At 37.4% G+C, this 107,703-nt stretch overlaps 3 protein-coding genes and 1 long non-coding RNA gene across 11 annotated transcripts; 2 read left to right on the top strand and 2 right to left on the bottom strand.

Annotated features, from left to right (window-relative positions):
* Nucleotides 1-1,701: 1,701 nt before the first annotated feature.
* Nucleotides 1,702-8,237, bottom strand: LOC121732521 (transmembrane protein 104 homolog). 2 transcript variants are annotated; one of them, XM_042122436.1, is made up of 6 exons: nucleotides 8,217-8,237; nucleotides 7,494-7,653; nucleotides 6,974-7,186; nucleotides 6,228-6,487; nucleotides 3,383-3,582; nucleotides 1,702-3,034 (listed from the first exon to the last, which is right to left on the bottom strand). In XM_042122436.1, exons 2-6 carry the CDS (start codon nucleotides 7,572-7,574, stop codon nucleotides 2,280-2,282), a joined length of 1,509 nt encoding a protein of 502 aa, XP_041978370.1. In that variant the 5' UTR covers nucleotides 7,575-7,653; nucleotides 8,217-8,237; the 3' UTR covers nucleotides 1,702-2,279. The 2 variants fall into 2 exon arrangements, with proteins under 2 accessions (XP_041978370.1, XP_041978371.1); XM_042122437.1 differs by lacking the exon at nucleotides 8,217-8,237 and adding an exon at nucleotides 7,888-7,902.
* On the top strand, nucleotides 7,678-21,037 carry LOC121732522. The gene is made up of 3 exons (XR_006036390.1): nucleotides 7,678-7,737; nucleotides 13,924-13,926; nucleotides 21,027-21,037. It is a non-coding gene; the product is annotated as an uncharacterized LOC121732522 (long non-coding RNA).
* Nucleotides 21,038-27,453: 6,416 nt separating this feature from the next.
* Nucleotides 27,454-56,920, top strand: LOC121732478 (protein Gawky). 5 transcript variants are annotated; one of them, XM_042122366.1, is made up of 19 exons: nucleotides 27,455-27,597; nucleotides 28,400-28,499; nucleotides 28,726-28,904; nucleotides 29,358-29,729; nucleotides 30,280-30,375; nucleotides 31,866-31,988; nucleotides 33,029-33,204; nucleotides 36,229-36,792; nucleotides 37,007-37,443; nucleotides 37,595-37,849; nucleotides 38,362-38,518; nucleotides 44,689-44,811; nucleotides 45,156-45,293; nucleotides 45,505-45,659; nucleotides 46,796-46,934; nucleotides 47,316-47,648; nucleotides 48,338-48,457; nucleotides 49,317-49,454; nucleotides 50,002-56,920. In XM_042122366.1, the coding sequence occupies exons 3-19, from the start codon at nucleotides 28,874-28,876 to the stop codon at nucleotides 50,116-50,118; spliced, it is 3,474 nt and encodes a 1,157-aa protein (XP_041978300.1). In that variant the 5' UTR covers nucleotides 27,455-27,597; nucleotides 28,400-28,499; nucleotides 28,726-28,873; the 3' UTR covers nucleotides 50,119-56,920. The 5 variants fall into 5 exon arrangements, with proteins under 5 accessions (XP_041978299.1, XP_041978300.1, XP_041978296.1 ...); XM_042122365.1 differs by having other exon boundaries at nucleotides 27,454-27,597; nucleotides 28,726-29,729; nucleotides 30,283-30,375; XM_042122362.1 differs by having other exon boundaries at nucleotides 28,726-29,729.
* LOC121732479 (cytoglobin-like) lies at nucleotides 48,606-91,234 on the bottom strand. 3 transcript variants are annotated; one of them, XM_042122368.1, is made up of 6 exons: nucleotides 68,909-69,033; nucleotides 63,479-63,639; nucleotides 62,493-62,718; nucleotides 61,454-61,623; nucleotides 59,467-59,473; nucleotides 48,606-48,617 (listed from the first exon to the last, which is right to left on the bottom strand). In XM_042122368.1, exons 1-4 carry the CDS (start codon nucleotides 68,987-68,989, stop codon nucleotides 61,486-61,488), a joined length of 606 nt encoding a protein of 201 aa, XP_041978302.1. In that variant the 5' UTR covers nucleotides 68,990-69,033; the 3' UTR covers nucleotides 48,606-48,617; nucleotides 59,467-59,473; nucleotides 61,454-61,485. The 3 variants fall into 3 exon arrangements, with proteins under 3 accessions (XP_041978302.1, XP_041978303.1, XP_041978301.1); XM_042122369.1 differs by lacking the exons at nucleotides 48,606-48,617; nucleotides 59,467-59,473; nucleotides 68,909-69,033 and adding an exon at nucleotides 91,102-91,234 and having other exon boundaries at nucleotides 60,924-61,623; XM_042122367.1 differs by lacking the exons at nucleotides 48,606-48,617; nucleotides 59,467-59,473 and having other exon boundaries at nucleotides 60,924-61,623.
* Between the last annotated feature and the right edge of the window lie 16,469 nt (nucleotides 91,235-107,703).

Here is a 107,703-nt window from a genome sequence, read left to right as displayed (position 1 = left end):
TCTTGCAAACGCCATTTTCTAATAATAATTATTAATTATAACTTAATCAAAATTTTTGTTGTGCAATCTTTGGGTAAGAATATATTTTTTACAAAATCATAATATGGCAGTATAAGCAAGATAAATGAATATTTTTTTGGATTACAAATTACAATATTATATTGGCAAGTAGGTAACAAGTGCTAGTAAAAGCTTGAAATGGTAACACTCAGTATTAAATAATTACTTATAGGTACATAATAACTTATAGATTTCCTGCACATCGTGCTATTTTCTCGATCAACTATTAAAAAACATAACACAATAAAATCATTTGGATTTGGGCAGTTTTAAAATGTATACTTTCATAAAAATCACTCTCCACACTTGCGGCGCGAAAGCCCGCGAAGGCCGCGAACCGCGAGTTTGGAGGGTTATAGGGCGACTTCGCGTTCGCGCTTCGCGGCTTTCCCCGTCCGGTGTCGGTTTTTTGGCCCGCGAAAAAGGGCTCGCGAAGCACGAACGCGAACTGTTTGGACATAAGACACGTTTAGATGTCTTTTATCATTAATTTATAAACTAAGCTGCCAATTGAACATTCTTCACATCATAATAATTTAAAAAATTATATTACCTATAAGTATAAAAATTATATTCATTAAATATTTTCCATATTCTTTTAGTACCTTTAGCTGCTCTATAGCTCGGTTATCAAACATGTAGAAATAAATCAATGAATTTCATTCATTTGGGCATAAAAAATCTCAGTAAAACGATATTCCCACATGTGAATGAAAGAGAAAGTACAAGCTAGCTAATCGTGTTCGGTGACCGGACTATATAGTAGGTAAAACTTGCTTTCCATAATACATATCATGTTATTCCTCGCGTCCATCATAATCATGAAAGAGAAAGCATGATATTTCTGTTATAATAGGTAATTAAAAATTATAATTTTGCCATAAGTGAGTATAGCTGAGTATACTTGTATGGCACGAAAACTTAATGCAATTATTAATAATTAAATACAATAAAATACTGCACAATATAAATGCAAAATCTAAATGAATAGATTTCATGCATATTTGAAGGTATTTTATTTAAAACTTGCACTTATTATATAACTAACGTCTTGCTTTAAAATGAACACATAAATAATAAAAATTAATAAATTATTTACTTATTAGATATAAAAAAAAAATAAGTATAATGTGTTTCTAAATTCATAAGTGATAAAAAAGTAAATATCCTTTTTCATAAAAAAGCTTTTCATTAGGTATACTTACATTATACAAGCTTATGTATATACATACTACAAGTACTAACCATAAAATAACTTCTATCTTTCTATATTCCTTAAATTTCTAACATTATTTTGAATTAAGTAGGTACTTACGTAATTCAAAATAATAAGATTTATGTGCATTAATTATATTATTATTGTCTTTTTAGTTTTACTGGTTACGTTATGCACCATATTGAACAAAGAGAGCAGAGTTTAAAGAGAGAAAGAGACATTTTGAATACTTTTTAAATCCACAATTATTAGTTTTTATAAATAGAAATAAAATACTTGTAAGTTGTACTGTACTATTTAAAAATTACTGTGTACTCAAAACTGACTTCACCAATGCCTTGTTTTTTGTAATTTTTCTAGAAGTTTACTTATTCAATAACGTTATTTTTTGCGTAAAGCTCTGAGTGCCAAGTGTGAGTTTTTTGTTTGACATTCGATCGTGAACGCGTTTGGCGTTTACTAAGATTTTGTATGGAATTTGTACAGCGCCACCTAGTGATGCTCACGGGAGTGAGCCCAGCCCAGTGAGTAATTCCATACAAAATCTTAGTAAACGCCAAACGCGTTCACGATCGAATGTCAAACAAAAAATTCACACTCTGCACCCAGCTGGTTTCCTCCAAGGGCGGTGCCGTCGTGTTGCGGCCGTGATGCAGCGGTGAATGACGTCACTAGAACGTTGTCTATGTGGGCGGTATGGCGCGGTTTCCTAGAGAACGGTGTCAATTACCGTTCTCTAGGAAACCGCCCCATATTGCTTACATGAACAACTTTTAGTGCCGTCATTCACCGCTGTATTGCGGCCGCTGTATGACAGCGCCGCTTTTGGAGGAAACCAGAGCTTAAAGCCAATCAGAACTGTTAGTGAATGTCTGTAAAATAACTATATATGAATATTTGGTACTTATACTAAAAACTCCTCTCAGAAAACCTTAGAAACTGGCCCTAAGATGTCTATTTTATCTCTCTCTTTTCCTCTTTTCATCGTGTGCGTGCTTCAATGTCATCTTTCTAGCATATTCACTGATACTAGAATGATACAGACAAACGCCCAAATCAATACGAACCCTGCCCAAGCGATGTTCGAAAACGGGCTCTTGTACTTATTAACAACACCCAACCCCAGTAAATTAGTACAATGACGCCTCGCTGCCAGAACTAGAAAGGTCGGTATTATATACTGTATACCCGTCCCAGCGTAAGACCCGGTGAATTTGATCAGAACGCTAATATCCTCCAGAAAGTAAGTCAAGAGAATAGGAGGCACCACAGCCACTATCGGAAACAGTAGTTTTCTGAGTACAAAATTATACGTCTCCAAACGACTCGTATCTAGGAAGAGACCCTGTAAATTATTTCTTAGCGTTATAGCTATAATTGGAAAACTAGTAGACAAAGTAAAAACGGGGAAGAGCGCTAAGAAATACTCTATAACTTCTAAAAACACATTCTCATTGTCCGTTGGGATGAAATTCAGAGTGTAGAGATCGTTAAGGTGCGCGAAGGCAAACGCACCCGAGAACGCCAGAAGGAGATAGAAGATGCTTATGAGGAGGTAGTCTAGAGAGAGATGGATGCCGAGGTGACTCTTTCCTCTGATGGGGCTGATCAGCGCAGGCAGGGAGTGGTGGCACATGAAGGAGTAGACACAGGCCCCGAATAATGTTGGTATGCCGGTGTAGTCGAACGCTGGTGGCTTACCCTGAGGTCCATTTTTAGCCAGTAGAACTATGGCGATTGATATCATTATGGCGAATGCTGTAACAAAAGTTATTATTATTTACATGTAATATGTATTTAAAAGAAAAATATTGTGAGTCTGTTTGCAACGAGGCGAGCTTACAGAATATACTTATTAGTTGCAGCAAATTTTGAAAAAGACCGCAATTATTTTGTATGATAAATTACTGCAAAATGAAAGCAAACTGCCTATAGATTTCATTTTTATTTATATACTTAGTGTTTTTGCGATAATTCGGTTCGGGTGACTGAAGCTATATTAACAAACACAACTTAATAGAATTGGCGAAATTGGTTCAGCTGTCCTCGAAATTAGCAATCAGCAACACATTATTCATTTTTATATTCTACAATGTTGCCACTTACCAAGCCAGCGCATGCCTGAAGTGAACAACTGTAGATATTTAGTTTTCTGCACATTGAAGAACACAAATGGGCCCATCGCACCGAAGAAAGTCAGCAGTGCGATGCGGTAACACTCGAAACGTGTGATGCCTTCCGAGGATGTGAAACATGGTAGCACATCCCAGTCAGTGCTATTCGTAAGATTCGATGGGACTGATGAGCTGAAATATGATCATTTTACTTTTTTCAGTGTTTAAAAAAATTAAATTGTAAGCATCAATTTGGAATAATATAAAATAGCTAAACGGCGAGCTTTGTGAGGGCTCGCGCCGTCACACCTTGACTGACTGATGTTAAGGCGAGGATAAAGCCCAATTAGTTATTCCGTGACTCCCGGTTTACCTAGTTCCAATATAATAACGAAGTGTTAAAAAATATGAGATATAAAGCACAATATTCAAAATACCTTAAACCATAAACATTTTAATAAAACGTAATACTTTGGCTGTAATTAATTTACAAACTTACCTCCGAAAAAACTCTATTTCATCGAAATATAAGTATTAACTAGGATAATTGTACATTTTATTTGAATAAATTGTTAGTAAATCTATATTAATAATTCTTTAACCGAACAATTTTGTTTCTTAATATTTATTTCCAAAGATATTTAAAAAAAACATGAAAAATAGAGAAGATTCGCCCGAGAACCTATAGTTTTATGCTAAGCTAAAATGAATCTTATTGCGATGCGTATACGCTTGGTCTTTGGTTGTGTGCAACGTTATCGTTTTTGATTGAGATTAATCCCCGCCTTAACACATCTACATAATATAAAAAACCTTGACTGGTGATAAGTGATAACACATCTACAAATAAATAAAAATTACTATGTTAAGGCACAAATCAATAGGCGTGATAGTTTTTCCGCAAAGTGCACCACAAAATGTGAAGGTTGTGGGATATACTAGGGCTCGCTTCGCTCGCCCTGATAACACGTTTAGACAAACCGAATCTTGATTTACTTAATCGATTTTTGAGGTAATCGCTTTATCAGCACGCACGCGCCGTTCGCGCCGTATTTTAGAATTCGTTGTATGAAATGATGTGAAACATCGCACATTCGTTTTTTTTTTTCGAAAGTGTCTAAAGCTACTTGTCTAATTAAGACCATGGTAGTTTAATCGTGGCTATAAGTTATAACTAGTCTGTTCATGTTGCTAGTTGGTTTAGAGCTAAGCAATGAGGGGGCCTGGCCCCCTCCCCTAAAGTCACACGTGTGACATTCTTATCGGGAAATGTGAGCTGCGAAAATAAGCTATTTTTATCTGACGTGGGGACACGGGTCCCCCCTGCTCTTAAGGGGTCCGACCCCTTACTCACTATCTGACGAGTGAGGCTACTCGCGCGTGGTAGCACAAACTAGCTACGTACGAGTAATCGCGGTAGATGGGTTCAAGTTATTAACCGATTCAGTGCGGATGACACGGGAGCCGTGTCATACATGTTTTTAACGTGTGGCGTATGACACGTGAGCCGTGTCATTTAAAAAACGCTTGTATCTCCCTCAAATTACACTTTAGAAGATTCTACTTCGAACAAAACCGTCTTAATTTTCCACGTAAAACAACCCTATACGCTTCGTTTCTGAATATTCTGGGAATTGAAAAAAATAGGGGCTTTTATAGCCCGGCCGTACGCCCGCCGGACCCCCGCCGGAACACACTCTGTTCATACATTTTGTTGTGGACCCCGCATGCTATGAGAATTCTGACGTGTCAAAATGTATTTTTCTGATCAGAAATTCGGATAATGTGCGGCCGGGCTTTTTAGTAGTAAACTTTTAAGAAAATAAAGAAGTAATATTGGGAGCCAATAATATTCTATATTATTTTAGACTTTCAAGTTCTCGCAATTTTTTTTAAACAATAATGTAGAAAAATACTTGCCTTGATATCAAAGTATTACTAATCCACTAACGATTTTTGTTTTAATCTAAGTTGTTTCTTTCGAAAATATTTCTAACTAGCTGTTTTCGCAAACTTCCTTATCCATAGGAATAAAACTTTTCCCTCCGGTTAAAAGTGGTCTTGTTTACATCGGAAACCCAGATCTATTTAATATACTCATTTTTCTAACTTTGAAACCTACAAAAGGTTTACAACACCTGAATAAAAAAATCGCTTACCTGCCATTTTCAGGTTAAAACTTAGTAAAACTACTCGAAATCAATTCAAAACAACGTAGCCTTCCCTTAATATCAATGGTTTGGGTTCAGTTAAATAAATTAAGTTAATAAACACGCAAAAACCAAGAAAAACAATAAACCTTTTTGAACGTGGCGGGTGACACGGTAGCCGTGTCATCTACTTCTATGGCGTATAATACGGCTCACGTGTCACGAGAAAATTGTATGCCGCCACGACTGAAAGTCTTCAAAAAGGTGCGCCGCATTGAATCGGTTAATGTTGTTGCTTAATCTCGCACATTCGTCCGCACCGTACACGCCGCATTTCGTGTACTATGCGGTGCGTTCGGAGCGTACGGTGCTGACAAATGTGCGATCAGCTTTGGACAGATAACAAGTTTTCCAATTTGGAGGTGCAAAGTGCGGCGCTGCTACCTGAATGAGACTTCTTACTTCTTAAGTAGCAGTTAAAAAATTATGTAGTATGTTAAAACAAACAACTTAAGTTTATCATTTTGTTTAAAATCCACAGCCGAACTTATAACCTTCTCCTTTTTGGAAGTCGGTTAAAAATGCGGCACCGCGTCAGTTCTCTTCGGAGCTGACTAAAGCCCAATCAAAATATAAAAATGTTCTTTAGAATATATTTTTGAAAGAATAACATATTCAGAAACTTACCACACAACATCCATAAGTGATTTAGCCACAGCTGCAGAATATATGGACAGATCCCCATACAGATATATGCAGAGTGTACAGTAAAATATAGTTCTGCCCGTCTTGTTAAGAAAAAGGTTGGCCATTTCTCCGAGCTCTATACGCTTGTCCAGACTGTAGTATCGAGACGGTATTGTCTCCCCGCACACCAGAGGATCTTCCAAGTCTCCGTACCCAGGTTGGGAAGTTGATGGTTCCTCGTCAGATTCATTTTCTTGTATCTATAATAAATAAGTTAAGTGGTACTTTACAAAATTCTATATGGGGTATAAATGCCTCACAACGCAGTGAACGTGTTAATATAATGTATTAACAGCTTTGAGAGTAGTCAAGTCATTTACAAAAGAAGAGGCAAAAACATAATGCAAATTGCAACATTATCAAAACAGCTAAGTCAACAAATTATTATTCTTGTGAATAGTACAGTTAATATTTCAAGATCACTGGTCAATTGATTTATTTCAATTTATATTTATAATTTACTGTATCTTACTGCTGCAATTGGAGACAAACATTAATTACTTAAAGAATGTAATTAATTTAAAATTTGTATATAAGCCTCATACATACATACATTATCTGTCAAACTCTTCATTAAATTTAAGGTTAATCATAATTAAATGAGTGTGGCGGTTAGGTGTATAAAATTTTACAAAAGATTTTAAAAAATAAATGACAAACAAAGCCTTACACTATATTATACTTACACTATTCCTTTTGATAAACTGCAATCTTTTCCACTTGATAACAGCGTTAGCACAAGCCATGGTTTCTATGACATATGTGGCAGTCATGAAGCTCATGAAAGCCAGGAATAACAGTGCTATTGTGCTCAGACCCCATCCTGCTCGGGCAAACGCAGCCGGCAGTGTGAGCGCACCAGTACCAACAATAAGATTGAATATGTATATCAATCCGACCTGTAAATTAAGACGTTATATTTTGCCACATATTTATAAGTTTTTACCACTGAATTAAAAAACTGTAAACTTTTGTATTTGGAACACTTTTTTTTTCATTTTAAATCCTATTAATAGACAAAGGTATTTATACAAAAGTAATTAGATGAGCATAATATTATATTGAGTAAATAAACAAATTGGCTCCACTTTCAAACCTCTGGCCTACTTAGATTACAATATTTGGAGAGCGTTTGATATACTTAAATGTTGCTAAAACAAAACATTGAATGAGTACTTTCACAAAATTTATCATTTTAAAACTTACCCAAACTGAGTATTGATCACCAGCTGTTTCAGTTAAAGGCATCCTAAATAATTTTCTAATTATCCACGGTCGACGAGGCATTTCACGAACCAAAACATAGTAATTCGCTCTTTATCACAAATCTTTTGTGCCCCATAGAACACTGCCCGACTTCATAATCCTCAAAACAAAATATGTTACTTTTAAAACTGATAGGTTTGTTCCTTTTATGATAATTATTATGATTGATTTTGTTCAATTTATAGTTTTATTATCAAAATTCGGCAGAAGCATGGCAGACCCATAAAGTTAATATACCTAGCGGAATAGAGCAACAATCTCGATTCTCGAGCTGTCAAACGTAACCAAAATTGGTTTAAATCTGTGTGAAATATATGTGTACGTATACACTTACCAAGGATGATTGAACATGAATTCTATGAGATTAAATTGTCAACGTGGGGCACGTGCCGACTGGACGTCAAAAAAGAGTGCTGCTGTCATGTATCACACGTCTCTTTTTACCACGCAGTGTTACTGATAGTGACATCTCTCTTGCTCAGGCCTTTGTTTCTCTATTCCGCTAGGTATATTAACTTTATGGGCAGACCGCAGAAGTAAAATCACCACAAATTGCCACAAAATCACAGTAACCACACACAGGCAAAATATTAAATAGGTACTTAATACATCAAAACGACTTAAGTGCGTTACAAATAAGATTGAAATTACTTTGTTACTTACATAATTGGGTCTTTGAAAATGCTTCGAACAAACAAGCTGTCATACGTTGGACATATTTTTTTATTAACCCATTTATACCCAAATGAAACTGAGCCATGGAACATATAAATTTCCTTTATTAATTTATAGAAACCAATAAAATTATTAGGAAAACCCAAAAAAAACTTATTTTTTTTTAAATTCTTATATTAAAAAAATTGCCGTCCTTAAATGGGGCCAATGGGATCATACGGTGTACAAATTTTCGATACATATTTTATGAATGTACCGCGTTTTCACACATTTCTCAAATTGCCTTTGACCTTTTTCATGACGTAATGCTAGCCCATCAGAACAACGCGATTGTTGCGACAGCTTTTCGGGAAATTGACCCTTCATGCTGCAGGTTTGGCAGTACAGATATGTATTGCTGGTTGCAAGATTCTACCGCTTGTATGTCTCAAGTAATGACGACCAAATGCCGCCGAAATTGGAGCTGATGCAATTCTTGTTTTTATTACTTCGATGATGCAGCCGCCATGCGTTTGCCACTGCTACATCCAGCATTTACGTAAACAGTACCTACCAGTTACCACCAACTTTTGTTTCGTATAACAGTGCTAGAAAATCGATTGACCAATTGACTTGACGCCACGCATATCCTTGTTATAGCTTTGATAAAAATGTAGGAAGTTAATGTCCACATTCTTTTAACAGTAATACATCCGTTTACTTTTCCCAGAAGAAAAACGCTGTAATGGCTTCCCCCGATTGCATAGACATTATAATCCAGCCGATGTACAACAAATTCTGATTTAGTTGGTCGAAACGGTAGGTAGTCAAACTCGTCGTTTTCTTTTTTTTTTTAAATCCTTGACGGATACGACAGGACACTTTTCTGAACTGCCTTATAAAATAAAAAAAATAAATAAAAATAAAATATCTTTTTATTCAAAATGGGTATCATGATACACTTTTTGAAAGTCGAACGAAGAAACTACGTTGCCTACCACCGGTTCGGGAACTACCCCGCCGAGAAGAACCGGCGTAAGAAACTCGCACGGCCAACAGTATCAGTTGCACAATAGCCAGCTACCCCTTGGAATAGTGAAAAACTGCTAAAGAGACACATGGTTGCGAAGGAAAAACGAATAAATATATCTTTCCACTGTCATCTTCTATCATAGCAACTTCCTGAAGTCCATAGTATTTATCATAGCTATTGAATACCCTTCAGTTCATTGATTGTACGACATTGATCGGTGGACAAAAATTGGAATAATTTACATCCAATGTGCCCATTGGCCCCAAATAGGGACACTTGTATAAAACTACTCCTAATCCTTTAAAGACTAAAGCTTTTCACACTAATATGTGTATTTTTATAGGTTATAGTGTAATGAGCTCTTTCCAGTAAAAAAATATAAATGCCTAAAAGAAAAACTTAAAAATAAAAAATACTAACTTGGCGTCATTTCGAATGTTAGAAGCAGCTTCAGAAAAATCGTTATAAAACACTGTGAACTATTTTAATATTATTTGTTCCTTCCAGTAATAAAAAAAATATACTTTTAATAAATTGACACTTACAATAAAAATAAGTATAAACTTGAAAGACAAAAAAATTTAAGTAATTTTAAAATTGTCCTCGTTTGGGCACGGCGGGTCTATATGGGTTAATATGGCCATGTGGCTCCAGTACGTCTTGTCACTTGTGGGTCAAGTGTGCGCATTTAATTAAACTTTGATGCTTTAAAAAACTCAAATATAATTAGGACAATGAAACAAAAGTGTGATTTGTAAGACTGTTTATTTGTAACCAACTCAAACACAACAATAGTATTTTTCAGTAGCTTATATTTTAAGAAACTTTAGAAAACAATAACCTTTCCATTTGCGCACTCTTACCCCAGTATGTGTACGCAGCACTTTGGGTAAGAGTACTCAACAACAATATAATTTAAATACATATTTTAGAACATAAACTGTTGGCGACGCGACCGCCACCGTACTGCACCTTGCCACATTTTAGAAATGTAAAAAAAAGAAAGGTCTATGTTTCTCACAGTGTTGCCAACTTGGTGGAATTTCCACTAGATCTGGTGGTTTATTTTACCTTTCGGCGGGAAAAATTTGGTTTTAGTGGCTAGTGGATTTCTTAGTGGATTCGATTATTTAAGTTAGTGGTAGCTTCGACGTTAAACCACTAGTTTTTTTATTATGTTTCTAACCCTTGAAGACGTACACTGGAAACTTAATTATATTATTATTATCTTTATTCGTTTTGCCGCATTCTAACGCTGATATAGAGCGATTATTTAGCACGATGAATGTTGTCAAGACTTAACAGAGAAACCGGATGAAGTTTGATCGCCTTTCTTTCGTGCAAGGTTAGCACGCGAAGGCAAATGCTGTAATAACAACATAATACCAAAAACCGTATTACAAAAATTAGAACTTAAGAAATTTATTCTTCACAAACTGAACAAGTAAATGACAATGATTCCTCTGAAGACGTTCATCTTTTCTCTTTAGTTAAGTACCTACTTATACATAGGTACATAGGTAACTAAAGTTTTCCTTTTTGTAGTAACAAAAATAATTATTTCATAATAATAATAATAACGTTGTTGTTGTATTATTTTCAAATTATATTCAGATAGGTTGTTGTTGTCTTTACTTTATTTAGTGGAAGTGGTTTGAGAGGCCATTTAGGTTTTAGCGGTTTCTGGTGGTTTACGCTGCTGAATTTGGTGGGATAGTAAAAAAAAAGTTGGCAACACTGGTTTCTCAGGAAAAGGAAGTTATGTTTTTGCCTTTTTGCCTACGACCCTATTGGGCCGTCTTTTATTTAGTCTGTCTTTTTTATGTAAATGGCATTTCGTATCTTTTGTTTCACTAATCTGTCAAATTTGTCAATGTTGTTCAGAAAAGATTTAAGCCGGAAATTAGTATGAACGTAACAGATTACAGATCTGTTTAAGTAGAATATCATTGGACGTATAAAAAAAACTACTTGCTAGATTTCGTTCAAACCAATTTTCGTTGGTACTTTTTATAGTAATGTACATCATATATTTTTTGTAAGGGCCCCGAAGACGATCAAACGGTTTGACTCAAACACGTAAATTTTGGTTTGACTCAAACCGATTTGATCGTTTACAAAGCTAGTTTGAACGGTTTGTCAAACATTTACGTGTTTGAAGCTTGTTTGATGAAATTTCATATTTTCGTTGTGTTTGACGCGCCGTTTGATCGTGTTCCGGCGCGTTTGAGGTTTGATCAAACCCGGCTTAGTTTAGTGCTGGATTATGAAGAAGAAAAAAAGAAAGAAGCTGTAGTTTCTAGCACTTTCTGTAGATGTTCGTGGGTAAAACGATATTATGTTAGTCCATAGTCCATACCATTAATGGACCAGTCTTTTTTTTTTAAGAAATAAGGGGGCAAACGAGCAAACGGGTCACCTGATGGAAAGCTACTTCCGTCGCCCATGGACACTCGCAGCATCAGAAGAGCTGCAGGCCTTTTAAGAGGGAATAGGGTAATAGGGGAGGGTAGGGATGGGAAGGGAATAGGGGAGGGTAGGGAAGGGAATAGGTTAGGGGATTGGGCCTCCGGTAAACTCACTCACTCGGCGAAACACAGCGCAAGCGCTGTTTCATGCCGGTTTTCTGTGAGAACGTGGTATTTCTTCGGTCGAGCCGGCCCATTCGTGCAGAAGCATGGCTCTCCCACATATATCTTTTTTTTCTCTCTTCTGACAGAGGACATTAACGTTATAAACATAAGATAAGAAAATCGCGATCCTCGTTCTAGAATCTAGAGCATCTTCTGCATCACAAGACGTGTACTCGACAGCGCGTATTGAATGAAACTGCGCAGTGTCGTTTGACAAACCGTTCCAACCGACATCAAACGGTTGCATCAAACACGTAAGGTTTGAATCAAACCGTTTGATCGTCTCCGGGGCTCTTTAGACTTATCATGCCTAAAGATACTTTAGAAATTAGAGGGGGACACACATTTTACCACTTTGGAAGAGTCTCTCTCGCAAACTACTCAGGTTAGAAAAAAATGATGTTAGAAACCTCAATATGATTTTTCAAGACCTATCCATAGATACCCCACACGCACAGCTTAGATGTTTTTTTTTTGTTTCAGTTGTACCTATGGGGAACCCTAAAATTTTTTAAAAATTTTAAAATCTTAATGCGGTTTATAGACTACATTACCACAATAGACATAACTACCAGTAGTTCGACTGCAAAGAAACGGACAGGTTTCAATATCTGTCAAATTCGTCGGGTTTCACTAGGATTATGAACGGAATGTGCCTCGCGCTGGCTGATATAATTTATTTTTAAATATTTAAAATAAAGATTTCAAAATTGGAGTCTGACAATTTTAATCGCATGTGCCAAAACACAAACAACAATACGACCAAAGAGAAACACGTCCAGCGAAAATGTCAAAATTTTTAAATTCGTAGGTAACAATTTAACAACCCTAGCGACGATTTTCGTCATAATACGTCAAATTTAAAAATTTCATCATCAGTTCTAAGTCGACATACTCTATCATTCTGTCTACTCTGACATTACCTTACCAAGTTTCAATAGTATAGCTCTTATAGTTTCGGAGAAAAGTGGCTGTAACATACGGACGGACAGACAGACAGACAGACAGACAGACATGACGAATCTATAAGGGTTCCGTTTTTTTGCCATTTGGCTACGGAACCCTAAAAATGTAAATGAAATTAATCCCTCATTATTTCATTAATCATTAGGTCATTACAGTTCCACAAGGCTATTTATGAACGTGGTAGAGAAAAAGATTACTAAACGCAGAAATAGAAATCTTATGGCCCGGGAGCTGTCAATCTCAAAAGTACCCTCATACTTCATGAATCATGATAGTGTGCATAAATTTTTTTGATGAAAATAGATAGTTTAGAACTATAGCTACACGAAACGCTCGGTTTGCGTGGATTTGCAAAGCTGGAAGCACGTAAAAAATTTTTTTGAAAAAAAAATTCAAAAATGTTTTGCCCTGACCATGTGCATTGGTTTTTTTTTTAATGAAATATGGTGGCAAATGAGCAAACGGGTCACCTGATGGAAAGCAACTTCCGTCGCCCATGGACACTCGCAACATCAGAGGAGCTGCAGGTGCGTTGCTGGCCTTTTAAGACGTGGGAGAGCCATGCTTCGGCACGAATGGGCCGGCTCGACCGGAGAAATACCACGTTCTCACAGAAAACCGGCGTGAAACAGCGCTTGCGCTGTGTTTCGCCGAGTGAGTGAGTTTACCGGAGGCCCAATCCCCTACCCTATTCCCTTCCCTACCCTCCCCTATTCCCTTCCCTTCCCATCCCTACCTTCCCCTATTACCCTGTTCCCTCTTAAAAGGCCGGCAACGCACTTGCAGCTCTTCTGATGCTGCGAGTGTCCATGGGCGACGGAAGTTGCTTTCCATCAGGTGACCCGTTAGCTCGTTTGCCCCCTTATTTCATTAAAAAAAAAAAAAAAAAAAAAGACGGAATAGGGTAATAGGGGAGGGTAGAGATGGGAAGGGAAGGTAAAAGGGGAGGGTAAGGAAGGGAATAGGGAAGGGGATTAGGCCCCGGTAAAAAATTTGCCTAAAGTGTATTCAATAGAAAATTCCTTTACCTTTTAGGAAAAAAATACGCAAATCAATTTTTTTGGCCGGAAGTGAGTCAGGCAAGCGTGTTTTCTGTGAGCTCGTGGTATTTCTCCGGTCGAGCCGGCCCATTCGTGCCGAAGCATGGCTCTCCCACGGTAAAAAAATATTTAATCGCTACACTTTATAGAAAACGAGTTCAGAGTCAATGAACTTTAAGGTGGTTTGCTGAACATTTCCGGCTGTTTTTGAGTCCGCAAACCAACATAATCTTAAAGAAGACATTGAAAGGAACAAATTGAAAAAAAAATCATGACACGTAATGAGGGCAAAATGATCTCCCTCATCAGGCACACATACCCCGCGTTCCAGATGACGTTAGAAACGCTTACGCTCAACACCGTAGTTTTTCCCGTTCCACTAGCATGTGAGCGTCAGTGATACAAACCCAAGTGGAACGGATTATGGATCGTTTTGAGCGTTTTGAGAAAAGTTTAAAAAAAGAACTTTTTTTTTATACATAGGTACATTGAACCGAACTTGGATATTACGATCCTTTTCTTTAAGTCGTAAATAAAATTAATTTTATTGTTTATGGTTACATTTATCTTACAAATAAAATACATAATATTATATTTGTTTCGTTTTTAGTATTACATTTTTTTACTTAGTTAAACTTTTATTATATTTGAGTTTTCACATTGAATCATATTTTAATAACAAAACCACATACTTTGAATATTGACTATTGTCAAAATATACATATAAACGTTAGGTAACAGTACCGCTTATTGCTTAGTCAAGTACGAGTAAGTCAACAGGTATGGGAGAGATGAAAATTAATATTAATTATTATATTTTATAAGAAATCATTTGACCTTTCATTTAAAACAATTTATTTGCCAATCAAAATATTTCATTAAGTGTTATTTAATTTATTTAATTAAAATATTATTTGTAATGAAATAATATTTTAAAGTTTTTTTGTCTCTACTCTCTCCTGAAAACTTTCTGAACATGGCTTTCGCGATATAGTTACGTTAAAATTAAAAAAAAAACTAGAACGCCCCCTATGACCCATCTTCGTCAAGGGTCGTTTTGAGCGAAAATGATGACGTCATGAGTGACGTCATAGCCGCGATCAAAACGACCCCGGTCGCCAAAGGGAACGGCAGAAGGGGACGTTTTGAGCGTTTTGGTCAAAATTAACGTCATCTGGAACGCAGCCTTAGAGGCTTGTCTGACTCACTTCCGGCCAAAAAAATTGGTTTGCGTATTTTTTTCCTAAAAGGTAAAGAAATTTTCTATTGAATACACTTTGGGCAATCCAGTGCACATGGTTAGGGCAAAATATTTTTCAAATTTTTTTTTCTGCACTTTCTACACATTGGGCCAGCGCGGCGCGCCGATATAGTGGACGTACTGTAAAAAAAAAAGACGGGTTGCACTCCGGGAGTGCCGGCAGAAGTGAAAACTTGATTATTAACGTTGTGTATCAATGAGTTTCTAAAATACTAGAGTAGCAATGTCTTACAAAAGATTCTCAGAAATGCGTAACCACTTTTTTGTTCAAAAGACAATGTCAAGTCATATATTCGTTATGTCATTATGTATGTGAGATATGCCTGCAGGCATCTTCGAAGTGGCAACGCGTTGCTACCGTAAACTTCCAATCTAGTTACGTTAGTAACATAGAATATCATTGTTGTGTATTATTTTTTTTAACCCATTTTTATGAAAATCGTTTTTTGAAAAATCGATTTTTTTAATGAATCGAAACCCTTACAATTTTTTTAACCCATTTTTTACAAATTTTTTATGAAAATCTATTTTTAAAAAATCTATTTTTTTAATTAATCGAAACCCCGTACAATCGATTAAAAATATCAACAATCGAAAAAAAACAATCGCTTGTGTTAGAAATTGTTTAAATAATAATTGTTTACAATCATGATCAATATTTTATTTACTCAGTTTAATTCTCAAATGTTAATTTGATTGCCAACAGTCAAACGAAATGTTAAGCTTAATTATTGATTGTAAAGTCTAGATATTATTTTAAATTTTTATCAAATATTTATAAGGTAGTTCTAAAACTGTTATATTTAAATGATTTATATCCGAAAGGTATAAATAGGATAGTCGCCATATTGGCGCGGTCATTACTGTTCCAAACGTCGAACTGACAAAGTGTAATAATTAGTTACCAAAGTGTTCGTGTATAATAAAAGTATTGATCTGATTTGGGTTTTACTTTTTCAAATCAGAAGTGTTGGATAATGATCGCCTACGGGCTACGGCCTAAATCTGGTGATGTAGTGATAGCGCGCAAAAGTTGGTAAGTCGCAATTATATGACATTATTACAGTTATAAATTCGAAATTATTAACGGCTTACTTCAAAACCTATGCATGCTGTGTTGAAATTGCATTGCTATAAAATATGAGTTTACTGTATAAAATTTTAAACTGATATTTGAGTAAAATACAAAGAATTTTCTAGGGATATTGTTTTACTGTTAATATTCAATATTATACTATGTCCATTTGGTTTTACGAATACGATATTTTATTAGATTACAAATGTACATAACTGAGAAAACGGATATATTATATTTTTTTTTCTAAGTACCTGCTTGTTTTTTTTTAAAGCAATAACAAAGCGACTATTTTCAGATATTTGTGCTATTGTTTTTTTTTAGCTGTGTCTCGGCTCGCTTTAGCCATTTATTACATTAGTAATATAATGTAAGCCTGCAATATTTTCCGTTCTATTTTTCTAAATACCTACATTTTCGTATTAATTTTAGATAATAATAGCCGGTGATAATATCATTGTAAAGATATTCATTTGCACAAGTTTTAGTTATTCACAAAAGTAATATGTCAGACCGTGAAGGCACACCGACTGGTCCTACACCTTGTTCTAGAAAACGTTCAAATAATTTGACTGGATCGACTCGAAAAAGCCGTAAGCGACATCGTAACCCGTCTACTGGCAGTTCCTCTTCTGGTAGTGTCAGTTCAGATCGTCACCGTCGATATTTAAGACGTCGCTACAGTCGTTCTCGTACAAGATACTCGTGTCGTAGATCTCTAGTTAGTGACTCTGCTTCGACACGTCATAGTTTACGATCAGGTTCGCGCGGGACGCCTGTACGTGACCGTGCACGTACTTCTCATCGTCGTTCTCGTTCGCGATATCGTAGGTCACGAGTAGATTCATTAACGCCTCGACATCGACAAAAGTCTCGTTCTGGTGCACGGCGGAATGATCGCGATAAACCATGTGGAAGTGCAGACTTGACTGAAACCCCTAATTTGCAAGATAATTCAAATAATATTCTTAACCAATTGATTAGTGCATTACGGGGTGGAAATAATTTACGTAATAATAATCCTAGTCATGTGCAGGGATCGCAAAATATAATAACTGAGTTTGACCCAGCCTCAAAATGTCAAACCATAAACGATTGGATCGCTAAAATTAATGAATCTGCAGAAATTTACGGATGGTCAGAACAGCAAACTATCTTTTATGCTTTACCAAAACTCTCCGGTTTAGCAAAAAAGTGGTACGATGGGCTTACAAGCGTTAAATTTAGCTGGGTAGAATGGCAACAAAAATTGTTGAAAACATTCCCGAGTGATCACAACTATGCTGATCTTTTGGTTGAAATGCTTAACAGAAAAAGTCGACGTAATGAAACATTAGTTGAATATTTTTATGATAAAATTATGTTGATTAATCGGTGTCAACTAAAAGGTCGGCAAGCTGTAGACTGTTTAAGCCACGGAGTTTACGACAATAATATTAGAATGAATATAGAAGGAGCACAATTCAGTGATCCTGATCAAGTACTTAATTACTTTCAGAATATTTCTCATATAAAAGAGGACACAATAACAATCAAAAAGAATTATTTTAGAGATCGTAGCCATTTTGATAACTTACGTAAAATTTCCGATTCACAAGACAGTAAATTTAAAAATAATTTTGAGAGTACCAGTAATAAAAAAGTTATACATGGAGTTACCTGTTACAATTGCAAAGAAACTGGTCATACAGTAGCAAATTGCACAAAAGAGATTCTGAAATGTATCAAATGTAAGCGTTACGGTCATTTAGAGCTTAATTGTAAAGTTAGTTTGACTAATAAATATAAATCCAATAATAATATTGAAAATCTAAAAGTTGCTGATCCTAAACAAAACTCAAAACAGGTAATGACTATCGATGAAACTTTAGGCAACACTAATAATAAATATTTTAAACAGGTTAACGTTGATGGAATAAATATATCTGGTTATGTAGATCTTGGAAGTGAATGTACACTGATAAGCGATAAAGTTAAAAACATTCTAAAATTGGAAGTAAATAATACTAATCTGCCAACTTTGAAAGGATTTGGAAACAGCGCTATTACTCCTGAAGGGAGAATAAACATTCACATAAAATTAGACATGGTTGAATTGCAAGTACCAGCGTTCGTAGTTCCTGCATTATATTTACCCGCGGATATATTAATAGGACAGACTCTCACAGAACATCCTTCAGTCCGAGTATTTAAATCGGACAAAGATCTGATTCTTTACCAAGTTTCTCCAAATAAATCTAATGTGATCACCCTCAAATCTAAAGAGGACGCTACAGTTAGTCATAATTGTTCAATAGAAGTATATAGTAATACGGAATTCACTGGATTTGTTAGTGTTACACCCGATCTTAGGCTAAATCCAGAAACCGAATATTTAATTTTGCCTGGCACATATTCTGTAACCAATGGCTTAGGGAATATTGTGTTGATTCCACTTAACTTTAAGGATATACAGATAGCTAAAGATACAATTTTGGTTCGAGGTATAGGTATTCCTAATCAAATATTTCCTAAAAATATTAAAAATAGTTGTATTGTGAATGTTAGGCATGTGTCTCACGACAGTGCCCAAATTTCACATAATGACCTCAACATTGATAAAACGCTATTACCTGAGGCTATTAATAAATTACTCGGTTTATTAAATGAATACAGAGACTGTTTCGCGTTCTCAACTGGTGAGTTAGGTAAAACATCGGTAGCTGAAATGACAATCAATTTGCATGACAAATGCCCTGTTACATACCGTCCGTATAGGCTGTCACTAGCAGAGCGCGAAAAAGTTTCTCAAATTATATCCGAACTTTTGGAAAGTGACATAATTCGAGAATCTAATTCAGAGTATGCGAGCCCGATAATATTAGTGCCAAAGAAAAATGGTGAACTGCGTCTTTGCGTCGATTATCGGGCGCTTAATCGTAAAACCGTCAAGGACAAATATCCTATGCCTTTAATTGACGATCAAATAGATAGTCTTCACGGACAAAAATATTTTAGTACCTTGGACTTGACCCAAGGTTATCATCAGATTCCCATGTCAGAGAACTCCAAACATTATACAGCGTTCGTCACACCTGACGGACATTACGAATATAACCGTATGCCGTTTGGTCTGACGAACGCTCCAGCGGTATTCCAAAGAATGGTACATAAACTATTATTTAAGCATAAAATACCGGCTGTTCTTGCATACATGGATGACATAGTAATAGGATCTAGTTCAGTAGACGAAGGGATACATAAATTGAAATTGGTACTAGATATATTGCGTGAAGCTAATCTGTCTTTGAATTTAAAGAAATGCCATTTTTTTAAGGAATCAATAGAATATTTAGGATTTGAAATATCACGAAATGGAGTTAGGCCTGGTTCTCGAAAAATAGATGCGGTATTGGCATTTCCGGCTCCTAAAAACCCACACGAGATACGTCAGTTTATTGGCCTAGCTAGCTTTTTCCGTAAGTTTATTTATAATTTTGCAACTGTAGCTAGGCCTCTAACTATGTTAACTAGAGCAAATATTCCTTGGAGGTGGGGTGAAGAACAAATTAATGCATTTTCTAAAATTAAGGAATCCCTAACGTCAAGACCAGTACTTAGTATTTACAATCCCAGTCATCTCACTGAGCTTCATACTGACGCCAGTCAACATGGCATTGGTGGAATTTTATTGCAAAGGGAAAACGAAAACTCATCTCTTCGAGCTGTTGCTTACTACAGCCGACAAACCTCTCCAGAGGAACAACATCTTCACTCGTACGAATTGGAGACGTTGGCTGTAGTAATGTCGTTAAATCGCTTCAGAGTTTATTTAATTGGTATTCAGTTTAAGGTGGTGACTGATTGTAATGCGCTAAGAACAACATTAACAAAACGAGACCTAATTCCGCGCATTGCACGATGGTGGCTCCTTATACAAGATTACGATTTCACCGTAGAATATAGACCAGGTAGTCAGCTCCAACACGCAGATGCATTGAGTCGCAATTCTTTACCTTTTACTGACGAAGACAGACCTGAAGTTAACGTGTTTAAAATAAATTTAGATGCCCAGACTTTACTTTCTATACAATTAGCTGATCCCAAATTAAAACTTATTAAATGTATTCTTGATAAGAATTGTGCAGAAGCGAAGGATGTTATGAATAATTATTGTTTAAAAGACGGGAAAATTTACAGAAAAGTTGGGGATTCGTTGAGATGGGCAGTGCCACGTGATGCTAGATGGAAGGTTTGTCTTTTGTGTCATGATGAAAGTGGTCATTTTTCCTTTGAAAAGACCTTAGATAAAATGCGGAGAGATTACTGGTTTTCGGGCATGACACGTTTTGTTAAAAAGTATGTACGATCATGTATTCAATGTGCCTACGCGAAAGAACCTTCTGGAAAGAAGCAAGGTATGTTGCATCCCATACCCAAACCTACAACGCCATTCGAGTGTATACATATAGATCATGTGGGTCCTTTTGTCCGCAGTAAGAAAGGAAATACTTACATATTAGGAATTATTGATGCGTTTACAAAGTTTATTGTGTTACGGCCTGTTCGGAATACTAAAAGTAAAACTTCGATTCAGGTCTTACAGGAATTCATAGGGTTATTTGGCTCTCCTAAGGTTGTAGTTTCTGATAGAGGTACTAGCTTTACCTCAGCAGAGTTTAAACAGTTTATGGAATCCAACCAAATAAAACACGTTAAAAACGCGGTAGCAACACCTAGAGCAAACGGTCAAATCGAGCGTTATAACCGTTCTATTCTTGGCTCATTGACTGCTCTTAACTTTACCGAAGACGATCGCAACTGGGACAGAGAACTAAACAAAGTACAATGGAGTTTAAATAACACTATTAATAAAGGTATAGGCAAAACTCCAGCTGAGATCGTTTTCGGTAAGCAGACTGTAAATATTGCAGAAAGTCATCTGCATGAGACTTCAATGAATTTAGAGCAAAACGAAAACATTCAAGAAACTCGGGAAGAAGTAGCTTCTCACATACGTAAGGAACAGAATGCGATGAAAGCCCGATTCGATAAAAAACGTTGTACTGCTCACGTGTATAAAGTAGGAGATCTAGTTATGGTGTTAAAAAACGTAAATAATGTCGGTAATAGCAGCAAACTGGTTCCCCCATACAGTGGACCCTACAAGGTTTCTGCTGTGCTAGGAAACGATCGTTACGAAGTCTGCAGTATAGACGGTTTTTCGAGCAGAAAATATAAAAACGTGTACTCGGCGGATAAAATGAAGCAGTGGATAAGGTTGGGACCTCTCGGTAGTAGCTCCGATAATGATTCAAATGACTCAAGTGCTGAATGATACTTTACCATGAACTTTGTTAACTACTCTATATATAATAAATATTATAATTTAAAAACTATACTTTAACTATACATAAATATATTATACATTATACATGAATTAAATTTTACAACGAAATTATTTCAGTTTATTTATATTAATCAACTTAATTCTGGATTATTTATATATTTTATGATTACTATTTTTGAAATGGTCTTAATGAAATTATGTTACTATTACATGTCTTAAGCGACTCGAAATATCAGTGGAATTTACAATTGCATTCTATTGCGGATAACATAACAAAAGTACATCCTGTGTGTGTACATTACACCTGCTGCAAGGCCGAAACACCCTGTGCGTGTACGCGGTAGTGTGGCTCACGGTTTAGTACACCTTGTGCGTGTACATTACGTCCAATGCTGCAAGGCCGAAACACCCTGTGCGTGTACGCGGTAGTGTGGCTCACGATTTAGTACACCTTGTGCGTGTACATTACGTCCAATGCTGCAAGGCCAAAACACCCTGTGCGTGTACGCGGTAGTGTGGCTCATGATTTAGTACACCTTGTGCGTGTACGTTACGTCCAATGCTGCAAGGCCGAAACACCCTGTGCGTGTACGCGGTAGTGTGGCTCACGATTTAGTACACCTTGTGCGTGTACATTACATCTATTGCTGCAAGGCCGAAACACCCTGTGCGTGTAAGCGGCAGTGTGGTTTACAACTTCGGTACACCCTGTGTGTGTACGCTACATCCATTGCTGCAAGGCCAATACATCTTGTGTATGTACGCGGTAGTGTGGCTTACAACTTCGGTACACCCTGTGTGTGTACGCTACACCAGCTTGCTACAATGCCGCTACACCCCGTGTTGGTACGTGGTGGTGCGGCCTACGACCCCGTTGCACCCCGTGTGTGCTATATTGCTATGCCTGCAGCCTGTTCTAGTGATTTCCTAGAAAAGTGCGTTTTGTATATGCGAAAATTAGCTCAGAGTTAAGTGAACCACAAAGTGAAGTGAAATTATAAAGTGCTAATTAAATAATAGAGTGCAGTGTGAAGAAAGCTACAAAATGAAGTGAAACTATCAAGAAAATAATATAGTGCTAAAAATATTCAAAATGAAGTGAAATGAATATTGTAATGTTAATCAAAATTGAATGGGGTCATTCAATAATCATAATAGGATGGCCGAAAATAAAATAAACATTTATACAATCTGTTAAAATGTTAGTGTGCTTGCATAATAATAATTATAATAAAATATTATATTGTTAGTTTCTCATAAATAGTCAATCTGTTAAATGTTAGTGTGCTTGCATATTATATTATAAAATATTATATTGTTAGTTTCTCATAAATATCAACCTGTTAAAATGTTAGTGTGCTTGCATACTATATTATAAAATATTATATTGTCAGTCTCTTATAAGTAAATAGTATAATAAGAAAGTAACTAAACATTTTTTTTTCTCTTCTGCCTGAGGCCAGGCATTGATTCAGGATGGCCGAATGTTAGAAATTGTTTAAATAATAATTGTTTACAATCATGATCAATATTTTATTTACTCAGTTTAATTCTCAAATGTTAATTTGATTGCCAACAGTCAAACGAAATGTTAAGCTTAATTATTGATTGTAAAGTCTAGATATTATTTTAAATTTTTATCAAATATTTATAAGGTAGTTCTAAAACTGTTATATTTAAATGATTTATATCCGAAAGGTATAAATAGGATAGTCGCCATATTGGCGCGGTCATTACTGTTCCAAACGTCGAACTGACAAAGTGTAATAATTAGTTACCAAAGTGTTCGTGTATAATAAAAGTATTGATCTGATTTGGGTTTTACTTTTTCACTTGTTCAATTAATCGATTTCGATGTGTAACTACACTACACACTAGTCTCCAACCGTCTTACGGTTTTTCGATCAGCACGAGAATCTGACGCGAGTTTCACAGTTTGTACCAATGATATTCTACTTAAACAGATATGTTACGTCCATACTATTTTCCGGCTTAAATCTCTTCCGAACAATTTTCAAATTCAAAATTGCAGACATTGACAAATTTGACAGATAAGTGAAACAAAAGATACGAAAAACCATTTACATAAAAGAGACAGTTCTATTTTTAAACGTCGAATCGTATCGCTGTCTCTTTCTTCGCCTGAGCTATGACGAAAATTCGATTTTTCGAGATTGTTCGAAAAAATAATTGAAAATGTAAATAATCGAGGTATTTATTGCAATCAAGACATGTGGTAAGAGATTCCATGTGTTTTGTTTACTTTCGAGTCATAATTGGTACATTTTCGAAACACGCACGACGTCATTTTCAATTTATTTAGGTAAGACAAGACGCGGCACGTTCGTGACTGCGCTCGATGCAGACTAAACAACAGACGGCCCAATTGGGCCGTATTTGAAGCTTCACAACGCGCGCGGTGGTAACATATCTGGTTTGAGTATATCATCAGTAGTTTGTACCATAAAGTTAATATACTATATTAACTTTATGGTTTTTACCCATCCCACAAAAGTGCTCAACGCCGCTAAAGAAGTTTTCACTTCAAAAATATCCATTTTGCTGCGAGACGTCCGTTGCGTACGATACCGACCTGTGGAGTGTGGACGCCACAGATTACTAGTATATATTTGTAGAGTGGACGCCACAGATTTTAAGAAGTGTTCTGAGGTGGACGCCAATATAATATAATTATTGTATTATCTATGCTGGACGCTTACCTTTACGCGGTACGTCACAACCTCAGAACATGAAAATAAGGTCACAACTCACAAGTCACAACACAACTGCAAGCGTGATAAACTGTCGACGGCTGCCGTCGACTGCCGCCGACACGTGCCGTCGACTGCAGCCGACGCGTGCCGCCGACGCGTGCCGCCGACACGTGCCGTTCGTCTGTAAGAAGCGCTCTAAGAACAATAATATTAAATTAACGTCACACAAACGTCACAGTAATGTACAGTTATAGAGTAGGTAATAAATATGTACAGTGTAGTTCTATTCGTAAGTCCTAATCCTAACTCCTTGTGAGTATAGTATTCGTTGCTTAGATAAATGATTGGTCTCGCGCACGCGCTCGACCGCGAGCGCGAGACCAATCATCCATCTAAGATTCGTTGATTCCTAAGGATATTATACTAGCGCAGAGTCGAAGCGCATGGAAGCGAATTATTAAAACTGAATACTTATAACATTAATGGGAATAAGACGTGGGAGAGCCATGCTTCGGCACGAATGGGCCGTCTCGACCGGAGAAATACCACGTTCTCACAGAAAACCGGCGTGAAACAGCGCTTGCGCTGTGTTTCGCCTAGTGAGTGAGTTTACCGGAGGCCCAATCCCCTCCCCTATTCCCTTCCCATCCATCCCTACCCTACCCTATTATAGGGTTGCTGAGGATTCCTCTTCCGCTTCCTCATAATGAGGAAGTTCCGCAATATTTTGGGTTCCTCAACCGTTACCGCATCCTCATAAATAAAAAAAAAAAAAAATCCTCTTCCGCTATCGCTTCCTCAAAATTTAAGAGGAATTTATGAGGAATTTCACTGCGCATGCGCGTCGCGTATCCAATCATGGCAATGCACACGCCAGAGCCAGAGAATTCTATTATTTACTCATCTTTTTTTGTGTGCGTGTGTTGTGTATGTTTTTTTTATTGCTGAAGGCAGGTCATCTATTGTGACTCCTTCGCTGCTCATAAATTGAACGATGTGGTTATGGTTGGTGCCACGAATTTCCTCTGTGGATGAGTATTCGTAGCGACCAAGGTGCCTGTTCCTGCTCTGTAGTAGAGCAGGACAGTCAAGGAGAAGGTGTATAGGTGTCTCATCCTCCTCCTCGCAGAATCTGCAAGTCGTTAAGCTACTAACACCTATTCTGTTAAGGTGCTTATTGAGCTTGCAGTGCCCAGTTAGGCTTCTGGTAAGGATTCTTAATTGATTCCTACCCATGGTGAGCTCTATTTTTGACAGAGCCAGCAATTAGTGCCTTGGAGTGTTCAAGGCCTGGGACTCAACCCATTGCTTTCTGCTTAGTTCGCGAACCCATTCCTCGAGCACTTGCTTTGTAGTACTGGGAGATATTCCGCAGACCGATTCTGGGCCATATATGAGACTCTCGGCCCCAAGCCTAGCCAGTTCGTCTGCGGTTTCGTTGCCGGGGACGTTACTGTATTGTCGCTCCCTAGCATGTTCAACGTCTCAATGCATTCCAGAACCAATTTCGATGAAACTTCTGCAGCAGTCAGTGCTTTAAGTGCAGATTGACTATCAGAGAAGATAAAAAATATTTTTGTTAACTAGTGCCATCTCTAGGTTTTCTAGTAAGCAACCGATGATTGCGAAGACCTCAGCCTGAAACATGGTCGCAAACTCCCCCAAACTGGCATGTTTGCCTCTTGGTGGCTTGCCCCCGTAGAATCCGGCTCCCGCACGGTTCTTTCCTTGATCCATCCGTGAACCAAACTATATCGCTAGCGCGAATATTAATTGGGATATTTCCTTTCTAGTCCTCCCTGGCAGGTATAAGAACCTGATATTGCTTCGAAAAGCTATGCACCTTGATCATGGCGTCTGATTGCATGTCCATGATGGGTGATTCACGAAGAGACTGTTCCAGCTGTCTAAATGGGAAATTAATTTGTCCTGCCCGCCGTCCTGGCCCTGGCCTTTCTAGCCTCCATCTGAACAAGCAGAGGAAGCGGAGTTAGGTTGATCAGGGCCTCGAGGGAAGCGGTGGGTATTGACGAAAGCGCACCCGTGATTATTAGGCATGTCAGTCTCTGGACGCTGTTCAGATTTTTGCGACAGTTTACTTGTTCAGCCTTTTTTTGACACACTACGCAGCCATAATATGCGGTAATCGGTCTCACTACGGCTGTATAAAGCCGTTGTATATGTTACTGGACTCCTCCTTAATTGCTGGACCAATTTTGATGATTCTTTATTGTGTGTGTGAGAATGGTTCAGATTCATAGTTTGGTCCACTGGAAAATGCCCTTTTAATTAATTTTTGTGTAATGTATGTACCTAGTTATGTACAGACAGAACAAAGACTTTTGGGTTGGGTCCGCTAGTATTTATAATTTCCTATCATCCTCTTCCTCATCCGCTTCCTCTTCCGCTTCCTCATCCGCATCCTCTTCCTCAAAAATATCCTCTTCCTCATCCGCATCCTCTAAATTTGCGCGTGAAAATTCCTCTTCCTCCTCCTCTTCCTCATAATCACTTCCTCAACAACCCTACCTATTACATATATTGTCATATTGCTATACTGTGCTGTTACCCTATTCTCTCTTAAAAGGCCGGCAACGCACCTGCAGCTCTTCTGATGCTGCGAGTGTCCATGGGCGACGGAAGTTGCTTTCCATCAGGTGACCCGTTTGCCCCCTTACCTCATAAAAAAATATCCAACCTTAAAGTAACCAAAGCGTTAAAACGCACTTTATTACTCCTGACTCCAAAGAATTTAAAAAGGCGCGCGCATCCGCGCGAATTCGCGTCGATGCGCCCGACCAACGCTAATTGGCCTCGCAGAAGTAATGTATGCGTTACGCTCTGGAGTTAAGGTTGAATTTTCTGTTTTCAGTTTTTGGGAATTCGCTTCGCTTTGACTCTGCAGTCTGCGCTAGTATAAATTGACCCTAAGCGGCTTAGGGTCAATTTATACTAGCGCAGACTGCAGTTAGGGCCTAAGCTACGGTATTAGGGTAGGTATGTATGTCTTGTACAGTATATATATTGTATAGTATTATAATAGTAGGTAGGTATTATAGTAGGTATAGCATCAAGTCCAATAGGTACAGCCGTACAGCCGTACACGGCACAACATTATAATAAAATTGGTATAGTCCGACTATAATGAAATTGCGTCGTGACTATGGATTTACAATGGGCTAGCGCTCCTTTTCAATACGATCGGTTTCGTAACTCATCGTGAGAACCCCGACGACGAAATCATTCCATCCAGCCGTCGAAGCTGTATTCTCTGGGGTTTGGATATGTGATTTTATATAAATCTACGCAGTTAATGTGCCAAGTACATTAAAAATAAAGGTAAGATCAGTTTTTTCTCAAAAATTAGCATTTATAACGTGGTACGACACTTTTATCATTTATGGCATCGCTTTCTCAAGCGTTTCTTTTTTCTCACTCTACTAAATGGAATGTCAGTATAGCAGAATTTGCTATCTCATTCTATCTAGTAATATAACACCGTTGCGCTCGTTCGTGTCACGTAAGAATTTTTTGTATTTTCTCGTGCAAAAGTGTGATATTTATTGTAAATTTACTCGAATTGTATGATTTATGAACTCAGTTCATCGAAGCAATATATATTTGTTTATAGTAATCGTTATATTCGGTGTAGGTCGCGATAAACTTTCACTCTATGTGTAGATAGTTGATATAGATAAATATATAAATATACATATTACATGGATGTGTTCGACTCCGTAGATATTCAACATAGAGTCTCAAGGCCGAAATATATAAATGTATCCACACCCTAGGCACATAATGTAACCTGGTGCGAAAAAAGTGATTTTGCTCAATACCAATAGAGGGAATCAAAAGTGCAGAAATCGACATTTTGCGTCGTGAATTAAGATTCATCGTGCAGTGCTCAAATCCACTCGCGGACCGCGTAGATTCTGTGCGAATATGAACGATCGCCGCGACGCAATATCACGTTAAGCTGGACTTATCATGTACCTGGACATTTTCTCGATACAATTATAATTCTACGACTGTCCTTGAGGTAACCTCAAACAATAGCAGTTTTGATGTCCCTGTATTGATTTGCGGTAGCTTCCTATTATGCCTATTGTGTTGGAAAAATGTAATGTGTTTGGTGCAGAAAAGTGAAACGATACGAGCCGACTGCCAAGCTGCTTGACGGATCTGCCGAGCCCGCATTATCTGTGATATACAGCTCAGCCTGTCGTCCGTCCTATAAGGTAAGCCTAGTTTTAGGTTAAATGTCACCATTCATATTCAAACGATAATTTGTTCTATTGCTAATAGCTTTTCAATACTGTTAGGAGCTATTTTACTTCAATTTTCATAAGGGTGTTCCTTATGCTAAAACACAAGGGTCCATTCATAAGTAAAATATATCTGAACAGCCTGCAGTAATAAGTTATGAAGCTACATTCTGAGTTGACACTGGTGTTTTGTTTCAAGGGCTGGGCCAAACGGGGCTAGAGGCGTATCCACGACAGCTTCAGTGGTGATCTCACCTGGTCCTCTGCCACAGAGGCACTAAACACTGCTACCTGCTTTTTGACTGCATCACTACGAACCATTGTTACTTAGTCTTTAATGAAACAATATGCAATCTGTGAAAATAAACATAATACTAGGTGGATATTGTAGAAAATTATTCTATTTATAATATAATTGTCTGATGTCTAAAGTTTCTGTAATATTATGTGTTCCATGTCTAATTAAGGATAATTGTTACTCCAATATTAATACTGTTACCGAACCAATGCAATGTAATCACTTCACCTCTATGTCGGTGAACACAAATAAATTTGGTGCTTTTAAGCGAGTCGAGAAGAATGAGAGTCAGCGAGTTAGTGTAAAAATGGTAGATAATAATATTTATAATGTAGAAATTGTTGATAGTATCCAACAAAACCAAATGATTGGCGACATGCCGAACTACAGCATTCCTTTAACTATTAACGCCATAACAGTCCAGGGTATCCCATACAGTGACCCGTATTTCTGTAGCTTTAAATTAAACTATAAGATGGTGTCTGAAGCGCCAGAATATATGAACAAGTCTGATTACGCTTTTAAATCTTCAGTTTATGTTATACGAGATGAGCCTTGCACAGAAAAGACGCAATTACTAAACGAAAAGTCTGCTCATGATATGTTATGTGAAATGAACACTCAAATGATAAATGACGACAATCAAAGAACACACCATGACAATAATGTTTTGGAAGTTGGTAACAAGAAGAGTTTACCAGTATTGAAAACCTTCGCAAACGGTGATCTCACGTTCGACGGAATGCTGGATATGATACAAAAGGAGGAAAGAATAATCAAGGATATGGCAAAATGCTCGGAAGTGGACTCGTGGGGAGTCCCGCGCCGGATGAGGCTTTGTGGAGGAGGAGAGAGCTCTCTCAATGCTGCAAGTGGCTGGGGTAGCCCACCTGCTTCTAATAATGGTAAGTATTTTTATTTAAAACTTGTCCAAACCAATCTGTCAAACGTTCTGTTCCCTTATTTTACAAAAAAAACCCTTAATATAAAACATGTGAACTCAATTTTATTATTTTAACGCACAAATTAGCCAAATTCATTATTTTTCAAGTTATAAGAAGACATTTAATTGCTACATTTTTACTTTGTCTTTGAATTATACAATATGATACTTTGCATCAATTTTTTTATGATCCAGAAATGTTATTTTAATCAATTCTTGTTTCTTTTAATAAGAGCAGTCTAATAAGATTCCTTCAGGCTTCAAGTATGGAAACTTACCAAACTATGTCATGACTGCATTCTTGTTTAGTTGTACAATGTATACTAGAGCAAAAAATAACTTGTTTTGTACCAAAAAGGACAAAACCGACTTTGCATAATAATTATTCACACTTAAAGGAAAATCTTAAAATACCTTTGCATAAAATATAGAACAAGAATTTAAAAACTGTATGATGGAAAAATTGGCATTGTTTTTTTTAATTTGTTCCATTTTCATTATTTTTTTTGCAGCAGGCAACTGGGGTGGCAATTCTAGCTCCCAATCTAATAGTACAAACAATACTCAGTGGAACAGCACTCAAAGGCCGCCTACATCACAAGCTGACAGTAAGTTGTAATCATAAAGTTAATATACCTAGCAAAATAGAGAAACAAAGGCCTGAGCAAGAGAGATGTCATTATCAGTAACACTGTGTGGTAAAAAGAGATGTGTGATACATGACAGCAGCACTCTTTTTTTTAACCTCCAGTCGGCACGTGCTGCACGTTGACAATTTAATATCATAGAATTCATGTTTAATCATGTTTGTGTAAGTGTATACATACACATTTTTCACACAGATGAAAACCAATTTCGGTTTCCTTTGACAATTCGAGATTGTTGCTCTATTCCACTAGGTATATTAACTTTATGGTTGTAATTAATTGTTTTGTAATTTTGGACGTGGCGGTAATATCGTGGAAAACGATAACATAGGGAAGTAAAATGTATGGAAATATATGAAGACGCTTTAAATTCCCTTCGACGATAACTTTTTATGAACCGCACAAAACATCCGCGGTGCGTAAAATCAAAAGAGGATTTAAGAGGATACACCAGGGGCGAGAGAAATTGAAAATAGGTATTTGAAAATGTATTGCTGTCTCACCAATCTCAAGTCTCCCACCGCAGAGCGCGATAGAGACAACACGACAAAAGTTCTAATAAAAGAACAAAAAATCTTCGATTCGTTGTCCGCTGATTCCTTCTCCAAAACTTAACCGATTTAAGTACTTTTTTCATTAAGAATTAAAGCAAGGCTTGAGCTTTGTTCCTATGTTTTCCTTTTTTTGTATATTTTAGCCAGTTTTGTTTTCTAGGTGTTTGAACACAGAGGAAAATCTGGCCATTTTTTTAGGTTTTTGGACGTCCTTATCTTTTTTTATAATAAAATTATGAAAAAAAAGAAAACATAGGGACATGCTAATAGCGGCCATAGATATTCAGGAAAAAAATCATAACTCTACCGGCATTATCCAGGGAGGAAACAACGTTAGTATGGAAAAATGGTGGTGTGGAATCCTTTTAACGTACGCAACGTTTTATCGTGGAAGTCGGCTTTCTGTACTGACTGTACCATATTCTTGGCAAATAAATAAATTTTGAATTTGAATTTTGAATTTGAATTCCACGATAACGTGACGCCCAGAATTATAAAAGCGCACATTCTTTTTTCTTTTGTCTAAAGTTCAAACAATAATAATTCTTGTTGTCTACTTGGCAAGAAATATTATGCCTTTGGTATTATCGTACCTTAGATATTTTATGCCTTTCCATCTTGGTATTAGGTAGGGGATGATACCATTTGTACAGAAAAAATCTCATAAACTTCTGGTTTTGACTTGTGATCTTATAGCAATCATATATTTTTTGTTGTAAGTATCTGAAATTTTCGTTATACATACTATTATAATCTCAAATTCTATCATCAAACAGTTTCTTTTGTTTTTGTCCAATAATAATTTTTTCTTCACACAAAAAAAATCACCCATAATCCCTAACTAAAAGCCAGTGTAAGATTTTAAAAAAAATTTACTAAAAATGTCTTTGTTCACAGTGAACAGCAACAAAGGGAGTAGCAATCAGATCCCACCAACCAGTGGAGCCTCCCAGAATTGGCAGGGCAACTCACAGAACATGCCAAACGCACAATCCAACAACAATGCACCTCCAAGCAATGGTAAGTATACTTAACATAATATACTCTTGGGGTGAAGCCAAACGAGCGTAATTTTGTGAGTCGTGAGTCGCAGAATTTCGGTCGCGTAAATATATTTTTTCATACAAATCATGACTCACAAAATTCATCACTCATCAAACAGGACTTTTGTATGAAACTGAATGCAGCAGAATTTCTGCCAGCCAAAGTTTGCTTGTTTGGCTTCACCCTTAGAGCCTATGTGATTTGGTCACAACCCAAACAAATTATGTTGGTCTACCTTTTAATCAATTTGATATTGAAGCTTATATTCCATATAAATATTCTATTTTTTAATTTAGATGGGGCTTAACTATGAGAAGGGAGAGGGGGTAAACTTTGTCCTTGCTTGATATTCAATAGTACATTTTATTGATTGGTCTACTTATTACTTTGTCAACTAAGCAATTATTTTCCTAACTTGATACTAGACAAAACAGGTATAATATGCACAAAGTTATACTTGTTTGGACAAACAAGTGAGTGCTGATCTAAATAAAGGAATGAAATCTACAACTTTGCATAATGAATACTAATTCGTCAGCTTTTACGTAAACTGTGTCATTGTTCCGCTCCTACAACACTTAACGTAAAAATCTATAAGGCAGTATTTAAAATTATTATAAAAAAAATTGTCCTTGAAAATTATTTTGTTTCAAATCATTTTGCACTAAATGTAAGCAAAGCTCAGTATGATAGGCTGATGCTTCCAATTTAAATGTCTTGTATTGAATATAAAACAAAATGTGATAGTAATTAATATTCTAATTTGGTTTAGCTTGGTACTACTAATATACGTGGTTTAGCTAGAATTTTTTGGCCAGTTTTAAAAATAAATCAAAATGAAGAATATATTTTATACTAGCTGTCCCGGTGAACTTCGTGTCACTTTAAAACCTTCCCTGGACTTCTACGAACATTTTAAGACTAAAATCAGCCTAATCGGGTTCAGCCGTTTTCGAGTTTTAGCACGACTAACACATTTGAAAATCCATTTTTATATATAAGATGTCTGTTCATAGGATCCAATGGCTCTGCAAATGGAAATGGTGGAGGGAGCAACCCTTTGAATGCGGTGAACGCCAACGGCCCATCCACTGCCAACGGCAATGGGAGTGTGAATAACACATCTTCGGCCAAGATTGAGCAGCTGAGCTCCATGAGGGAGGCCTTGTTTAGTCAAGACGGTTGGGGTGGTGTAAGTATTGAAATAAAATATGTCTGAAAATCTTAAAACTATAACAAGTCTCTATCAAAAATTACTAACATTTGTTATTTAATAGTAAAATGAGTGTAAATGGCTGTTTAAATAATAATGGTTACATGTGACATATTAAAATTTTAACTGATAAACATATTTTGTTAAAGTAAGGTTACTCATGTTTTTGCATCAATTTTATTTAAGCTGAGTTATCAATATAATAACAATCACAATATGTAATATGATAACTTGCTTATCAATGAGTTTTATTATTAACTGTAGCCGTTTACTTATGAACATAATCCTGATTTACTTTTGTTAACAAAAACAAATTTTTATAATTTTAGTTTTCTTTTATTTTTAGTTTTACTTGTTTACTTATAGTACGAGATACGACTGCAAAACTGTGCAGGTATCGAGTACACGCTTAAAACCACATTTTTACAAATATTTATGATTAGGAGAACATATTTCTACTGGGGTGCCAGTCCAAATATGGCCGCAAATATTAAAAAAAAAATTTAAAACATTGAGTTGGCGGGATAAAATGTATTCATCAGGTATTGAAAGCAAACATGGTTCATTTCACGGCGATGAGTATATAGATTTAGAAAAATCCGGTGTGCCGTTGGGCACCCGGCCGCAACTCTGTCGTAACCAGGTATGAACAGGTACCATTCCGATACATTTTTGCATCCATAACGTATATTGATCTTTTATATATCAAATGGTAGCTTATTTTCTTCTTATAATAATGATATAGGTGTGCCTAATTAAATCTGGCCGCAAATAAGGGGTGCCGGCTGTCGAAGATGGCAAACTATCGAAAGTTGAGGAAAAGGGAGCTAGCGCGTAACATTACGGGTCTAACGAGGATAGTAATATAATAGTACATTATGTTAGTGTACTTAACCATCAGTTCAAACAATAGTAATAATCAGCCAAGTGCGAGTCGGACTCGCGCACAAAGGGTTCCGTACTACATATTATAGAGCAAAATTAGGCCAACATTTGTGTTTTTTGTATGGGAGCCGCCCTTATATTTTAATTTTACTTTGATTGTATTACTGATAATTAAGTTGCACATTTAATTGAAGATTTAATGAAATTTTCAAGTGCCTATCTGTTGCCATTATTGACATAGAGCGAAATAGGTCAAAAAATCACGTTAATTGTATGGGACTACCCCTTGAATATAAATTTTATTTTATTTTTAGTATTTGTTGTTATGCGGCAACATAATCTATACATAATCTAAAAATTTCGTCTCTCTAGCTATTACCATTCTTTAGTTACACCCTGGAGACATAAAGACAGACGGACAGATGGACAGACGGACAGACAACGAAGTCTTAGTAATAGGGTCCCGTTTTTACCCTTTGGATACGGAACCCTAAAAACGGCCAAATAAATTAATACTCCAAAAGAATTTAAAAGTTTATTCAAGTGTTTAATAGTTTGTTACATAAAGAATAAATATTCATAATATGAACTATGTCAAAAAATGTGGTTTTGTTGAAATCCTCTCATTTTTTGACATACATACATTTTTACATACTTGCATTTTTTATACAGGATGTAACAAAAATAAGTGATAATACTTTAGGGTGTGTACGTGTATGACATATGTGTTCTTGAATGATGTATCTACAAAGTCCAGTACGTTGCCGTTTTTGTTACACAGAAAACAGAACTTCATTTTCATCTTATTTACCATTCATTCATAATTACGAACTTACGATGTAATAAAAAATTATTAATTATCATAAAATATGTAGCAGTTGGTTAGTTGAAACCAATTAGCATCTGATACACGCCCAAATGACGTACCAATATGTCATTATTTCGCTATCCAGAATAGTTTGCCATGTTTGACAGCCGGCACCCCTTATTTGCGGCCAGTTTTAATGAGGCACACCTATATTATAATAATAAGAGGAAAATATGCTTCCATTTGATATAATATAAAAGATCAATATACATTATACGTTATGGATGCAACAATGTATCGGAATGGTGTGTAGGCCTACTACGAAACTGTTTTGAGACTCAAACAATCGGACGAGAATGCTGCGCCATGCTCTAACGACGTCATTTCACGTTTGTTAGAGTATGACGCGGCATTATCGTCCGATTGTGTGAGTCTCAAAACAGTTTCATGGTGCAAGCCCTGTTCAGTGTTCACACTTACGACAGAGTTGCGGCCGGGTGCCCAACGGCACACCGGATTTTTAGGGTTCCGTACCCAAAGGGTAAAAACGGGACCCTGTTACTGAGACTTCGATGTCTGTCCGCCTGTATGTCCGCCTGTCTGTCCGTCTGTCTGTCCGTCTGTCTGTCCGTCTGTCTGTCTGTCTGTCTCCAGGCTGTAACTCAAGAACGGTAATAGCTAAAGAGCTGAAATTTTCACACATTGTGTATATCTGTTGCCGCTATAACAACAAATACTGAAAACAAAATAAAATTAATATTTAAGGGGGGCTCCCATACAACAAACGTGATTTTTTCGGCCTTTTTCGCTCTATATCAATAACGGCAAGAGGTAAGGACTTGAATTTTTCACACATTCTTTTGTCCAATGTGCAATTTAATATTTAATAATAATATTAAAATAAAATAATTTTTTTTTTAAATATTTGCGGCCACATTTGGACTGGCACCCCAGTAGAAATATGTTCTCCTAATCATAAATATTTGTAAAAATGTGGTTTAAAGCGTGTACTCGATACCTGCACAGTTTTGCGGTGGGATCTTAGACTATTAGGCATTGATAATGTCATAAATGTATTTCAGGGGTTCCCAAACTTATTTTGTCTACTGCCCACTTTGAGAAAATATTATGTTTTAGTGCCACCCTTGTTACAATTTAAAATGCATCCAGATGAAGTAAATCACACCCCAGCCTCTACTTTACGCCCCTATTTATTTCTGGGTCCCACACCGCCCCCCCCCTTTAGACCTTTTAGACAAGGAGGCGTTATCGCCCACTTTGGGAAAGGCTGATGTATTTTAATGTTTTAGCAACATGTGAATCAAGACACCAACTGGGACGTGCCCGGGTCTCCGGAGCCGGGATCCAAGGTGGAGCCGGCGGCAGGGGGTCCACCGGCCTGGAAGCCGAACGTCAACAATGGAGCGTTCCTGGGAACCGACCTGTGGGAGGCCAACCTGAGGAACGGCGGGCAACCCCCGCCGCAGCCCGCCGCCAAGACCCCGTGGGGCCACACCCCCACCACCAACATCGGCGGCACGTGGGGCGAGGACGACGACGCCGCGGACTCCGCCAACGTGTGGAACGGCCCGCCGCCGCCGCAGCAGTGGCCCGCCGGCCCGCCGCAGCACACGCAGCAGTGGGGCGTCACGAAGAAGGACGACTGGAACGCGTGGGGCGAGCCGCACCGGCCCGCCGACCCCCGCCTCGACCCGCACCGCTCCGCCGATCCGCGCCAGGCGGCCGACCCCCGACACGACCTGCGCGGCGGCATCTCCGGCCGCCTCAACGGCGATATGTGGAGCCAGCACCAGCACACGGCCGGACCCAACAAGATGATGCCACCGGGCGCCGTCAACCAGTGGGGATCACAGGTATGCATTAAAAACAGTAGAGTGTAGACTATCTATATTTTTAGACACATAATATTGCATAAAATAGTGACACTGTTACTAGGGATTAGGGAAGTTGTGGTGAACAATATCTTATCATGCTGCGGTTTGTTTTCTTGCGGTTTTATTTAGTTATCAATTATGCTCTGTTAATTAAATTACTACTCCAATTCAAACTTTGTGTTTTTTCACACAGGGTCCCAAAGACGGCATCAAGGCTACTGGATGGGAGGAACCGTCCCCACCCGCCGCACGACGCGCCGGCGGTGGCTTCGACGACGGCACGTCGTTGTGGGCGCAGCGTGGCATCAGCGGCATGCGCGCGCCGCAGGGCCCGCCGGCGCCGCAGCGGATGCCGCCGACGCCGACCAAGCCCGACGCCGTATGGAGCCACTCCCAGCGCAACGGCTCGTGGGAGGAGCCGCACACGCCCGGCTGGCCCGACCGCGACGTGCCCGCCTGGCCCGACGCGGCCGGCCCCGGCATGTGGAATATGCAGAAACCCAAGCCCTCCGGACCCACCGGCGGCTGGCCCGACGACATCAACGAGTGGGGTGGACCCAAGCCGCCCCAGATGGGCGGGCTCGGCAAGCAGTGGACCAAGGAGATGGTGTGGAACAGCAAACAGTTCAGGTGTGTTTACGAGTCAGTTACGATCAAGATTATATTTAAATTTTAATCAAGTAAATTTGATTAAATATAATTATGTATATTTAATCAAATTTACATACAATCTATAATTTACATTACTTTGATGTCTAAACACATGACTTATTTTACATAGGTACCTAGTCGAGCTCGGCTACAAGAAGGAGGAGGCCGAGGCGGCTCTTCGCAGCCGGGACATGAACGCTGAAGAGGCTCTAGAGCTGCTGGCGGCGGCGCGCGGAGACGGATGGCGGCGCGACGAGCACTTCCCGCACCACGGGCCGTTCCCGCAGCCCAGCGTGCCGGCGGTGTCGCCAGCTGTCGTCCAGAAGCTGCTCAACCCCCCGCCCCCGCCCTCCGTGCAACACCACCCCTCGTATAACCCCAACAGGTTAGCTTACCATTTGTAGAGTAGTATCAGAGAAGTCGATTCCTAGGCAGATGGGGGACCTATTTAGTTTGGTCTTGTTATGTCAAACCCAGCTGACGGATCACAATTAACATTTGAATTGACATGATCCCACCATATGAAGTTGGTCTGTCAATTCACTCTCCTCAATGGCACATGCAATGTCAAGAATAAGGCTATCACAAACATGATGCAAAAAGTTAATTCCCCAAACATTAATACGTAATACCAATCCTCATTGGGCCACTCCTATCAAAAAATTATGCCTGTCTTTATTTAAAGTAAAAAAATGCTATTAAAAAAGTTACACAATAAATATGCTATAAATGTTTTCTCTTTGTCTCTAACGAATTTACCAATGTATCAAACAGGTACAAAACATTGCAAAACATTGTATACATACCTTTATTAGTGTGACGAGACACATATATTCAAATTCAACATCTTCCTATAAATATTCCAAAGAAACCAATCAATTGACTTCCACTCAACAGCGGAACAAGCAACAGTGGTCAACCTAGCACGGCTCAGCTGCGCATGCTGGTGCAGCAGATCCAGATGGCGGTGTCTGCAGGCTACCTCAACCACCAGATACTCAACCAGCCCCTCGCTCCGCAGACTCTGGTGCTGCTCAACCAGCTCCTGCAACAGGTAAGTTAATAATTAAATCATAAATGTTTAAAGCCAAACACATAATTATTATACATACACATACACATAATCTATATTATAACCTCGTCATCATAATTACTATCCAAAATTGGGGATTGGTATAAAACACAACCAGTTGTACGATAAGTCAGTTCAATCTTATTTTCTTAAGTAAGTATAATAATCATTCTATTGCAAAATCATAATATTTATATTGTTACTTATTTGATAGGCTGAGAAAAGCCACAAAAGATGTAGGTAATATCCAGAGGAAAAATTAAAACGATTTGCATCACTTTGTGTTTTAACTTTCAATAATTGTAATCTTATTTTCTTTAGTACAATTGTTTTATTGCAAAATTATGTACAGTCATACATATTTATTTTGATCGAATCGAGGACATTTAAAACACGATTTTAATGGCAATTTCGTATCAAAATTGGACCATTATAAACAAAAGATTTGTTCTTGTTAATGTGTTTATTAATTATGATATTGAGGCGATAACTCATAACATTTATGATTTAACGTCCATTGTTTGCTAATGCATTTGCATACAAGTGTTATTGCTAACATGCACTTATGAACAATGCGCTGTCTGATACAGATAAAAAACAGTAATAGTACAGTTAATGAAGGCAAAAATCAGGCACAACCTCCGATTTCGTTGAACCTCCATCGATTTGAATGAAATTTTGGAATTGAGTATGTTTTACCCTCTACTTCAAAAGTGACATACGCTCGTATTGCGCTTTTTGCATTTTAGGGGTGAAATTCACCCCTTTTTCAAAAAGGAGAAAAATTGCAAATCTAACCATTCTGGCTTTAGCATGTGTGTTTAATTAGATAAAATAAACGTTTTTTCAATATTTTTTGCCTGATTTATGATTCTAATAAATTTTAACCCTTTTAACAACCACCCCTTAAATGAAAAACTATGAAAAAATCATTTTTTGTATTTCTGAGTTTCTAAATATTACATACAGGGTTTGTTTCATATCCATACCAATATTATAAATGCGAAAGTGCGTCTGTCTGTCTGTCCGTCTGTCTGTCTGTTACCTCTTCACGCCCAAACCGCTGAACATATTTTGCAGAAATTTGGTATGGAGATAGTTTTAACTCCCGGGAAAGGACATAGAATACTTTTTGTCCCAGGAAAATGTACGGTTCCCGCGTGATAAACGAGTTTTGGCGCAACGGAGTTGCGGACATCATCTAGTTTGTGATATAATTTTTGGTTGAAATTTCAACACTTACAAACTACTCTCTTGATGGAAAATCACTCTAAAACAATTGGTTAAAAAACTTAAGCCTATTAAATTATTGTACACGAGAGAAGTAAAATCTTATTTACTAAGTATGTATTAAAATTATAATTATTGCGAATTTTTACATCCTTAAAAACTATGGCTGGTCTTAATAATAGTTCTAACTTTTTTATTTTGTAATTTTGGTGTCAAAAGCTTTTATAAAAAAACCCTGGTACCCCTTAAATCAATACAGCTGTGCAGTGTGCACACAATAAGTATTTCATTTTTTTATATTAAACTTTATATTTTATGCCAAATTTTAAAGCTTATTTAGCCCTCCAATTACACAACTTTACCCATAAACTATTTATCATTGATAGATTTAAGGTTACGTCACTGCACAGATAAAGTACTGAGTTATTTAATACCGTAGAATAGATATAACAATCGAAAAAAATCGAAACTTAAATGTAAGATGATACCACGTCTTATAGGAAGACTTTTGAGCAAGCGTCAGCGCGATGTAGAAGACGCACTTAATTTGAACAAATTTACGCATTTTCACCCCTTTACAACCCTTTTTTCCAGTAAAAAAGTAGCCTATGTCCTTTCTCAGGCTTCAGACTATCTGTATACAAAATTTCATTACAATCGGTTCGGTAGTTTTGGCGTTTGGCGTGAAAGCGAGACTGACAGACAGACAGACAGACAGAGATACTTTTGGCGTTTGGCGTGAAAGCGAGACTGGCAGACAGACAGAAGGACAGAGATACTTTCGCATTTATAATATTAGTATAGATTATGTGCACACTGCACAGCTGTTTTTGGGTATTTTGATTAATTAAGGGCCGGGCTACACCGGAATGGCAGCGGCGAGGCGAGCACTTTCAGCGCTGCCATTCCGGTGTAGCGCGGTCCTAAGAGGGGTACCACTTACCGGGGTTTTAAAAAGTTTTTAAATTTGACACAAATTTTGTTGACACCGCGCGCTATAAACTAAAGTCCACGCGGACGAAGTCGCGGTCAACAGCTAGTTATGAATAAAAACAATATTATATATTAAAGTAGGTATGATTAGTTCTGTTACAATAATAAAGTAAAAAATAAAACGCCATCTGTTTTCATATATTAGAATTAAAATGTTGATTGCATTGATATATTTTCTGGATGGAATATAGGCCAACACGGTACACTCGAACTTCTTTATTTTAGAGCGCCTTCTGTTGTCAACTTGTCACATATATTAGAAATGCAGTAAGAGTTCTATAAGATAAGATAGATTGATTATTATTATACCAAGTGATAATATTATTAAACATATATTCTAACGTATTAAAAACTATAAACAAAAACATATTAACTAATAAGTATAATTAGTTCTATGTTACAATAAAGTAAAAAATAAAACGCCATCTGTTGAATCGTATTAGAACTAAAATGTTCATTGCATCGATATATTTCTGGATTTTTTATAATATTATACATAAATTAATACATTTAAGAGTTTTGAAATATTATTTTAATACACATCCAAGACCCAGGAACATTGAAAACTTTTTGTTCTGCCTGCGGAACTCGAACCCAGGACCCCCGGGATGAGCGCTGGCCACGCGCAATGCGAATTAATTTTCATCGATATTTTCATGGAAATAAGATAAATATCTTATTTCCATGGGAAAATTCCCACATCAAAATGTAGCCTATGTCCTTTCTCAGACTCTAGAATAACTGTGTACAAATTTCATTGCAATCGGTTCAGTAGTTTTGGCGTGAAAGCGAGACAGACAGAGATACTTTCGCATTTATAATATTAGTATGGATTAAATAGTATTTTAAATATATAAAATCAACTTCAAAATTGTAGGAAGTTGAGAATTAAAATTGCCTCATCTCAAAAACTACTGAACCGATTTTGGTGAAACTTGCAGTGTTCCCTAAGTTGAATAATACTCAGTAGAACAAAAAAATAATTACTTAAATCGGACTTGTAGTTCCGGAGATATGCGAACACAAACATAAAAACATACATTTGAAATTTTGCACATTTGTTCAGACACTGAAATAGACAAACTTATACAAAAACTGGGCAGTTCTGGAAATATCACATACATACGCGTCGAATTGATAACCTCCTATTTTAAAGTCGGTTAAAAAATAAACACATTTTTATTCTAGTTCATCACAGCTCTCACCTGAGCCGTTACCCAAAGGGTAAGGACGGGACCCTATTAGTAAGACATCGATGTCTGTCCGTTTGTCCATCTGTATGTGTGTCTCCAGGCTGTAACTCAAGAACCGCTATAGCTAGAATTCTGAAATTTTCACAGATTATGTATATCTGTTGCCGCTATAACAACAAATACTAAAAACAAACTAAATTAAATATTTAAGGTGGCTTCCATACAACCAACGTTATTTTTCTGCAACTTTTGCTCGATGTCAATAAAGGCAACGCGTTTTCAGCCTATTTTTTGCTTTGTTGTGGTACGGAACACTTCGTGCGCGAGTCTAACTTGCACTTTTGCCGATTTTTTATTTTTGGATTGTCTTGTTTTCCCACTGATCTGAAATTAATAGCAGGTTATCCCCTTTCTATCGAATCTCACTAACCTAGTGGGGATTTTGAGAGTAAAGGAAGAGAGAAGGCTCACTTAAGCACTGTAAAATTATTCCTGCCTATCACCGAAATTGGTGTGGAGGTATTTAAATTGTTATAATTTAGAAAATATACTAAAATATTCAATAGACCACGTCATCCTCGAAAGCTCCACCACTTTTTCCAGTAAATGTTTACCATTTCTTTTACTTTTTCCGTCATGAAAAGACACATACACGTACCCATACATGACGTGTATTTAGTTTAGTACCTATTGAGACGTTTTCCTACAATTTAAGAATACCAAATCTCTGCTTCAAATTTTTTCAAAAAATAATTTATATGTTTTATTACCATAGCTCCCTTAATTTTTTAGTTATCAGGTTCATTTAAAAAACATTTTAAAGGTAATTTAAAGAGCTTTAAGATCATGCTAAGAAATCCTTTTTAAAGTCCTTAATTTAAAAAATAAAAAGGGTTAATAAGTGCTGGTTACGTGGTTATCGCAGTAAAAGTTAGGCTTTATACTATCTTGGCTATTTTTCATCCTATAAAAATAAAAAGGAAACCAAAAGCTTTTTTAGGAAAGGAACTCAAATTTTGTTCTTTATGTTTTTTTTACGAATATCCAATATTTTAAAAGTTATATCCACAAGAAAATGAAATTTACGAAAATTTGAAAAATTCAAATTTTATGAAATCATCTTTTTTTTCAAAAGAAAGCATTCTAAAGCTGGTTAATTTTTTGAGGTCATAACTTATGCTAAAATAAAGAAAAGCCTTTAGGGATAACCATAAATTTGAGATATTGTAGAAATGGTGAACGTTTTATTTTTCGTTTTTGCCAAAAAAATTCGAAAGTGTCATCTTATTTTTATCATAACTTGCTCAATTTTAATGCTATTAACTTTTTACAGTACTCAATAGAAAGGTAATTTTAAGTACTTTAAAAAGTGGTCAGGAAGTATGTGTCATAAAATACATCAATTTTCCGTTATTTGTGTATGAATGTTTAGATTAAAGTACTCGCCGAAAGAAAGTATACATATAATCACCTATATTTCACTTTTATTAAACTAACTAACTTTAATTTAGGTTATAACATATTTTTCGTAAAAACGTATAGTTTTTGAGTTATTTAGGAAAAACCGTTTTAAAACATGTAGTTTTATCTCGAAAAATCACAATCTTCGATCTTTAATTACTCAGAAAGTATTGATTTATTCCAAAAACTTTATAGAATAAATTTTGCTTAAAATTTGTCTTTTTATCGATTTTTGCTATTTTTTTATTTAAAAATATTTCACCCCCGAGAAGGGTTGGCATGCACCCCCAGGGCAAAAGCGCAAGTTGGCACTATGTCACTTTTGTTGTTATCCCCCACCTGCTCACCAATTTTCATGAAAATCGATGGAGGTTCAACGAAATCGGAGGTGAAAACCTTAAGTGACTCCACTATAAGCAAATAAATGACCTTGTTGAAGTTTATCCCCAAGATTTCTATTGATAGATACATTCTATAGAAACAGAGTTTTGTATGTTTTGCAAGTGTGTTTGTGTAGCAAAGTAAGATAAAAATAACATAAACTTGTAATTATGTGTCTTATCTGGCAGTGAACGCTTAACATGGAGATTTATAATTGTCTCACTAGCTTTCTTCCGCGACTTAATCCAAGGGTCAGTTTATACTAGCGTAGAGTCGTAGCGCATCGAAGCGCGTTACCATAATTAAAAATAACAAATTCAACCTCAATTCCAGAGCGTAATGCACACATTACTTCTGAGATTTTAAAAAGACTCGCGAATTCGCGCGTCTGCGCCCGACCAACGCTGATTGGTCTCGCGCAGAATCGCAGAAGTAAGGTTAAGGTTTTTGTTATGTTTATGCTAAAATGGTCGCTTTGGAGAATCATATTAAGATTCATTTTTTTTAAATCGCAAAATGCGGGTCTGCTTGCAATAAAATTCATGTTTATAGCTCGACAAGATTTAAATGAACGTGGCGAAAAAAGGAACTAACGCTGTCATCATACAAAAAGCAGCCCCCCCGCCCACGTTCATTGTCGCATTTTAGTAATTCGTACTAATTTGACATTTGTCAGTTTGACAGTTTTGACAATTCCTTTGCTGAATTGATTGAGAGAAATTGCTATGTGACCGTTTTAGCCCCGCAGTTTTTGGTAATAATTAGCTTCGATGCGCTTCGACTCTGTGCTAGTATAAATTGCCCTTAAAACTTCAACTAACCTGTTTCAGAAGTGTAACATCGATTGAATTAACCAGTCATCTATTTTTGATGTTAATCAAACGTCGTTCTTAGATCAAGGTGCTGCAGCAACTTGTGCAGCAACACACCATTGCGATATCGAAGGCCAACTCTTCACTCGCTCTGCAGTGCTCCGTGCAGATCTCCAAAGCCAAGCAGCAGATTACTGCTTTACAGGTAAAACTATTACAAAGTAGTTACTTCTTTATACTTTTGCTACTAATGTTTAAAATTAATTTGTAACTTTTAATTTCAATGTATAAAGTAAGATAAAGAAAGTTTAATTATGAAAATAAATTACAGTATTCTTGAGTTAATCTTCCGGGAAATCACTCTCTCAACTTAGCAGAATAAAATTTTACAAGCCTTAGGAGTCTTTAACTTTAGGGGAAGGGTTTCAAAATGGGCTCTGATAAATCATACAATTTATATTTATCTTAGTATTTATTTTTATCTTAGTTCTATGAAAATATGGTATTGTAAAAATGTGGACTACATTTTTATCTTAAATTTGAATACAGAACCAGATCGCGACTCAGCAAGCGCTGTACATGAAGCAGCAGACTGGAGGCAGCGACTTGTTCAAGCAGAGCCACGACCCTCTCAACACTCTGCAGAGCAACTTCAGTGACATGGGAATCTCTAAAGACTCACAATCAGTAAGTGTTTCTTGGCCAACATTTTTGCTTAGTAAATAGTCTAGAATATACGGAACTTAACGACGGAAGCTACATTTATAAATCCTCTGGCGTTGCATACCTATGTTCTCGGTCCTAATACAATCTTATGTTTTTTGTTCTTGTGTAAAGGTAAATAAAAAAAAATTGATAGCAGCAGAGAATCTTATAAGTTTACCTGTTATTTACTTAGGGATATGGTGCTGGCAATCAACAATCAAGACTAAACCAATGGAAGTTGCCATCCCTGGACAAGGACGGTGACGGTACTGACTTCAGCCGTGCCCCAGGCACAGCCAAATCCACCACCAGCCCACCACTCAACCAGATTGGACTGCAGCCTGACTCGTATGTATCCATTCTCTCCGACTTTTTACATGCCCATCCGACGCATGGATCATCTTACTTGTCAGACAATCAGGTGATCAGCCTGCATTGTCCTAACCAAACACGACCTCCGAGTCAAGAGCCGCGCTCTGTACCACTAGACCACGGAGGCGTTAACGTTGCAAGTGCAACTTTCTTATTGACGTTGCAAGTATAGAAGTTACAAAATATGTCACAGAAATGCCAAATAAAAGCTAAGAAATATCAAAACGTAACATTCTTTAATGATGTTGGTGTTGAAGCCAAATCCTTATCTTCAAGAAGTCTAGACTATAAGTTAACCACTCAAGTAGAATTTATTTAGGTATCAACTCATGAAACATCATTTTGGTTTGCTTGCTTTTGGTTTTCGGTTGTAATGTCGATATAAAGCGAAAAAAACATTGTCAAGACTTGTTAGCATATTGATGTACCATCAAGGAAAATGATTCCTAGGCAGTGACAGACCAACGTCATTTGATCGGATTATGTCAATTCTATGTTATAGTTTGTGCGTTTTATGATGATATGCGTGACACATTATGATTGACAATAGTAGGGAAGTTACCTAACAAAAATTAATCGATAGTTTAAAAATATCGAATCACTTCGTAAAGGAATTGCAATCAAAATTATCGATTTCGTATTGACATTTCAGTGGTGCCGGCGATTTAAGATGGCCGCCCTTTTTTATCGATTTGATTTCGATTCAACAGAGTCAATCTCTATTGACATAAGTTTCGTTTCATGCATATGACATTTTTCAAATTTTTTCGTAACAACAATTTTATACTCCTATTTCACAGTTAATATTTATAATTTTTATTAATAAGTTAGCATTTAGCATCTTTTCATTTTTATTCATTTACAATTATTATAGGAAACATTTGTTTTTGTAGATGGAATATAATTTATTCCATTTTGATTTTTTTTGTTTTCTTGTAAAAAAAAAAAACCCGTAGTAAGGTACGTGAAAACTGTCACCCATATCATCTTAGAACGCACAAACTATAAATGTTAATCGTGATCCGTCGGCTGGGTTTGACTACGTATACGACACCTGCCTGGGAATCAATTTCTCTGATAGTACATGAATACAATAACACACCTCTCTCTAGCACATGGGGCGTGGGTCGCGAGGGGTGGGGCGAGGGCGGGGCCGACGTGGCGGACGGCAAGGACGCGTGGCCGGCGCACCCCTCACACCCCCCTGTATACGACCTGGTGCCGGAGTTCGAGCCCGGCAAGCCTTGGAAGGTTAGTTGATGATGAGATCTTTGTAATCATGGAAAAAAATAAAGTGTGAAAAAAATAGTGATTAGATTGTAAGTGTTTCTATTATTGAGGTCATCCTAAGTTTGCAGCAAATGAATTCGGATAAAATTCTGAATTAATAGTGTTACAAATGAAATATCAGTTTGATTCTACAAAGTAAGGAACATGTAAGTTAGGTATTATGTTTTAATAATTGTTATTAAGTGTAAAATCTTCTATAACTAGGAAAATATAGATTGTAGTAAACAATTTATAATAAGGACGAGACAAGGAAGGATAAAAAGAGCATGTTCATTAATACAAAACAATAATTAGATAAGCATATTCTGAATATCAATTATTTTAAACATGATATAAACCTAGGGTAACCAGATGAAGAATGTCGAAGACGACCCTGCGATGACTCCCGGTTCGGTAGGCCGGTCCCCGCTGTCTCTGACCGCTATCAAGGACACGGACATGCTGAGCGGGAAGACGTCTCCGCCGGGCGGGGAGCGCAGCCTCTCCTCGTCCACTTGGAGCTACGCCCCCCCGGCCACCAGCGCCAGCGGGCTGAAGCCCGGGGACGCGTGGGGCTCCAAGCCCCGCCCCGCGCCGCCCGGCCTCAACAAGTGGCCGCAGCACCACGGCAACGCCCGCGCCGTGCCCGCCTGGCAGGCGTCCACATGGCTCCTGCTGAAGAACCTCACTGCTCAGGTAAGCTTCGTACTATGATTTCATGATTCTTTTATTTAAAGGGAAATGTGGTCGAAAATTAAGGTACCGAGTACTCTCCTTAAGTATTGAACATGTCTCACCAGTCATGCTAATACTTAGGGCTTCACCACCTAATAAGTGCCGGATAGGTTATCCACAACTTATCCGATAGATACTCCATACTTTATCTGTTAGATAAGTTGCGGATAGTCTATCCAACACTTATCAGGAAGTGGTGAAACAGGCCCTTAGTATCTATAATGTATATGGATAGTGCAGGTTGTGCAGCGCTGTTTGCGTGCGCTTGTAACATTTTAACGCCATAATACTAATTACTAAGCGGCGCTATACTTAACCTCAAACATTTAATTATTATTCTTACTTTCCTGTCAAAATTATGAAATGCAATTTGAATAAAGGCTCTTGAATAAAGGTTTCAGTAGTGTGATGTTGTGACTACCATCAGGACGACAAAAGTAATTACATAAAACACGAAAGGAACAATACGTCTAACGGCTCCCACACAAAACTTTAAATTCGCATCGCATCGCAAAAATCTTCAACAAAACTCATACTAAGAATGACATTGCGATGCGATGCGAATTCGCAGTTTTGTGTGGGAGCCCGTAAAGTTTTAGTTTTATACACCTGGAAATCGGGATTGATTACTAAAATAAACGTTTTCATAGATCGATGGATCGACGCTGAAGACGCTCTGTCTGCAACATGGGCCTCTGCAAAACTTCCATCTCTACCTGAACCAGGGTCTGGCTTTGGCCCGCTACTCTACTCGCGAGGAAGCTGCTAAGGTAAGACAACGATAATAATAATAAATAGACACCAAATTGACCCTTAGGCCCAATTTCACCAACGTTTGTTTGTGTTAGCTTGTTAAAATGTCATGTCTTCTCTTTCATTAATAAAAAAAACGAAAGAGGTAACATGTTACTAATTAAGGCTGCGTTTCCACTGAAGCGGAGCGGAGCGGAGCTTAGCGGTGCTCGAATTGACCAATCGTGCTATTCCAGCGGAATGACAGCGAAGATTTCGAGCATGGTGATTGGTCAATTCGGCACAGCTAAGCTCCGCTCCGCATCAGTGGAAACGCAGTCTTAAGCATTAACTTTAGCAGTTGTTGGTGGAATTGGGCCTTAAATTTTATACATAAAGGAACAAAATGTAATATAAAATGTCTAGTAACAACACAACACATATAAAGTGAATCATTTTGTTAATAAACTTCCTATCTTATCTTTGTGATAAGATACATCAGACATATTTACTTACAAATTTATCAATTTAGGGTTTATAAAACCAAGATAATCAAAGGGAAGTGGAAAACATGTTACCATCATTAGACACAAAAGGAAGACATTTGATTAAAGCCTGCATTGTTAAAATTATGCTATTAATTAGAATGGGACTGGAAGTGTGTACTGGTTGGGACATCTTGTGTAGAGTTTGGCATAATATTCATTATACAGTCTGGCACCATGAAATCTTTGTTTGGTGGGATACTGTACCAAGTATTTCTTAAGTCATTATAATATCTTTCCCCGCCACGCTGTCCGCTGATTTCGAGACTGAAGCCTAATAATATGCGTCTTCCCTATTGATAATAACTTGGATTTTTCTCGATACTAATGAGTAATGGTAAATGTATAACAGGCTCAGATGGCCCTCAACAACTGCGTGTTGAGCAACACGACGATCTTCGCGGAGTCGCCCGCCGAGTCCGAGGTGCAGATGATCCTGCAGCACCTCGGCTCCGGCGGCGGCGGCGGCTGGCGCAGCGGCGGCTCCAAGGTATGACGGCTTTACAGAAAACTCATTATCAAACAGTAGTTTGCAACAGTGCTATTTTCAATTAATTTCATTTACATGTTAATTTTGATGTCACAGCATGCTACAGTGCTCCCAAAGTGATAATGCGCATAGAAATTTTCGTAAGTTTTCGGCAACGACCGTGTTTCCCGAGCGTCGGAAGACGTCGCTGCAAGCGCTTTTTTACCTTTAAGAAAAACAGCGCTTTGCAGTGACTTAGAGGCGCCTGACTTTGCTTGGCCGTTACCATGGTAACATCATTGGCCACGTCGCGATGGCTTCCCGGTCAGTTATAACTTATAGCACTTATTGACGGAGCAGCGACAGCGGACAGCCAACGGCTATATGATATTTACTGCATGGCGCGGCCATGCCGACTGTATGGGCGCCGCAGACTCGATCAAACAAAAAGCGTGTCGTCTGCGATCTCCCTTATAGTGATAATTTTTTTTCCAACTTTAAATATGATTTAAAAATTGAGTCGAAACCCACTATGTAGGATCTATTTTTACACTGTTATGTTATTTAGGACGGTTGGGGCAGCGGCTTCCCGAGCCTGTGGCCGGAGCAGCACGAGCAGCGCGGCACGCCGTCGTCGCTCAACTCGTTCCTGCCGCCGGACCTGCTCGGCGGCGAGGCCATCTAAGCGCCCTCCCCCCTCAGCCCCCCGCGTCTAGTGTAATTACGCTTCACCGGCCCCCGTACGGGGTCGGACTAATTTTATTCGCCTAGTCACGTGGTACCGGCCGCGCCTCGTCGCCGCGCGACGCGCCGCGGCCGCGGTAGCCGACTGTCCACAATACTATTATCTACTGTGTCGTAAGTGTTCATGTAGATTACTTAGTGTAAATAAGAATTATATACAACGGCAGACATATAATGTACGGAGGTTATAGCTGGAGAGGGGGCGCGGGCGGCGGGCGCGGGTGTGACGCGCGCGCGCCGCCCGCACCCCCCGGATCTTACCAAATAACGTAAGCTATGGGATGTAGAGTAGATGCGTCGCGGGCTACCTCAGTCACTCGCCCCGTGGCCTTATTTTAGTCTGTATTTATTTTGTTGCGCCCGGCGGATGTTGCTGTTTCGCGCCGGGCGATTACGTTCCGAGTTTCTTTCGTGTTTTTTTTATTTGTGGTTTTATTGTACCGTCTCGTATTTTAATTATTTATTCTGTTTAAAATTCTCATGCGCGTTGAGCCTTCGTTTTCCAGTAGTGATATTTTTATTCAGCAATAAAAGTGTAAGTGCATTTCGCCCTACTAACAAAGATTTTATAATTAGTTTGTAATTTTTTATAAAAATAAACAAAAAAATTGTAATCGATGAGATTCGAAGTGCATTCTTGTAGAGATAAATTCCTTTAAGCCGCATAGTCTGAGATGGGAGCCGGCGGGCGAGCGGCGGGCGCCGGGGTCCTGTGATGTAAAGTATCTTGCCTAATGTAAGGATATAATCTATTTTATTGGAGAAGAGAGTCGCGACCGCCCTCGTCGTAGTCGAGTTTTCCCCAAATTTTTTCCAGTATTTGTGATTCAAGTGCCACTTTATGTTTAATATATGAAACGATTATTAACTAGATTATACGACTAATGTAAGGGTAATCTAATATATTAAATTGAAAATTGTTTTATCATTTTATATTACATACATTTGTGAGAAGTGTTATAAAGTACTATAATTGACGGTAATTTAAATATTACACTTTTGTGTATAGTTAAGGATAAAGTTCTAACTTAAATTTAGCCATATCAATATCTATTTAATAAAAGATTTGTGGTATTTTCTATAGGCTCAATTTGAACGTTATTCAAAGTGACATATGCTTTAGATATTCTGTTAATAATATACTTGTAGCGGTAGGTCTCTCGGTATTACATCAACTTAGCTTAAGCGTACACCTAAGTCCTACGATAGTTTCTTAAGCGTACTACTGATATTTTACGGCAACGATCGCACTTGTAAATGTTCGTTACGATGAAAAAATTTATTTACAATTTTATTTACTCTTTAATTTATTGATGGTGTGCCACAGAGATACTCTGCCAAAATATATCATTACCATATGCGGGGTCGGCCCGGGCCCGGCTGCGCCGCTGCGCGGGCGCGACCGTCGCCGAGTACGCGGACGTGTGTGGTATTTTGAGCATCTTCCAGTGATCTTGATAACGACGTAGTGCTAAGTTAGCTGTAAGTGATTGCTGTACCTTATCGGGTCTCGCGCTCGAGGACTCTTCACAAATTTATCTAGTAAGTTAGTCGATTGCGAGGTTGGGATATTCGTGCGTTTGGACTCTTCGACCGCTTCGGACCTGTAGTTCTAGCGTTAAATGTTTCTCTGTATGTGTTCAAATAGAAGATATTTAGCATTTCGTCTTGATGTTTATCAGTGATCGTGACCGACCGCCGCGGCGCCGGCGAAGTCATCTCATCGTCTGCACGTTCCGTTGCCGTGCCCCGGCCCGCCCGCCGCCCGCCGGAGGCACTAGTCACCGCGCGAAACTCGATTATTTGCCTAGACGAGAACCCACGTGTCGACCGACGCGACGTAAACGTTTGGTGCCAAAGAATGTGTATCAAAGATATTATGTTTGGAATGTGACCGATCGCATCTCTGCTGAGACATATCTTCCAAATTAATTTGAAATTAGTTTTCGGTACGGGTTATTGATCTGATGTTCCTAAAACGTTCGTGTTACATCTATGCAACAGCGCACGCGTTACTACATGCCTCCTGTCAATTCTACCGTTGTCGAGCTCAATTCGTGTGTGGGTCGTCGTTTCGTATCGTTTTGATATAGGAAAATTTATAAAGTATAATTTGTAAACGGCGTTAAGTCCAAATCGACGCAGGATGCCTCATGCCGTAAGTCCGGTCGTAACGTGAATTTAGTACAGCAATAAAATAGATAAATAAAAAGAAGTTAATTTTTATAAAAGTTTTCGTATTTTCAAGAGGTGAAAAAAGACATGAGTAACGAAAGTATAAGTATCCAGTGCCCCGTAGAGTATGTTGTCCATAGATTAAAGACGAAAGAAGTCATGCCTTGAAGTTAGTCAGTTAACGTAATCAGTACTTAATGAGTATAATAAAGAGACATAATATAAGCGTTGTGGTGTAGCGGTGTTAGGTGTGTGCGGCGCGCACGCTCGTGTGCCCGCAGCCCCGCCCGCTCGGCGTCGCGCGCACGCGGCGAGCGGCGCGCCCGCACGTAGGTTGTGAGAGTGGCGCTAGCGCCGCCAACGGAATCTCCTCTCGGTTCAAGGACTGCATTCTTTCCTGCACACGATTGCGCCACGTGCAATTTAGTCTGTGTTATTATTACGTTGTTGTATATTTATACCTTACACTTAAATGTAGTATGTATATAATGTGAAATTATATTCTTAAAAGATTTTAATACGCTTTTCGCTTTCACTTTCTAACATTTTTTCGTGACTCGTTTCTGTTATTTAGAGTAAATTTACGTACCTAAAAGTAATTATATATAACGATTATCATAGACGTAAAATGTAAGAATATAAATAATAAAATTAATAAAACGTAAAAAATGTAAAAAAAAAATAAAAAAAAAACTTAAAAATAAAAAATCGTAAAAAATAGAAAAGCAATGAATAAAAACCAATGATTGTGCCTCAATGAAGTGTGGTACGGTTACCCGGCACGACGGCAGGTGCAGTTTTCTCGGGAACTGGACGAGTAATGAACTGTGCGCTAGGCACCGCTCGCCTTGTGTAAACATATATGAGCTTAGCTATTTTACTTTTTATTATAAGTGTTATGACATCAATCGACATTTTATATATTATATATACCGTGTAAATATTTTTATCTATTTATTTGGGTTATTTTCATGATGTTAAGCCATCGAGCGCATCGGCATCGGCCCGGAGGCCGCGCGCCGCACCAAGCCAAAGCGCCGGCCGCACTCGGCGACATCACAAACCGCAAACGTACTCGTACAAATGAGCCATTTACTTCCAAGCTGCTCCGGCATTTCGCTCGGTTCGTCCGCGTGTAGTCTCGACGTCTCTCCTCCCGTCAACCCACCGGGGCTGCTCCGTCGATCGAGCACCGAAGCACAAAACCCCGGACATCCTCGTTCTTTTGAATGTCGAATTTTATGTGATACATAGATTAATTTGTTTAAGACGTTATTATCGACGGTGGGGTACGATCGTCAGTGGATCTCGGCGTCAGCCGCCGCTGGACTCTCGTAGGGACCAATATGTTAGTCGATCCGGACCGGTGTCGGTGGAAGGACCTTTTGATTTGAGGTTCAATTTGTTGTGTTTGCTCGTAATGTTTTTGTACGTTAACGTCGACGTCTCGGTACAGACGCTGAGTGGGATTTGTCGCTTGCGCCGTGATGACTCGGATCGGTTTCAGCGCCTCTAGCGGCGCGATTGGGAACTAACTGCGAGTGTCCGGCGGACAGCGACAGTTCGCAGTCGGCGGTGGTCAGGTGATCGCGTGCAACTAGTCTTCCTTAGGGCGGGGTCGGCCTCTAGTCTCGTTCCGTGGTGCGATAATACCAAATACGGCTCCGGCGGTCCGGGCAGCTTGGAGCCCCGCGAGCGACGGCCGGGTAGTATTATAATATTGCATTTATTTCTCATTCGTCGTAGTCACTCGAGAATATATTTGAGCTAACGCCTAAAATTGTAATATCAGAGTTTATTTAGGATGTTTCATATTATACATTTTAGCGTTTAAAGTATCTAAAATTTACCTTAATTATAGCGAATGGATTTTTGTATTATCGGTATATAGTAGCCGTAAGACGAAGCGTGTTCTCGTGGACGCGCGCAACTTAAAATAATAATTGTACTGAGTGACTTTACGTGTAAACAGAGGGCCATCGATTAATATGTCGTAGTAAGCTAAATTCTCTATTTGGTAATATAAATGTGATTGCTGAGAATATTTTTAGCCGCCGTATATATTGTAATGTTATCTATCGTAGGTCAGTACGGCTCGCGCGCGACCGTCTGGGCTACGGTTGAGCCTTCGTTGAATATTGTTATCCGTGTCCCTCGTGCGTATGAAGGAGAGGGAATGATTTACGACGGGATTGGCGTACTCAGATAGTCGCGTTCGGGCCCGAGCGTGCCGGGTCTAGTGGCCCGCACGCCGACGCCGTAGTATAGTCGGTTATCTCGCATTTGTCTCGTTGGAGAGCGTGTGCGACCCACCCCAGCGAAGTAATTGATGCAGTAGACTCCTGCTGCGCATCACAGCACACCGCTTCTCTAGTCTCTCTCGCATTCGTACATCGCTTTAACGACTTTTTGTTATCGAGCATAATTTTATTCGTATCCTAATAAAGTCCTAGTTGTATTATCCTTTCGTTAGATCTCTTTTGTACCTGTGGAGTTTGTTTACCGTTCGCGCGAGCCCGCGTCGAAGTCCTCGCGACGTCGCGGGGTGCGTGTGCGGCGGCCATCTTGCGTGTCGCCGCTTCTCAGGGCGGACGCTAAACGCTGCGCGACAATATAATACATGTTCATGTTTATTTACCTACGTTGATTCGCGTTTGGCCCGCTCTCGGAAAGTGGTATTGTTACAACATCACGTTTTCAACATCTATTTGCGCATCGTATGTCTCTCTTTACTCGTACGCCGGGGAAAGAGACGCACGACGCCCGCTCCACACGCAGCCCCGCCCCCACAAAGCGCACCAACGACCAATTCACAAGAAGCACAGAGTAGGATCGGCGTCCGAACGATACTCTGCGGTGTTACGTTAGTCACTATTGTACCTTGTTTGTACTTGAATAAAAAAAAATAACCCTATGTAAGTGAAAAAGGGAGCGTTTGATCCAATTCTGAAAATATACTTAATTTAAATTTTAACAGACTGATATCTGTGATTAAGAAAATATTTTTAATATTATCCAGGGAGTCAGATGAATAAAATATTTATTTTATTAGATGTTTCACGGTGCCGTGCGCCGCCGCCGAGACGTAACTGCTTCGCATATTTTTTTAACTTTAGCGCGTACGCCGTACGCCGTACGCGAGTCATTTTTCGCTCAAACTCTTTGATTTATGAACGAGTGTTTTATTAATTTGTGTGTTGATGTGTTTTAGTGAACACTAGTATTCCCGTGGGGTCGACGCCACTGACTCGAATGTAAATTGTAAATAAACGTTTTGCCTTACCACAGATTTATTTCTGTTATTTTTACATAGCTTTTTAATTTTTATTGCAATAAAATGTATACAAATTTAACATTAGAAAGCGTTTGCTTGTTACTCAAAATATTATTTTTGTAAAAAATAAAAAAAAAACAAAAAAAATCTACTTAATTCTGACTGATCTTGTGGAAATATGCTTCCATGCTTATGATACGTTTTTAAATCATGTAATCATATTGTGCAATTAGCTTGTTATATTTTGCGCTGTTAAGAGTAATTTTAAGAGTATAGTGGTGTTGACCCTACTACATATTCCATTTCACGAAGTCAGATCGGCCGGTAACTAGCCATCGCGACCACGATTTAGCCGTCGTGACTACGAGTTAGCCGTCATGACTAAGAGTTGGCCATCGTGACTTTGTGCGGTGGAATGTGGTGACATCGCTTTCCCATAGACAACAGACTGAACGTTTGCTGAATACCACCGATGTCAGTTGAATTTCGTTTGTAATTTTGATCTTAACGTTGCATATCGTCTAACATTTCTTATTCGTATCGTTTCGTTGTAATTCATATCCGCGACCCCTCCTGTTAGGTTTTTATGAAGTCCCTAAGTTAACATAATAACGGAGAAATAACTTAATCGCCTATAGTATTCGTAGTTCGTACGACATCTCTCTAAATATTAACGATTGGCGTTGTTTTTTATGATAAAATATATTTTTGGTACCACCTTTGAGTTAAAGTACAACGTAGATTAGAAGTATTTCAGTGACGTTAAATTTACTATCAATAAAAAGGTAATCAATAGTTTTATACGTCGATAAGTGATAGGTTTAAGCCGTTTCGTCTCTAAATATTGGTAATTCTCAGTAACGTAATATTAAAAACATTTTATCAATAGACTTTGTAAATCTCTAGTGGAGATTTTATTTCTTAACGTAGTATTAAAGTTGAAACAGGTACTGTATGTTGTAATATTGTGTAACAATTGTAAGGGATAATGTAATCTGTCCCTGTCACCTGTTTCAGAAGGCCTAATGCGGGTATTTACACGCGTTCCCCTGTTGGAGTCTTGCGCGTCAACTCTTTTACCGATCAGCATAATACTGAAATGACGTTTGACGTTCTCTGCCGCTAGATGGCGCTTCAACAGCATCACAGAACATAATGGTAAAACAGTTCTACGCTTGGCGACGATAGGGGGATGTTGTCGAGTAGTTAGCATTGTAGCGAGGATTTTTTATTTATTGTAATAATTTGGGAGTCGGGACGAGCGAAGGGCGGCTGTCAAATTATCCAGTGAGTCGAAAATCCGCCTGCGGGCCCTGAGCCTTAATTCATTTCGCGCAAAAGGTTGTGTATTAATTTTTATGTAGTACAAATGTATTTGCAATATGATTGCTGTCGTGTTCCTTGATTTTTCCTGTGTGTAATTTATTTTTAATTATTTTAACTCTTCATAATGTCTAGTGTCGTCAGTTGCGTCTCAGTTTATCGTAGGAAGCACGAGTCGCTCGCTTGTATTATAAATTAAATAGTTTTAAGGATTGGTATTGTTCCGTAACTAACGTGTAAGCGAAATGAACTGTTCACATATTCCTAAATAGCCAATTGATATAATCGAATGTACAACATTTTCCAGTTATCGGGTAATATCGCGTAGCCGAGTTACGGAGGAGCCATATTTGTATTGATATACAACCAAAGTTTAATGTTTCGGAATACTTAGATTTATTTACGCGAACGCTACTCCGAAGCCGAGTTAACGGCCGTCTCTGTGGCCGTATTGTTCGTCGGCAGGAGTACGTTCGTGTGAGTAGAGGAAATGTTTTGGATCGACTCGTTGTCCCTATCTTCACGTACCAAATAAGAGAAGCAGGCGCCGGCCGCGCCGCAGCGGTCGACGTTAACTATGTCTATATACCTCGTCAGTAACCTCACGACTCGAAGCCTACGACGTTCTTCCTCGTACTTATCGGCTGCACTATTATTTGGTACTACACCGTATTAACTTTCTCTTAAGTTACGTTAAGTATGTCGGCGTATAATAGTAGTTGATATATTTTTATTGTTATTATTTTTCTTAATCGACATTAAAGCAATGTATTTTACAAACAAAACAGAACAATAATTATTATGTAAGTGTAACTGTTAGTGAATTTAAGTGTGCTATTTTCCATTCCAGAACTCAACGATATCAATGTTCTTATAACACTTATGTTCGGGTTTTAAAAAGATGTTATTATTGTATAATTATACTAAACCTTATGTGATTGAAATGCAATGTTTAGAAGTATTTTATTCTTTATTTTTTACCATTAATAATAGTTAGTAGAGATCTATTTGAGAGTCTAATGTATCAATTATTTGTAAAGTTGGCTGTAACTAATTAGAAGTTACAATAAGTAGATATTTTAATATAAAAACATTTGGAGAAAGTTTTATGTAGATGACATATAGTTGTTTTGATCATTATGTGAAGTGTTGTATGGTAAGTGCGTGCCGTACGCCGGGCGGGGCGGGGCAGTGCGGCGCCACGCACGCTCGCACGCCCGCACGCCCGCTCGCCCGCACGTACGGCCGGCAGCGCAAGTGTACGCAACGTCTACGCACAACGGTGCACCTGACTACTGCACAGCACTGCTAGGCTAATTCAGTTATCGAGTAAGAATATTTTTCTTACATTTCATAGGAGTAACGTTTATAGTATAGGCAATAATGTTTAACAAAAGTCCCTATGTAATCGAACTGACGACAGAAACGTATGTTATATTTGTGGCCTCTTTATAAATAAGATCTAAGTTACATGTTAAAGAAAATTAATTTTGCTATGCACAGAAATGATACTCAATTAATTGCCAAAAAGTTATATGTATATTCATAGTTGAACAATACTTCTTTTGGGCATATTTACTTTGAATTTATGCAAACTTAGATTATGATAAGTAGCTTGTAGATTATATGTAGAGTGGATGCATATATAATAATATATCTATATATTTAATTGTAAGGCGAATTTGAGATGTATCAATTTCTTGTATTGTTCGTAAGTTTAGATAATAAATGGGTTTAGCCATACTTCGGCTGGTTTGATATGTATGTTATCTGATTAATTGTAAAAAAAATAAAAAAAAATTAAAATTGCGTGTTTTATTTAGACAAGAGCACCTTTCCTCTAGTATTCCCACTTCCCACACAAAATTTCGCAGTTTCGCATCGCATCGCACCGTAATATCATTAACCCCCGACAAAAAAGAGGGGTGTTATAAGTTTGACGTGTCTGTCTGTCTGTCTGTCTGTCTGTCCGTCCGTCTGTCTGTCTGTCTGGGGCATCGTAGCATCCAAACGGGTGGACCGATTTTGATCTAGTTTTTTTGTTTGAAAGCTGACTTAATTGAGAGTGTTCTTAGCTATAGTTCATCATGATCAGCCTGCTCCGTGCTGAAAAATCGCGGTTCATCTGGTTCGTGAAGGACCGATTAGCAACTTGCAGTCGTTTGGTGGGCTTTATTGCATTCTAGTTCGTGACGTTTATGAATATTTACACATTAATGGGATGTTGACCTGGTGCTGCAGCATCACCTGGTAATCAATAGGATACCCAACTCCTCACCAACTTAGAGCAATGCTTTCGTGTTTGGGCTCATTTTAATTGCGACAACTAGTAAGACGTAGATAACCAATAAATTTTTGCATGATGCTGCTGCAGCATCACCTGGATTCTATAGGAGCCGAGTTCATATGGAGCTAAGCGAATTTACAGTAGGTGCAGTAACGCACACGACGCGCAGCGCAGACGTTACTGCATTTAATTGCATACGTTCTATTTCCACGGACTAAAAAGTGCGTCACGGATAGTCTGTCGTCTGCGCTGCGTCTAAATGTGTAAATGGGTCTGTCGCTGGTTCACACCACAGTTTTTCGAACCGCGGTTCGAAACAGCGAAGGATTGTTTTTTAATTACCCGATTCATACCGCGGCTCGAAACAGAGAAGACCTGTTTTTGAATTAGTGGATTCGAACCGCAGTGTAGATAGTTCTATATATTCCATATTCCTTTAAGTACAGTTAAGCTCAACATAATTAAGAAATCAAAAATATTAATTTTAAGTCTTTAAGACCAAACTAAAGTAAAAATATGCGAGATGGGCGTAAAAAGTTCCCTACTTAAAAGAATAGGTAACATCATAAAAGAGTTATTAGCGGGTGAAATAACCATCGGTCACTGCCTGGAAAAATTAAGGGTTTAAAATTAACTTTATAATAATAATAATTTTACTCCTTTTGATTGTTTTACTACTTTGTTTTTTTATTATTTTTGATTATTTTAATTTTTCGACTAAGATTTTATACAGTTATGTAATTTTTTTTTTATTTACTTACATTAAATATTATTCTTGTTGATTTGTTTATTTTTTACTGTGATTTTATAAAATTAAGTATATAGTTTTAATTATTTTTATAAATATTATTTTCTTTTTGAATATTTAAAATTTACGATTGTGATTTTATGCAATTAAAACCTTATTATTATTAAAGCTTCCCATTTTTTATGATTTTGAAAGAAATGTAATTTCTTTATTAAAAATGAGTTTTTATTCCTTTTTGAAACCACTTTTCTATACGTCCTGTACAAATAAATAAATGAGACTAAAAAAGTTTGTTACAATAATTATTGGCTTAAATTCGTCGTCCGAATCCACCCATAGCAAAAAATAATTAATTAGTGGTTTCACACCACTCCAATCACCGCGGTATGAATCGGGAATACAAAATATTTCAAAAACCATGTTCTCTGTGACCCCCCGGCTTCAGACCGCGCCTGGGTGTGTCATCGGTAATTTAAAATACATTGCAGGCGTAAAAGGCCGCGTTTTTTCGGCCTAGTGTGTTTAGTTAGACACTTAGATGTGCGGAAAGAGGTAGCATGCAGATAGACAGACATACTTACGCGTTTTATTATTATATAATAATGTATTATGATCAGCTAGTATTGCGCCAAACTGGGTGTTTATACGGCAAACTGGTTACACGTGGAAACGTCTACAAGTTTTTATATTATTTTCCGTATAGTACACAAAATCATGTTTGCCAGTTTTTGCACATCGATACTCTTCGTTTTTTACATTTGAATAAATAGTGAGTACTTATTGCGCAGGTAGTTAGATAGATTGGTATTTGGTAGGATTAAAGTTTAAATCTTCATAGTAGACAACAAATATACCATCTGTATGCCTGTTTCTAATGATAGGTTCTCATAATATTTACTAAGCAATCGTCGATTTGCAAATAAAACCAGTACATATTACTACACTATCTAATGTTTTATTTACAATAATATCTCTGATGGTTAACATTGCAAAAGCAAATATTTACACTTAATAATATTATATTCCGATTGTATAATATATTTAAACAATCATTCGTCTAACATACTTAAATATAACATTGATAAAATAATCTTTGGGAATAATAGTTTTAAAAATCTTATTACTATGAACGAAACTACAATCATTGAGAAGTATAGCTAAGCGATATAATATATATTTATATGTAACTAATAGTACGGCGCTAAATAGAAAAACACAAAGCAAAATTTGTCAAATTACTTAATTCCATATCTAGCGACCGGACTTAAAAAGTAAGCTTTAATTTCCGTTCAAAACGTCACCCCTTTGAAACAGCCGTTTTACAACTTACAACACGTTACAACGGTGTATGAACGGTTTATAAAATATGCAAAACTTGAAGTAGGTACCGTTTTCTAGGAAACGGCCACTTAGCTTCTTTTACCGCTGTATTCGGCCGCTATATTACGGTCATGCCGGTTTGCTAGAACAGGCTTACTAATAATTAGGCTTAGATTATGGGTTATCTGGCTACGTCGGCGTTGAGTGTTTGGAATATGTGCTTGTACCAGAAGTCCACGGTCTTGCCCCAGGCGCCGAGGGTCGCGTCGTCCAGGTGTAACACCTCGATAAACATCTTCACGATCACGTCCTTTAGACCCTGCAATGTAAAGTTGAGGTTTTATTAGGTGTACTTTTGTTAGCATCGGCTTATAAGTTTCAGTCTCAAAATTCACATATAACAGTGATGTGAATTCTGAGACTAAAGAACAGGCCCGGATCTACGTTTGAAAAAGGGGGGAGCAGAATCCCAATTTGCCGCCCTCCAAGCAAAAATGTGCATTTTCAATTGGTACTTAATAAAATGCTATGATTGCCATTTACCCCGCGACAAGGGGCGCCTCCAAGTCTTTTAACATCAGATAGAATTCTGTGAAATAACGTTGACGGGGTAGCGCTTTGGGCCACCGGTGGCGCACGCGGCGGTGAAGTAAGCGGCAAAAGATTGGGACTTGGGAGGTGGCCTCCGGCCGCCCCCCAATCTTTGCCGCCCGGGGCAAGTGCACCCTCTCGCCCTCCCCTGGATCCGGGCCTGCTAAAGAATGAGATGGTGCAATTTTCAGCATCTGCTTATATTGCACTCTTTCTCTATGTTTGGGCTATCTATTGGATATAATTTATAAATAATTCATGTGTAAATGAATTATAATCCAACGAGACACAAACTGCATTACACAGTATAATGCACTTTGTGTCTCGTCGGGCAGGGTCGGTTTCAGCATTACCAGCACCCTGGGCGAGATTCCTTCGGCGCCCAGGGCTGATCGTGCTGAAAAAATAATTGGCGCCCCTTTTGTTTGCCTTCAGCGTCCCTTTCAATCTGGCGCCCTGGGCGGTCGCCCTTCCTAACGCAGCTATAAAAGCATGCAATAACCCTGAAGCAACAGACTTGTTTGTCCATCAGCGAACGTAGTTGCTTTCCATCATCCGTTTGCTCATTTCCTCTTTCTTTTATAAAGAAAAACTTACATTGAAATGCTCCTCCTTGATTTTCCGTCTCGCGTGTGACTCTCCCAGCTTGTTCATCATGGCTGCCACCACCTCGGGCTGGTGGAGGCTGCGGACGGCCAGGTCCAGTGACGTCATCAGATTCATGACGTGGGCGGTAAACTGTGGGTTGCCCACCCACTCCGACTCTGGGTGTTTGCGCACCATCTTGAAGAACTCCCGAGTTTCAGGGTATGCGGTGAACAGTCTGAAAAGGGTTTGTTTAGTATCACTTGATTTGAATGGTAGCAACTACCAATTTGAAAGGAGAGGGTTGATTTAGTTTCACTTGATTTTAATGGAAGAAACCAATTTGAAATGTGAAATAATCTAGCTTTAATGTCTTCTAGTTATTTACAGGTTTGGGGCTTGTGAAACAGTTAATTAGGGTAAGATCGGATATAGGGTAAATCCGGATAATTCAAGTTAACGCTAAATTACACTACAGTTAAGTACGGCACGTACCTAAGCTACGGTACTACAGTTTGCGGTTGCAGTGCAGTATGGCGTATATGCCCGTAGCAAAAAAAGCAGTGACTTTTTTAGTGATAAGTTGACTTATCCGGACTTATCCTATGTTTTCTTTGAACTTACCCTGATTTAATTTAATATTTTTGATACGAATTGCTATCTAAAAACCTAGTAAAAACTTCCTCACGTGATACTTGTATTGTTATCTAGTACGACTTCTAAGATTTCAATTGAAAGCAATAACATTCTATTTAAATAGGTACATTTGGTTAGGTTGGTAATGAAGCTAAATGATGTTCTTAAAATGTCATTAATTTTTTCTGGCAATCTGGCAGTCCTAGCTGCACTATTTAATCAATGGCCAGTGGGTCCTTGCTCCATGCAATATGCATTACCTATTCATATGCTAATGTGTGGGTCCTTGCACCTTGTATCAACTTATCAAGGAAACATATTCATATGCTAATTTCATTGAAATGTATTAAGCTATCCCTCACCTCCTCAACAGTTCCGTGCCATTGCCAAGCGGGTCCTTGTACACTGGTGCCCACGACGTCCTCACGGCGTGGATGTCGCGGCGCGTGAGGCCGGATACGGGGTTGGGTGTGTCGGGGTCGCCGCCCCACCAGATGTAGCTCAGCCAGCCGCCCATCGCTGTCTGGGGAAATTAAAAAAATATATGAAAGTCAAGAAGATAATGGCCGGCCGGCCAGCCTAGAAAAAGATGAGCTGGAAGCATACCAGCCAGGCTGGCCAGCGGTGACACAGGAGCGAGCACAATGAAATACCTTGGGGGAGGCCTTTGCCCAGCAGTGGGACAGCATAGGCTAGGAAAAAAAAGAAGATGAATATGTCTGCAGATGGTACATTATGTTAAGGAACGCCTGCGTGGTCTAGTGGTTAAGAGCGTGGCTCTTGACTCGGAGGTCGTGGGTTCGATTCCCGCGTTGGAAACATGTTATTTCCAAGTGTTGTTAGGACAATGCAGGCTGATCATCTAGATTGTCTGACAAGTAAGATGATCTATGCGTCGGATGGGCATGTAAAAAGTCGGTCCTGCGCCTGATCTCTCGCCAGTCGTGTCGGTCTGCCGTCCCACTGAGTTATGAGAGTCTCTTGTGTACTGCGCACACACTTGGGCACTATAAAATTACTCCTGCGTACCTGGTTTGGTTTCAATGAAACCGGCCACCGTCACCGAAACCGGTGTGGGGGTTATTATGTTAGGGAAGAAGAATAGAAATAAGAGGTACAGCCCGTTCTAGCTATTTAGCCGCTCGTGGCAAACAACATCTTCACCGCCCTTTACATAAAGAAAACCATATACTTACGTCATTCAGAGCTAGTTTCGAGGGAGGATAATAGGGGGAATATTTAAGTAGGTAAAATACTTAAATACTTCAACTTTGCAACTAGAAGTAGGTTGGAAGGTATAATTCTCAAACTTGGGTGGTGGATATTGGGAGATTAATTCACTTTTGCCGCTCTGGGCGAATACCCGGCTCGCCCTCCCTTAGATCTGGCCCTGATAAGAGGACTCACCCGATAGTACAGGGTTGGAGTTTAGGTTGTCTAATGTCTCTCATTATAGACTTCACTGTGAAAATGTGAAAAGCGTAACGAGGACTTACTCATAGTAAAAGGAGGGGAAGTAAGTTATCTTCGGCACCGCGCGCGGCTTGTATATGTTGTGCGCCATAGTATCAATGCGTCGCCACATACGGCACACAACAAAATCTCGGCCAGTTTTATAAGGCTGGTACCGCCGAGATTTTGTTGTGTGCCGTACGTGGCGACACATTGACACTATGGCGCACACATACAAGCCGCGCGCGGTGCCGAAGATAACTTACTTCCCCTCCTTTTACTATGACTTAGATAACCTAAATCCACAAACTACAACAATCCCCTAGGTCAGGGGCTCCCAATTTTTTTCAGCCTACGGCGCACTTACAAGTCAATATTTTTTGACTGCCCTATTTTTACCTAGCTATTACAAAAACATACATAAATAAACAGTAAACACCTTTAATGATTATAGTTAGGTTAAGCAGGTACATAATAATTAGGGCATGCAGAACCGGGTTCGGTTCCAGATTTTGCGTACCCGGTTCCAGTGGTAGTCAGAACCGGGTCACCCGGTGCTACCCGGTTCCTTTACCTAACTTTTTTTACTGTGTTGTTTTAAAGTAAGAAAAAAAAATCAAGTAAAAATACACATATTTATTGCAATTTTTTATTAGATTAAACCATTGAGATAGACTGTAGGAGAGAGCCTTATGTCGGTGTATATGAGTGAAAAGCGTGTCAAGTTAGGTCCGACCTGCTCGGTCACAACAAAGGAGTCGGCTGCATATTTCATGTAATAAAAGTGTTAATAAAGGTTTTTAGTGAACATTTTATGCTAGATTTTGTTTAGTTTTGTGGTTCCGCTAAATAATAAACCATAAGAACGGCCAAAGAATGCCCAAACACATGGATTTGACATTAAATATGTTAGTTTTGAACAACGTTTTTTGGGCTTTTCACTCGGTATTTTTGTAAGCTAAAAAGATGATTTACAAATTTAACAATCCCTTCATGCTATAATATAAGGCATTAGTGCTAAAAGTCACATCAAGTAATAATTTGGCTACAAAAATTGCATAGCTTTTTACGTGTGTTTAGGGATGCATATTACTTGAACTATAGTTTATCGATACCATGAACTAAATGACTTTCTTTTCTGGATTATAATGTGCTTTGAAATGATCGACAAATAGAAATATTCAAGAAAATACACGCACACTACTTGTATGAAAATAAGCACAAAATGGCCACGCGATGATGGGCTAAGACTCTATCAGCTATATACTATAATATAAATTATGATACTTAATTATAGTATATAGCTAGAGGAATAAAGCCACCACCAGGGAGTTGTTAGTGCCACCACCAATAAAACTATCACCCACGATACCACACAAGATTTGTCAATGAAACTATGATCAATAATTAGACTCACAAGCCAAGCATCAAGCAATTACTGTGACTGATAAGTGATAATTGATAAATGATAATATCGACCACAAACTCAAGATTACACACACACACAGAATACACGAACATACACACACGAACATAACAAGTACAGGGAAATCCCCCGTAAAGTATCCAGGGTTGCCATTGTCGGAAATTTGAGATGCAATAATAAAATTTATTTTTCATACCCCAATCCTGTCAAAACCTGCCAAGTTTTTAAAACGTCAACCGATCATGCCATAGGCCAAAATAAGACGCCAATCCTGCCAAAATTGCAGGAACCTGCCACATATGGTCACCCTGCTGGCGCGGGCGGTGGGGTAGACAGTGTGCATGTATAGTAGATAGACGCGACAATAGCGTGCTCGCGCGGCGTTGCCAGCTCGATAAATATCAAAAGCTCCACGATACTTCGACGCGCGTAATTTAAATTAGTAATTAATGCAAAATTAGAAAAATCTTATCAGAACCGGGTCGACCCGGTTCCAGCGCTTAGAACCGGTTCCACAGACTCATTTAAATATCCGGGTATACCCGGGTATTTCGGAACCGGGTAGAACCGGGTGCATGCCCTAATAATAATAAACAAATATTTAATCATCTGCCTGCTTTGTATAATTCATACCAGGGATGTTGCGGATCCCGATTTTTTCACATACGCGGATGCGAATGCGGATGCGGATTTTTAGAGGTTCACATCCGCGGATGCGGATGTGGATGTTTCGGATCCTACATAAATATTGTTTATAAAATGAAAAAGTATTATTTTAATTTTTGCTAATGTGTAACACCATAGTACCGGTGGGATAGAACAAATTTTTTGATTAATATCAAGCTAATTTTTCGTGAGTAGTTTTATTAAGTATAAAGCACAAACAAACACGTAGTGATTAATTTACAGAAGACAATTGATGCATCACAATAAACGCGTCGGATCCTGTCACCGTTTTTAGGGTTCCGTAATCAACAAGGAACCCTTATATTTTCGGTCTATCTGTCCGTCTGTCTGTCTGTGTCAGGCGCAAATGGCACGCGCCATTCACAGACCCCACCGCTTTTTTTTCGTGTCCCAACTCGTATGACATTCACATCCGCATAAAAATCCGCATTCATTTAATGCGGATGCGGATGCAGATGCGGACGTCCAAATCTATGCGGATGCGGATATTCGCAACATCCCTGATTCATACTATGATTTTATTTTATAATATTTGTGGTTATGGATATTAATGATGGAGGATCGACTCACGGCGCCCCTTTTGCCTTTCCACGGCGCACCAAGGCGCCGCGGCGCACAGTTTGGGAAACCCCTGCCCTAGGTAAAGCGGTGTTTGACTCTATGACTATTATCTCTTTTATTATATTCCAAATGTCACATAAAGGACAGGAAACGAAACTTGTTTGACCTCCGGCCGTGACCTCTGACCTCGGCCGCTAAGCCTCGTGGGCCAATTACATTATGAAATGCCAAAACTTTGCGCCTTATCGCCGCAATATCGCATATTCCGAGTTTATTGTTGTTTAAATGGCGTATATTAAGCTTCTGTACGCATAATTTATTGGGTAATACTTGTATAATTAATTTAATTTTACTATAAGTTGCTAAGATTATTATAATTTATAATACCTCTACACTCTATGGAGTATAACAAAACTTTTTTTTTTAATGAAATAATGGGGCAAACGAGGAAACGGGTCACCTGATGAAAAGCAACTTCCGTCGCCCATGGACACTCGCAGCATCAGAAGAGCTGCAAGTGCGTTGCCGGCCTTTTAAGAGGGAATAGGGTAATAGGGGAGGGTAGGGAAGGGAAGGGAAGGGAATAGTTGAGGGAAGGGAATAGTTGAGGGTAGGGAATGGAATAGGGTAGGGATTGGGCCTCCGGTAAACTCACTCACTCGGCGAAACACAGCGCAAGCGCTGTTTCACGCCGGTTTTCTGTGAGAAGGTGGTATTTATCCGGTCGAGCCGGCCCATTCGTGCCGAAGCATGGCTCTCCCACGTATAACTTACTTATAATACTAACACTTTAGGGTGTATATAGGTACGTAGAGTTCGTTGTGAAAATAGTAGTGCAGCTGAAAGTATAACTTTTTTACTTTTGTAGGAAAAAAATCATGACACGATCACCCATACAAATCACAAAAATAATTAAAAAATAATTTGCTCTTTCAGCGTTATTACTTTCACAGAACTTTATACAGGGTGCACTTAAACCTATATACAATACACAATGTATATACAAGGTGTAACAAAACTAAGTGATAATACTTTAGAGTGTGTACGTGTTCCTTGTAGAGAGTTCACTGTGAAAGTAGCAGCGCTGAAAGACCTCACTTAGTTTTGTTACACCTTGTAGATGTACTAAATAAAACCCCTAATTAGAAAAAGATTACGCGCACAATTAAACCTTCACCTGCCAATGAAATTTCACACAGAGGTTACTCTATGTTTTGTCCTTCTCTGTGAATTTCCAAATTTAAAATCCCTTTTACGTATCAGATAAGAACAAAACGTTGTAAACTAACATCTCTAAGCACAGTGTAGTCTGTAGATCTTTCTATTTTAAAAGGGGTGTAACTAGTAGTCACCTTAAATTATCTCTAAATTAATGTCAGAGGGATCGTAGCATGCCCCGTATAAAAATGTCCCCCGTGTTTTGGGACACTAAGGTATTAGGTTGTCTTTTTTACTTTTACGAAATGGAAAGATTTTATTAATATTTGCTTACGCACGTCGGGGTCCCATGTGGCCCGGGGCCCCCGTATAATTGATACGGCATATACAGCGGTAGTTACGCCCCTAAGAAGAGGACTAGATTCTGGATAAAAAAACAACTTCAAACTTTATCAAACACCGCTTCTATGCCTACATAACGAAAGCACTCCGCGATATTAAAGCGTACCTTCCGTCCCCTTTTTATTCTTTTCAAAACCACGAAAGCGGTGAGGAGCACAAAACTGGAGCACAGGTAAAAGAATAACATGGTGGCTAACACTACACTAGTAGATTTTACTGAAATTCCATCGCTTTTGTAACTTTGTGACTCTTATCGTGACACGAGAGTAAATTAAATGTTTGTTGTCACTTCCAAATAAACATAAAGGTGCTCCCTCACCGGGAGCATTCGCTTGTAATGTAAGTGTAACGTTACAGAGTCGAGCATTTTTTTTTATGAAATAAAGGGGCAAGCGAGCAAACGGGTCACCTGATGGAAAGCAACTTCCGTCGCCCATGGACACTCGCAGCATCAGAAGAGCTGCAGGTGCGTTGCCGGCCTTTTAAGAGGGAATAGGGTAATAGGGGTGGGTAGGGATAGGAAGGAAAGAGAATAGGGGAGGGTAGGGATAGGAAGGAAAGAGAATAGGGGAGGGTAGGGATAGGAAGGAAAGAGAATAGGGGAGGGTAGGGAAGGGAATAGGGAATTGGGCCTCCGGTAAACTCACTCACTTGGCGAAACACAGCGCAAGCGCTGTTTCCCGCCGGTTTTCTGTGAGAACGTGGTATTTCTCCGGTCGAGCCGGCCCATTGGTGCCGAAGCATGGCTCTCCCACGTCAAATTCATTGCAATGCGCACCTTGTAATTATACAAAACCGAGCATTACAATGCGCACCTTGTAATGATACAGTGTGTAATATCTTGATACAACTTGAACATCAACTAGCTATGGAATGCTCAAAGTCGAATGTTACATTACACGCGTAAAGTAATACCAACTCAAAAACTAATCTATAATGTTACATTACAAGTGAATGCTCGCGTCGAGGGAGCACCTAACATATTAATATCACATGACACAGTAAACTTATAGGAAAGGTTAGCCTGTAAGGTGAGTAATTAAATAAAGATAATAATATCTGTTATTGATAAATGATAACAGATGTCCCACCGAGCGAATACTCTACAGTGTAGAGTACGTAGAGTCAACACCAACGTTTTTTAACCGACTTCCAAAAAGGAGGAGGATCTTAATCTATGTGCGGCTATAGTGTACCTATAATATATTGTCACCTATATGTGTTCTCTAGAGAAACCATTGTAAGCAGTTACCACCTATTTGTACAGTTCGTATTGTGTTACTTTTAAGTTTGTCCTAGTACATAATTTCCTGTTACATTCTATTTCGTAACTCTTTATTTCATTAATAATATAATAATATATATGGACGCTTCACACCACGTCAGTCTGGCCCCGTGCTAAGTACCTGAAGGACTTGTGTTACAGGTACCAGACAACGGAAATATATTTAATACTTTTATACTATACATATGTATATTTAAGATTTTTATTATATCATACACATATTTAATACACATCCATGACCCAGGAACATTGAAAAACTTTTTGTTCCGTCGGCGGGATTCGAACCCGCGACCCCCGGCTTGCCACACACTCTAACCATTGAGCCACGGAGGTCGTCAGAGTCAGTTCATTGCTGTTAATTTTTTTTTATTTTACTTTGTAATAATGGAATAAAACCATTTCAATATACAAACCTATTTATATTATTATCATAACAAATATTTGTTGATACTCGTAGTTTACATCAAAACTTCTCCAAGCTACACAAGAGGAGAAAAACTGCTCTGCTAATGCTCAGTTTCCAAGGTTTTTAACAAGATTTCATCCATTCAACACTGTTGCAGTTGATCTAAATCATAAAGTTAATATACCTAGTGGAATAGGAAATGGCCTGAGCAAGAGGGATGTCACTATCAGTAACACTGCGTGGTTAAAAGAGACGTGTGATACATGACAATCTTTTTTTGACATCCAGTCGGCACGTTCCGCACGTTGACAATTTAATCTCATATAAATCATGTTTAATCATGCTTGTGTAAGTGTATACGTATACATATTTTTACACACAGATGAAACCAAATTCTGTTTCGTTTGACAGCTCGAGATTGTTGCTCTATTCCGCTAGGTATATTAACTTTATGATCTAAATATATATTATAATTTATAACTCAAAGACTGACTGACTGACTGACATAGTGATCTATTAACGCACAGCCCAAACCACTGGACGGATCGGGCTGAAATTGGCGTGCAGGTAAATGTTATGATGTAGGCATCCGTTAGATTTTGATCAATTCTACTCCCAAGGGGTAAAATAGGGGATGAAAGTTTGTCAATTTTCCGAAACCTTTTGCCCACGGCAAAAGGTTTATATATAATTTACATAGACCGATCAAAAACACCAGTGGTGAGTGGAAAGATAAACTCCTTTAAAAAAATTCAGAAACTGGACATTAAGTATTTTATGCTGTTCTGTATTTAGAGCTAAAGCCAGCGAATTCCAGACCTTAATTTTGAAACATTGAAAAATGTAGCAATTTATTTTTTCTCCTTGAATTCATTTCGTTTTTTTTCGGAATAGACTGCCGGATTTAATAAACAAGTTTACCTTTTTCGTTATCCACTTAGCAATAGCGCCTGTTATGAACACATTTTCACACTTAGGCATTATTACGTTGGACTGGTATAATACTACGTATTATACCGTAATAGGCTGTTATTTCATTATTCATGTATAATATTACAATTTTTTTGCTTGCATTGAACATGTTCCGATAATAATAGACTAATTTCGAATAAATTCGGCAGACTAAGGGTGTTTTCCAATAAGAGCATTATAGCGCATTATGCGGCATAATGCTTAAGAGGATACACCAGGGGCGAGAGAAATTGAAAATAGGTATTTGAAAATGTATTGCTGTCTCACCAATCTCAAGTCTCCCACCGCAGAGCGCGATAGAGACAATACGACAAAAGTTCTAATAAAAGAACCGAAAATCTTCGATTCGTTGTCCGCTGATTCCATCTCCAAAACTTAAACGATTTAAGTATTTTTTCATTAAGAATTAAAGCAAGGCTTGAACTGTGTTCCTATGTTTTCTTTTTTAGGGTTCCGTAGCCAAATGGCAAAAAACGGAACCCTTATAGATTCGTCATGTCTGTCTGTCTGTCCGTCCGTATGTCACAGCCACTTTTCTCCGAAACTATAAGAGATATACTTTTGAAACTTGGTAAATAGATGTAATCTGTGAACCGCCTAAAGATTTTGATACAAACATGGAAAAATTATAAAAAATTTTAGGGATCCCCATAGGTACAACTGAAACTGAAAAAAATTTTTTTTCGATCTAACCTTATGCGTGTCTGATCTCATCTTAATGCGTGTGGGGTATCTATGGATAGGTCTTTAAAAATCATACTGAAGTTTCTTATATAAATAATGTTTTTGTAACCTGAATAGTTTGCGAGAGAGACTCTTCCAAAATGGAAAAATTTGTGTCCCCCCCCCCCTCTAACTTCTAAAGTAGGGGCATGATAAGTCTAAAAATAATATATGATGTACATTACTATAAAAACTACCAACGAAAATTGGTTTGAACGAGATCTAGCAAGTAGTTTTTTTTATACGTCATAAATGGTAAACCTAAAATTAACTTTCATTAAATCAATTGAAATAAAAAAATGAATCAAAAACCTTTTAATTTCATTAAAATAAACCTTATTGCTGCATCGGAACCCTTCATGGGCGAGTCCAACTCGCACTTGGCCGGTTTTATTTTGTATATTTTAGCCAGTTTTGTTTTCTGGGTGTTTGAACACAGAGGAAAATCTGGCCATTTTTTTGGGTTTTTGGACGTTCTTATCTTTTTTAATAATAAAATTATGAAAAAAAAGAAAAAGAGGGACATGCTAATGGTGGCCATAGATATTTAGGAAAAAAATCATAACTCTACCGGCATTATCCAGGGAGGAAACAGGGGACAACGTTTGTATGGAAAAATGGTGGTGTGGACTCCTCTTAACGTTGAATGTTTCAACAACAACACCGCTTCGCACAATCGAGCACTATCAAAAGTAGTGCTTTCGCTTGATGCGTGCAATGGATACTAACTCTGACAGAAAAGTAGTTTCAGCATAATTCGACATTAAGCGCCACTGAGTCGCATTATGGAAAACTAGGATAGAGTCAACGCATCTTAGTAAAGTGTACGGTTCTACGGGATTGCCTATTGGGTGGAGGAAGTGCAAAACACACATAGCATCATCTAAAGACCTACCAAATTCTTAAACAGCAGAATAACTTTTTTTATTCTTAAGAATGTGTTAAATTTAAAATTTCGAATCTTTACACAGAAAAGGTGGCTGGGCGATGAACTCTACTTATTTAGAGTTTGTCACTTTATTATACTTAATACTTAGAAAACTTATTTTAATTCTTCGTAGACTTAAAGTGTACAGCTGCTTTAACTCAGACATAAAGATTAAAATTTACATACCTGTATATGCTAAGCACTATAATTGTACATTATCTGTCAAACTCTTCATTAAATTGAAGCTGTCGTCATTAAAATAAGTCTCTGAGTACGGCAGAGTTGTTACACTACAATATAGTAACATGGCATTTAACCCATTAATCTCCAACAGCACTCGGCTGTCGCATAAAAATTGAAAATCTATTGTGTCTGCGATTCCCAAGATCGAGGTATTAACAAGTAGCCTAGTAGGTAGTATTGGACTCTATTATTTCAATTGAAAGTTGGCGACATCAAATTATAATAGCATGTCGTAACTCGTAATAGGCGAAGTGTTATTAGAACGAATTGATTTATTGATCGGACAGAAAACATACTATGTGTAGGTATATTATAGACTATAGTTGTATGCATATGATATTCGTATATTATTGTTATATTCTAATATAACAGTAATATACAATACGAGCTTTTGCCCGCGGCTTCGCTCGCGTTAAGAAGTATTATTATATGCAAACTTTCATCCCCTATTTGAACCCTTTGGGGTTGAAATTTATCAAAATTCTTTCTTAGCGGATGCCTACGTCATAACATCTACCTGCATGCCAAATTTCAGCCCGATCCGTCCAGTGGTTTGGGCTGTGCGTTGATAGATCACTATGTCAATCAGTCAGTCACCTTTGAGTTTTATATATATAGATTTTATATATATAGATAATATTCATAACTACATGACGCCCGCAACTCCGTTGCGACAAAATTGTATGGACATGCTTGAAATCCATTCTAATATCATTATTCATTATAAATATGAAAGTGTGTCTGTCTGTCTGTCGTTACCTCTTTACGCTGAAACCGCTTAACCGTTTTCTGGCATTTACTATGGAGATACTATTTGACGTTTGGGTCCCGAGAAATATCGTTTTATCCCGGGACTTTTTATCCTGGAGAAATGTAACGTTCCCACGCAATGAACGAATTTTGGCATAACGAAGTTCGTCATTTAGTTAAAAATATTTAGTCTGAGTTAAATATTCTTGTTCCATGTACAAGAAAACGTATTTAAACTAACACGGTTCAAACACTCAGTTGGAGGTTGTTATAAAGAATCAATAGTGCAGTTTAGTACTTAGATACCATTGTATTGAAATTGCAGATGATTTATACCATAATGCTACTCGTAAGTACTCACATACTAGTGAGGGAGCCCTAGAACAGCAAATTTTTTGTGAGTAGCTACATTTTGATAAGACGAACAACATTTTTATTTTCGAAAAATCTCGTAAGTGGTAGCTAACAGAGATAGAAAGGATTTCATACTTTGACTAATTGATGGTCCTAAAATATGGATTGTTTTATTTGTAGGACAAAATCACTCTTAAATTAGAAAACTATTAACCTACCAATATACAAAAAATCAGCTGGTTAGGGTTCCGTTTTAGGGTTCTGTAATCAACAAAACTTGGTTGACTGTGGACCGTAGATAGCCATCATGAATTCAGGGTGATGATGATGATGTTGACACGGCAGTACACACAGTCAAATATTAGCGCGATTCATATTTGTCCACAAGTCCACACTGTCACATGAGTGTTATGTACTGAGATAACATACGTATTGTCTGTGTGTTTGTATTGCAGCGATTTTTATTAACCGACTTCAAAAAAATGAGTTTTTTTTTAAACGGGCAAAAGGCCCACCACACATTCCTACCACTGCAACTCCTGTGTCGCCAGGATCAACAGTGGTAACCAACCACGAGAACCCTTTGATATGATCTCAGGGATGCCCGAGGGACAAGCTAAATCTGTCTTGGGACCCGCAACGAAATTAATCAGAAGAAATGTAGGAGGAGTAGGAGATATCCAATTTCCATAAAAAAGGAGGTTATCAATTCGACGCGTATGCATATATTATTTCCAGAACTGTCCAGTTTTTGTTTATGTTAATCGATAGCAGCTTTTGAACAAATGTGTCAAATTTCTAAAGTGTATACGTATGTATGTATGTATGTTTTTATGATTGTGCACGCATATCTCCGGAACTGTAAGTCCGATTTAAGTGATTCTTTTTTTGTTGTACTAGCCTAGGTACTGTTCATCTTAGGGAATACTGTAAGTTTCATCAAAATCGGTTTAGTAGTTTTTGAGATACGGAATTTTAATTCTTAATTACGTAAAATTTGAAAACTGAAGTCGGTTTTATCTTTTTAAAATATTATTTAAATTCGGGCAAGGAGATGCTGTTAAAGCACACTTTTAGTAAACCTTTGGTCATCGAAAAATAAGAAAATGGCCAAACTATGTTAACTCTAAAATTTCTTGATTACAGTATGTACTACTAATAAAACAAATGGTGCATGGTAGGTTTACTATCAACATGTAGATATTTCAAAAATATTTGTTTCAAATTTATCCACACTAATATTATAAATGCGAAAGTGTTTGTCTGTCTGTTACCTCTTCACGTCCAAGCCGCTGAACCGATTTTGCTGAAATTTGGTATGAAGATACTTTGAGCCCCGGGAAAGGACATAGTCTACTTTTTATCCCGAAAAATGAACGATTCCCGCGCGAATTTTAGCGTAACGGAGTTAAGAGGATACCACAGCGGCTAGAGAAATGAAAAAAAAGTACGTGTAATATCTATAGCTGTCTCCCTTACCTCAAGCCTATACCGCAGAACGCGATAGAGACAACTGCAGAAAATCCAGAAAATCAACGATTCGTTGTCCCCTGATTCCTTCTCCAAAACTTAACCGATTTAAGTACTTTTTTCATTAAAGATTAAAAAAAGGCTTGAGCTGTGTTCCTATGTTTTGCTTTTTTTGTATAATCTATCCAAATCTGTTTTCTGGACGTTTGAACACAGTGGAAAATCTGGCCATTTTTTTGGGTTTTTGAACGTTCATATCTTATTTAATAATTAAATTATGAAAAAAAAGAAAACATAGGGACATTGTATTAGTGGCCGTAGATATTCAGGAAAAAAATTATAAGTCTACTAGCATTATCCAGGGAGGAAACAGGGGACAACGTTTGTATGGAAAAAATGGCGGTGTGGAATCCTCTTAAGGGGGTTATCTAGTTTAGGAATAAATAATTGTACATTTTGTGGTACACTTTACGGAAAAACTATCACGCCTATTGATTTGTGCTATAACATAGTAATTTTCATTTATTTGTAAATGTGTTATCAATTATTATTATTATCAGTCAGTCAAGGTGTGACGACGCGAGCAGAGTAGATAGAATTATAGAGTATGTCGACTTAGAACTGATGTTGAAATTTTTAAATTTGACGTATTATGACGAAAATCGTCGCTAGGGTTGTTAACTTGTTACCTACGAACTTAGACCTATGACATATTCGCTGGACGTGTTCCGTTTGGTCGTATTGTTGTTTGTGTTTTGACACATGCGATTAAAATTATCAGAATCCAATTTTTAAATCTTTATTTTAAATATTTAAAAATAAATTATATCAGCCAGCGCGAGGCACATTCCGTTCATAATCCTAGTGAAACCCGACGAATTTGACAGATATTGAAACCTGTCCGTTTCTTTGCAGTCGAACTACTGGTCGTTATGTCTATTGTGACGCGAGCCCTCACAAAGTTCGGCTTATAGCTAGTTTAAGGTTGGGTTAACTAACTATAACTTTAACTACAATGCAAAATGTCAAATCTTTGGTTAAAGTTAAAAAAAGACGCCATCAAGACGCCATATTTAACCATAACCATAGAGCTCGACCAGGTTTTAAATGCACGTGGCGAAAAAAGTAACTTACGCTCAGAAAATCATACAAAATACAAAAACGCCATTTTTTACAGTTCTCCTTTACCAGCGGCGCCCCCGCCCACATTCTATAACCTTGTTGGACCAGCTGTCATCTGTCAATTTCTCCGGTCAAAGTTAAGGTTAAAGTTAAAAGTTAAATTTAGCCTTAACTATAACCATAACTTTAACCACGCCTCTGGTGCAACCCAACCTAAGGTAAATGCCTGATATAAGTACTGAGCTATAAACGAAACTAGTTGTAAAAGTCACAAATCATAGCTATGTGACATACAATCACATTATGGCATTGGTAATATAACAGGCCTTGATATAATGTCAATGGATCGTCAATTATTGATGTTGAATGGTGCTCGGCCGGGCTTTGTGATGGCTCACTGCTGGCAATTGGGCGAACGAGCCTCTCAATGGTCCATTCAAGTGACAATCATTTCGGATCACATTTAATTGAAGTGTAAAATCGTGGAAATAAATTTGACGGAGTACGCAGTAAGTTTTGATATGATGTAGAGTGTAGACGACGCGAAAATGTAAGGTTCTGCTGTCATCCTTGATAGCGAGGAAAAAGAAAACATTTGTTGTATGGGAAATTATTTTATTTTATTTATTTTGTTTTAGAATTTGTTGTTATTATAGCGGCAACAGAAATACACAATCTGCGAAAATTTCAACTCTCAAACTACTACCGCTCTTGAGTTACGAGTTACAGCCTGGAGACAGACAGACAGACAGACATCGAAGTCTTTAAAGTAATAAGGTCCCGTTTTTACCCTTTGGATACGGAACCCTAAAAGCGTCCACATAAAGTAGTCTATTTTCTTTAGAAATAAGGGGGCAAACGAGCAAACCTGTCACCTGATGGAAATCTACTTCCGTCGCCCACGGACACACGCAACATCAGAGAGCTGCAAGTGCGTTGCCGGCCTTTTAAGAGGGAATAGGATTACAGGGTAGGGGAGGTAAGGAAGGGAAGGGTAAGGAATTGGGCCTCTTGTAAACTCACTCACTCGGCGAAACACAGCGCAAGCGCTGTTTCACGCCGGTTTTCTGAGAGAACGTGGTATTTCTCCGGTCAAGCTGGTCCATTCGTGCCGAAGCATGGCTCTACCACGTTATTAACGTGGGGGCAAATAATGCGTCTTATCTACCAGTAAAATATAATACTACTTGTACGTCCTTGACAAATGTAGAGACTATACTCCACTAGGGCTAAGTTGTCGCTAGCGGTCATTGACTCCCTGTCAAAAACTTGTCACTTTTCATATAAACCGCGATTGACAATGAAGTGTCAGATATTGTTTATTGTGGTTTTATCATAAAGTTAATATACCTAGCGGAATAGAGCAACAATCTCGAGCTGTCAAACGTAACCGAAATTGGTTTCATCTGTGTGTAAAAATATGTGTACGTATAATTACACTGACACAAGCGTGATTGAACATGATTTCTATGAGATTAAATTGTCAACGTGCGGCACGTGCCGACTGGACGTCAAAAAAGAGTGCTGCTGTCATGTATCACACGTCTCTTTTTACCACGCAGTGTTACTGATAGTGACATCTCTCTTGCTTAGGACTTTGTTTCTCTATTCCGCTAGTTATATTAACTTTATGGGTTTTTTATGGAAAATGACAAGTTTTTGACAGGGAGTCAACGACCGCTAGCGACAAGCTAGCCCGAGTGGAGTATAGAGATCAAAAGATATAAGCCATTTTCAAATTAAACTTGTCACAAAATACAGTCGTTTCCGTTTTCCGTTTGAGACTATTATACTCTTAATTATTATTGTGCCATTGTTTTTATTGCGAGGATTAATTTTTTACCGACTTCCAAAAAGGAGGAGGTAATACGTTCGGCTGTATGTCATGTATCTTTTTTTTTTTATGTTCAACGATAATCCAGCCGTTTGTGATCCGATTTTCAAAATTCTTTTTGTGTTGTATAGGGTTTAACTTGAATTTGGTATCATGTTTACAAAAATGGTGATCTGATGATGGAATCCTGGAGGAATCGAGGGGACTCCTTGAAATTTGTATGGAAACATATAGTGATTTCAATTTTTTCTGAAGCATTCAAGGTAAATGCTATAAAAAAGTAAGATTTCGCACCAGGTTATACCCTGGATCCGAAGGTACCCAACAGAACTTTTGAATCCTTATAGATACAGGTTCGGGGATTTCGGCGTTGTTTAAACAACTGAAAGCATAAGCCAATACATCAATTAAATTGATCATCATCATCACAATCATAATTATGCCATGGGTCATCACATTATGACCCAATTATTGATGCTTTTCGTGATATTTTGCATCGAAGCAGATGTTTTTGATGATTATTGCGCTGTTTGTGGACCGATTTTCAAAATTCTTGTGTTGTTGTATAGGATATAATCTTGATTTTGTATAATAATTACGAAGGTGGTGAGCTGATGATGGGATCTATGAGCAATCGAGGGAAATCCTTAAAATTTATCAAAAGACTCATAGTGGTTAAAATGTTGTTTCTACTAACGTAAACATATGTTACGAATAAGTGAAAGTTCATACGAAGGTGTCTCTTGGTCCAAAGGCACTGAACAGAACTCCTGAACCTTTAAAGATAAAAGTTTTTAAATTGCAGCATCGCTTAGATAACTGCAAGCATTTACCACAATTTCGCTTACAGTAACATAATGTGAATAGTTAACATTGGTAGTGGTTATTTACGCATAAAGCCTTATCTTGTAGAACTAAAAAGAGTGAAATTATTATTTTTAACAAAAAATTAAAACCGACTTCCAAGCTAATTTAAAACAATAATAATATGAGTTAAAAAGTATTAAATAACTCTTATCTACTCTATAATAGTGCCTTTTCCAGAATTCGCCTAATTCTCAACTATTTCTCTACATAATACAGTCTTCATTATTTTGAACCGGTACTGGTACCGAACCAGCTAATTTTATCGTGAGTTCAGTCAATGTCAGAATATCTGAAGCTTTTGGGACTGGTACCGACTTCAAAGTAATGAAGACGTAGAATTAGGCGAATTCTGAAAAAGGCACTATTATAGAGTAGATAAGAGTTATTTAATACTTTTTAGTTCATATTATTATTGTTTTAAATGACCTTGGAAGTCGGTTTTAATTTTTTGTTAAAAATAATAATTTTGTGACAAATTGGTAGCCTTATAGCCTTCGGTGAGCTGCGCTATGTTTGTTCAGGATGGATTTATATGCGGCGGCGCGAACGCGCAGTTTAGCGGCTACATCGCGAGATGTATGTAAATGTATGTAAATGACAAATTAACCGAGCCGCTATTTCAATAAATCGTTACATACATTTGCTTGTAATCTCGCGGTGTCGCCGCTAAACCACGCGTTCGGGCGGACGCATAAAAAACCAGTCTGCTAAGTACTCACATACGGTTTTACTCGATCACGTAGAGTAAACACCACGGCTTGGGCTTTCGTCCACACATTCAGCATTACTCGATAGTTTTACTCCAAATCGAGTAAAAAAATATCATATTTTAAAACTCACACGATATTTTTTACTCGGTTTAGAGTAAAACTACTTGTACTTTTATCTATTCTGTGGTAAAACTATCAAGTAATACCGATAGTAAGTACTGACCATAAACGAACGATCAAAACTAATAGAAGCGTAAAATTTAGTTTGTTATTATTTTTAGCAATATTCCGCGAAAATCGAAATACACCTCAACCTTTAAGTGAATGAGTGAGTGTACGCATAGGCATGCGTATAGCACCTCCCTCCTCCCACACTGCCTATGCGTACACTCGCATGCAAGAAACCTGCAAACACCACCACCACACAAGCAATAATGTTGGCAATTCCGTGCAAGGCCCCTCACCACCATGCAACAAGACAAATTAAATTTTAAGCTATGGATTTCTATTAACTATTAACTTATAGAAGCGTGTTATACAAACAGCGAATAACCACAATAAGTCGCTGTTAAGCATTAGTGTCCTAACCCACAATTTTTTTGTTGTTAAATTTTGAATGCCGTCTTGTTCTAAATCATCTACAGAACATAACTGCATTCATAACTCAATACGTAATTTTTGTGTGGGTTAGTACACGAATGCTTAACAGCGTCCATTAATATAAGTTTGTGGGAAACAGTCGCTAGAGTACAATCCGTTTATTGCGAAAGCCGGCCAAAACAAACATACAACTAATGTCGCCCGGACGACCGGCGATGGTCAATAACTAGATACAACATGCTTTTTAATTAAAACTGCCTCGCATAATATTATTAGATTCCTATCAAAGGTAGAATTTATATCTGATTCAAGCCATTTCTTCATCTGATAACTGATCTGATTCAAGCCCTTTCTTCATCTGATTCAAGACTCAATTTAGTCCAAAGACAAAAGTTTCAAATGTCAAAGAAATGATGGATATTATTATTATATAACTATTATAGTTACCAATTAAAACCTTTCTATGATAATAATTATATGATCTATGAAGATAATTTGTAATCTTTAACGTTTTTAATAACAAGCAAGCAAAATAAAGCTATACATTATACATGGGAGTATTTATTGGCAACTGCATTTCATGTAACTGCAGTTCGCTCGAATCTTTGTGAATGTAATTTTAAAAAAACAGTGGATCTAGTATTAGCCATCTAACCCCCCGCTATAACTTCCTATTTGATATTGAAATGTTGGAAGGTATCCAAGCAATCAGCGCGCGGCGCTAACGCGTTCATTACCCCTCCCGCCACCGCCCCCTTCGTACCCCGTTCGCTCCCCCTCCCTTCGTCCACCGTTCGCCCCCCCCCCGCGGGAACTTCACAACAAATTGCCGGCGGCTTATTGAATTAAAACGGTGCGACCTTGAAAAGAAAGTCTCGCGAAGAAAATCAAAGTGAACGTACGATTGTGGACAAAATTAAAGAAAGGCATGACTCCGACAACATTTATCTAAGGTAATACACACCATAATTATTTAATTATTGGTAACTGTAGCATGGCCACTAGTAGAAATGCGAAAGTATAGACAAACTGTGGACATAAACTAAAGGTTCCGTTGCGATCTTTACCGCAGCCAATCGCGACCGACAAAATTTCAATTAAAATGCCACACAGACTATAGTATATGTCATAGAGTAGGATATTATTTGAATTTTTAGGACTATAGTCCTAAAAAATTTTAGTAGTATAGTATAAAGTGGCATTTTAATTGAATTGTTGGAAACGAAAAAAGATCGAAACGCTACCTTATGTTTATCTCCACAGTTTGTCCATACTTTCGCATTTCTACTGGTGGTCGTGCTAGGGCTACTGGTAAGTAATTCAAGAGTTTTATATAAGTACTAAAGAAAATCCTGTTTTTGCTATTATTGTATTTTTAAACAAAAGTCACAGTGCCATTTTGCTCTTTATTAAACCTGAAAGTTTGTAACTTTTATTCCTTTTGTAAGTTTTGAGATTTTCCGACATCCGTAGACATTCCGCATAAAGCTGAATCGAAATATTTCATTTGCTGTTTTCTTTTCTTTCAACGCTTAAAGTTATATTTGCCAATAAACTCTTACTTATAATAATTAATGAAAATTGTTACATTTTGTTAAGGTAAGTACAAATATAATATATTTTCAAATTTTCAAACCTGCTTCGAAATAAAAAATTGTTTCCTAAACATTAAAGATATTAATTATTTTCGTTTGCAAAGTTTTATTACTTCTTTGTCAATTTATATTTTTTACTAGATGACACCCGCAACTCCGTTGCGCCAAAATTCGTTTATCGAGCGGGAACCGTACATTTTTCCGGGATAAAAACTATCCTATGTCCTTTCTCGTGACTCAAAGTATCTCCATGCCAAATTTCTGCAAAATCGGTTCAGCGGTTCGAGCGTGAAGAGGTAACAGACAGACAGACAGACACACTTTCGCATTTATAATATTAGTATGGATTTCTTTTAAAAGCTAAAAACAAGTGTATATTCATAGGCCAAATGACTCAACGATGTTATGAAATGCTAATAAATGTAAAATAACGTGGAGGAAGTCTGCTGACATCGTCTAGACGTAAGCGGAGACGCGCGCCGGATGTAGTTAAAATAAACGCCTTTAACGACAAATAAAAAAGTCAAATTTGCCTTTTTACCGCGGTTTGCCACAACATTTTGAATTTCGAAAAAGAAATTTTACCGCAAATATTATTCTTTGACCGCATTTTTATTACAAAAATAACTTTTACGACAGTCCTTTTAGACTTAAAAATACAATATTTATAAAGGCGATTTTGTCTAGTTTTGCCTAGATGCTGATAAGACTAGACGACCTACGTACGCGCAGAAATGAGAAACATGAAGTGCACAGAGAATAAAACGTATAAACTATCTTTTTGATAAAGTCTATGCCTTAAAAAATACTTACATAAAATTTCATTCATCCGCTTGTCCTATTAAAACGAGATCATGTTAGCAAAACTAACACAAAGACTTCTTCTAATATCAAATTAGAAGAAGTCTTTGTGTTAGTTTTGCTAACATGATCTCGTTTTAATAGGACAAGCGGATGAATGAAATTTTAAATAAAGGGTTAAAGGCTAATACATTTACATAATACATTTTCTGTAAGTTCTTTATTATTAAGTACCTATGTTAGTGCTTGTAGTTTGTACGCACGTGGACATTTTACGTATCCCACCATAGAGCTAGAGAAATGAAAGAGCGTTCCATATCCAACTGTAAAATAAATCTAGTTAAAGAGGAATAGAGAAAAACCAGGCCAAGTGCGATTCGGGCTCGCTCTCTATATTTTCTCTCTGTCCATACCGAAACAGCGCTGTAAACAGAATTATTGTCAAATGTCAATTTTATACATTTTGTATAAAAAATTAAAAAGTATAAAGTCAACAATTGCTTGGTCTATTCTCTAAGTCCTCATCTTGTTCTTGACCTGGATTTAAACCCCGTAAATAATTTATTGTCGTTATCGTAAACTTGTGAAGAAAGGCCACTTGGGGTTAACGTTTCATGTTATTTCTCCCAACTGCTGATAGTGTTTTAGATTAAGGGGTTCAAAGTTTTGTTACAGGCTTTTGCTCATGATTTCGTGTAGATTTTTTAACGGGTTGAAAGTAGCCTATATTGTTTTAATTTCAGGCTTATTTAATACTAAACCGTTTGGTGGCTACGATACCACGGATGGACATTTTAAGCTTATCTAATGTTTTCCTAAAGGAGTAAAAATAATGTTTACTTACATATAATGTGATAAAATTTTACGAAATATTTTTATAAATATGGTGTACTTACTTACTTACTACTTATAATATAGTTAACGCCTCCGTGGTCTAGTGGTATAGAGCGCGGCTCTTGACTCGGAGGTCGTGGGTTCGATTCCCGCGTTGGAAACATGTTATTTCCAAGTTTGGTTAGGACAATGCAGGCTGATCACCTGATTGTCTGACAAGTAAGATGATCCATGCGTCGGATGGGCATGTAAAAAGTCGGTCCCACGCCTGATCTCTCGCCAGTCGTGTCGGTCGTCCGTCCCACTGGGTTATGAGAGTAAAGGAATAGAGAGTGCTCTTGTGTACTGCGCACACACTTGGGCACTATAAAATTACTCCTGCGTAGCTGGCCTGGTTTCAATGAAACCGGCCACCGTCACCGAAACCGGTGTGGGAGCTATTATTATTATTTATAATATAGTTTAAAGCGAAACACAATCGCTCTATAGGAAAACACCGGCCGGCCCGCCAACCAAAATCCCGCTACGCCCGCGTAGCAATTCGTAGCAAGTTATTTATATGAAACTCTAGAATATACACGTATTCGATAGCCTAGTCTAGAAGATTTAAGTCCCGTTTCTAAGATTATTTTTGACTTATTGGTTAGCTTATCTATGCAACAGCGTGGTTGATTGGTATGTTATAATGTTTCGAATTTAATAAATCTATAACTCTGGTCAAAACTGTCAAAAACCTGGCATTTTTTGAGTTCCGCGTAAGTCACATAGATAAATTAAATAAAATGTCATTTGTTACTGACCATGTTTCCTATGGGACCTGATAACAGAACTCATACGTCTTAAAATTCCTAGAAATATTACTTAAATAAAATTAAAAGTCTTTCATAGATATTTTTAACGCCAAAAGAGAAACCAGAAAGCGTATACTCCGTCTGCTCTTAAGAGGAAAAGTTGGAGTATTTTTGTTAAAGTAATATTTATGCAGGGCATGCGAGGTTTATGGGAGCACCTGTGTTCGCTGGTTCTGTTTTACATAAAACATTCACCGCTGTGTACTGCTTACATAACACGGACCTCAAATATTTGCATTTTGCTCGACTTTATCTTTTTTTTTTGTTGTAAAACATTTATGCTTTTCCCCGTTCGTCCGTGTGAAATAGTGTTCATAAAAACTTTAGAAAATTACTGTATTCAGATAATATACTGTAATTTGCCAAAATACAATTTTATTAAGTTATGAAAAAATTCAGGCTAGTACCTAGTGCCAAGCTAGGCTAGAAAATACTATAACTATAATAACTTAATAAATATTAAGTGTAGGTAGTTTGTATAATGTTTAAATTTCCGTCGAATAAACGTTTATTTATTTATTTATTTATAACCGCCGCACTCAGAGCTATTTAAAAAAGAGTTATAAGCCCCATACATTATCTGTGAAACTCTTCATTAAATTCAATTTAATGAAGAGTTTGACAGATCAGATAATGTATGGGGCTTATATTATATTAGTCAAAATCTTCATTTAATAACCGTACGTAAATTAACTTAATCGTCTCTGAGTGCGGCGCGGCGGCGGAAGTCATAAAAATTACAAATATAATTAAGTAATTATGTTTCACATAGAACAATTGTTATGTTACTGTTCCTATCATAATATTAACTAGCTGTCCCGGCAAACGTTGCTTTGCCATAATTCATATAAAGTATTTCTTTCGCCCATATTATTTTATTGAAGTGACATAGAAGTGAGTAAATAAGTATGGCGCCATGGCAACGTCCATCGCTATCCCGTCGCACAAACAATGCTCGCCGTCAGTCTCGAGTTGTAATAATTTACTTTTATTTATTCAAGAAATGCAATTAACTATCAAAATAAAAAGTAGCCAGTAGCCTATTCTCAGACCTACTGAATATGCATAGAAAATTTGGTAAAAATTTGTAAAGCTGTTTCGGAGGAGTACGGTAACTAACATTGTGACACGAGAATTTTATATGATACTAGCTGTCCCGGTGAACTTCGTGTCACTTTAAAACCTTCCCTAGACTTCTACGAATATTTTAAGACTAAAATCAGCCCAATCCGTTCAGCCGTTTTCGAGTTTTAGCGCGACTAACACATTTGAAAATCCATTTTTATATATAAGACTAGCTGTCCCGGTGAACTTCGTGTCACTTTAAAACCTTCCCTGGACTTCTACGAATATTTTAAGAATAAAATCAGCCCAATCCGTGCAGCCGTTTTCGAGTTTTAGCGCGACCAACACATTTGAAAATCCATTTTTAAATATAAGATTTAAATGACTTTTCATCTCAATCGATTGTCACTTGTCTGTGGTTGTCTGGAAGAAACAGATTGAAGCGGTAAGATCGCCAATTTGTGCAGATCCTTTCTTTTTGTACTGCTTGTATGATGTTTCAATGTGTAAATAAAGAATTTATAATTATTATTACAGTGTCAAATACCTTTGCCATATTCAAAGTTTTGAATTGTTTGAGACATCTTACTATTTTTGTTTCTTCTACAAGGGATTTTAGCAGCCCCGGATCTTCAATTTTTTTCAGGCGGGGCAAAAACTAAAAAATGCCACCCCCCACGGGCGTATATATAGCTTTGATAAGGGGGGGGGGTCCCTAACGTAAAAAAGCGGCCAAGTGCGAGTTGGACTCGCCCATGAAGGATTCTGCAGCAGCCTAAATACCATAATATTATATTGTCGATTGGACAAGTAAGATTGATAGTAAAGTGGGGGGTCCGGACCCCCAGGACCCTTATATACGCCCATGCCGCCCCCCCTACCTACTTATGTTTATTTTCACCTTTATCATCCATATAATTTCAGCTATCAATATTATGTAGGATATATAATATTATTAACAGGGTAGGGTTTAAAAGCGTGCGAGAGCCGGGCGCGTATTTTGAACTATGCCTACGCGCCTCGCGAATAATAAAATATGTTCGTGCAGCACGTCTCACTCCGCAGTCCGCGCTCAGGGTATCGGTCAAGTTGATATGGCCATGAAATTGCTGTACTTGTGCTATTATAATATATTTTATTACGTGGTCAGTGATGAGTTGTCCATTGGTCCGTGAAGTATGAATTTGGCCGCCCCCTGAATTTGCCGCCCGGGGCACAGACCCCGGCTTGCCCCCCCCTAGATCCGGGGCTGGGTTTTAGACAACATACTTTATGTCATTTATTGTACAAAATTTAGATAAATAAGTATTTGATGTCAAATCGATATTCATAAAAAGTTTGATATACGAATTACGATACAGTCAAGTTCATCACTCATCAGTCATCAGTCATCAGTCATCAGTGATGACATAAAAATAGGCATTAGGCACACATTAGGTTACAAAAATATAGTGTTTGATAAGTCTTGACTCTTGATAGTTGATATATTCATATATTATATGTTATTATAGGACGTCTCGGGAGTCAAAATATTTTCATGAGTCATGACTTATTTCATCAAAATAGTTTCCACCATAATATAATTATTATATCGATAGACATCAATCATCATAATTATAATAACTATTTGTATGAATTTTCATTAAATTTAGTCATGGATTTCAAGTAACTTCGTGGTTGTCATTTAGTCTAAATTGAAGAGTGTCCCCACAGAACACCTACGCGACCTACATGTCATGGTGTTCGAATGTCATGGGATATTAGGTCAACTTGCCCCACCTGCGGCCGTGGTGACACCATGACGTCATATGACCTTTAACACCATAATCATGTATCAAACACGTTCAATTATTTCGTGCGTCTTTTGTAATGTCACATGGTTACCTTATTAGTGGCAGATTTGACAATATATTAGATATTGTCAAATCTGCCACTAATAAAAAATCTTCTTGGATTATTTCCTCTATAGTTATTTATTATAATTAATTAGGTTTTGATACAAAAACATTGGTGTTAACATAAGCCACACAAAATCTATAGTATTAGCAGAGACTCTATGGTTTTTTTCTATGGTATTATCAAATTGTTTTTATTACGCAAAAATATATGGTTCTGTTGTGATTTACTAATTTCGGCACATCGAATTCGGTTTAGTAAACGACAAAATAAAAGGAACTTATCAAACTCATGAAATATGTATGTTCTCTACAGTCTACATGTAAGTATATTATATTATGTAATAAAATATGTTTTGTAAATCTTAAAAAAATTAGGTACTATGTAAATAGTAATTTTCATATTTTACAGTTGGTAATGAATTTTCAGTTGATATTTTGAATTTAGTACTTATGGTTATTTAACATTATATTTATATAGGTAGGTTAAGTTATAGTTACAATCATTTTGATTTTACTTTTATTCCTATTTCCATTTAAAATTTGTTTTGACTAGACTAGACTAACCTTACCTAACTAAGGCCGGTATAAATAGTCAGTACCAGTAGTCAGTACTTAAGATGCGACCCGGTCTCAAGACGCGGTTCGGCTCGGTGATTGGTCCAAATTTTGACAGCCAACCAATCACAGAGCCTGAACCGTGTCTTGAGACCGAGATGCATCTTGAGTATTGAGTATTTATACCGGCCTAAGTGTCAGGAATCGGAATCCAAAATATTAAACCAATCAAATCATAGAAAGCTGTTTAAAGTAGATAAACCCAAATGTTAATAGTACTGCGGGGCTAAAATGGTCGCTTTGAAGAATCATGATATGAATCATAATATGATTCATTTTTCTAAAATCGCAAAATGCAACTCTGCTTGCAATTCGTTTCTGTATTTTTGTACTGATTTGACATTTGTCAGTTTCACAGTTTTTACAATTCATTTGATGAATTGATTGAGAGGAATTGCTAAATGTGACCATTTTAGCCCCGCAGGGGGCCTGATGATGATGAACTATACCTAAGAATACTATTCAATCTTCATTTTGTCAGCTTTCAAAAGAAAAAAAACTAGATCAAAATCGGTCTACCTGTTTGGATGCTACGATCATAGGTCACACTCTTTTTTGTCAGGGTTTATTAAAATCAGCTCAATTGGGACGCATAAATTTTTTGAACATTGCGGTTTTTTATAATTCATACTTAAAATTTTAAATTCGAAAAAATACTTCCGCACTTAGCGACGAATATTGCAGCTGTACTTAACTGTACTTAAAAGAAGATTTTGACATTTAAAGCCCCATAAATAATAACAATAAACATTTATTCAACACATACATGATTTTCACGATTGACCTCTGTGGCTCAGTTGGTGGGCTGTTGGCACCTCAAGCCGGGGGTTGCGGGTTCGAATCCCGCCGACGGAACAAAAAGTTTTCAAAGTTCCTGGGTCATAGATGTGTATTAAATATGTGTATTATATAATAAAAATCTTAAATATATTATGTAAGTATAGTATAAAAGTATTAAATATATTTCCGTTGACTGGTACCCGTAACACAAGTCTTTCGGTACTTAGCACGGGACCAAACTGACGTGGTGTGAAACGTCCATAGAAAAAAAAATACACATATTTATTTATTGCTATTTAGTAATAAGGCCGACTTTGTGTACTCTCATCATTTTATGTCTTTTTTTTTATGTGTGTGGTATTGTAAATGTGATTGTGCACAATAAAGTATATTTTCATTTCATTTCACAGTTCACACACATGTCAAACTCTTCATTAAATTGAAGTTTAATCATCATTTAATGTCTGTGAGTGCGGCATTACCACTTTATTTTTTAACCATTGAATCGATTTATGATAATACTATGAAGAAACTTTGAGTCTCCGAAAAGGACAGCAATGAGCAAATTTTTATGCGAATGAAATTATTGACAACATCTAGAAAAATATACTTAGAAAGAAACAAACATTGCACCTTGTGTTATTTACGATACACATTGATATCATGCAAATCCCGCAGGAGGTGTACCATACTGCGATAATTAATTAGTCCTTTATTTTTAATTATACTTCGTGAAATTTTAATGGGGGTTATGTTATGTGTTTTCCCAGGTTTTCCCGCAGTAAAATGATTCTATCTTAGTTGTACAATAGATTTGTGAAGTTTCTTTTTAAATTTTATTCAAATCACAAATAAAATTCGTTCGGGCAATAACCACTCGCGCCTATCGGCATAAAGTTGCCGTAGTAAGTCGTACAAAATATTTTTAATTAAAAAAAAAATATCATGCATGATTCGATAGTACTGCTATGGGTAAATCGTTCTGCTGCGGGAAAACAACCACTAAAATGTCACGTTGTATATAATATGTCCACTGCTAAATGTCACCAAAATCTGTCTAGTAGAATAGCTTTGTCCACACTGTGCCTTTTTTGTTCATCAAGGGCATGCGTTATAGCGCAAAATCGCACGTGAGGTATGCCCGCGACGATATGTCACTTTTCTTCCCAACGCGGGTGGTTTTTGACGCATTCAATTATTGAATATACCTACCAAACGAAAGTTGAATAAAAAGATGATGACGAAAATTGAAGATGAAATTGCATAGTGTGGACATAGCTAACAGAGCCTATATTATAGCAATACAAAAAAAAATATCTTCTTCTCAATAGTGCATTATTATTTTCACTCTTTGTTATACATGTTACACATTTATAGAGTTCTACGATTTTGAAGGGTAAATCAAAACAATAACGAAGTATTTTAAATACAAAGTTTTTTTTTTAGCAAAGCCTTAAGTACACTTTCAATTCGTTGAGAGTATAATAAAATATGTTTATGACCTAAACCACAATAAACATGGAGTTTATATTATTGTGCACTCCATTCTCTACATTGTAAACATTATAAAATAAGCAAAAACTTTTAAAAACATACCTGTACATGCGTTAATCCTACTTATACGAGAACTGGCAAAACTTTGTATATTTACGTATAATAGTCGACTGTATATTATACGAATAAGTTGTATAATAACGCGTATAACGTCCGTACTAACGTACGTCTAAAAGACGACTGTTTAGTGTTTACTACGTAGCCGCCCGCCCTATACGCTACGGGCTACGACGCATATTTTTACGCGTTATTTTACCCGTACATAACCCATAAGATAAAATATATAAGGCTCATTTTATTAAGTGTATGTTAATAAAGATTTTAATTAAGTAGTTGCTTCTTGTGATGTTTTATGTTTGTTATTTAATGTTTAGTTAATAAAACATGTAAGAACTAAGAATGTTGTTGTTTTGAATTTAATTTTTTTAGGATGCCAACGCAAAATGAATTTTTAGGGTTCCGTACCCAAAGGGTAAAAACGGTAAAATTATTAAGACTTCATTGTCTGTCCGTCTGTCTGACTCCAGGCTGTAACTCAAGAACGGTAATAGCTAGAGAGTTCAAATTTTCACACATTATACTGTATGTTATAATATATTCTTAATTTCCTTTATTTTATTTTTCAATATTTTTAATTCCATAATATTACAATATTTTATATTTTAGTCTAGTTAAAATATATTTCTCAGCTATATTGGAAAATTGAAAATTTTGGGAAAACGGGAAATTACTAATACTATGAAAAGTAAGATATAAATAAATACATCCATCCATCCAAAATGTATAACAATCTGTGTGAACTTGGATGTTGTATTGTATACCTACTATATTATAGTCTATGAGTATGTTATATATTATGTCCGAGCCCACCCACAGTATAAATGCGATTGTAACGCTGTTTAAAATTGAATCGATGATTTCTAAAACAACATAACTAACATTTTTGTCGAAATCGAGTTTATAGCGATTTTGGATTTAGTCTATGACCATTAATAAATTGTGCATTAAAACAACACAATTGCTTTGCGTTTTCTATGTAAATTGAACTACTGAAAATACCGCTTAGTGTTAGAACAACATAACTGACTGACATTTCTCTTCGGTGATTGTTAGAACAACACAAGTGCATACAATGGGGATTGTCCATTTTTTTAAATTTTGCTCATTACAAAAACATTTCGAGGAATAAGGTCAGTGATCGTTTTTCTGTATTTAAACGAAAAAAATACCCATTAGTTACTTATATTTTTGAACAAATACGTTTAACCCAAGTTTAACCTTTGTTTGACCTTCAATGGCGTAAATTAGCAATAAATTCGACCAACATTACGTTTCGAACTTTTGGTACCGATAAATATAAAAAAAATCAAAAAATTAATTTCCTTCCCTGACACCTTTAAAGACTTCTATGATGAAATTTTGGACTGGCCAACCACAACAGTAGAAACTGTAGATGAAGTGGGAGATGATGCATAACTATAAAAGTAGGCATAGGCAATAGCAACATTATGTTATGATTTTAAGATTAATAAAGTTGAATAAATATGAGTATTTGAGTTATTATTTTATGTTACAGTAGTTTCTTGGGTATCAAAACAACACAAGTAACAGATTTAATGTCAAAAGCACATAAGTGAAAAACTTTATTATCCATTTATTTATACTAAAATAAAATAAAAAGATGTATAAAAATACATTATTAGGAGCTATATATACAGAAATATAAAATATAATATACATAATTATAAATTACTTGCATTATCAAAAATTATCCAGGTTTTTGTGTCTCCTGAAAATTTTACTTTTAGTTACTTATGGTGTTTTAGAAATCATTGATTCAATTAAGGGTTAGGTCACACTTAATCGTGACTCGACGCGACGCTACATTTTAAAGATTTTTTTTATCTTACTAAAAATACAAAAAAATAATAATATGTAGTTTAATTAAAAACGTTCGATAGTCTGTGCTACGCCGCGCTATGCAGCCGTGCAGAATGCGAGTGAAGTGGTGGGACGCGTCATTTCTAATTAGACAAGCTCTACAGGTACTACTATTATATAATAATATTATGACGTATATAATATAATTTTATTATAATAGTCTCAGTACCTGTAGCATTTCATCTAAAGTAATGATAAATTATTATTTTTTTTTATCTATGGACGCTTCACACCACGTCAGTCTGGACTCTGGCCCCATGCTTAAAGTACCTGAAGGATTTGTGTTACGGGTAGCAGACAACGGAAATATATTTAAGACTTTTATACTATACATATTATATTTAAGATTTGTATTATATGATACACATATTTAATACACATCCATGACCCAGGAACTTTCGTCTCTGTTCTAACGTTAAACAGCTAGTAATATCACTATTATCTATTCTGTGGTAATATTTTATACATCCATACTAATATTATAAATGCGAAAGTGTGTCTGTCTGTCTGTCTGTTACCTCTTCACGCCCAAACCGCTGAACCGATTTCGCTGAAATTTGGTATGGAGATACTTTGAGTCCCGAGAAAAGATACTTTTTGTCTCGGAAAAATGTACGGTTTCCATACAGTAAACTTTTATGATTTGCGCGTAAACTATTCAATCGATTTTGATGAAATTTGGTATGGAGATACTTTAAGACATAAGAAAGGACAAAGGATACTTTTTGTCCCGGAAAAATGTACGGTTCCCGCACAAAAAACTTTTATGATTTGCACGTAAACTATTCAATCGATTTGGATGAAATTTAGTATGGAGATACTTTGAGTATCGAGGAAGGACATAGGATACTTTTTGTCTCGGAAAAATGTACGGTTTCCGCACAATAAACTTTTATGATTTGCGCGTAAACTATTCAATCGATTTTAATGAAATTTTCTATGGAGATACTTTGAGTACCGAGAAAGGACATAGGATACTTTTCATCCCGAAAAATGTACGGTTTCCGCTCAATAAACTGTTATGATTTGCGCCCAAACCGCTAAACCGATTTTGCTGAAATTTGGTATGGAGATACTTTGAGTACCGAGAAAGGACGTAGGATACTTTTATCCCGAAAAAATGTACGGTTCCCGCACAAAAAACTTTTATGATTTGCACGTAAACTATTCAATCGATTTGGGTGAAATTTAGTATGGAGATACTTTGAGTATTGAGTATTTTTTCGGGACAAAATGTATCCTATGTCCTTTGACATAGGATACATTTTGTCCCGAAAAAATGAACGGTTTCCGTACAATAAACTTTTATGATTAGCGCGTAAACTATTCAATCGATTTTGATGTTTGGTATGGAGACACTTTGAGTACCTTAAAACTTATGGTTTGCGCGAAAACTATACATTCGATTCTATTCGAATGTATGATTTTATATTCTGCTGCGCTGGCTGCGACCCCCCCACATCCTAGGATATCTGCTTACATCATAATAATGTCGTGTCGTTAGTTTTGAGTTTTAATTTACCCTTTTAGGAACAAAGTTATTAATACAACCAAAACTAAACATACACTTTTCGGCTGTCATTTGATAAATATGCGGAGGACTTTGACGTCGGTCCGTACTTGGGGGGTCTGCGCCCCCCCAAACCCCCCCACAACTTAGGATTGCTGCTGACATCAGAATGGTGCCGCTTCGTTAGTGTTGACTTTTAATTGTCCCATTTAGGAACAAAGTTATTAATACAACCAAAACTAAACATACACTTTTCGGCTGTCATTTGAATAATATGCGGGGGACTTTGCCCTCGGCCCGTACTTGGGGGGGGGGCTGCGCCCCCCCAACCCCCCCCCCCCCTCCTGGGATGTCTGCTTACATCACTTAATTTTCCCTTTTAGGAACAAAGTTATTAATACAACCAAAACTAAACATACACTTTTCGGCTGTCATTTGAATAATATGCGGGGAACTTTGCCCCCCCCCCTCTACTGGGATGTCTGCTATGTTAGTTTTGAGTTTCAATTTTTCCTTTTAAGAACAAAGTTATTAACACAACCAAAACTAAACATACACTTTTCGGCTGTCATTTGAATAATATGCGGGGGACTTTGCCCTCGGCCCGTACTTGCGGGGGCTGCGCCCTCCCAAACTCAACCTCTTGGGATTGTTGCTTACATCAAAATGGTGTAGACTGTAGCGTCGTTAGTGTTAAGTTTTAATTGTCCTTTGTAGGAATATAGTTATTATTTAAAAGTCAATTTATTCCAACCTAAACTAAACATACAGTTTACGAGTGACCTTTGATCAATATGCAGGGGACTTTTCTGTCGGCAAAAAATTATCCATTTCCGTTATTATACTATGTTAATGCGGACGAAGTCACGGGCAACAGCTATAATATTATAATAATACGTTTTAACGCGAGCGAAGCTGCGGGTAAAAGCTAGTGGTATAATAAATGCTAAAGTGTGTCTATCTATCTGTATGTCCGTCTGCCTGTCTGTCTGTCTGTCCGTCTGTCTGCCGCAACCTCTTCCCGCTTAAGCCGCTGAATCGATTTTGCTGAAATTTGGCATGGCATCTTGAGTCCCGGGAAAGGACATAGGATAGTTTTTATCCCGGAAAAATGTACGATTCCCGCGTGATAAACGAATTTGAGTTGTGGGCGTCATCTATGTAGTTATAATTATTTTTCATCTGCAGTTTGTTCTATAATAAAATATATTACTTACGTGTTTTGACGACTGACTGGCCCCAGTACAATAATATTTATAAATTATAGGTCAGGGGTTAACGCTTTATTATTGTCGATAATGATATGATATTATTTAAGTGATGATTACATAATAATAACGAAGCCATCAGCTGTCAGCACAATGAGGAAAACTGCTCATAAATTATGTTTTTGCAAATGATAAAAAACATACAAAATTGTTTTAAATTACTTCTCCAGTTTTGTATTTGAGGCTATTAAAATAATGGCTCTACGCAGCGACGTGTTTATATGTGCAGCGTTTCGTTGCCAAAAATATTTCAGTTCGACAGAATTAAATAGAATCAAATTAATGACATATTTTATTACAAAAAAAAATTGTTATCGTCTTTTTTTGCAATTTACTTTGCTATTGCTACTATCGCATTATTACGTTTCGTATCTTCTCCGTGTGCACTAACCCTTATGGTTTACTGAATACTGAATAGTACAACGGATCCCTAAAACAAACTGCCAGTCACGGCATGCAATTGTAATTGTCATGTTTATAAATATTTGGATGTGTTATAAGTTATTATATTATCTAATCAAATAAGGTGCAATGAATTAACAAAAATCTAGAGGTTGAGGCAAATCGAAGGTTTTTCCAATATTTTTGCGTCGTGCAATCTATGTACCTAAATAAAACTTTTGCTAGGAGGGTCATAATAATTATTCGGAGGCGTAAACCGTTTTTTGGCAAAAATATTTTTTGTCTAATTGTTGCATTGCTGACATTACCATAAAAATTAAAATATAATTTTAATTAATCCCTCGATCGCAGATTCTTAGAAATCTATTGTTATCGCGGTCGAATTCAAATTTCGACCGCTTGGGAGTTGAGGTATGTATATTGTATAATGCATTATAAATAATTATAATAGGTTGGGGAAAAAGTTTTTTCGCATTACCTATATTATGTAGATGAACTTGTCATAAAATCTCTTGGGCTATATCAATTGTATTTGGCTGATTTTGGTATCATTAAAAAGTTTTAATTTTATAGAAGACAATTCCAAATTCAAATTAGGTAAATGTGAGATTTTCATTTATTTTTCTTATTGGTAAAAAGATTGATTCTAATAAAGAAATTCTATACATTTTAAATTTTTATAACAAAAAGGTGAAAATGCAACACAAGCCGCGAAAAAATTTGTGATGCAGCATTTTTACGTTACGTTGACGTAAATTTTCACGTCACGACAACGTACCGTGCCACGTTACCTCACCGTACTACGTTGACGACGTCGTAATGTGGAAACGTGGACAGGCCCGACAGATGGACAGTCATACTGTCTGTCACATACTAAGCCCGGCCGCACATTGTCCGAATTCTGATCAGAAACAGATGAATTTCGCCGGACTACACTATCCAAAATAATTATCCTTCCGGCGAGTTCGAGCTCACTCGGCTCAGTACAAAATGTAAGAGACAGCGCGGACGTTCAACTGTTTCTGTAGGCCTACTACGAAACCGTTTTGAGACTCAAACAATCGGACGAGAATGCGGCGTCCTGCTCTAACAACGGCATTTCACTTTTGTTAGCGTAGTAGCGGCATTTTCGAACGATTGTTTGAGTCTCAAAACGGTTTTGTGGTACGGCCGCAGATTAGAAATTTCGGACAATGTGTGACCGGGCTTAAGCCGCTTAAACGATTTTGATTAAATTTGGTATGGATAAGAATCATAATTTTGGAGTTATGAAGTTCGAAGAAAATAGTAATATAAAAATATGAGTAGTAGCTCGTTAATTGTCAAGTGTCAGCTCAATCCAGACAAGTGACACGCGCATGCGGTGTGAACTCTGTATTGTTTTGCTCCTTCAAGTTATCTTAAATCACAGTATAATATTTTAGTGATACAGGCGGTCTTCTTAAAGGATGGGCTACCGTATAAAAATAATAATACGGTACTTCTACACCGGTTTCGGTGAGGGTGGCCGGTTTCATTGAAACCTGGCCATTTACTCAGGAGTAATATTATACTGCACAAGTGTGTGCGCAGTACACAGGAGCACTCTCTATTTCTTTACTCTCATAACCCAGTGGGGCGGACGACAGACGACGGACGATATCAGGCGCAGGACCGACTTTTTATATGCCCATCCGACGCATGGATCATCTTACTTGTCAGACAATCAGGTGATCAGTCTGCATTGTCCTAACGTAACTTGGAAATAACACGTTGCCGACGCGGAGATTAAGAGCCATGGTCTAAAGACTAAACCATTGGACCACGGAGGCATTCAAGACATAATAACATGTACAACAGACAGCTACTAACTGAATAACAGGCGCTTTCGATCTATACCTAATATATAATATTAGTATGTATTGTGTGTGATGTTGTATAATGATAAATAAGTATTTAATAGCCACCATTTTCTAATAATGGCTAGTTTATGAGCGGAGTGCAGTTGGCTAAACGGTGGTAACGTGTACGGGGCGATTGTGTGTTAAATACTATGAAGCCTGAATATACTATGAGCTGTAGGGTTGTCGCTGCGCACTTTTTTTAATTAGATGTCGCCCGAAGCACCAAAATTTGTTTATCGCGCGGGAACCGTACATTTTTCTTACTTTTTCCGGGATAAAAGTATCGTATGTCCTTTCCCGGGACTCTCTATACCAAAATACAGCTTTGGGCGTGAAAAGGAAACAGACAGACACACTTTCGCATATTTTATAATGTTAGTATGAATAGACATTGACTGACTACAATAAGTTTATTACTACTGTATAAACTGCAGAAAGCCATTACCCAGGGCCAGGATAGATAGTCATTAACCGCGAAAATCCTTCCTACCAAAATCGTTTCAGCTTCTCCTTCGGGCTCTACAAAACCATATTAAAAGATTTTTGTAAGCCCAAAGAAATTAATAGAAGAAATTTTAAATTATCGGCTATGTTTTACTACTATTTTAAAAAGTAAAGATAAGTTGTCGTAACTTAGACCCGAGTTAAGTATTCAATTTATTTTTACGGCCATTCCATTGAAAATGATACTAAAAATAATGCAGTTCTTCTCACCAGATTTTTTTCTTATTTTATAATCATTCTACCACTTTTGGAATGGCTAAAGACTTATTCAGGCTGTCGCCTAACTGATATTGGGCCATTGGGCCGCGACTCATATTACTGGAAAACTTAAAGGAGACAACCCTAATCGCCCATAAATATTCAATGAGCGCTGCAGTGGGCATCTGCATTGAGTGATGGCGTTGTGGCGCACTGACCACGAACATGACCACGACCTGACACGTCCTGATCACTTCATGACCACGTTAACTGACCGGATAGCTGACAACGACTAATAGGAGTCCACACCGCCCTTTTTTCCATACAAACGTTGTCCCATGTTTCCTCCCTGGATAAAGCTAGTAGAGTTATAATTTTTTTCCTGAATATCTACGGCCACTAATACAATGCCCCTATGTTTTCTTTTTTTTCATAATTTAATTATAAAATAAGATATGAACGTTCAAAAACCCACAAAAATGGCCAGATTTTCCACTGTGTTCAAACATCCAGAAAACAGATTTGGCTAGATTATACAAAAAAAAAAACATAAGAACACAGCTCAAGCCTTTCTTTAATCTTTAATGAAAAAAGTACTTAAATCAGTTAAGTTTTGGAGAAGGAATTAGGTGACAACGAATCGTTGATTTTCTGCAGTTGTCTCTATCGCGTTCTGGGGTGGTATAGGCTTGAGGAGACAGCTGTAGATATTACACGTACTTTTTTTCATTTCTCTAGCCCCTGGTGTATCCTCCTAAGGGCCAGGCCATATGCATGCATCAACTGAAGAAAGAAGAATGTTCAAAGCTATTAGAGGTTGCCCGTTCATTTTGATAGGTTCCCGTTGCCAGGAAACTAGACAAGCTTCGCAGGTGCAATGTGCCCAAGCGTGGAGCTCAGGTCATCCTCACAACCTAGGAGTATAATATTGAGTACTTATTAGTTTTGTAATCGTACAGCGATTTTTAACTTTTTATTATAAACTAGCGACCCGCCCCGGCGTCGCACGGGTATAAAATATATAGCCACTGAAAAAATGATTAAAATGGATAGCTTATGATCATTCACGTGGTGTACTTCTTACCTGTGCCAAATAACATGAAAATTGCTCCAGTAGTTTGCGAGATAAGCCCTTTCAAATAATTTCCCCCGTTTTTTTCCACATTCTCCTATTAGTCTTAGCGTGATAAAATATAAGCCTTCTTCATTAATGGGCTATCTAACACTGAAGTCTGAAAGATTTTTTCAAATCGGACCAGTAGTTCCTGAGATTAGCGCGTTCGAGTTAGCCCTTTCAAATAATTTTCCCCGTTTTTTCCACATTTTCCTCTATTTCTTCGCTCCTATTAGTCTTAGCATGATAAATATAGCCTATAGCCTTCCTCGATAAATGGGCTATCTAACACTGAAAGAATCATCAAAATCCGTTGCATAGTTTTAAAGATTAAAGGGAACAAAGGGACATGAGGGAAAAAAGCGATTTGTTTTAATATAATATGTATAGATGTAGAGTTCCTAACATTCTGCATTTTGCAAACAAAACTTTAAGTACATGCCTTATCTTACTCTTTCACATAGTAAAAAAGGTAAAATATTATATTACTCACCGAATTAATTTAAACAAAACATACTTTTAATAAAATAATGGATACTTAACATTATTATGATATAAATTATAGAGTTTTTGTTTGGTTAATACGGTTTAATTGGTATTTGTTATCTATATTATGATAATTTATGTTATATGTGATAGGTATAAACTTACCTAGTTTAGTTTATGTCTCGGCTTTGACTTTAGTTGTTTATCAGTAGATTAAATTAATGACTGAATATCCCCAGTCACGCCATCTGATGGATAGACGGAAGCGTCACGTTAAAACGTAGACTGGTCAAATTATGTAGACTTTTTGTGATAATAATATAATGACGCGCGCTAGTTACTACATACTATAATATTAAACTATGCGACCTTCACGCATACGCCCGTGATGTGATATAATAACTCCTACACCGGTTTCGGTGACGGTGGCCGGTTTCATTGAAACTTGTTACGTACGAGTAATTTTATAGTGCCCAAGTGTGTGCGCAGTATACAAGAGCACTTTCTATTCCTATACTCTCATAAGTCGTAATCCATTGGGACGGACGATCGACACGACTGGCGAGAGATCAGGCTCAGGGCCGACTTTTTACCTGCCCCTCCGACGCATGGATCATCTTACTTGTCAGACCATCAAGTGATCAGCATTATCCTAACCAATCCTGGAAATATCATGTTTCCAACGCGGGAATCGAACCCACGACCTCCGAGTTAAGAGCCGCTCTCTAAACCACTGGACCACGGAGGCGTTTTAAATGATGAGAGACCAACCTGTAGGAACAACGAACATGTAGAAGATATTTGTCAATAATCGACTATGTTTGGCGTATACGGTTGTTCATACATCATGGTTGTTTATCTCTGTTTTGTCTATGAAAAGTGTTGTAGAGGAAAGTAAGGAAGGTAGAGAATTAAATGTAAATCTTCAAGTTTAACATTGTTTTATTTGATTAATTATATATTTACTATATTATGATACAATCTAATTCCTTTCTCAGATTTTGACGATTGAAAATCGCCCCTTAAAGGAGTAAATTTCAAAGAATAGGGGATCACAAAAGGATCCAAAAGCTACCTCCGTGATCCACAGTTAATTCGGGCGTGTGACGTGTCAGCGTGTTTAGAGGAAATAAGACGTGACGACCGGGACGTGTTAAATATGCAGCACGCTCGCTAACCACGCTCTAGAAGAGACAGCGAAATTCGAATAGAGAACATGATGTTTTTTTTAATTATTAAGTTAAGATTCGAAGATTGAAAATGAGCTAGGCATTTTTTTATATATTTCGTGGTGTATTTTTTAAATTCAAAAACAACTTAGAAATTAGTCAGTGTCTATGTCTTCTAATCCATCCAGTCTTCAAGACCATACATTTTAATGTTTTATAGGGGGTCACAACTAATGTAGATTAGTAAAAAGCTTTGAAAGGTAGGCTAACACTGCGCCTGCCACGACGACACTCCGACCACGAAAAAAGTGCATTCGAAATTCAAACGAGACACAAACTCAAATTTGTACTTCTATGTAATCTGTGAATGTAAGAGTAATTGAAATTGACTGAGCAGATAGGACAAGAATAATTATTTAAAAATTCAAAGTTCGTCAATTCTAGAGTCGGAAAAGCTCTTTTGCCTGCAATTAAATAATTATAAACTTTCCTTGCACTTATTCCACTTTATTTTAATATACTTATTTATTACAAAATTGTTAAATTTAGTAATAAATATATTAACAATTTTGTATTAAAATTGTATTAAAATATATTAACAATAAAAAGTTAACAATTTTGTAATAAATATATTAAAATAAAGTGGAATAAGTGCAAGGAAAGTGTATAATTATTTAATTGAAGATGAATTTCCACCAAGAAGTGACAGTACATTCAATATCATATCTTTTGCCTGCCATATGCCAGTCTTTGGCCTTCAGTCTTCACGCCTATTACATTTTACAAGCTGATGATCTGATCTGTTTATACTTATTCTATATTTTGACTACCATCACGGCCATCACTGCTATATTATTGTTTAGTCCAATATTTTCCTCAACAACTTGCTTTGCTTTAGGTTCGGCGCCCTGGTGCACCGCGGAAAGGCAAGGGGGGCGTCGCGCGCCGTGAGTCGATCATCCATTATTAATTATGTAAAGCAGGTAGATGATTCAATATTTGTTTATTACTATTTACCTGCTTAACCTAACTATAATAAATAACAATTAAAGGTGTTTATTTATGTATTTTTTTCTAATAGCTAGGTAGAGTAGGGCACCGCGCCGTGACCAAATATCTTACGTGTAACTATGCCGCAGGCTGAAAAAGATTGGGAACCCCTGCTTAAGGCAATAAGTAGTGGGAAGGTGGCGTGAACTGTGACGTATGATTAGCGTTTTTGTTTGATATGACACACATAGAGTGTTGCCCCTGCGTAATAAAGAAATGATATCTACACTCATTTCTTTCTTCTCTTTAAACTAAGGGCAACTAACTGCGAATTCGCATCGCATCGCAAATATCTGCGACAAAACTCATACTAAAAATGACATTGCGATGCGATGCGAATTCGCAGTTTTGTGTGGGATCCCTAAAATTAACTCGCCAGCTTACTTCCCGCGTCAAGCGTGCTGCGTACGTAAAGAAATTTCGCTTCAAAAAAAGTACGTGCGTAAAGAAGTTTCGTTTAAAAAAAAGTGTGTGTCACATCAAGTTACTCTACTTCCTTGTATCGCCGTGAATAATGCAGACCGTGGCAGAGTCACGCGTCATTTGGACTTGTATTCCAGTGCCTCCCCGCACCCCGCACCTCCTAATTCCATTACACAATGCCATACTCGCTGAATATGAGATGTGGACATCATCAGGAGCCGTGGTCACATTCGAATTTCGAATATTTCAGTTATTCAAAGGTTATCTATACTCATACATTGACTAACCTCTGTGGCTCAGTGGTTGAGCATTCAAGACGAGGATGATCTCTTCACAGTTCACACCTGATAATAAAATGTCCCTACAGGCTTACTTGCCTTGTAATTACTAGACATCGGATTATATGCACGATCAAAGTGCCGAAATATGCATGCAAGTATGCACGATAAAATGGCCGAAATATGCACAAAATATGCACAATCAAAAGTCATCTTTTATTAAAAATTATTATTTTTTTGAAGAGCTTTTCGGTGGTGCCGTTAATAAGAGCGTCAATTTTTTTATAATTTCATCAAATCCAGGATTTTTCGTTTTTTATACAGCACCAATAATAATTTTCAACCTACAATTTCCCATGGAAGTTTAATAAATCGGTAACTATTTTATTCAAATTTTTTACTAAAAGAAAAATGTTGTTTCTAGAAATATTGTACCTATTAATACACCCGGTATTGAATTCTTTAAATGGCGATGGAGCCACATATTTTAAGTGTTTTGATAAATCGTACCTCTGTTTTGTGGCCTTACTGTATGTCATGATAGCTAGTTCGGAGACTACGAGAGCATAAAACTACCGAAATATGCACTATCAACGAAAAATTGCCAAAATATGCACTATCGCCTAAAAAGTGCCATTATATGCATTTGCATATTATGCAAGTATGCAAATGCATATAATCCGATGTCTAGTAGGTAATTACCAATTATTGGTTTGCATTTGGATCAAATTATTCAAAACCTAACCAAAACGCAGCAATGCCAGCAAATGTACGTGCAAAGGTGCAGTGGGGTCGTCGCAAATATTCCTATGTAGTATAACACCCTGGGGTGTTTACAAAACTAAGTGATAATACTTTAGGCTGTGTTCAATGAACTCTATAATATTATATTATGCAGGGCCCCCGTAAGAGCTTCTGGCGCCCGTGTGCAAAAAAAGGATTTTGACGCCCCTTAGGCAATTTTTTTGGGTCCTTGGTTTTGGCGCCCCTAATGATGGCGATTTGGCGAACCTAGAGGATGGTGCCCGTGTGCATTGCACACATTGCACATATGGTAGCGGGGGCCCTGATATTATGTTCCTTATAATATAGACTTCATTGAATAGTTTACACTATACCACAGAATATATATTATTAGTACCAACTATACTACAATTTTATAATATAGCAAGAACCGCGAAGAACCTTTGCCACAGCGTGGCCGGGTCTGCTACAGTAGCAATATAAAATGTAATCTTGGTCACCAGACTTTGACAATGTAGAAAAAATAGCAATCATAAAAAAATGCGTATAAAAATATCAGTTGAAGAGTAACTTGATGAAGTGTGTAACTAACAATTTGAAAAATATATTTTTTTGCATACAACGAGGCCTTAAGAGGAGTCCACACCGCCGTTTTCCATACAAACGTTGTCCCCTATTTCCTCCCTGGATAATGCCGATAGATTTTTTCCTGAATATCTATGGCCACTATTAGCATGCCCCTATGTTTTCTTTTTTTTTCATAATTTTATTATTAAGAAAGATAAGAACGTCCAAAAACCCAAAAAAATGGCCAGATTTTTCTCTGTGTTCAAACACCCAGAAAACAAAACTGGCTAAAATATACAGAAAAAATAAAACATAGGAACACAGCTCAAGCCTTGCTTTAATTTTTAATGAAAAAAGTACTTAAATCGGTTAAGTTTTGGAGAAGGGCTCAGCCGACAACGAATCGAAGATTTTCTGTTCTTTTATTAGAACTTTTGTCGTGTTGTCTCTATCGCGCTCTGCGGTGGGAGACTTCAGATTGGTGAGACAGCAATACATTTTCAAATACCTATTTTCAATTTCTCTCGCCCCTGGTGTATCCTCTTAAGCCCGCACATTATCTGAATTTCTAATCAGAAAAATTGGGACGGCCCGCCCCACTCATACATTTTGACACGTCAGAATTCTGATAGTATGCGGGGTCTACAACAAAATGTATGAACAGAGTGCGTTAGGCGGGCGTCCGAAATTTTCTGATCAGAAATTTCGGATAATGTGCGGCCGGGGGGCTAAAGCAGGAAAATGATTTGAAAAAAAAAAGATTTTATGCATAGCCAGATATATTAGCCAGATGATGAAGTAAGGCCCACTTGCGCCAGACTTGGTTAACACGCTTAACTCTGAGTTAAATTATACTTCGAATTTAAATTGACATCATATCTTGCACCACCAAGAGTTAAGAGTTAACCTCGAGTTAAATTTTTAAATTGTTAACCCACCGATGTCGGAGGGTTAAATCAACTAACTCTGGGTTAGTAATATCAAAACTGAGATTATTCGGTTATGACTTATGTAGTTTGTTGTGTTCAGTAATAGGTACCGGTTTTATTTTGTGTTTAACCATGATAAATGATCAGTGGTTGTTATCTGATGATGATGAAGAAATTATCGAATACATTAGTTGGGACTCGTATTACAGAAGGATTGTAGAATGGACTGATCTGTTTAGGGTCCCGTATTTACTCACAAAGAGACAAAGATTTCCATCGAAGATTTCGCCCAGAAAAAGAAACTGTTCTCTTTTTATTAAATAAAATTGAAAATAAAAGTAAGTCCCTACCAAAGTTTAATAATAATAAATATTATTAAACTTTGGTAGGATGAATTGGATTAGTGAGTGTTTAGTGAACTCCTTCATAAATAGGTAGACTAGATAAACTTTGGACACAAGTGTTTCTTCCCAATTTTTATCATTTTCCGCTTAATTTATTTGCACAAAATATCACAACACACACGCACAATGCGACATAGAACCACGTGTCATTTCAAATCTGACATGATATGACATAATGGAGATAGCCCTATTTAAAGTACTGTGGAGCGAGAGAGAGCAGTACACTTAAATTATTCAGCATTCGCTCTATCATATTTGGCTGGATGTAAAAAGAATGAATGAACATGACATAAGCTCGGGTTAGTTGACTCTGGGATAAATTCTTCTGATGCAATATGTAGTATGAGTTAAAAATTATAAACGTTAACTGTTAACACTGAGTTAGTAAACCCCGGGTTATTTATTTAACTCAAAGTTTTGGCGCAAGTGGGCCTAAGTAAGTTGTTTAATAAGGTTTGTTCAAAATATAAAAGAAAAATGAAAAATCGCCCAGGTTATGTTATAAAATCTCACTTATCCAAGTTCTTCCAGTTATGTCTTCAATAATAGAGACAATAAGCCATAAAGTAACTAGTTGAGTGCTCTCAAATCTCTGTTTGAAAATCGAACATTAAAATTTTACGATATTGCAGCGAGATCGTAAAAAATCTTAACAATGGTATTTAAAACTCTGCTTTGTTTGTATTATAGTTTAATGGTCCAATAAAACACTCTGAAGATTTCATTAGGATTTTTGACATCATTGTTATTTAAAATTATACTGAAGGTAATAATAATGATTTTTAAAAAAGAAGAAGATCTAGTTTTTATGATAGGTAGAATATATTATGTGCTACAAAAATTTTTTAAGCATTAAAAAATAACGTTCATCAAAATTAACGATTTAACCCTCTATAACTCAAGAACATGGATTTTTTATTTTTTGTTGTTTACGGGTAGTTAAAACAAAATAAAAATATACGTGTAACAACACTGAGTTATAAGCTTAAAAACTATAGATGTAAGAGGAAGTTATGACAGGTGGAAGTCCCTGAAACAATTCTTTGTTTTGGTATAGCATAGCAAGCCCGCATTTTTCGCATGTAGGTATTGTGAGTAAATCCAGTACACTTTGGGAACTTGCACCTGATTTTTTTGAGGCCAGTGCCCAATCTGGTCTTGCCGTACTGCCATAGGAGGTGCATGCTGTGCTGGTCCTTTATGTTTTTTTGCTTGTATCTCGTTCTCTAGCGAACGACGACTAGACATACTAGGCTTCATACCCAATTTACAAAGAGTTACTGCAACATCTAGACGAACATCTGCTGTAGGTAAACGAGAAGAGAGGCATTTGTCTTTACAGACTCTTTTATAAAGCAACCATGCGTTTGCCATTGTGAGATCCAAGTAATGATAGAATACACGCATTTGGCATCGTATGCTACGCAACTGTATCTTGTAATACCCATGATGCTGTCAATCAGGTCGACACCGCCCATGTGGCGATTATACTCTCCTACAAGGTTCGGTCGTTTTATGCTCAAGTACCTAGAGTTCTGTTTGTCCCATCTGCGAACATCAGTTTCAGGCTGTATTCCAGCAAAAGTAGAAGCCAGAGTGACAATTTTATTATCTTTCCATGCCACATTAGTTATGTCGGTGCCGTTGACGTCAGCTACATATTCTTCTGAATAACCTCTGGGTTTTTTCAATATCATCTTTTCTGGTAGCAACTTACAGTCTGGGATTCTATTTCTTCTAATCGTACCAAGACTGTGAATGCCTTCTTTGGCCA

This window comes from Aricia agestis, chromosome 12 (assembly GCF_905147365.1).
Source record: "Aricia agestis chromosome 12, ilAriAges1.1, whole genome shotgun sequence".
In the NCBI taxonomy this organism is placed as follows: domain Eukaryota; kingdom Metazoa; phylum Arthropoda; class Insecta; order Lepidoptera; family Lycaenidae; genus Aricia; species Aricia agestis.
This window is presented reverse-complemented; position numbering and strand designations above follow the sequence as displayed.

What these genes read in the sequence shown, in the direction of transcription:
- LOC121732521 (XM_042122436.1), bottom strand. Translation starts at nt 7,574, where the DNA reads ATGCCTCGTCGACCGTGGATAATTAGAAAATTATTTAGGATGCCTTTA. An exon ending in GTGATCAATACTCAGTTTGG is followed by an intron (nt 7,187 to 7,493) that starts GTAAGTTTTAAA and finishes CTTAATTTACAG; the next exon opens with GTCGGATTGATATACATATT. An exon ending in AGTTTATCAAAAGGAATAGT is followed by an intron (nt 6,488 to 6,973) that starts GTAAGTATAATA and finishes TATTTATTATAG; the next exon opens with ATACAAGAAAATGAATCTGA.
- LOC121732478 (XM_042122362.1), top strand. Translation starts at nt 28,949, where the DNA reads ATGTCTAAAGTTTCTGTAATATTATGTGTTCCATGTCTAATTAAGGAT. An exon ending in TCAACCAGCTCCTGCAACAG is followed by an intron (nt 38,519 to 44,688) that starts GTAAGTTAATAA and finishes CGTCGTTCTTAG; the next exon opens with ATCAAGGTGCTGCAGCAACT. An exon ending in ATTGGACTGCAGCCTGACTC is followed by an intron (nt 45,660 to 46,795) that starts GTATGTATCCAT and finishes ACCTCTCTCTAG; the next exon opens with CACATGGGGCGTGGGTCGCG.
- LOC121732479 (XM_042122368.1), bottom strand. Translation starts at nt 68,989, where the DNA reads ATGTTATTCTTTTACCTGTGCTCCAGTTTTGTGCTCCTCACCGCTTTC. An exon ending in GAATAAAAAGGGGACGGAAG is followed by an intron (nt 63,640 to 68,908) that starts GTACGCTTTAAT and finishes TAATTTCCCCAG; the next exon opens with ACAGCGATGGGCGGCTGGCT. An exon ending in TCAAGGAGGAGCATTTCAAT is followed by an intron (nt 61,624 to 62,492) that starts GTAAGTTTTTCT and finishes TTTACATTGCAG; the next exon opens with GGTCTAAAGGACGTGATCGT.